Source organism: Lygodium microphyllum, chromosome 18, assembly GCF_053477565.2.
Source record: "Lygodium microphyllum isolate KBCC chromosome 18, Lygodium_microphyllum_v1.1.10, whole genome shotgun sequence".
Lineage (NCBI taxonomy): Eukaryota > Viridiplantae > Streptophyta > Polypodiopsida > Schizaeales > Lygodiaceae > Lygodium > Lygodium microphyllum.
The window spans coordinates 117,067,885-117,207,143 of NC_141152.1; the positions used below are offsets into that span (position 1 = coordinate 117,067,885).

Sequence of the window (139,259 nt, forward strand, 5' to 3'; positions counted from 1 at the left end):
TTGGGCTTCTTTGCAAAGAGAGCCACAGGTATATTGCCACTTTTTTCTGTTGCTCCATGGTTAAGTTTCAACTCATTTGGACAAAGCCTATGTAAGTTATATGTATGCTTTGACTCGATATTTCTTTTGTTTTTGTACTCTAGGAATTTGTCAGTGAAGGAACAATGGTCTTGTTATAAGTCAACTTCTTGTTTAACATCTCTGGGCTTCTTTGTGAAAAGAATTTGCAGGTACAATATTTTTAAAAAATTGCTCCATTTAAATTTCATTTCATTTGGAGAGAACATTTATAGATTATACACACGTTGATAGGTAACTTTTGTATTTGGTTACTATAGATGTCTTCACGGAGGAAAAACATCAGTAACATACTTGCAGTGGAGGTCTTCAAATAGGAAAGATAGTGTCGGTAATTGGATTTGTGATAAGTACTATAAGTTGGATTGGATTTTGATGCACCCAAGTACTTGAGGGAGTTTCAAGGTCAGGTGTAAGGATGTTGCAAACCCTAGCAAATATTGGAAAGGTAAAATTTTAGAGTTTAGAAAAGTGTTCAATGGAACAAGTACAGTAATAGAAGTGTTGATCCAACATGTTTATACGCACAAACAAATATTTGTACACTATAAGAACTACTGGCAAATTATAAACAAAACAGTAAGTTTTTAAATTTTATCATTGTTTATTCTTTTACATCAGAGTTGTTTTTAAAAATATTTGCAGTGTTCTAATTCAATCTTGTTTTACTGACAGCTCTATATCCATCAACTTTGCATGAATGGCAGAATGTGGAATGTTTGAGCGGCAAGATACATGTTTGGCATGAAGACATAGGTTCTTTGATCTATGATAATAACTCTGCAAGTCAACTTGCAACTCAAAATATCTTTTTTTATAATTCATTGTATATAGTAGAAAGCCAGAGATTGCAGCATGTCCCATTGCCGCCACTATCTAGTGGTGAATGGTTGATTGGTAGCTTGGAGTTGTTAGGAGCATGTAAGTCCAAGATAAAATCTAACATCAATAGTGCTATGAAACCCACCACAGGCTCTAAAGATGTGCATCTTAGTTGGTTTATTCCATTCTCATTGTTTGCACATTTGTTTGGTTCATGTGATGTTTTGAAGAAATCAAAGATTACTTATCAATGCCAATGTCCATCCAAGGAATGGATGGGTCAGCTATTGGGTGAGTCTTGGCAAGTCAAAAGAACACATTTTGATGAGACAATGGAATGCAGGGTCAACCAATCTGATCTCAGATTCACATAAATATTTTTTACTACTTTGCATGCCTTGATTTGATTGACATAGGTCTTGCTTAGATGAATTGTTGTGTTATTCGCATTTACTTACCATTGTTTTTGTTTTTATTACAGGTATTTCATGGCTAGACAAACTCTGTGCATTCTCTTTTGATATAGAAGATGGCAACTTTTGCGAGGGGAGTGGATCAGCTTGGATCAAGATACCCGAGATGAGACACATACAGCTCTCATAGATGTGGTTATCTTGTAACCCTCCTGCCCTACCTACCCAAGCCCGCCCCCTAGTTGTACCCTCACCCTTCCAATCCTCCTACCCCAACCCCCCATCCCTAGCTACGTATCCCCTACCCTCCCCCACCCTCGCCTGCCAATCCCCTTGATCCCCCACCCTCGCTCGCCTATCCCCTACCCTATCCTCCCCCTGCCCTACCCTGCCCTCCAGTCCCCTTGACCCCTCATAATCCTTTTGTGGTCAGTGCAGAGAGCCATTGGCCCATTTCTTTTCTGAGACAAGAAATCCAATTAATGTCCAATGAGCCCCTCTGCAACTTCTATTTCAAGTTAGATAATAGAAAGGTCAGGATTCGTAGTGAGCAATCCATGACATGTAAACAATGAGCTTCTCCACATATTCTTAAGATAGTGGAATCCTTGTAATTGTTTTTATATAAAGAACGAATATAAACTTTTTTTAAAATTTTGAGTACTTTCAATTTAGATAATCTTAGTTTACTATGATCCAAGTGTGCGATAATACATACCGTAATTAGTCAATCGTGCTAGTTAAAATCATAATTAAATTGCTGGCTGGAGTTCTATAATCTATGCAATATTGTCTTTGCATAATGATATATTATAGCTTAGCTCTTCTACTTATTTCTTAAAATTAAATATTAAATTGGATCCAAGGGACTTTGAAGGCCTTTCATATTTCTTTTTTTAAAAATTTTCTATATTTTTTGTAGTTGGACTTGCATATACTCAGCGATCCAAGTATATTTGAGGATATAATAATGTAGAATGAAGCATTTGTGTGTATGAGTAATTTTAACAGTTACTTTAAAGTATTGAAATAAAGAAACTAAGGTAAGAGTTCTAATTTGAAACTTTAGTGTTAAAAAAGAACCTTTATTTAAAACCCTGGATACATAAAAGCTATAACTCCAAACTCATTTTCACTATCATTCTCTACTTCCCTACACTTGTGCTCTCCTCCCTTTTCTCTTTGTGTGCCATGGTTACCACTGCCGCCTTCGCCGCATGGATTAGCTCCACATGCTACACACACGTAGGAGACCAGATATACCTTAGGTTTTGCACGACCTTGAGTCTAGAGAACTCGCTTTCCGCCGTAGACCCTAGCTCCAGTATACTGGCATCATTTTGTGATGCGGCAAACCCTCTCACCTACTCTATTCTGAACTTTTCTCTCAGATGGGTCCCCATAGATTTCCTATATAGTTTACGTACCGGATCAAGCCATGCAAAGGTAATAAATCAAGCCCTTGTGCATGTGGGGCAGTATCTTCATGCCAGAGCAGTGCCCACCTCATCCTAGGACCACACCACGATGGATCTCATCGAGCGCGATGCAGCATTTTTCATATATGTTTTGTGCACTAAGGTGCAAGAGGACAGTGAGGAAGACATCGACACACCCTTTCAACCATAGCTAGAGTATTTTGAGAGGGAGCCTGAAGAGATCACACTTGATCCGAGAGTAGAGGCAGCACAAAGCTTAGCCATTGTGTGCCCACCTCCTTGCCTTGTTGAGATGCCGACAAGCGATGAGCCACCCCTCGCTTCTTTCCATGCTATCATCATCGAGGGGGTGGAATATTTACTTATGCAGGATGTACTAGAAATTTTGGAGCTAAGGGAAGAAGATCTATATTGTATCATGGTGTGTGATGCACTTGATGATTTTATAGATTTTGATATACAATATGTGCCAGCACATGTTGATGAGGTGGCTCGATATGATGGCACGAGTGTCAATGACATCTCTACCATTGTGAGCATCCAAGAGAGCAGATTGAGAATGCGGCGCCATAGTATGAGATCTCACATGAGGAGTTTGAGCGGTTGCAAGAAAGCATTTTTGGACCTCGACCCAACCAATTAGTACCTTCCCAAGAGAGAGACGAGGGTGGCCCAACTACAGGATCAGACCTGGATGCTCCATTACAATAACAGATAGATGATGCAGAGAAGGTAATGTTGTTAGGTTAATGTTATCGAATTTGTGTCAAAATTTACCAGTAGGGCCTCTAGGGCATCAGGAGTATGCACATCAAATTTTACCGAGATCGGGCCCCCAGAGCTGCCCTGGCCGGAGGCTCGCGTCTAGGGGCCTGAATCTGTGCTCGCGTATGGGGGCCTGAATTTGCAGATTCAGGCCCCCCAGACGCGAGCCACGACCAAGGCAGCTCTACGGGCCCGATCCTGGCAAAATTTGATGCAAATTCAGGCCCCCAGGCGCAAGCCTCCGGCCAGGGCAGCTCTGGGGGCTCAATCCTGGCAAAATTTGATGTGCATACCCCCTAGGGCATCGGGAGTGTGCACATCAAATTTTGCTAGGATCGGGTGCAGATTCAGGCCCCCAGACACGAGCCTTTGGCCTGGGTAGCTCTGGGGGCCTGATCCCAGCAAAATTTGATGTGCACACTCCCGATGCCCTAGGGACCCTACTGGTAAATTTTGATGCAAATCCAATGTATATATCTTTACCACACTCCATGCATAGTGAGTTTGACACAGTGAGTCTGACATTCAACTTGTGTGATGCAAGACATTGTCTATAGACGAATTTTCATCTAGACAAGGTGAAAGATCCCAATGTCATTAGGCAAGAACTACTAGGGCAAAATGTGTTGCTGCCGATGATCAAGAATAGCTCTGACCATGGGGAGTCTAGCTCAAAGAGGCCTAGGAGAGAGTAGATGTACTTAGTGCCAAATGATATCTCATCACTAATGTAATGTAATTTTTGTAATCTTCTCTTGAAGTAATGAAAATCGATATTTGTTAGATTTGCATGCAATGTAGTTTGTCATACGTGTCGTTTATTATTATTTTTTACTTGAATATTATGTTTATTTATCAAATTTATACACAATACGATTTGTACCCTAAATTTAATACGTAGTGCTTTATCGAGTTCGTGCGCAATATGTATTTGTTTGAATGTATGTAACGATAACTCAAAGACATAAATAAAACAAATAACAAGTGAATAAACAAAAATAAGATGCGCCAAAAAAATTGTATTCATATTCATAACAGTTTACATGGGATCCATTACAACCAGGGTTTTACAAAATCTCTTTGAAAGCTACATTCCGTATATGTTTTGATAGTACACCCCTATCATTGTTGATCTCCACGAGGACTATCCTTCCATTGCTGGAAGAGCCTCACTATCCGCAAATCCCTATTGGTGATAGTAACTCTCCTTGCATGTACTGCTGCATAGACCAAGTCTTCGAACAAGTCGATGACGTAAGCTTCGGCAGCTTCCTATAGTGTAAGGAGGGCTTGGGCAGTCCAGCGATCGGGTTGTTGCAAGCGTGTTCCATCTGGGAAGTGCCTCCTATTGTTCTTAATGAGTATGCCATCCATAATCTCACGCACTAGCTTCTAGAATGGAGCCTTTGGTATCAAGACGTGCGTAGACTTCTAGTAGTGGCGGATCTCATGAAGGGCCACTATGCGTGGCTTCCATCGACGCTTGCGATGCCAGCGTGGTGGTGGTGGTGGTGGTGGAGCTGGGGGAGGTGGCCTCTGCATAGGATTTCTAGGGGGGTGTCTCTGGGCCGCTTGCTTGGTGCCGTGCCATGTCTTCTGGGAGAGAAAACCCAAAACTCAAAAGTGAAATGTGTAAAATGAGGTGAAACTTCACCCACATACAAAGGCAGTAGCCAAGCAGTACATTGCTGCATTTTGTCATCCTCAGCCTCAACACTGCTGTGTTTTGACATCCAGCCTGGTATCCTACATCCATATCTCTTCGTTCACCACATTCCTATATTTATTCATTCATCAAATTCTTCTTTACCTTTGCATTCTTGTCTAAGTTCACTGAGTGTTAGTCATGTTTGTACACTCTTAGTGTTGTCCACAAACCCCAGCATATCTTCACATGCCAATGCCAATTATAAGGTCAAACTTGAGAAGACTTCATATGCCCCACCTCTTGCATTTTGTCACCTCCAACTATCAAATCATCCACATACAAGGTAATCACAACAATGCCTCCATCACTTTGATGCCCATAAAGTGGGTGACCTACATTCCCAACATGAAAACCAATAAAGAATATACTATGCTATCTTGTCATGCCATGCTTGTGGTTCATGTTTCAATCCATACAAAGTGTAGTCTATACACACACAATCAGGGTGAACTGTGCTCGCATAACCCTATAGCTACTCCATGTACAGTTCTTGTAACTCACCATGCAAGAATGCATTCTTTACATCCATTTAATGCAAGGCAATCTCTTGCTATAATCGCCATAATGATGACTCTTATAGTTGCCATCTTTTTCATGAGTAAATGTCTTCCTAATCAATCCCATAACTCTATGTATATCTTTGCAATTCATTTTGCTTTATACATGGTCACACTTCCATCTGCATTATGTTTTACTTTGCAAACACAATTGCAATCTATAGCTTTCTTTCTTTTAGGTAGTGGCACTAAATTCCAAGCTTGATTTGCGTCCAATGTAGCCATTTCTTCATCCATGGCTTTCTTCCAATCCCATGATCAATATCGTCCTCACAACAAGTGGACCATTAGGAGCAATATGGACTCTCTTTTTTGCCCCTTAAGGAGTGAATAAAGAAATATAGGCCTAACCAATGAGAGAGCTGGGATTCCAAATTCATGTAACATGAGTCTTCTAGCCATATATTGGCCCAAATCTTCCCTTAGCAATAAAATAAGGCGAAATGTGGGGAATACAATGCTGACACTTCCTGGAAGTTTGTGACTCGAATTTTCATTTTCTTATTTTTTTATGTTTGACTTGTCATTTCTCCCCTTTTCAGTTTTTCCCTCTTTCTTAGGCGGATCTCAAATTTATCATTTCTCTTTCCCCCCTTCTTCTTTCTTGACGAAATCTTACAGCCTCATTGTTGCTTGCCCTATCTGTAACCCTGTGAAATTTCATTTCCTCTACACAAACACAGAGTGAGTTTCACACGTTTTATGAGATTAGAGCTTGTTCTACCAAAGCCCTAAGATTTTCTTCACAAAACTTTATAGCTATATTGTTCTCTTCCATGGATGTTCTATGCTAAATTTTTATCTCGTTTGCTTAAAACCTGTGCAAGTTATGTGCATTGTCTAACATGTAATTTCTTTTGTTTTCGTACTCTAGGAGTCTCTTACAGTCAAGAACAATGATTTTTTGAACACTCAACTTCTTCTTCAACATCTTACAGTTTCTTTGTAAACAAAGTTACACGTATATTGTCTTGTTTTTTTGCTGCTCCATGGTTAAATTTTCTCATTTGGACAAAATGTATGCAAGCTATATGCATACTGAGTTTTCCTTTTTTTTTTTTTTTACTCCCAGAGTCTTTGAGGGTGAAGAACAATGATTTTTTAAAAATTCAACTTCTTCAACATCTTTGGGCTTCTTTGCAAAGAGAGCCACAGGTATATTGCCACTTTTTTCTGTTGCTCCATGGTTAAGTTTCAACTCATTTGGACAAAGCCTATGTAAGTTATATGTATGCTTTGACTTGATATTTCTTTTGTTTTTGTACTCTAGGAATTTGTCAATGAAGGAACAATGGTCTTGTTATAAGTCAACTTCTTGTTTAACATCTCTGGGCTTCTTTGTGAAAAAAATTTGCGGGTACAATATTTTTAAAAAATTGCTCCATTTAAATTTCATTTCATTTGGAGAGAACATTTACAGATTATACACACATTGATAGGTAACTTTTGTATTTGGTTACTATAGATGTCTTCACGGAGGAAAAACATCAGTAACATACTTGCAGTGGAGGTCTTCAAATACTCCTGCTGAGATAGATAGAGTAATGTTTTTGACCTAACTCTGAGTATTCGCATGCCCATAATGTGATTTGCATCACCAAGATCCTTCATGTCAAAGCTACCATAAAGACTTTGCTTTAGTGAGTTCAAGGCATGAGTATCTCTGTTAGCAATCAGCATGTCATCAACATACAGAACCAAGATAATCAGGCTGCCATCTGCTGCCTTCTTGGTGTACAAGCAGTGATCCACTTAACTTCTATGAAAACCTTGAGACTGCATAAATGTATCAAACTTATGATACCATTCTCTTGGTGCTTGTTTCAGCCCATACAAACTCCTTTTGAGTTTACATACTATCTTCTCTTTCCCTTTTGCCACAAACTCTTTAGGCTGCTGTATATATATGTCTTCATGCAGATCACCATATAAGAATGCAATCTTTACATCCATCTGTATGAGCTCCATATCTTCAGCTGCAACCAAGCCCAAAATGATTCTCAACACAACTTGCACAGGTTTTGTCCAAACGAGATAAAACTTTAGCATAGAACATCCATGGAAGAGAACAATATACCTGTAAAGTTTTGTAAAGAAAATCTTAGGGCTTTGGTAGAACAAGCTCTGTTCTCATGAAACATGTGAAACTCACTCTGTGTTTGTGTAGAGGAAATGAAATTTCACAGGGTTACAGATAGGGCAAGCAACAATGAGGCTGTAAGATTTCGTCAGGAAAGAAGAAGCGAGGAAAGAGATATAATAAATTTGAGATCCGCCTAAGAAAGAGGGGAAAACTGAAAAGGGGAGAAATGAAAAGTCAAACATAAAAAAATAAGAAAATAAAAATTCGAGTCATAAATTCTAGGAAGTGTTAGCATTGTATTCCCCACATTTTCCCTTATTTTATTATTGAGGGAAGATTTGGGCCAAGCTATGGCTAGAAGATTCAATGTTTCATGAATATGGAATCCCAGCTCTCTCATTGGTTAGGCCTATATTTCTTTATTCACTCCTTAATGGGCAAAAAAGAGAGTCCATATTTCTCCTAATGTATGTGTTCCAACCAAGCACGGTCACAATCCATGTGCATGACCCCTTGCTCTATCTTAAAGACACTCCTTTTCTGTGGCTTGGAGTTCGCTAATATCTATTCTATTTCTCGTTCCTCAGTGTCGTATTCCACTATGTCTATCTCACCCTCACTTTCGTCACTAAAAGAACAACAGTCTTCGTACTCATCATCGGAGTCATCTTTGTTTGACTGCTCTCATTGTCTCCTAGGTTTTGGTATATCTCTTGTCTCTGATTGGGGACTAGGGCCCAATTGTACATGAGGTTTAAGTCATGCACCCTGGTCCATTGCCACCTTGGTTCATCTAATAGATCTTGGAGTGGCTTGAAGTTTGCTACTGGATTGCCAGCTAGCTTGCCAATCAAATACTCCAGAATCTCTTGGAGTTCCCTCTTGTTATTTGGCACTTGGAATGTGATAGATTTGGGTCACCCACAAAGGGTTCTTGCCATCATGCAAACTGGTACGGAGGGTGTGTCTTTTGACTTGCCAAGTGTCTTGATGGGTTGCTCGTATGCCTCATGATCCGAGAATGGCAAGTCAATCGTAGCAAGGACATGCATCTAGTCTCGCTCATTCTCCGGGCATGGGATATACTTAGTCAAGGGCCCATATGACTTCTTGACTTGAGCGTTACCTTTAAGCATCGTGGAGATGGCATCCAAGTCGACTGGTGAGGTCTTCCAAGTGTCCATCTCTACCCTCACAGCTTCCATTCTATTGCCAATGAAAATTAAGCCGTTACCCCAATTTTTGATCAATCTGGCATTGCACATCCAGGGTCAGTCTAATAGGATATTGTAGTCCACTCCCTTCATGACTATAAAGTCAACCGAGAATTGGACGCCTGCGATTTTCACTGGCCAGTTTTAAGTACCCCGAATGGTTTCACTCTCATAGCATTTGCTAGTGTGACATTGAACTTGGCGGTCTCGACAGGCGGGTTTTACCAAGTCTGAAGCATAGCGTGGCTCAGTACACTAACTCCCGTTCCTGTGTCTACAATCTCTTTTCTTGTTGTGTCTCCTAGGGCTAAGATAGGTAAGATCACATGCATCTCGATGCCTTCCCAAAAAGCATTAATGTGCAAGGACTTAGGCATAGAGTGCAGCATCAGACTCGATATTTGTGTCTTTGCATCATGGTCATGCAGGTTTGCAGCATCTTGCTCTCGTGATCCTTTAACCCACTACTTCAGGTCTTGCCATAAGGTGAAATGCTGCCTAAAAAGGTCTTCAGGCTCAACGTCATAGGGGTGGTCACTATCATGGTAAGGAAGTCATTGGCTACTCGTCTTTCTCCTATTCCGGATTGTCCTGGCCAATGGCCGTGACTGATTTGTTAGCTTGTAGTGTCAAGGCTTTGCCTAAGCGGTACTTCTTGTGGCACAGTCGCACCTCTTGATTTTGGTCAAGGGGGTGAGACTGGTGTGCTTATGCTGGAGAGATCTTCGATCTCATCCTCTAGGATGGGCTCAGCATCTTTTAGGTGCTCTTGGGTCTCTTTTACCCATTTCTTTACTTTCTCGATAGCCTCTAGTTGGCGCTTTGGATGTGGGTATTCCCCTACCTTAGCACTTCCCTTTTCGGCCGTCTTAGGAGATGAGGTTTATGCCTTTGCATTAATGACCTTCTTTCCAGCAGGCAGAGTCGTGGCACTCTCAGTTTTTAGCGTGATCTTAGCTTCGGGTTTCTTCTTTCTCCGTCTACGGCTCTTCTTCCCAATTGAGGTTGCATCGAGGTTGCTAGGGCCTAGCAATGATATGTCGACTCGCTTCATCTGTGCTTGGGTCACGACACACAATGGAATACATGTGGCCTCGCCATCGAGGTTCTCGATGCCAAACAAACCCAATGGGACAGATGGCATGTTGGCTAAACTTGAGGATGATTTTTGCTTGGGACAATCAATGAAGAGATGAGTGATTCTGCACTTAGGGCACCTTAGGTCTGCCTTGTCTCTATTTGGTTGCTCCCTTTCAGGACAACGTGATGAGATGTGCCCTGGATGACCACAAGTCCAACATATGATTGGATCCTGCGTCTGCCCTCCTAGGCCTCTACCTTGGTCTCTTCCTAATGCCATCACTGATACTAGTTGATAGTCCATAAGGACTGCGTTGCCCTCATCGTCGTGCGAGACATATGGGTATATATAAGTCTCTTCCTCATTTGGCTCCTCCACGTAGTGGACTGGAGCGTCACTTGGTGGATGGGTCGCGTAGGGACCAGGCGGTCTAGGTATGCTTGTAGGGTTGTGAGTACGGAAGTCTTCTCGGTAATCTGCAATGCGCGATGTCGTGACCGAATCTACCGCAATTAGCGCAAGGTCATGACCTAGGGTCTTGACACTAGACCGGCAAGTGGTTTTCCTCATAGTACACACATTGAACTTGTGGGCGCGTTGGTCGTCTCAACATATCCTGCAGTTTGGCTATCTCCATTTTTACCTTAGCCAAGTCTTGGTTTGTCTCAACGGCTTTCCCTTTGTCCTGGGCCATTGGACTTGATTTTTCACTAAAGGCTGATGCTCTCTCTGAACTCCGCGAGTTGGTCTCTTCTGAATTTGAGCTCCTAGAGCTCCGCTCTTTTAGCTGGTCGTCTACTCGAATGGCCTCTTCAAACACCCTAGCTAGCAAGTCTCCTGCAAGCTCAAGTTGCCTACCAAGGCATTATACAGCTCCTCACTCCGTATTCCACTGATAAACACGATGGAAACCGCTCTTTTGGTAGGTCGTTCATGTTGAGATATCGAGCTCCACTCGTGATATGCCAGGGTGACCGTTGTGCATTTATGTCACCGACTTGTCAGTTGTAGACGCGGTTGGTACACCGCCCATGAATAATAGCTAGATGACAGCTATCCTTATCTACTCTAGTTCGTGGCTCAGTTAATATGCCACCTTAGTTATTTGAGTTTGGTTTGAGACCCATATATAGGGTTCTTCTATTTCTTTGTAAGTGAGTTCTTTTGGCTTACACAACTAAGAAGAGGAAAACTGTTTTCAGCCTCCACCCTTGTGTGTATTCCCCCATTGTGCAAGCAAGAAAGCTACAAGTGAGACTCCTTCCTTCTCTCCCACAATCTTGACATGGTATCAGAGCCTTGTTCGTGGTAAGGAGCTCAAGAAAGCAAGCCAAGCTCGCGGTGTTCTGGTAAGAGGAGCAGTGTTGCTTTCATTTTCTGTTTTGGGAGCAGATCTCTGCAGGTAGCACAGCTGGAAAGTGCAGGAGTGCATTGTCTCAGGTTGAGACGCCCTTCGCGGTGAAGCAAGAGGGCAGTATATGCTGCGGGAAAAGGCCTTTAGCCCTTGGGGACCTTGTTTTTTTTATTTGAGGCCATTTCGGGGCCTGTTTTGGAGGCGGAAGTTTTCTGCACGCACTCAGGAAAAGGCCCAGTTTTATGCTGTGCAGCCACTGTTCTACAGGTCGGTGAAAAGTTTCTGTAGAAATTGCATCGTATGCTTGTGCGCAGAGACATTGGGAGTTACAGAATCATCCCTGTTGCCTGTTGATGCAAAATCGTCACTAGGAAGTGACTGTGTGGTCAAATACCACTTTCGTCAGTTTTGCAGATTTGCCTTTGTGAGGCTGAAGCTGTGTTGTTTGCAGTGACAGAAATTTTTGCAGTGTTCTGTAATGGCGTCTGATTCTCTCTCACAGATTGTCACTGAAAAGCTTGACAAGAACAACTTCTAAGCATGGAAGTTTAGAATGACGAATTTCCTTATGGGAAAAGGATATTGGGAATTTGTTGCAGGAAATGAAGAAGAACCAGTTCTTCCTGATGTTCCCAATCAACAGCAAATGCAGGCATTTAAAGCATGGCATGAGAGACCCAGGAAAGTTATGTACTGGCTGTCTATCAGCATTTCAAACTCTATGATTGTGCATATTCAGGATGCAAGTACGCCAAAGGAGGCATGGGATACTCTGTCAAAGATGTATAGCACAAATACACAAGCCAGGAAAATGCAGCTCAAGCAAGAGTTGCACAATGTGCAAAGAGAAAATATGAGCATCAATGACTACCACATGAAGGTGAAGAAGATTGCAGATGCACTTGCTTCCATTGGGTCGCCAGTGGAAGATGATGATTTAGTTTCTGTGACCTTGATTGGTCTAGGAAAGGATTATGCACAGTTTCGGACATCCATTTCAGTTCGCGAAAGATTTCCTGATTTTGAGGAGTTGATTGCTCTTCTAATTTCTGAGGAGCAGAGAAATGGTGGTGCATCTTCTTCAGGAGGAACTTCAAAAGAAACTGTCTTCTACTCAAATGCTGGAAGAGGTAGAGGCAGAGGTAGAGGAGGCCGATTTGGAGGCCGTGGTAAGAATCAGAATATGTAGCAAACTCAAGAAAACCAGTCCTATGGAGGAGGACGTGGTAACTCTAGAGGCAGGGGGAGCCAAAGAGGTCGTGGTGGATGGCAAAGAGGCCAAAATGCAAACAATAATGTTGAATGCTACTACTGTGGTAAAATGGGTCATATGGCTAAAGACTGCTATAAAAAGCAGAATGACATCATGAATGGAAAACTGCAACAAGGAAATTATGCATCTTCTAGTAGACAGGGTGATGACAGAAATGAGCATTTGTTCATGGTGCAGCACATGAACAATTCTGTGACAAGTGCAGAAGAAAGCAACGATGTGTGGTATGTTGACTCAGGTGCATCAAACCACATGACAGGTCATGCAGAATGGATGGAGGATGCAAGGAAAATGGAAAAACCAGGATTTGTGGAGACTGGTGATGATACTGCACATCCTATTGTGCAGATTGGAAAAATTCATTTATCTATGCAGGATGGGAAAAAGAAATACCTGTCCGATGTATTTCATGTCCCGAATATCACCAAGAATCTAGTTTCTGTTGGTCAAATGGTTGAACAGGGCTTGCAGGTCAGATTTAATCCTCATGGATGCTTTGTTGAGGATATGAAAAATAAAGGTTGCTTGATAGCAAAAGGAAAGAAGAAGGGCAGAATGTTTACGTTGGATGCAGACATGTCTGAATTGAGTGCAGCAATGTTTGCACATGGGACTGGTGTAGTTGCAGATATTGATATCTGGCATAAACGCATTGGTCATGTTAATGTACAGCGACTTAAATCAATGCAGGCCCAAAAGATTGTTGCAGGATTGCCTAAGTTCAAGGTTGCAGAAATGCATAAGGTATGTGGAGCCTGTCAGTTTGGAAAACAGGCAAGGAAACCATTTCCTAGACATGTTCAAGAGAGTAAGAAGCCATTGGAATTAATCCACTCTGATGTGTGGACTACTAAAGCTGCGTCTCTTGGAGGCTGTCATTATTTTGTCACTTTTATTGATGACTATAGCAGAAAAGTTTGGGTGTATTTTATAAAGAAGAAAAGTGAAGTGTTTGGGCATTTCAAAACTCTTAAAGCTATGGTTGAAAAAGAAACAGGTCTGCAAATAAAATGCCTAAGGTCAGATGGAGGGGGAGAGTACCTCTCAAATGAGTTTGCAAGGTTCTTGCAAGAGCATGGCATAAAGCAGCAATATTCATGTAGTCATACCCCACAACAAAATGGAATTGCAGAAAGGAAAAACAGGCATATTGGAGAGGTATCTCGTGCCATGCTCAACGAAAAAAACTTGCCAGATTTTTACTGGGCTGAAGCAGTTGCTACAGCAGTCTACATAATGAACAGGACTCCCACTGCAGCAATACATGGGATGACTCCAGAGGAGAGGTATACTGGTAGGAAACCAGATATTTCTCATTTGAAAATTTTTGGTTGCATTGCCTATGTACATGTGCCAGATGAGTTGAGATCCAAGTTGGATCCAAAAGCTGAGAAGTGCATCTTTATTGGTTACTCTCTGCAGCAAAAAGGGTATAGATGCTATAACCCTTCTACTCGTAAGTTTACAGTGAGCAGAGATGTTGTTTTTGATGAGATGAGTAGCTCGTATAAACCAGTAAATGTGATTGATGATGTAGATGCACAAAATGGTAATGCTGCACAGAATTCACAGCAGCAGTCACAAATTATTAGTAGACCTGGAGCGTCCTCTAGCAGTGGTTCACATTCTTCGCCATGGACAGGCAGATTGAGATCAGGAGAATCTTCTCAAAGCAATGCAGATAGTGGTATGCAAGTATCACGAAAAGGAAAAGAGAAGGTTGATCAGCCCATGTTTGATGTGAATGCAGGTCACTCTTATGTGGATGGTGAATCCAGTGGCTCAGAACAGAGCATGGATGATGAGTTGGGTATTCCTTCTATTGTTACACCTGGAGTAAGGAAGACCAGGGATGTTTTGAGAGCACCTGGGAGTGAACCTACTTTGCGCAGGTCTACGAGAGCTAGGTATCCTGTGGATAGGCTGAAATATGATGGATTTACAGCCATTCACTATGCATATATGGTCAAAGTGATACAGGAACTAGAACCCACTTCTTTTGAGCAAGCCATGGGAAAAGAAAAATGGGAGAAAGCCATGGATGAAGAAATGGATGCCTTGGAAGCAAATGCTACATGGGAATTGGTACCTTTGCCTAAAGGTAAGAATGCAATTGGCTGTAAGTGGGTTTATAAGGTGAAGCACAATGCAGATGGTTTTGTGAACAGATACAATGCAAGATTAGTAGTCAAGGGGTATGCATAAACATATGGCATTGACTATGAAGAAACATTCAGTCCGGTTGCAAGGATGGCAACCGTAAGAGCAGTCATTGCTATGGCTGCATCAAAGGGATGGTCTTTACATCAGATGAATGTAAAGAATGCCTTCTTGCATGGTGATTTGCAAGAAGAGGTCTATATGGAGCAGCCACTAGGTTATGTGCATGTTGTTCATCCTGAGTTTGTTTGCAGGTTGAAGAAAGCTTTGTATGGCTTGAAGAAAGCACCTAGAGCATGGTCTGATAAGATAGGATAGTATCTTGTCACTATTGGCTTTCAGATTTCCAAGGCAGATTTCTCACTTTATGTGAGAAAAACAGAGAAAGGTATTATGCTACTTGTCATTTATGTTGATGATTTGATTATGACAGGTGACAGTGATGAAGATATCCTTCATGTGAAAATGCTATTGAAGCAGAAGTTTGAGATGAAGGATTTGGGAGAGCTGCGTTATTTCTTGGACATTCCTTGTATGGCTTGAAGCAAGCACCTAGAGCATGGTCTGACAAGATAGGACAGTATCTTGTCACTATTGGCTTTCAGATTTCCAAGGCAGATTTCTCACTTTATGTGAGAAAAAGAGAGAAAGGTATTATGCTACTTGTCATTTATGTTGATGATTTGATTATGACAGGTGACAGTGATGAAGATATCCTTCATGTGAAAATGCTATTGAAGCAGAAGTTTGAGATGAAGGATTTGGGAGAGCTGCGTTATTTCTTGGGCATTGAGGTGATTAGATCACTAAGTGGGATACGGCTCTTGCAGAGGCTGTATGGATTGGACATGCTGTCCAAATATGGGATGACAGGCTGTAAGCCTATTTCAGTTCCTTTGGAGCAAAATGTGAAGCTGAGCGCAGATGCAGGTGAGCTTCTGGAAGATCACCAAGTGGGATACAGCTCTTGCAGAGGCAGTATGGATTGGACATGCTGTCCAAATATGGGATGACAGGCTGTAAGCCTATTTCAGTTCCTTTGGAGCAGAATGTGAAGCTGAGCGCAGATGCAGGTGAGCTTTTGGAAGACCCTACTATGTACAGACGCATAGTAGGAAGCTTGATTTATATGATTATTACCAGGCCAGATTTGAGCTATGTTGTTGGATTGGTAAGTCAGTTTATGCAGGCTCCAAGGAAACCGCATTTGGATGCGGCTAGACGCATACTCAGGTATGTGAAGTCCACATTGCAGTATGGACTATTTTATGAGACTGGGGTTCAGATACAGTTGCATGGATACACTGATGCTGATTGGGCTGGTAGCATTTCTGATAGACGATCTACCAGTGGATATGTGTTCTCTTTTGGGAGTGCTGCAGTCACTTGGAGCAGCAAGAAACAGCCTACAGTTGCCTTGTCGAGCACAGAGGCCGAGTACAGGGGTGCAGCAATGGCTGCATGTGAGGTAGCTTGGTTGCATAAGCTACTTTATGATATGCATCAGTCTACAGATGGACCAGTTGTCATTTATTGTGACAACATGAGCAGTATACACTTGGCAAATAACCGAGTCTATCATGCTAGAACAAAGCATATTGAGGTGCATTATCACTATGTGCGGGAGAGGGTTTTACTAGGTCTTATTGATCTAGTTTATGTCAGCACAGAGGATCAGGTAGCTGACATATTCACGAAGGCATTGGGCGCAGAGAAGCTGCGCAAGTTCAGAGACCTGCTTGGTGTGCAGGAATTGGGATTGAGCTCGAGGGGGAGTGTTGAGATATCGAGCTCCACTCGTGATATGCCAGGGTGACCGTTGTGCATTTATGTCACCGACTTGTCAGTTGTAGATGCGGTTGGTACACCGCCCATGAATAAGAGCTAGATGACAGCTATCCTTATCTACTCTAGTTCGTGGCTCAGTTAGTATGCCACCTTAGTTATTTGAGTTTGGTTTGAGACCCATATATAGGGTTCTTCTATTTCTTTGTAAGTGAGTTCTTTTGGCTTACACAACTAAGAAGAGGAAAACTGTTTTCAGCCTCCACCCTTGTGTGTATTCCCCCATTGTGCAAGCAAGAAAGCTACAAGTGAGACTCCTTCCTTCTCTCCCACAATCTTGACAGTTCACCCATGGGGATTCTCTTGAAGAGGCTCCTCACATGGGTGACATAGTTGCGGATGTCCTCTTTCTCTCTCTGCTTGATATTCATCAGTCTTACTAGCAGATTGTCAGAGTATCCAGGCTCAGAGAATCTATTGATGAAGAGGTTTTTGAAGCCGTTAAAGTCCGCTCGTTCTCCAGCATCTAGGCTCATATACCAAGTCCTACCCTTGTCGCCTAAGCAAAGCCCGAATGCTTGAGAGCATTGAGTCAAGTTGGTGAGGCCGTTGGGCTCGCAGACTTGCTCGAATTGCTCTACAAAGATATATGGATTGTCGTGGGGTTGGTACTTGTTGAGTTACTTTGCAACAATTGTCGATCACGTTGAGCAAGTTGGTCAGATCCACTTCTCTAGCACTGTCCTACTCTGTGCTTTGGTTGTCTATCTATGTCTTGGGATCTTCTCCTATTGGTGGGTTCCTTGAGGTGTTTATTTGAGTGAGTTTCTTGACTTATTGCATCCAATCCTCAATTTATCTCTACTCACTGTATGTGTGTTCTTTTCCGTGCACGTGTGCTCAATCAAGATTTCAGCTATCCTTAAGTGTACTTCAAGTGCGAAAATTCAGGGTGAGTGTGGAAAATGAGTATCTAAGCGGCTTACACACTCTCGCTTCGTTTTAGGCCTGATAGGCTTGTTGACACGCTTCTGGCTGTCTTGTCAGGTTGTAGGGTTTCTTGCTGTGTTGTCTTACCCGTTTTAGGTTTGTTCAGGGTCTTTGGCTTAGCTAATTGTCGCTAGGACTCTGGGTCTTGCAATAGCCTACTTGAGCTGCTAAGTGAATGCGTTCTACAAATTTGCCTATTTCCTGCGCCAGAATTGAGTTCTGCATGTCGGGAGGACTCATGAAGGTTTATGCGGCTGAACTCTAGCCGGGTCTGGTCTAATTTCCTAAAACTTTGGAAAAATCATGACTCGGCCCAACTCGTCCGGATTGCAGAGGGGCCGAGTGATGGATTTGGACCGCTGAGGGCCGAATGGGAATTGTGGGCCGAGTGTGTTGCTCGAACAGGCCGAGTTGTCGTAGATGAGGGCCAAATGGAAAGCTTGGACAGGGTGACTCGGATGGGGTGATTCAGACAGGCTGAGGAGATTCAATCGGACGGGCCGAGGGGTTCTATTTGGACGGGCCAAGGCACGCGGGCCGAGGGCTGAGTTTCGATATGGTTGAGTGAACTTTTGGCCGAGTTGGTTCGTTCGGATAGGCCGAGGGCCAAATGGGGTAGATTGATCGAGGGCCGAGTTGCGAGTGGTCCGACTGATATAATTGGACGGGCCAAATTGACTAGTGGACCGAGTTGGCCGAGAGTAAGTGGACCGAGGGCTGATTCTAGGACTCGGCCCAGGAACCAGCCACTTGGACATGCCGAATGGCGCGCGACGATGGCAGCGAAGGCACTAATTTTCTCAAATCTTGTGACACATGCAATCATATCACAGAACAACTTCCATATCAGCACGAAGGCATAAGGGGAAGGGCTTTATATACCTGGAACGCGCGGTAAACTCACTGGCGGCAGGATCAAATCGAATCTCCAAGAGCTCTCTCTCTCTCTCTCTCTCTCTCTCTCTCTCTCTCTCTCTCTCTCTCTCTCTCTCTCTCTCTCTCTCTCTCTCTCTCTCTCTCTCTCTCTCTCTCTCTCTCTCTCTCAATGTCAGGGTATGAAATGAGCTCTTCCTTGACCTCTTGGCTCTTAAACCCCTTCCCGGGTAAGGTTTTGATGTTCCCAATCACTCACTTGCCGACATTAAACATCCCAAGCACTCTTTTTTTCCATATTTGCATGATTTGTGCCCAGTTTTTGTTGCGAGCAACGGATGCGTGGTTTGCGCGGTAGCAAATGGAAGAATCTCCCTCTTTCTCTCTTTTACTCATAAAATTGGATACGACTCATGAGAAATTGAAAATAGACTAAAAGAGAAGGTAAAGTAAGATGAAACGACTCAAGATTGGGTTCAATCTCCCCCCGACATGAAGTGGGCAGCTCCCTTCATGCCGTATTTATAATAATATTATGACATCTTCTTTGCCCAAGATTACGGCTCTTTACAATCACTCTTTGCATAAAGAGTTTGAGTGGACTGAAAAAAGAGATAGAGTAATCTGAATTAATGGATGCTAGCAGTTGTGCATCCCACAACTCTCTAGAACCATTAATATTTTTTTTGAACATATCTTCTAAAAATATATTTTGCTAATAAATATTTACATAGAGGCTATGCACACACTTTATAAGAAATAGTGGTGCATCTAATACAATAATCCAATAATTGCCAAATAAATTCTTGAGGAAATAATCTTTAGAATGATTGCGCGTGGTGCGCCTTTCCAATTCTCCTTGCTCTACACATCAGCTGCCAAAAATTCAAAAAATCATGTTAGAATAATAACCAATTGAATAATTGCAGCTAGCCTCATAAATCAATTAATTTGGAATTCCATACAATAATTAATTCATGATGATGTTAATACTCATGTGGATAAAATGGTACCACCCACGTTCACACTTGCATCGACACCCAAAAAGGATAGGCGTCCCCCCATCGACCTTCCGCCTAAGACAATTCTTAGGAACGTGCCCTGCATTGATGGAAAACCAGTTAAGGTGCTCATCCCGCCAACGTACACACGAAGGAGAACCATTTAAGGCACTCATCCCTTTGTGTAGGTGCCACTTGGCAACATACCCCCGGGGTGGGATAGCAATTGTCATCAATTGCTATTGGCTGGATATGGAGACAATAAATTGGAAAAAGGTTGCAAATCACAAGCATGCATCCATTGAGCTTCCTCAACAGGATGATTGTGGAATTTGACAAGATAATGAGGATAAACAATATCATTATCTTGTCAACAGGATGATTGTGGAATTTGACAAGATCATTTCTACTTCCACAACAGGATGATACCACTAATGACAGGAATTTGACAAGATAATGAAGAAGTATTTTTCATTGTGTCTAATGAAGAAGTAGAAATGACAGAAATATTGTTTAATGATGGCCTACAGCTAAGTGCACTGGCTACTACATTTTCCTTACCTGGTTGATATTGAATGAGTGGATGAAAGGATTGAATAAATGATGCCCACTGTATGCATCTATCAGATATTTGTGGTTGTGACAATAAATGTTTAATACTCTGCTGATCGATTTTAATAATAAACTTCGAACCCATTAAATAATGCTTCCATATGCGCAATGCATGAACTATAGCTAGTAATTCTTTGCCATATGTAGAGAAAGAATGGTCTATTGAAATTAGGTAACTGTAAAATTGGTGCGTGTGTGAGTGCATGCTTAAGTATTTCAAACTATTGTTGTTGGCTGTTGCCCCAACGATAAACAAGACCTTTCTTTAACAACATAGTTAACAGTAAAGCAAGCAATGAAAAGTTTCTAACAAATTTTTGATAGAAGCTAGCTAGTCCTGGAAATGAACAAACTTCATGGACATTTTTAGGTGTTGTCCAAGACTTAATTGCTTCAATTTTATGTGGATCTACTTGTATGCCTTTGGCAGACACGATAAGACCTAAATATTCTATTTCAGATTGAAAGAAATAACTTTTGTCAGGGTTAGCATATAGATGGTTTTGTTTTAATAAACTAAACACTAAAGATAAATGTTCTTCGTGTTCTTTTTTAGTTTTGCTGAAAATAAGAATGTCATCGAAAAAGACTATTACACAATGCTGAAAATGCAAAAATATTCTATTCATCATTCTACTAAATGTAGCTGGTGCATTGGTAAGTCCAAAGGGCATTACCAAGAATTGATAATGTCCAAATTGTGTATGAAAAGCTGTCTTAAAAATGTCAGAAGTAGACATACAAACTTGGTGATATCCTAATTTTAAATCAATTTTACTAAGCACTGTTGCTCCTTGTAATTTACTTAGAAGGTCGTCTATTCTAGGTATGGATACCTATTTTTAACCGTTATTTTATTAAGTGCTCTATAATCTATACACATGTGGTAAGTTTGATTTTTCTTTTAACTAATAATACAGGAGCTCCAAAAGGTGAACTACTTGGACGAATTAATTTTCTACTTAGAAGTTCTTCAATTTGCTTCTGAATCTCTTTGTGTTCTAATTGATTATGGCGATAGGGAGCTTTGCAAGGTGGTTGACTACTAGGAGGTAAATCAATTTGGTGGTCTTCAGGTCATGATGGAGGAAGTTGTAAACGTAAATCATTAGAAAAGCAATCAAAAAATTTAGCAATAAAATGATGTTGCTTTGGAGTTAGTTCAATTTTTGTAACATCAACTTCATTAATCCATACTAAGAAAGCTTTTGATTGTTTACGCAAAGCTCGCTTTGCCTGTGTATGACTAATAATTGGACATAATTCAGTTTTTGTTAACCCTTCGAGTAAAATTTGTTTACCTTTGTGCTCAATGTGCATTGAGTGTGTGTTGTAATCTATATTGGGGTTGAATTGGTGATGCCATGGCATTCCTAGAATTAGGTCAGCAGATTGCAAAGGTGCTACTAAAAAAATTCACTTTTCCTTATAAGATCCAATACAAATTTCTAAATTATGAACTTCTTTAGTACCATTATATCATTGTCCTAGAAATGCAACTTTAATTTTATAGGTAGATAGAATAGTTTTAAGTTGTAAGTTTCTAGCTACTTTTTCTGAAACAAAATCATGAGTACTACCATCGTCATGCAAAATAGTCATATCATTATTATTGATTTTACATCGCATTTTTAATAAGGCATGCATAGAAATTTTACCAGCAAGGTCTTCAAGTTCGTTAGAATTTTCGCGATTAAGTGTAGCCTCATCGAAGTCGGGCATTGCTTCAAGGTCTTCATTGGATTCTTCAGCTCCAAGAAAATTTAGATGCGTCGTGGGTTTCTTCCAATCACGTGTGTTGCCCATGGGACAACAACTCGCAATATGACCAGGACGTTTACAATTATAACAAATTACATTTTGGGAAATGGCATTGGAGACACTTGGGTTAATATTTTAGGTTCACCAGATTTAGGCAAATTTGAAGGTGGATTGGGAGGTTTAAAATTGAAAATTGATTGACCATGATTATTAAGAAAATTTCACATCCATGGCCGTCGGTTAAAACGATTCTTTCCAGATTGAGAATTGAAGTTACGGAAAGAATTAAAATAAAAGTTACCCATGTTGTTACCGTTGGATGCCGGAAATTACATTCGGTCTTTAGACTGCTTCTTTTTAGCATTGTGAGCTAGGGATATGGGTTTGTCCAGGTTATTGGGCTTGAACATGTTGACTTCGGCTTGGATGGATGGAATTAAGCCGGACTTATACTTTCTCTTAAAGGTAGATTCGGCCACTGGCTCCACCATTTGGAGCTACAAGAGAGTGCTCCAAAATCTTTCTGTGTATTGAGGGATAGACTCGCATTCCCATTGCATGAATAGGTCCCATTGTTGTTGCATGTGGAGCTCGAATTGTGTAGGGAGAAAATTTGCAAGAACCTTCTTGTGAAAGTCATTCCATGTGAGAGGACGATCAATGCTTTTACGCGTGGCATCCCACCATAATGCAGATTTCTCAATAAAATAATGAGATGCACATTTGATTTTATCACTTTCTGAGTATTTCTCATTGTCAAAATAAGCTTCGAATTGACTTAACCATGATAGAATTTTGCGACCATCTTTAAGACCATCAAAAGAATTAAATTTGAATGTACACTTGCTTATCTTGGACTCCTTTCGACTAGCGTGGACATCCAAAGTAGCGTTGATGGCACGAACTAGGTTATCATTGTTGGTAGAAATTTTAGTGGCAGGACGCTTGAGGGACTTCAGTTCTTGCTCTAGTTGTATGCGGTGTTGACGCTCTTCTTGAAGTTGCATGGATATTAAATCCATACACTACTCCAAGGTTGGCTCAGGAAGCGGCAATGCAGAGTTGAAATTGGCCATGATTGCTTGATGGAGAACTCTGGGGATTTAGAATGCCTTGCAAATGAAAAGATGCCTTGCTTGTCGTTGAAGAATTTTGGCGTATAAGACCAAAATTTTAAACGGTCTTTGGACAAGAAATTATGGATGGAAGTAGGCAAGAAAGGCGGGAATTTTCGATGAAATTTTTGTGAAATTTATGAAGCTGGAAAGAACTACGCGAGAACTGCCTCTATGGGAGAGATAGTCAGCTGTGACTTGTGAAGATTTGCAGAGTCTATGTATGACACAGAGTAAGAGAGGTTGAAGTTGATCAAGTAAGTTAGTAATGTAACTTGCTTGATAAGGCTTTTAAGCCAAAAAAAACTTAAGCTTAAGCTCTTGCTTACGCTTATACTACGCTTTTACTTAAGCTTAAATTAAGCTTACTAACCTCCTGAGAGCTCTAATTCCTCACGAAATATGGCGCCATGATGTAGGAGTGGGTATTCTTCAATGTCTGGAAAAATCACAGAATTTCTTGATTGTGATAGAGGGCTTTGGGGTTTTGAAGGCTTGGGAATCCAGCCGTGTAGTCAGTTCGCGACGAGACGGACCGTAGAGCCCGTTTGTAGCAGAGGGCTCGTCTTCACACCAGAGGGTAGGCGATTGGAAGCCCAAGAGGTAGGTTGGGCTCTGATACCACTGTTGCGAGCAACGGATGCATGGTTTGCGCGTAGAGAATGGAAGAAGCTCTCTCTTTCTCTCTTTTACTCATAAAATTGTATACGACTCATGAGAAATTGAAAATAGACTAAAAGAGAAGGTAAAGTAAGATGAAACGACTCAAGATTGGGTTTAATCTCCCCCCGACATGAAGTGGGCAGCTCCCTTCATGCCGTTATTATAATAATATTATGAAATCTTCTTTGCCCAAGATTTAGGCCCTTTACAATCACTCTTTGCATAAAGAGTTTGAGTGAACTGAAAAAAGAGATAGAGTAATCTGAATTAATGGATGCTAGCAGTTGTGCATCCCACAACTCTCTAGAACCATTAATATCTTATTTGAACATATCTTCTAAAAATATATTTTGCAAATAAATATTTACATAGAGGCTATGCACACACTTTATAAGAAATAGCGGTGCGTCTAATACAATAATCAAATAATTGCCTAATTAATTTTTGAGAAAATAATCTTTAGAATGCTTGCGCGTGGCGCGCCTTTCCAATTCTCCTTGCTCTACACATCTACTGCCAAAAATTAAAAAAATCATGTTAGAATAATAACCAACTGAATAATTTCAGCTAGCCTCATAAATAAGTTAATTTGGAATTCCATACAATAATTAATTCACGATGATGTTAATACTCGTGTGGATAAAATGGTACCACCCACGTTCACACTTGCATTGACGCCCGAAAAGGATAGGCATCCCCATTGACCTTCCGCCTAAGACAATTCTTAGGAACGTGCCCTGTATTGATGGAGAACCATTTAAGGCGCTCATCCCACCAACGTACACACAAAGGAGAACCATTTAAGGCGCTCATCCCTTTGCGTAGGTGCCACCTGGCAATAGTTTTACCTTGTTTAACAGCAGCAAACCCTACACTTTTTCGATCCAATTTCCTAATCCTAACCTACGCTAAATGCAACAAAAATCGAAGGAAAAAAACTAAAATGATTTCTCCATCTTTTCCAATTATCAAACCAACAAAATAACCCAAAATACTTACTTGTTTTAAAGATTAAAAAACCCAAACTTCCTACCTATCTCAAGCTCCATTTTGGGGATGAATCCCTTACTATGATGCTCGATATGAGGTGCGCAAGTGCTCAATGGAACCAAAATGTAGTGGGAGCTCACAGTCAATTGCCAAGACCCACTGACTGCTTATTGTTTCAAGCGTTTCAAGCGAGCTCTCATGGCTATCTCTCACCTAGCCGATGCACCGTCAATCCTCTCAGGGTGTAGTGAGCTTACCTTGATGCCGAAATGAGTTGCCTCCTCTCTTGCACATGGCGATAGCTCCAATATCCTAGATGCTAGCTCAAGCATCCTCAAGCCTTCTTTATCTCCAAGATCCATCCACCATATCTGCCCATGTGAGAAAAGAGAAGAGAAAAGAAGAGAGAAGAAGAGAAAAGAGGAGATGGTGAAGAGCTTTACCCTCTTGATCCCTCACTCCCACACACTCACTCACTCCCTCACACTCTCACACTCCCTCTCGCAAGAGCACACACACCAGTAAGGTGAAGAGAAGAAGAGAAGAAGACAGGACTCTTGTTAGCCACACAACGAAGAATGAGCTTCCATTTACTTTTTGAACTTTATATACAAGCCCTAAAATCCCATGGGCACCCATCCCTTTTTACATGACCGGCCATTGTGGCAAGGTCCCTTTTTCTAATTCCCTCTTCTTACTTCATGCCCTAATTCTATACTCGTCTATTCTTTTACAAATGGCACAGGAGGGAGCCTGACGCTCTTTTACAAGAGTGTTTAGAGTTTTTTGAGGCACCTTTCATTTAAAATTGCACTTTTTGCCTTAGCTTAGCTTTAAGGGCAGCCTCTACGGCTTTGCTCTTTTTTCATCCTTTTTTCGCTTTTTCCTTCATTTTTTCGCCATCTCGAATTGAGGTTAACATTACCCCCCTTTGAGAAGGTTGCCAGTCCCATGGCACTTCTAGCTGGCGAGTGTTGCCTCCCTAGGTATGTCCTACCCTTGATGTGCCCCAAGTGTGAAGCGGGGGGGTCAAAAAGGGGCTAGGGGGTTAGGAGTGGAGCCGGCCGATCGAAACCACCGGACACGCCTAACTTGAGGACCCCTAGGTGTAGTGATGGTTTGTCCCTCTTGTAACTATGTGGGTTTTGAAATGGTTTGTTGTTCACTTGTTATTGTCTTGCAATTGCAACTCCTATTTTTCCTTGCTAGTTTTCTTTGATGTGGTGTTTTCTTTTGTGTTATTTGTTACATTTTCTTTTTTGAGAGATGTGGGGATTGTAGTTCTTTTCCCCCCACTTCTTATGATAATTGTGTGTGTATAAAAGGGGTTTTGATTGTTCTTAATCATGTTCTTTTGGTTATAGCTCAAGCATGCTTATTGCAACTCATACTCCATCACACTTTCCACTTTTTTTATCAATATTTTTGTTATGTACCCAAAAACAATTTTGGCCCTATGTAATGTGTTGTTGTTCTCAATTCCAAGCACACTATTTTTCTCACTTGAGTGCAGTCCCCTTGGACATAGTCAAGTATTCTTCATTGTAGTGCAACCTCCCCATGCCTAATTATGGTTAGTGAAAACATTTAGGGCCCATTAAAGCCTACTAACAAGAATGATTGATCGTGCTAACCAGTTAGGGTTTTTTGAGTATTTTTTGGCATGCAAATAATTGCCAATTTCTAGTAGAGTTGTCCCAATAAGTCTAATTTCGAGTGTGGCTCTTCAATAAGTCATGGGATCTTCCTTATGTACACAAATTTCAATTGTAAAATAGTCATTGTGACTATGGAGATTCCATATTTGTCAATAAGGTGGATCTAATGAGTTCCCTTTTTCCAAGGTTCTTGTTAAGCACTACAATCCAGTTATCCCCTAGCTATTGATGCGTCTGGTGTCATATGCTTGTTCCTGCACGCATAGAGTTTGTGTCCTAGGTGAGTGAAATGTTATGTTGCCACAATTATCACTCCTACACCAAGGATTCGTTACTTGACATTAGATAGGGACAAATTTTCAAGCTAAGATTACACATCATTGGCTTAGGTAGTTGGGTAGCTCAAGGCTTTTATTTGAAAATGGGATTATGGAATCAACACAAGCTATCATTAGTGCCTTTCATCTAACTAGCCTCTTCAAGCTTGGAGAAGCTGAGATGCCCCTAGTAGGAGGTTTGAGGTAGCCCAATTATGTGAGCACAACACTTTCCTTAGCAAGAATTCTAGAAATCATAATGTCTTGAGCACATTGATACAAGGGTACATGGCCTTTCTTAGTGCAATGTTTGTATTTCCACAAGGTGATCTTATGCAAGTCCTTCTAAGGTGAGGCCGAGAGTCCAAGGGATGTAGTACAAAGTTTGATGAACCTCCCAGTATTCCATATGTAGTGTATTGAGTGAGTTTACCTCAAGTAGCTATAGCACTTATCCTAGGAAGATGAAAAATCAACGTGATTGGCTCTATCTAGGCTATTCATGTGACGTGTAGTGCATGGGACCCAAAAAAATTGTGACTTCAATGTGTAGATTGTCAATGTGATGATGTTCATGCATCCCTCCGATAGTCATGACTTATCTTTATGAATTTTTCTACATTGCTTCCACCTTCGTGTTGTTGTAATCTCTAGGCACTTTGATTTCTTCATGTTTGAATATGTTTTTCTTACGGCCCCCCTTCATGCTAGTATTCTTGAATGCAATGCAACCTCCTTATCACTTAAATGCAATTAACTATGGTGTTGAGATGTGATTAAGTGCAATGTTGCATATATGAGTGTGACCTAGGGCCTTATGGTGGTGTGTTGGCTTTCAATTACAACATGCAACTTTGTGCAAAGTGAGATGGCTTCTAGTGGTTGTCTCCAAAGTATCAGGATTGGAAGTGAGGCTCTTTAGCGAGGCTAAGAGATTTTCTCTAGGCATGTAAGTTCTTATTCGTAATATCACTTATTCGTAATATCACTAGCCATACCAAGTTCTTGTTTCTATGATACATGCATGGGTTTATGCTAAGTGCAAGTGTGCTACATGTGGTTGTGAAGCACTGGGACAAAGATCCTATTGGAAATTGTAAGTGTGTCTTGCTTTGATCTTAGAATTCAAGAGAAAATGGATACCTTCGTTCCTTTCCTTGACTTAAATCCTCTAATTGTGGCTTATATAAAATTCTAGGTCTTTCTTATCTAAGGCTGTTGAATGGAAAGAAAGTATCCCTAATTGGTTCCTAATAGTAAGGTGGTTTTGGTTTAAACCATTGGTTGTGGCTCTTACTTGTTGGATTTTCTCATAATGGTATAAGTAGCTTCACCATCAACACTCTAGTCAAGTATCCATTGATTACCACAATCACTATTGAGGAATTGTTTAGTCATCAAATTAGGTGCTCTTAGAACCAATGGTTGGAAATCCTTCTCATTATTTTTTCATTAAGATTGGAGTGATCTAGATTTGATGCCTAAAATTGACAATTTTAGTTCATGGAGGCTACTGAGAGCCCACTATTTGTGTAATGTGTTGGTCCCTAAGTGATTATGGTTTGATGTACTCGAGTATGTGTTAACTACTCATGTCAAGTGCAATGAATCCTACAATGAGTGATGATGGGGGTTCATGTGGTTCTAACCTAAAACCCAGAGGAAAGCAAACATCTCCTTATGGCTTCTCCCTGTAGATGCTTGAGCATGTGAGGTGAGTCTCTCTATTTGTGACTCTCAACAAGGTTTCTTCCAATGGATAACTCGATAGGTCCTTCTGATGCTTGGACTTCAATGATGATGCTTGAGCTCAAACTTTGCTTGCCTCTCCTCTATCCCAAGTTTAGCAAAATGCATGGGTAACTATTGATTCAATGTACAACATTGAGTGGCTTCTTACATATCTATGTAATGAGACCAAGGTCTCGACTTTTGAGAGGTGTGTGGATCACTAGATGTAATTCTTAGAGACTCAACATGAGGTTTACAAGATTCTTGTTGTAATTCCTATGGTAGAGGGCAAGGGGATGTGATTGTTTTGGTTCCTAAAGACAAAGTTCTTTGGTTCCTAGTCACAAGGAATTTCATGTTCTTGGGGTGACAAGTACTAGTTAGCACACAAATGGGATCTTGCATTCATCATCATGATTTTTAGTTTGGATGTGTTGTAGTTTCTATAGACTTCACGATGTGTCTTTTTTTCCCAACCTAACAAAAGAGGTGGGATCATCAATTGAGAAATCCAACCTCACATCCATTGATGTGTTATATTAGGTTCTCAAATCACATTGAGGAAGCAAGACCAATGGATTACCTAGATGATTAACAATTATCAGCCACACGTCCATTGAAAATGAGATTTAGTTCAAATGTCTCATGTCAAAAGACAAGGTGGTCTCACCAATATGTGGAGACAGATAGCATAATTATTTTTTCATATTGATCCTCTCTTATTACTAACAAGGTTAGTCTTAGTCTTCCTTATTAGGAATCCCCAAGTGCTCTTAGTGTAAGTCTTTAATTAAATTGCAAATTGGAAGCTGATTGCCAAGACCAATTACCAAGATGGTTGATTGCAAGCCCATTTTCAAGAGATGGTTGATTGCAAGCCCATTTTCAAGGGGACTGATTATGGCTCTTTGCATGGCTAATGTCAGTTAATGGCCTAGTGGAGGCAGCTCATCTTCTAGTTGCACTTCAAGGTAGCTAAATTAATAGCCTTAATTGACTGCACATGGGAAATGAGGGCATTGTCCTAGCCGGTGGTCGTCATGGACTAGTCAAAGGTGTGGCAAGCTGCTAGCCTTTGGTGGTTTGCGGGAGTGGCATTGTTGTGAGTCTATAGGTTCAGTGAAGGAAAAATAGGGAAAAGACATCCAAACAAGTATTTCGAATATGTGCTTATGGGGTACTTAAACATGATCTTTGTAGGATTTTTAAGGAGCAGAAATGGTCCACCAAGTCTAAATTTCCAATATTAAGTTCTAATGACTTAATGAGAACTTTGGATAGATCCAGATACATACAATGACCTATCTTGAATAGTACGTCATCCAAGACCAAAAATATAAAAAAGTAATATGTTTTACAAAAAAAACTATTTTTGGAGATTTAGGGAGCACTTTCACAATTCTTCTCACATTGACTTGTAGAATGGGGATGTTTCAATTGTTTTGAGTACTTGAACAACTGTATTTTGAGTTCTTATGGAAAATTTATGCTAAAACATGTTGTAGTCTCAAGGCTTGCAAATAAACAAAAACAGGGAAATAAAAAAGCAAATGTAAGGAAGGCAAAAGCAAGATTTTTTTGATTGAACTATTAAAGTGATCTTGCAAGATGCAATTGGATAAGCTCTAGTTGTGTGCCTTGGCCTAGAGAGGCTTGCTTGACAATGACTTAAATAGGATTATTTAGTTATTTTCTTTCTATACTCTTTGAAATGTTGCATAGAGATTTGGAATTCACAAAGTAGATGGACTTCATGCCATCAAGAGTTGAGCTTAAGCTAATAAGTTGAGATAGGGTTCGTGATTTCCAAGAAGTATTTCATAGTGCACGAAGATTGTATAGGGTTTATTTATTCAATAAATAAAAATGATTTCTATTTTTCATATATAGTCTTCCCTCTTGTTTATTCTTGAGAACCCTTGCAGTTAGTGGCTTGATATAACTTCTTTGACATTTGGTAAACCTAACATGAAAGCCACGTCATTATTCAATGAGATAGGAGAGAGTGATCATGATGCATAAGCTATAAAAAACAAGAGAGAGTGATCATGAAGCAGAAGCTATCAAAAATAGGGAAGAGGATAGAGGAAACATCTTCAATAGGAACTTCAATGATGTTGATATTCATATGACTCATGAGATCCATGACTTTATATGGACTTATGAACACATAAAGCATGATGAAGCCATGTTTAGGGCTCTAAAGGCTATTATTACAAAAAAAAAGTGGTTTGATGTGGGCATGAACATCTCTAGGTTTTTGTGAGTTTATCAAGATAAGCTTGAGTTTGCAAGTGTGGCAATCAATGAGATTCCATAGTGTTTTAGTAGAGTTGTAACTTATGAGCTATGAAATCACATCTAGACTTTGTAGAAAAATCATGTTTCAACATGAGTTGGCTTAAAAAAGGGTCTAAAAGACAAATCTTTCTTAGAAGATATAGATAATGTAACAAAATGATCTTTCTTGGAGTGGGTCATGAAGCATGGTAAAGGAATTTCAGTCGTAGAGTTGCAACATGAGTTTGAACAAACATATGATAATCTTATTGCCACTGAGCAGTTGCTTTTGCTTCTCGAAAAGGTTTTGCTTTTTCTACAAGCTATAGACCCTTCACTACAGTCAAAGCTAGAGAAGCCTTTAGAAGATAATTCCATGGAGAATGGAATAAAAGCCAGTTGGGATAATGTATAAGAATGAGTTTCAAAGTTGGTAAAAAGGTAATGAATACATGACCAACTGATGGCTTTGCAACTATGATTCCTCCATTGTGGCCTATACCTCTATCTAGATCTCAGCCTTTTGTACACCTGCTCTTGCACTAGGTAAGTATGATATTATTGATGAACTTATAAAATATATGACATATTTGAAGATTAAGATGTCTTTGAAAGATGATTCAAGGTGAGATAGTCCTTCTCATGCACCACCTAGAGAGACTATGTACGTAGATGCATGTGATGTGATAGTATGCATCATGAAAGAAAGGACTTTGAAGCATTTCAATATGCAATGGGAGGAACTTGATCTTTTGGAAAGAGGGAAGGATTTGTGCAAGGAAGAGAGGGAAGGATTTGTGCAAGGAAGACAGGAATGCCCATTGCTACAAACTTATGAAAATGAGATGTAAATAAACTTTTAGAGGATTTGTTTGTACGATAGTATCTTTTGCAAGAAGAAAGAGAGAGAGTTGAGAAGACATAGCATTTTGCAGGATAACGATGGGCTATCCGATATATAGATATTGTTACATATATTTCAATATGCTAAAATAAGAATTAGAAAGACATTCTAATTTTGCGCATGTTCATTCCCTAGATATTGAGCCACAAATTTACTAATTTTATGCATCAAAAAGAGTTGGATGCTGAGTTTTCTCGACAAAAAGAGCTATGGATTGATTGATTTCAGCAAAAAGAAAAGAGGGCTGAATTATCTCAACCAAAAGAGTTGAAAAGGGCTAATGAATTTCGACCAAAAGGGTCAAAAGCCAATTTAATTCAGTAAAAAGAATTCACGATTGCTTTTATAGAGCAAAAAGGGAAGCGGGCTGAATTATTTCACCCAAATGTACTGTAGGGGGACTAATTAATTTCAGTCAAAAGAGTAGAAGGCTGATTTAGATCAATGAAAAGACTGGTTTGTTGATTTATTATTAATTGTATGATTGTGGATTTTGATAAAAAGTTATTGTACGCCTTTTTCCCTTTGCTTGATTTGCACTTCTCTTTACTTTTTTTGCCTTTATCTGCCTTTTGTTTTGTCATTTTTCCACCTTTCTATTTTATTGCTAACATTACCCCTCTCTTGTTGAGAAATGTCATAGGTAGCATGCTTTAGCTTGCACCAAAGATGAGAAATGTCAAGGACAATTCTAGGATCATTGTGAGGAGCCTGGCTATTTTTAGAGCTCAATTTGGATGTTGAGATTGTTGGAAGCTCATTGTGGGAATTAGAGTTGTTTGATGCTCTAGACACTAAGCAAAAAGTGGCAATGTGGATTAGATATAACTCATGGAATTATGATCTCCTAGTGTGAAAGGTTATTTGGAATCATTTGGATTGGTTGAATCTAGTCACCATGGAGGTTGTTAGCTTGAGGTAGAAACTACAAGTTGCTAAATGCACTTGTACTTACAAGGAAAACACCCTCTTACTCTTTAAGCTAGTTTGTTTTGCATACACATGATGTTTTGTTAAATTTTGAGATGGGTATGACTTGAGGCAACATCCATAGTGTTGTCCCACACTTGAGAACCCAATTTGTGTATAGGTTATGGTGTACTTACAATGTGAGTGCACAGGCTTATGTAGGCTATTACATAGTTAGAAGACAACATGATGGCCTCCATTTGTTAATCATTGATGAAGTAGGAACCAATTGATCAATAGGTGATGGGAAGTATTGTTGTTAATGAGGAATGAATTAGTTGACAAGGCATCAAGAGAAGAACCTCAATTGACTTGCTAAAGTTGTGCTTCCTATATTGTTGTTGTAGCCGTGAGAGATTGTAAAAGATTGGAAAAACTTGTGCGAGTGACTCAAGGAGAGAGGCCTAGCCAAAGGCATCTAACCAAAGGCAAGGCATGTTGTTGTAACTGTGAGAGATTGTAAAAGATTGGAAAAACTTGTGCGAGTGACTCAGGGAAAGAGGCCTAACCAAAGGCCTCTAACCAAAGGCAAGGCATGTCTAACCATAGACCAAGCTAAGGTTTCATGTCCTGATCTAATTGTGTCTTGAGTTTACATGGGAAAATAGAAAGCAAGAATAGGCAGTTATAGCCGACTAAGGCCACATGCCATACCTAACTTAAGGACTCCTAAGTGCAGTGTCTTGTTTGTGTGTGCACATTTTTTTCTCATTTCTTTTTTTTTTCTTCTTTTGTAATACAATATAGTACATAAGGACTTTCCAATCTTGGTGAGAAGAATACAATAAGATTAAGAGACTCAAGGAGGCTCTTAAGGTGGGGGATAACTTGGTTGATGTCAAAGAAGTAATGATGGAGTGGGTTGTGGGACTTGATGTAGGGTATCCTAGAGATTGAGGCTTGGTTGATAGTAGAACGACCATCATTTATTGATACTTTTCTTCTCATTGTAGTGGCATTGTTCTTGGAAAGAGAGAATAGTTAAAAGAATGCCAATGGATGCAAACTTGTATATGGAGCATGATCTTGTAGATGTGGTCCTAAAGTCTCTTCTAGTGATATGTTCGAAGTAGGTTTTCACTTCTTAGTAGTGCTTTTGGTAATTCTTCCAAGTGGTGGCTTCAAACATTTGATCCACGCACATAGTCACTTGTACTATTCTTCTTTCACTTGATAGAAATATGAGAGTACATGCAATTGACATGATCTAAAATTCATATATTAAGATATGTTAGAAAAAGTATCACTCACGTGAGTCTAGTTGTATTGATCTTGATTTAAATAAGTTTAATATGTACACAATTATTGAAAGCAATTAATTTATCTACATGTTTGTAATCTATGAATTTGTGTCACTCTGAGAGATGTTAGAAGCCAATTATATAGAACTCAAGACTATACTCTAATGCAACACAAGCATCAGGGAGTCATGGGAACTTTAGTAGGAAAGATAAGTATTGTGCAACATTAAGTAGTGCCATTCCTTGTTCTAGTCTACTAGCAACATGTAGTTCCTCTTCTGTTAGAATTTTGTTAAGCATGGGAGAGTCTAGGATGGGTCTTGCTAAGGCCATAGCACAGACTATAGCCAATATGAGAAAGGAAGTAGGGGCTACATAGGTCAGGTCTCTTTGAGGCTGTCATATGACTCATCACTCCTCTGAGTTATTAGTTAGCCTCAGATTTTAGCCAATTGAAGCTCGATTATTGAACCAACATTTCTTGAATTGGCTTCATCCCTTAGCTTGTTTTTTGAATCCCTCAATATCAAATACATGATGTTGACAAAGAACTTCATTAAATGTAATTGTTAAACAGCTCACTTTGGCTTCCTCATCTAAGATGTGCCATAGAAGATTGTCTAGAAGCCCCTCATAGTGCTCACCAAGATGTTCCTCCAAACTTAATAGATATTCTAGCTATTTCTCATGTTCTTTAGGCAACATGCCCATGTCAGCGTGGATGTAGATGCATGCAAGCAACTTCAGCCTAGCATCCAATTCTGTGAGACACTCAGTGGTGTTTTTATTTTCTAAGCACACTTGATTTGCTACCATTTCTTTTAGGATTTTGACAGCTACTTAGGACTTTAGTATGGTGGAAGGTTAAGGGTGAGATAGACAAGATTGAAGGAGTGTAGAATTGCTGGTGCTTTTGAGATTATATTGTCTATCTTGAGGCTCTATTGTGGACATTATGTTTGATTTATTATCGGATATAATAGGTGTAGTCACAAATAATGGTTGTAATTATTCTATTTATACACTTGAAAACAAATGGTTGTAACTATTCCATTTCCACACTTGGTTGGACATCATGCTCTTCATTATTTGTAGATTGAGTTTTATTTGTAACAATTGGAAGGACTTGTTGGTTAGAGACCTTAGAAGCTTTGGAATCATTCACTAGCTTAACGCTTTTGGGAGAAGCAGCCAGGATATATTTATGGATTGGTTTTGTCTAAAGGCTATTGGCTTCTCCCCTCACTTTGTGGACTCCTTTTGGTGGTTGCTTGTTGTTATTATTGTTTCTTTAGCTTTCTTTTCTTTCTCTTGGATAATGACATTGTAGACTTAAGAGATTCTATGCCCTCAATTGGTTTGGCAACTATATCGTGAGGCTATTCATCAAGGATCTCCTTTTCTTTGGTCTCCTTGTGGGGCTTCCCTAGGTCATGCTGAGAAATATTGTTAGGCTATGATGATTCACTTGCCTTCTATTTTGGAGAGTTAATCCATTTTTAATTTGAAGAATGATCATGCTTACAAGTTTTCTTTCTTTATTGTGCATACAAAGCAACTTCTCAAGTGTTTCCCTACTTCTCTCACTAGCAAGTATCTCTTTTGAGTTAAGGATTTCATTAGGACAAAAAATGCTTCAAAAAAGGCACTTGTAAGAAAATGATTAAGTTGCTAATTAGTTGAGATTTTGGAAGAATGAAATCGCCAAATTTGGTTGCTTAGATGTGATTAATGAGAGAGAATATTTAATTCATTGAAGGGGTCAGCCATTAATTGTCCCTAATCTTTAATTTATGTCAGGGTCACCTTTTCAATCGTTTTTGTCTTGAAACTTGGGAGGATTTGTATTTTTGAGATATGACCACCAAAATTATGTTCGTCTACTCCCGCAACTTCTTTTCACATACCAACCACTCTTTTGCAATTTTCTTTCGCCATTCTCTTCTTTGTCCTCACTTTCTTATCACTGTGAGATTCATTTGTGGTTGATCTCCTAAAATGTTTAGCAATACCTCTACAAGTAATATAGATGCAAGCACATGCAAGTACAAACTTACCATCCAACTAGATCCAATTTATTCATCTTGGAGAAGTATACATCATTGAGTACTAATAGATGAGATGGATGCTAATAGATTGCGAACTCAAGGAAAGAAACATATAGATTTGTGGGTGGATGGAAATATTTATCCCAAGGATCCTTCCACAAGTAAACCTCCTAAATTTTTAAATATTCATGGCTACGTAAGATATGTTGGGGAAGGTTATAACAACATGCTTGGCTATTGTACAAGGTCATGCTCTGCATCTTGTATATACATGGCTCAAATGAATGAAATGAGAAAGGCATTATTAATTGCACAAGCAAGCAATTTTGAGCTTACAAATAAGCTTAACGTTATGGAAAATGCTAGTAAGTCATTACAAGACAAGTTAGCACACTTAAGGAAAACTCCAATAGGATTCAAAGAGAGGAAGAGACCATTAACAAATATAACTAGCTTGTGTGAGAGAGTAAAGAAAAGAAGTTTGAATCTTGCAAAGTAATATATCTCTAACATATCGGGCATGAATTAGTCTTTTAAAAGAGACCATGAATAGTAATGATATTTTGAGGATTCTTAACTCACCTCAAAATGTGGATTTGAGAGGCCCAACTCTCAAAGAATTGGTAAAGGACTTACATGACACAATATAATCAAACAAAATTATAGAGATATGTGATAATATGGATATTAGTCAAAAAGATTATCGTGCTATCTCTAGATTATGGTTTAAAAATCTTAAATGTGATAAAATAACTACATTTGGGTTGCCTCGAGCCCTTGCAATATCGGTTTGTAAGGAATGCTAATGAATCATAAGATTCCACATGTTTTTGGGAAATACATTCATATTGAAGCGTCTATGCCATACGAAAAGACAAAAAGAAAATGTAGTTTTGAATACACATGTATAGACTCACATTAGAGGAATGCCATGGTGTCTTGAAGTTAGATGAAGCACAGATTCAAAAAGGACAAAATATGGAAAGAGTTAGTATTTGCATCATGAACATGGTATTGGACTACATCAATGGTGGAGGTCAATAAGCACTAGTGCATAAGTTCTAGTCTGAGATAGAGATTTGGTGGGTTGGTGCAACTTAGGTGCCAAGTGAGAATCATCAAACATTGAAATGGTTGTTCACTCATACAGGTATTCCAAACATTATTAAGTCTCAAAGTGAAGGAGAAATGTTGGTAATTGATGGTATTGGTAATCTTAATATGGAATGGCACATGAGTGCTGACTTAAAAACTATCAAATGCATGCTTGGAATATGTAATCGGGCAAATTCAAAATATCATTGTATTTATTGCATGGAAAGTTTTGGGTCTAAAGATTGGAGCAACTTGCACCTTGCAAGAAGAGCCCCAACTAGAGACTCTATAGATTTGAGTGAATTTAAAAGGAACTTATGCATAGGTATAGTGAGAGGTAGGAACAAAATGCCACAATCTTATTTGATTTTAAAGTGTATGAGAATCTAAATTCAAGAGATTCCTTCTCTTAAGAACAATACACTTACTAATTAAAGCAGATTGGCCCATGGACCAAGAGGATATGGAAACCCTATGCAAAAGCTGCAAACTTATAGGTGCTCGAATTAGTATTTACTACATCCAACAACAATATAAAAAAGCATTCCAAAGGAAACCAAAATTCTACTAACCTTTTTTAGAAAATGAGAAGATTGCTTGCGATGTCTGCTGCTATGCACATGAAGGACAACATGCTGATCCTACGTATTGCCCATATCCTTGCTTGAGTATGCATCTCAGATATGCATACTCAATTAAGCCCTTGTTTTTTTATCAAATGAGTGTATTGACAAATGTGAGGCATTATTCTCCAAAATGGGTTTTCATGGAGGTCAAGCTCACTTAAGAAAAGATCCAACGCTTTCAGGGAAAACAAAAGATATCTTGGTTGATGTCTCAATGGGAGGCTCACAAGCTAGATGCTTTTTAGGAAACCATACTATAACAAAATGTGTGAGCATTACTTGGAAGCATAGGAGAGAGCTGTGTGGGATAGCAATAAATGTTGCAAGCACACCATGACTTGCATTTCTAAGGATGGAGGTTTAGAGACACCTTGATGTCTTTCTCCAAAGCTCCTTAAGAAACAAAAGATAACTTACACATATCCAAAAGAGTTCAAATGTTTGATTATAGATCTTGTTCAAGCAATAAAGGAGGCATGGGGAGAAAATGATATCACATTTTATTTGGTAAGAGAGAATATTTAATCCAAGTTTTCTTTGATAAATTTTCCAATGGCATAAAATGATTGTCACTCTCTTGTATTTGCAGCATATCCTTGATATCCATGGACCTTACTTTGTGGAGGAGCAAGGCCCCCCTAGCAACTTATAGTGGCCAACGCATGGAAAAATCTCACTATCAAGCATGTACAAGTTTTTTTCAAAGCACAAAACATGAGGAATTACAAAAAGCAATGCTCTTGAATTGGTTTTTTCGACTACAGCTTCAAAGAATGAATACTGAAGATGACAATGAAACTTGAGAATTCATAGTATTTTTCAAGATAGAAAAGTACAAAGCTAGCTCTCAAGAGCCTTTACATCTTCCTCCTTCTCAGGGATCTTTCCTCTATAACATAGAAATTTTCTTCTCTTGTAGTAGCCAACTATTGATTTTATCTCAGTTTGATTTGTTGCCAAAGCATAAGATGAGAGGGCCAAAAAGTATCATTCTCTAGAGTAGAGAAACTAGGGCCATAACAGAAAATCCTAATTGCTACTATCTTCTCCAAAAACATCACCTTGTGTGCATTATACTGTAACCCAGAGAAACCATGTAGCCTTGTAAGTACCTTGATACATAGTATGGGCCATGTTGCTTCCTTTGAGAAGATATTATGGAATACTAAGAAAACATGGGGATCAATCTTGCCAAGTAATGGCCAAGTGCAACATCTTTGAATGAACTAATATTAGCTCTTGACCCTTTCCCCCATCCCAAGAAGTTATCAAAATCTTCAATCTCTAACTGCAAAAAAGATGAATGTCAAATGAAAGTTGAAATCAAACATATCAATGTATCTTACAAAATTGGAGATAATAGTACCAATTGATATTCGTCGTGGATGAGAAGGATAAGAAAAAAAAAATTTGGGGTAGGGAGACAAGGCACAAAGAGCCTCTAGATCCTTTGTGTAGAGTTTTCTTACCTCTAACTTGTGATTATCCCTCCCTCTCTCACTCTCAAGAGTTGACTCGTCGTTGTTGTGTGTTGAAAATGAAAAGATGGGTCTTTCTATAAATGGTTTGAGGAGGAGGAAGGGGGAGGGGAGGTGGGGGGAGAGAAGGGAGAGAGAGGGGAGTTCTATCTTTTTATGAGGTTTAAGTAAGAGGGAACTATTTTCATTTTATTACTAAGCGAGTTCTTTTAAAGAAAAATAAATAAAATTTTAATTAATTGATTGTAATTTTTTTTACTTTTTATTTCATTTTTTATGAGTTTAGGGGAAGACTTGGGGAAGAGGGGATGATGGGGGTTTTTATCTTCTCCTATTTTAGGGGGAGGGGGGATTGGCATACTGGAAAATGGCTCCCCTTGGCCTATTACCCATCAGCTTAAGACTTAGCTCCTTATTTTTAATTTTTATAATTATATATATATATATATATATAATTATTTTTAGAATTATATTTTAAAAATACATTTATAAAAGTAATGAAAAATCTAATATAATATCAAGATTATTTTAAGAAAAATATTACTATAAAAAAATCAAAAGAAAATCTATAAATTAGATTAATTTTAATAATAATTATAAAAGCTGTCATGAATTGAGAATAATTCTTTAAAAATATTCACAATTAAAGAAATTAGTTAATAAAATGATAAATAAAACTCATTTTAAATATGTGAAAAGTGTTGGAGGTAAAGGCACCTCCGCCGCCGCCCGTGTATTACTACACTGACAGTCACCGCCACTGCACACTGCAGGTGGTGGGCACCCTCACCGTCACTTTATTCTTTATTCTTTTAGTGATAGGTTGAATAAAGGAAGGCCCGGTCACACATTGTGACTGTTGGAGTTCCCATTTCTTGTCTCTCTCTTTCTTGCTCTTGCTCTCTCGCCATAGCTCTCAAGTGCAAGCTTCGATCCTTCTCACCTTTCAACTGGTATCAGACCACGGCTTCCCGACTCTTGAGCTTGACTCGTGGCATTCTCAGCTTCCCATTGACTCCCCACTTGCATTGGGTCTCCTTCCCGGCAGCCATAGCTCATTCTCTTGAGCTCCTGTCACTCCCCGGCTTCCTGAGCTTCTTTCCAGCCTATTGAGGCACCATCAAGGCATTGACATTGAGGTATTGCTTCATTATTTCAGAGATTTATCTCAGTTCACAGGTCTAGGTAAATAGGGTTTTCACAGGTTGTGGGCAGCCATAGCTCACACCTCTTGGAGCTTCCTTCACTTGGGATCTTGCTTCCAGCCTATCAAGGCTTGCTGAGGCTTGGTGTAGGCCTTCTTTGGCCCCCATTTGTGCCCCCTTTAGGCCCCATTGTTGACACATGGGACATCAGATCCCCCCAGCCAGCTCACGTTTTTTTGCACCAGTTTCAAAATCTAGCCCAAAAATCACCCCTTTTGTCATATGTCGGGCATTTGGAACCCGATTCAGGCAAGGTAAGAGTCTAAGTTGGGGTTTTGGCACGCTCGGGACGCGATGGAGATGTCGGATTTGTCAAATTCTGATGACAAAATATTCTGCAATAGATTTCAGGTCTGAGACAGCATGTATTTATATGCCTATGGCTTATGCGATGCTTCTACTGATGTCTATTGATACCGGATTACTTGTGGATGTTATGCCTCTTATGTGAGACGCATTTGGAGCTGATTTAGCTCAGCCATTGACTGTTTTGAACAATCCTAGATCTGGCCAAAATAGGACAGCCACCTATTACTTCAATTTTATGCTTACAGGTCTTGGCATTTGATGCTCGATTATGCCCGGTTGGTGCCTATACATACGGGAATGTATGCCTATGGATTTGAGCTTGGATTGAACACTGATTTGCTCATTTTACAGAGGTTATATGCTATTGGAAACTTCAGGGCTGAAGCTATTTATGCTACAATTGGGTTATGCCTATTGGTCACGGGGTGCTCCCGGCTACTCGGTATGATATCATGATGTATTTGGACTATGCCACATGTCTTGTTTATGCTTTGGAATGCTTTTGAGCTAAGATTAGAGCTCGATTTGGGTTTGACTGACACTTCTTTACAGCTGGCATTTCATCTATGACATGGTTTATGCCTAGGCTATCCAGTATGGGTTATGATGTCTTGGTGAATGCTTTATGCTTTGGCTGTGGATGGTAGTTGTTTGAGCTCGTCTCGACATTCATTTGAGTATTCCCTTGAGCAGTTGGACATTGACTTGAATTTTTCCGTTACGACTTGGCTTTTTCCATTACGACCTTGGATGCTATTGAGGCATTGTCTTGGTTACGTGTCTTTGGTACTTTGACTTGGTTTGCTTGAGTTGTTGAGCTCGTTTATTCACCTTTTGAGCCAGTGGGAGCATCTTGTATGCTTGACCGACATTGAGCAGGAGGTTTATGTTATTTTGAGCATTTTACAGATACTTGAGACTTTGGGATCTCTTACACTTACATGTTGAATGGTTCATGCACTGATATCTTGGAATTGCTTTTGACCTGAGCTTGGGCTTTGCACTCTAGTAACATATACCTATTGGTGTCAGGTCTTGCCAGTGTTATGTATACTTTGCCCTAGTGTCTAGGGGGTATGCCTACTCACTAATGGATGCTTTGGTGACATGTTTGGGTGTTTGCTCAGGGTCTCGATGACTGTTTGGTACTGATTTATGCGTGTTTATGGCTGGTCATGTCTTGGCTGTCATTTCTTGACTTGGTGCAGTGATTTGGTCAGCAATTGCTTCTCACAATACCCTGCTGTCATTTATTACAGCAAGCATATAACTCCAGACTGACATGGATTTTTCATGCTGAAATATTCTGAAATGATGTACTTTCACTAGTACTTGGTAGGCAGTAGCTTTGGTTACACTTTTCTCGCCATTTTTCTCTCGATTTTGGTGATTTTTTTGGTCATTTTATGCAGTAAATAGCAAGTAATTTTAAACTGTCTACAGTGTTCTAGCCTGCACTATGGCGAGTTCGTCCACTGATCATGCTATTTTCAACATCACTAAGCTTGATGGTATGAATTACTCTTATTGGAAGAGCCAGATTTGGCAGGTGTTGGTGCATAAATCGTAGATCAAACCTTTGAGGTTGAGCGGCCATCCACCTACAACTATGCCAGATGAGGAATGGCTTAAGCTTGATGAGTTATGCAAGTCCACTATTGTATTATCTCTTACAAAACAAGTTCGTTACAATGTATTTTGGCTTAAGCTTGATGAGTTATGCAAGTCCACTATTGTATTATCTCTTACAAAACAAGTTCGTTACAATGTATTTGAGGAAGAACAGAGTGCATGGCAGTTGTGGGATAAAATCAAGAATCTCTATGACAAGAAAAGTCCAGCGAGTCAAATGTATTGGCTGAAGCAGCTTATGGATCTGCGCATGAAGGAGAATGTGACTATGTCTACTCACTTGAGCCAGTTCCATGCTATACTCAATAACTTGACTTTGCAAGACATCACTTTTGCAGAGGATGTCACTCCTCTTTTCTTGCTTGGTACTCTTAATGAGTCATGGGATGTATTCCGTACTGCATTATGTGCCTCTACTGCTACGTTGAAATTATCTAATGTTGAGAGTGCTCTTCTGCAGGAAGAGGTTAACTGTAAGCATTTGGATGCCTCTCGTGTGTCGCATGGCAGTGGCAGTGGTCGTGGACGGGATTCTCAGAAATCTTTGTCCAAGTCTCATGGGAAGTCACGTAGCAAATCCCGTGGCAGGAATGCAGATGTTACTTGTCACCATTGTGGAAAAAAGGGCCATATTAGGCCACAATGCCATGAACTGCGCAAAGATAAGGGGAAAGACAAAGTGCAGGATAAGTCTTCTGATCGCAGCATAGTGCCAACAAAGTCCAGTGTTAAAATTGAAGAGATCAATGTTATGCAGCCTAAGGATGCTGATGATGATGATTATATCCTTGCAGCTTCTTCTAGTACTTTGCAGATGACCGAAATACACTCTATGTATGCACAGTGTTGGCTCTTGGACTTAGGTGCGTCCTTTCATGTGACACCTTTTCGAGAGTGGTTTCATTCATACCGTATTGTTTCGGGTTCTGTGTGCTTGGGTGATGACAGCTCTCTTCACATTGTGGGGATTGGTGATGTTAGCCTGGAGTTTCCTTCTGGCAATAGTTTTATTATGCAGGATGTACGTCATGTACTTGCTTTGACACACAGTCTCTTGTCAGTTGGACAGCTTGGTGACGCAGGTTATCATGTATCTTTTAGAGACTCTGCATGGAAGATCACTGGTGGCAGACTTGTGATTGCGAGAGGCGCCAAGGCTGGCAGCCTCTATCCCTTGATCATCTTTTGTCTGTGGGTTCTATCCCACATGTATCTCTTTGGCATGCCCATTTGGGCCATATGTCTTTGAAGGGAATAAAAATGCTTTTTGGTTTGTTACCGCCCCTTAATTATGCATGTTTTGATTCATATGAGCATTGTCTTTATGGCAAGCAGACTAGGTCTACGTATAAGAAGTCTAGTAGGCCACGCATGAGTGAGCCCTTGGCATTGGTACATTCGGATGTCTGTGGGCCCATGCCTTGTCAGTCTATGGGTGGTGCAAAGTATTTTGTTACGTTCATAGATGATTTTTCACGGAAAATTTGGGCTTATCCCATTAAGCTGAAATCTGATGTCTTGGCTGTGTTTCAGAGATGGCTTGCATTGGTTGAGAACCAGTCTGGGTATAGGCTAAAATGCCTAAGGACAGATAATGGGGGTGAGTATATCTCACGTGCTTTTGAGCAGTTATGTGATGAGAGGGGTATTAAGCGTCAGTTGACCGCCCCCTACACCCCCTCTAGAATGGTTTGGCTGAGCGGATGAATAGAACCATCCAGGAGCGTGTACGTAGTATGCTTAGCCATGCCGGCCTACCATAGATCTTTTGGGCTGAGGCAGTTAGTACAACTGTGCATTTCATAAACAGATTACCTTCTAGTGGTTTGGATTTCTAGGTTGTAGAGGAGGTATGGTCTGGAAAACCTCCCTCTTATGCGCATCTCGGTGTCTTTGGATGTGAGGCATTTTGCCATGTGCCTAGGGACAAGAGAAGTAAGCTGGATCCTAAAAGTGTCAAATGCATTTTCCTTGGTTATGGGGATGCAAGCGAGATTGGTTACTGTCTCTGGGATCTGCGGGCGTGGAAAGTCATCCGCAATCATGATGTAGTCTTCCATGAAGACAAGATGCATCGGCAACCTGAGAGAGTTGTTGAGATCCGCAAGGTCATATTTCAAGAGGAGCCGAGAGCTCCCGCACAGCCAGTTGGACAGCCTATAGCTGCAACAGATGCTCATGGTCAGGGTGTTGGACAAGCAGCTGGGCAGCCAATAGAGCCTTCTGTGAGACAGTGTACTAGAGATAGACGTCCACTTGATAGATTTCAGCCCTCGATGCATTGTCTTGGTTACAGATGCAGGAGAGCCTTTCAATTATGATGAGGCTATGCGCAGGGGTGACAGTCACTCCTGGGAGAGGGCTATGCAGTCCGAGATAGACTCCTTGCATATGAATGACACTTGGGATTTGGTTTCCTTGCCTACGGGCAAGAAGGCTTTGCCATGCAAGTGGGTGTACAAGCTGAAAAGTACCCCTGGACACCCCAAGCTGGCAAACAAGGCTAGATTGGTAGCAAAGGGTTTTAAGTAAGAGCATGGTGTGGACTTTGATGAGGTCTTTTCTCCTGTGGTTAAGATGACAACCCTACGCCTAGTCTTGGCTTTGGTTGCTCAGCTTGACTTGGATTTATACCAGATGGATATCAAGACGGCTTTCTTACATGGGAACTTGCATGATGAGATTTATATGGAGCAGCCTAAGGGCTTTGTAGAACCGGGCAGCAGGGAGCACCTAGAGTGCAAATTGAAGAAAAGTCTTTATGGCTTGAAGCAGGCACCAAGGGAGTGGTATCATAAGTTTGATGCCTTTATGCAGTCACAGGGCTACAGTAGGAGTGCTATGGATCCGTGTCTTTACACGAAGAAAGCCCGTGATGGTTCTTTATTGATTTTGGTACTCTATGTGAATGATATGCTGATAGCAGGGAAAGCTCATGATGAGCTAGATGCTCTTAAGTCTCAGCTCAAGAAGAGCTTTGAGATGAAAGATCTGGGATATGCGTATTAGATGCGACAGGAATCAAGGACTCCTCTACTTGTCACAGAGGGAGCCTTGAGCGCTTCCGCATGCAGGATGTAAAGCCTATTGGCTGTCCATTGCCTTCTTATGTGAAGGTATCACAGGATGATTGTCCACAGACAGATGACCAGAGGGTCGAGATGGCCAAGATTCCCTATGCATCCGCAGTGGGCAGTCTTATGTATGCCATGATCTCCACTCATCCAGATATTGCCTTTGCAGTTGGTGTTGTGGCACGCTATATGGCTACACATGGCAAGAAGCATTGGGATGCTGTGAAGGGTATCATGAGATACCTGAAGGGCACTACATATATGTGCATATACTATGGCAGCCAAGATATAGGAGTCGTGGGGTACATTGACTCTGATTATGCAGGACATGCAAATAGTAGGAAGTCCACTTCAGACTATGTATTCACCTATGCTGGAGGTACTGATTCTTGGATGTCCAGGGTGCAGAAATGCACGGCCCTTTCTACTATAGAGGCCGAGTATGTTGTAGCCACTAAGGCTTGCAAGGAGGCCATTTGGTTGGGTCGTTTGGTTGCTGACCTTGGTATTGATGCTACCCCTACACTGCATTCGGATTCTATGAGTGCTATTCAATTACCGGTCTTCCATGCAAAGATGAAACACATTGAGGTGAGGTATCACTTCATACGTGTGGGGTCGTTGAGGACAAGTCTGTTAATCTTGTCAAGATCTTGACTAACCAGAATCCTGCAGATCTGCTAAAAAAAGCCTCTCTACAGATCACTTTGCCTTCTTCAAGAGGTTGATGGGCGTGGGATGAGATGACATCTTTCCTCATCCTGTTGTACATGTGTACATGTTGTACTGTCTTTTCTTTTTCTTTTTCTTTTCACTCCTCACTAGGGCAGATTGCCTTTAAGTGGGAGGTTGTTGGGGGTAAAGGCGCCTCTGTCTAGCCTCCCGTGTATTACTACACTGATAGTCACCACCATTGCACACTACAAGTGGTGAGCGCCCATCACCGTCACTTTATTCTTTATTCTTTTAGTGACAGTTTGAATAAAGGAAGGCCTGGTCACACATTGTGACTGTTGGAGTTCCCATTTCTTGTCTCTCTCTTTCTTGCTCTTGCTCTCCCGCCATAGCTCTCGAGTGCAAGCTTCGATCCTTCTCACCTTTCAAAAAGTTTAAAATAAATCCCAAAAAGTAAAAATAATTTATTTTAATAAAGAAAAAAATTTAAAATCCCAATTTATTCGTTAGACTTAATTTTTGTGTGAAAAAGCATTACTCGACTTAGTTTAAACTATTTCTAGCAAAAATGGATTGCAAGTAAGGCTGAATTAAGTATATTTTTGTTGCAGTATTTGTAGAATTTTGGATATGTTACAGAAGGTATTGGAGCATTTCAATAAGGAGAGGGGCAAGGTTATCAGTGTTCCATTATCTCTATATTTGAAGCTTCGCTAAAGAGGATAACCCCAAGTAAAATGAGAAAAAGGTTTAAATGGCCAAGGTTCCATATGCACGTGCAATTGATAGCTTGATGTATGCCATGCTTTTGCTACATATCTAGACATTGCCAGCTTAGCTATTGCTTGGGTCTAGTGGACACTCCTTCCTTTATCTTGTTTGCTGGGGGCTATTCATTTGCTAAGTATTGCGGTTCTCTCAGCATTTCTAAACTTGCTCCCTTGCTACATAGCCCTAGAGCTTCTCTCTCTGAGCAAGTCATCCACCCAAATGGCCTCCTCAAAGACTCTTGCAAGCATATCCCTTTGCTGCAAGTTCAAGTTGCTTGTCAAGGCCTTATAGAGTCCTTTGTTGCAGATCCCATTAATGAATACAATGGAGATTTCTCTCTCATTGGGTTGCTCAAATCTGCAAGTATCCTCTTGTAGAGGCTCCTCACATGTGTAACACTTGGGTATTATAGGAGAGGTGTCTACATTGCATTGTGATAGTCAAAGTATCATTTAGTTTGGTATAGAACCTTGCCTTTAATGCAAAGACAAAGCACATTGAGGTGAAGTATCACTTTATGAGGGAGGTGCTTGAGGTCAAGCACATTGAGCTTGTTAAGATTCATATATATGATAACCTTGTAGATCCTCTTATGAAGATTTACCTTCTAAGTGCTTTGCAGATTATAGACTATTGTTATAGGCATTGGATAGTATCTTCACTTCCTTTTCTTATACTCCCATAAAGGTGCATTGGTCTTTAAGTGGAAAGTTATTGGGATAAAGGCCAATGGCCTATAATCAAGCAAGCACCCCATATATATGTGCACAATGCACAATCACATATAAGTGGAGATAATAAATAATAAGGACACCATTCATTTTGTACCCACATCACTCTCTTGTATTCTCTCTCTCAATCCTCTTGCACTCCATAGCTTCTACCTTGCATTCCCACAATTGCTTCCCTCTCAACCTTGGGTAACATGAAAAATATCCATATTTACCTGGAATGTGCAAGGAATTTACTCTAAGGAAAGACAAGGTTTTCTTATGTCAATGGTTTGAAGAAGCAAGCCTAATATCATTAGAGTCCAATAAGTTACGTTTGATGAGTATGGTGCTTTGCTGATCATCCTTTTGGTACAACTACTTCTTGAAGACTTATTGATAGGGGATGTGGTGCACTTTTGGTCTATGCAAAGGAAACGTTTAAAGCACAACTAATTGTCAATGATCCATTGAATAATGTTATAAGAATTAGAATTTCTATTGTGGGAGAGATGCTTAACTGTTCCTTTGTGTATGCACCCAACATTGCCAAAGAAAGAGCCCACATGTGGTCATGGATTGTTACATGTGTTTGGTGACAATGCAGTACTATATGGGGATTGGAATATAACCCTACTTAGCCATGATCGCTCCATCAAATTGTGCAACATGATTGAAGAGGAAAATGAGTCTTGGAAGGACATGTAATCCTACCTTGGTTTGATTGATGTGGCTACCCTAATGTTTGATAATGATGGCCGATGCATCGCTTGGCATAACAAGCATATAGATTTATCATGGAGAGGATCTCAAGTTAGTAGATTTTACTTCAATAATGCCACGAAGTGGATGTCCCATGTTGTGAATTATCAAATACTTGATGATTGTCTTGATCTTGACTATCTCCATTTGATGATTTTCTTCAACATGATTCGCATTGATTGGATAAATAATGGCCCTCCTCCCTTTAAGCTCACTACTAGTTTTTTGGTTGGTTGACTGAAACACACAAAAGCAATGGAGACTTCTTCTTCTTCTTCCACACAAAAGAACTAAGTCTATTGTATGATAAAAGACTAATATGAAAGTACAACATGTACATATACAGTCACTAAGTGTAAACCCGCTAAGAAAGAAGAGGTGGCACAATAAGTATGCCATAACCAAGAGTGGACTACATGAGTATAGTCCAGCTGTAGAATCACTAGCATATCCTCATGTTGGTCATCTAGCATGCCACTGAGTAAAGTAATATCTTGCCATATCACCAAGGCACGTAATGGATGTCAACTCATATAGAGCTTGGCATTTCAACACTCCCGCTCAAGCTTAGCATGAGCTGGTGACCTCCAAGTATAGTCATGAAGCATTGAAGCTTCTTTGCTCCCAAGGCCTTGGTAAAAAATGTCAGCAACTTGATCCTCTTTTTGCTAACATAAACCAAGTCAATATCACCTACCAAAACCTACTCCTCCTTAACGAAATGATAATAGACCTCCATGTGTTTGTCCATGCATGATATATTGGGTTCCTAGCCAATTGAATGCTACTAAGGTTATTACAATAGATGACAATCTTTTTATCCACCTGCATCCCCAAATCATTAAGTAGCTTGCATAACTAAGCTACCTCACATGCTGCAATTGCACCACCTTTGTACTTTGCATGTGTACTAGATAAGGTAAATGTTGGAGGTTTCTTGTTACTTTAAATAATAGCGGACTCCCAAAGAGAAACATAAAACCACTGTTAGATCTCTTGTTTAAAATACTGCCAACCCAGTTTGCATTTGTGTAACCATGCAAGTCTAATGGTATACATGCACCATAGAATAAGGTATAGTCCAATGTGGACTTGATATAGCAAAATATGCACCACATTGCATCCAAATGTGGCTTCCATGGAAGCTGGATAAATTGACTCTCAAAGCCAATTGTGTAGTTTAGGTCTAGCCTAGTGATCATCAAATAGATAAGGCTATCCACAATCTTCTAATACATAGTGATATCCTCAATCAAGTCACCCTCATGTGCATTAAGCTTAGCATTAATATCCAAAGATATAGAAATAGGCTTTCAATCAGCCATACCATACTTCTTCAATACATCCAATGCATAATGTCTCTATGATAACCATATACCCTCTAGAGTACTGATTATCTCTATGCCAAGAAAGTAGCACAGCTCTCCCAAATTCTTAATCTCGAATTCAGTCTTGAGGAGACCCTTCACATGGTCAATCTCTATCTCACTTTCACCCACAATGATCAAATCATCCACATATACATTAATAACCATAATATCTACATCCTCTCATAGACATAGAATGCGCCATCAACTTGTCCTGCTCTGCAAAATCCAATGTTGACAAGATATTCTACAATCCTATCATGACATGCCTTGGGTTCTAGCTTTAGCCTATACAAGGCCTTGCAAAGCCTACATACATAAGCTAGATGAATCTCATCCACATAATCGGGTGGCTGCTCCACATAAACTTCCTCTTGCAACTACCCTACAAGAAGGCATTTTTAATATCCATTTGATGTATAATCTAACCTTTTGATGCAACCACTACTATGACGACCCTTATAGTGGCCATTTTAGCCCTTGGAAAAAAAGTCTCATCATAATCAATACCATGAGTCTGTCCATATCCTTTGGAAACCAATCGTGTCATAAAGTGCTCAATCAATCCATTTGACTTATGCTTAACCTTGTAAACCCATTTGCAATCAATAGCTTTTTTTCCTTTAGGTAAAGGCACCAACTCTCATGTATAATTTTCCTTAAAAGTAGTCATTTCTTCATCCATAACACGATCCACATAATCCATTGCATCCTCAAAAAAAGTGGGTTCCACATCCTGCACAACCTTAACCATGTATGCATAGTGAGATGAGCTATATGAAGGGAGGTGAGCCTTGAAGTGGAAGCATGAGTAGAAGTAAGCGCTATGGTGGAAGGAGCAAGAGCAAGAGCAAGAGCGAGAGAGAGAGAGAGAGAGAGAGAGAGAGAGAGAGAGAGAGAGAGAGAGAGAGAGAGAGAGAGAGAGTATTGTGCATAATATATAAAAACCCTTCTCTCACTTAAAAAAACCCATGGTCTCAACAGCATAGATAATGTCTACAAACACCTTATGGAATCGCATGGAAGGTTCCACTTAAGCTTTCCACAAGTTGCCATTCAGTACTTGTTGACAAAAATATATCTACAACCAAGATTTCGGTATTAGTACTTGCTTAAATGAGAAACATATCACATATGTTATCAACTCAAGACTTACAATGTGTCTGCTGGGAAACATGTTCATTTGGAGTTAAGTGCATATCCTTGGCTATGTAAACATGTTGCACTTTGACAAATCACCCTTTATACGCAATTTTGAAAGCAATGATGCATTTCTTCCAGTGATGTTTTTATATCCTCTCATTTTATTCTTTTCACCCTGTGAGTGCCCTTGCAAGAGGACATCATGGTAACCCAATCATTTATGAAAAATGTTTTGGGCTCCCGATTTTCGTCGGCTCCTTAGCTATAGGCAGTGCAGGAGTTTACTAAACGAGAAGGGCGCCTTCTAGATGCCATACTTAGATTGAATTCGCAGAGAAAAAAGCTCATCGAGAAAGACGAATGAGTAGAGAAAGAAGTTCACCGAGAAAGGAAAATGAACTAAAACATAATATTAATAAGACTAATGAAAATATATTGGATACCAAAAAGCTCTCGATTTTCAAAAAAAACATTATTAACTTCATAACATCTTTATCATGTCCTTTATCAGATTTTATAAGTAAATAAGGACTTCATGACTACCAAAACATGTTTGACTTTGGAGATTTTGGCTAAAAAGGAGGAGAGAATCATGAAGTGGACTCTACTATCTCAAAAAAGGTGCGACTTGGTTTCCTTGCCTGGTGGCAAGAAGGCTTTGCCTTGCAAGTTGAAAAGTGCCCCTAGCCACCCCAAGCCAATGCCAACATACAAAGTTTGGATTGGTTGCTAACAGTTTTTAAGCAGGAACATGATGTTGACTTTGATGTAGTCTTTTCTCTTGTGGTCAAGATGACTACCTTCTTGCGCTTAGTCCTGGATTTAGTTGCCCAACTTGACTTGAATCTTTATCAATTGGATGCCATGATAGCTTTTTTACATAGGGACTTGCATGATGAGATATACATGGATGAGCCTAAGGGTTTTGCAAAGATATACATGGATGAGCCTAAGGGTTTTGCAAAGCCTAGTAAGGAACACCTAGTGTGCAGATTGAGGAAGAGTCTTTATGGTCTAAAGTAGGTACATAGGGAATGATACCGCAAGTTCGATGCTTTTATGCAATCACATGGCTACAGTCATAGTGCTATGGATCCATGCTTGTACATGAAGAAAGCTAGTGATGGTTCATTATTGATTTTATTTAAGCAAGTCTTCAAAACTAAGCGAGTGATGCCTCTGCCAAAACCATTTCACATGAAGAAGGCTCGAAAACAACTAAATGAGAAAGTTTTAGAACTAATTGGTGAGCCAATGCATCTAAAAAATACACAGATATTGAAGTATGGTTCCAAAGAAGTTGCATTTGTATTGAATGCATCCAACAACTTTGTATTGGATATATGTAGGGTTCAGATTGCTATGGTCAAGTTCTACAATATGTCTATGGAAGAATGTAGAGGAAAGCTTAAGGTTGTCCTCAAACTTGATGAGAGTGAGATTATTAAGGGGCAAAAATTTGAACGTGTGAGTATAACACTTATGAATCGAGCATTGGATCCCAACATTGATGAAAACCATCCTTTATACTTCAGTGTACAGTCAGAGAATGAAATATGGTGTCTTGCAGCATTTGAAGTACCAAAGAAGGACCATGAAGTACTTAAAGTTTTTTTTAACCTCACTAATATACCCAGTGTTATTCAACAGCAAAATAATGGAGCAAGTTTACACATCAAGGGGTTTGGGGACTATCAACTTGAATGGCATCTTGCAGGTGATTTAAAAACATTGAAGTATATGTTTGGTTTATCAAATGCAGCAAATGCAAAATTTCCGTGCGTATACTACATGCAAACTAGGAAGAAAGGGAAAGATGGAAAGAAAGAATGGCTTTCCAAGGCAGGACAACAAGGTGCTCCAACACGTTATCAAAAAGTTATGAGAAATGGAATTCTAGTTCCAATGGTTCAAAAATGATGCCCTATTTTGAAAATACCACTAACAAGGGTTTACTTTTGCACATTGCATTGTTTGGTTAGAATAATTGAGAAGCTAGTATATGAATATATGTGCTTTGCATACAAGATGCAGCCTATGTCAGAAGCTGATGCTACATGCAAGAAGGGAAGATCGTGCAGTCCTCTTTGAAGTTGGATTGCACGGGGGCTAAGTAGAAATAAAAAAGGACGAGAAAAAATCGGGAAAGAGTGGAAATATCCCTTGTTAACCATGCTTTGGTGGACCCAAGGCTAGGAAGTTTATATCTCCACCTTGAGATGAGGAAGGCAATATACTTGTAAAACAACCAGAGAAGTATGAAGCATGGAAAAAGTTGCACCTTGTTGTTCCAGATTGGAGAAATGGGGGACGAACGAGGATTGCTAAGATAGAAGCGTGGATACACCTAGATAGATTAGCAGCTCTCTTACAAAAGTTGAGGTTTAGGGATGGTGATGCCAATACATTTAAAGAGACAATTGCTAAATTTCATAAGTCCATAGTGGAGGCATGGACTACAAATAGTATAACACACTACATGGTCAGTATTGTCACCATTACAAAAAAATATCATCATTTGGAATTATTTTGTGTTTCTAATATCTCTTCTTGTGCAACATATACTTGAAGCACATGGTCCATACTTTGTAGATCAAGGAAGTTTGGCAGTATGGTCAACTCAAGGCATGGAATGATCTCATTGGCAAGCTCGTTGTGCTTTTCAAAAGGCAACTAATCATGGAGGTGGCATCAATGATTCCAATTCTATGAGGCAATTATTACAATGGTGGTATAGGAGACTAGAGATACGATACGAGGAAAAAGAAAAGAAGTCCAAAACCTCTCAAGCAGAATTTATAAGTAGGAAAATATATGAAGTGAGAAAAGCAAGATATGAAAATAGCACAGCTAGACAACGCCATGCAGAATGGTTGGTAACCCAAGAGAGAGATGGCAAGAAATGGAGACCTAGATAAAGATAATACTTTTGATGCATTTAGAGTCCACGAGAGAGCAAAGGTACCCAGGATATGACACATCAATACTCCTGTCTTTAACATGAGATGTCTTGCAAATTTTGTTTAAAATTTCGAAGGTTTGTCACTATGTTTTTCAAAGTCGATTTCGAACTATGTTTTTTAATTTTAAAGTTCATTTACACTATAGTAAGTCTAAAAGTTTCGTACTTAAGTCAAGTCTCTCCTTTCATTTTTTTCCATTACTCTTCACTCTACCCTCCACCTTTCTATCCTTCATTATCACAACCATGGCACGTTCCAAGCTTCCTATCAAAAAGGCACCTGCAAGAGCAAGAGCTCAACACTCTTCTGAATCTACTGAGCGTACTGTGAGTAACAAAGGTCCCTTGGTGGTCGATAACGGTGGCCCTACTGCAGCTAATAATGGTGGTGCTATTATGTCCAACAATGGTGGCCCTAGTGTGGTCAATAATGATGGTTCGCCATTGTCCAGAAATGGTGGTCCACATACTCCAGTTGCTCCACCTCCTACTACTGCTCCAACTGGTAATACATGTTCTCTAACACATAAGAAGCGAAGATGGAGACCATGCATAGCTGCGCTACGTGAGATAAGGAAATTCCAAAAGAGTGCCAACTTGATTATTCCTAAGGCACCATTCTCTAGGTTGGTGTGAGAAATACTACAAGATTTGCAGTTAGGGCATCATCACAAGTTCTTTTCAAGGAACTACTACGAATCCTGACCTTTCTATTATCTAACTTGAAATAGAAGTTGCAGAGGGGCTCATTGGACATTTATTGGATTTCTAACATGTAATTTCTTTTGTTTGGGTACTCTAGGAGTCTCTTACAGTCAAGAACAATGATCTTTTGAACACTCAACTTCTTCTTCAACATCTTACAGTTTCTTTGTAAACAAAGTTACAGGTATGTTGTCTTGTTTTCTTGCTACTCCATGGTTAAAAATCTCTGTACATGACAAGAACTACATGGCAAATTATTTAAAAAAATAGTAAGTTTTTAAATTTTATCATTATTTATTCTTTTGCATCAAAGTTATTTTTAAAAATCTTTGCAGTGTTCTAATTCAATCTTGTTTTCAACTTTGCATGAATGGCAGAATGTGGAATGTTTAAGCGGGAAGATACATGTTTGGCATGAAGACATAGGTTATTTGATCTATGATAATAACTGTGCAAGTCAACTTGCAACTCAAAATATCTTTTTTTATAATTCATTATATGTAGTAGAAAGCCAGAGATTGCAGCATGTCCCATTGCCGCCACTATCTAGTGGTGAATGGTTGATTGGTAGCTTGGAGTTGTCAGGAGCATGTAAGTCCAAGATAAAATCTGACATCATTAGTGCTATGAAACCCATCGCATGCTCCAAAGATGTGTATCTTAGTTGGTTTATTCCATTCTCATTGTTTGCACATTTGTTTGTTTCATGTGATGTTCTGAAGAAAACAAAGATTACTTATCAATGCAAGTGTCCATCCGAGGAATGGATGAGTCAGCTATTGCGTGAGTATTGGCAAGTCAAAAGAACACATTTTGATGAGATGATTGAATGTAGGGTCAACACATCTGATCTCACATTCAAGTAAATCTTTTTTACTACTTTGAATGCCTTGATTTGATTGACATAGGTCTTGCTTAAATTATTGTTGTGTTATTCGCATTTACTTACCATTATTTTTGTTTTTATTACATGTATTTCATCGTTAGACAAACTCTATGCATTCTCTTTCGATATAGAAGATGGTGACTTTTGCGAGGGGAGTGGATCAGCTTGGATCAAGATACCTGAGATGAGACACATACAACTCTCATAGATGTGGTTATCTTGTGGAATGGTCATAATCCTTTTGTGGTCAGTGTAGAGAGCCATTGGCCCATTTCTTTTCTGAGATAAGAAATCGAATTAATGCCCAATGAGCCCCTCTACAACTTCTATTCCAACTTAGATAATAGAAAGGTCAAGATTCGTAGTGAGCAATCCATGACATGTAAACAATGTGCTTCTCCACATATCCTTGAGATAGTGGAATCCTTTTTTTAAACTTTTGAGTACTTTCAATTTAGATCATCTTAGTTTACTATGATCCAAGCATGCAATAATACATACTGTAATTAGTCAATCATGCTGGTTAAAATCATAATTAAATTGCAGGCTGGAGTTTTATAATCTATGAAATATTGTCTTTGCATAATGATCTAGCTCATCTCTTCTACTTATTTCTTAAAATGAAATATTAAATTGGATCCAAGGGATTTTGAAGGTCTTTCATATTTCTTTTCTTAAAAATTTTCTATATTTTCGGTAGAATGGCAAAATTTGATGTGCATACTCTCGATGCCCTAGGGGCCCTACTGGTAAATTTTGACACAAATCCGATGTATATATCTTTACCACACTCCATGCATAGTGAGTTTGACATAGTGAGTCTAACAATGAACTTGTGTGATGCAGGACAGTGTCTATATAGATGAATTTTCATCTAGACAAGGTGGCCGATCTGGTAGCCAAGGAAGGGTGCAGTACTCGACATTGAAGGAGTATATCGGCCAGCTTGTGAGCGACATTTTTGTATTCCATAAGACATGCTCTCCGGCTTTTTCTGAGAACTTCTTGAAGTTGAGGGCATTAACAAAGGCTGGGCCCTTTAAGACCATCCCAACGAACTCTAGCTTGGAGAGAGTAGTGTTGCTTCAACGTTCGAAGCTCCTCTACTTATTCTCTAGTACTAGGTTTGTGCCACTTTTTTCCGTGGTGGCCCATGGAATGGTTGCTAGTGTTGAAGACCCCAATGTCATTAGGTAGAAACTACTAGGGCAAAATGTGTTACTGCCTATGATCAAGAATAACTCTAACCATGGGGAGTCTAGCTCAAAGAAGCCTAGGAGAGATGTACTTAGTGCCAAATCATATCCCATCACCAATGTAATGTAATTTGTAATCTTCTCTTGAAGTAATGAAAACCGATATTTGTTGGATTTGCATGCAATGTAGTTTGTCATATGTGTTATTTATTTATTTTTTTTCTAAGCTCCTTACAATCTACAACCAAACCTGAATTACAAGGTAGTTTCTCAAAGCGTATTGTTGACATTAAGATTAAATGCATCCTTGTTGTTGCGGATCCTACGAACAAGAACCATATCTATGGGCTTAATAATGATACGTCAGGCATGAATGGCTAAAACTTGAGAATCACCCATTAGATCAATCAAGTAACTTTTAGCTGCTTCTTGGAGATCCAGCAAGGCTTGGCTTGACCATCGCCCCACATTCCTTGCATGGTTCCTTGAAAAGAACTTGTGATGATGCCCTAACTGCAGATCTCGCAATATTTCTTGCACCAACCTAGAGAATGGTGCCTTAGGAATAATCAAGTTGGCACTCTTGTGGAATTTCATTATCTCACGTAGCACAGTTGTGCCTGGTCTACATCTTCGCTTCTTATGTGTTAGAGGACGTACATTACCAGCTAGAGCAGTAGTGGGAGGTGGAGCAACTGGAGCACGTGGACCACCATTTATGGACGATGGCGAACCATCATTATTGACCACACTAGGGCCACCATTGTTGGACATAGTAGCACCACCATTATTAGCTACAGTAGAGCCACCGTTGTCGGCTACCAAGGGACCTTTGTCGCTCACAGTACGCTCACTAGATTCAAAAGAGTGTTAAGCTCTTGCTTTTGCAGGTGCCTTCTTGATAGGAAGCTTGGAACGTGCCATGGTTGTGATAATGAAGGATAGAAAGGTGGAGGGTAGAGTGAAGAGTAATGGGAAAAAATGAAAGGACAGACTTAACTTAAGTAAGAAACTTTTAAACTTACTATAGTGTAAATGAACTTTAAAATTAAAAAACATAGTTTGAAATCGACTTTGAAAAACATAGTGACAAACCTTTGAAATTTTATAAAAAAAATTGCAAGACATCTCACTCATGTTAACGATAGGAGTATTGATGTGTTATATCCTAGGTAGCTATGCTCTCTCGTGGACTCTAAATGCATCAAAAGTATTATATTTATCTAGGTCTCCATTTATTGCCATCTCTCTCTTGGATTGCCAACCATTCTGCGTGGCATTGTCTAGCTATGTTGTTTTCATATCTTGGTTTTCTCACTTCATATATTTCCTTACTTATAAATTCTGCTTGAGAGGTTTTGGACTTCTTTTCTTTTCCCTCGTATCATATCTCTAGTCTCCTATACCACCATTGTAATAATTGCCTCATAGAATTGGAATCATTGATGCCACCTCCATGATCAGTTGCCTTTTGAAAAGCACAGCGAGCTTGCCAATGAGATCGTTCCATGCCTTGAGTTGACTATACTACCAAACTTCCTTGATCTGCAAAGTATGGACCATGTGCTTCAAGTATATGCTGCACAAGAAGAGATATTAGAAACACAAAATAATTCCAAATGATGATTTTTTTTGTAATGGTGACAATACTGATCATGTAGTGTGTTATACTATTTGTAGTCCATGCCTCCACTATGGACTTATGAAATTCAACAACTATCTCTTTAAATGTATGGGCATCACCATCCCTAAACCTCAACTTTTGTAAGAGAGCTGCTAATCTATCTAGGTGTATCCACACTTCTACCTTAGCAATCCTTGTTTGTCCCCCATTGCTCCAATCTGGAACAACAAGGTGCAACTTTTTCCATGCTCCATACTTCTCTGGTTGTTTTACAAATATATATTGCCTTCCTCATCTAGAGGTGGAGATATAAACTTCCTAGCCTTGGGTCCACCAAAGCATGGTTTACAAGGGATATTTCCACTCTTTCCTGATTTTTTCTCGTCCTTTTTTATTTCTACTTGGCCCCCGTGCAATCCAACTTCAGAGAGGACTTGTTCTACCTTCTTGCATGTAGTATCAGCTTCTGACACAGGCTGCATCTTGTATGCAAAGCATATATATTCATATACTAGCTTCTCAATTATTCTAACCAAACAATGCAATCTGCAAAAGTGAACCCTTGTTAGTGGTATTTCCAAAATAGGGCGCCAGTTTGGATCCACTGGAACTAGCATTTCATTTCTCATGACTTTTTGCTCATGTGTTGGAGCACCTTGTTGTCCTACCTTGGCAAGCCATTCTTTCTTTCCATCTTTCCCTTTCTTCCTCGTTTGCATGCAATATATGCACGGAAATTTTTCATTCGCTAGATTTGATAATCCAAACATACACTTCAATGTTTTTAAATCACCTACAAGATGCCATTCAACTTGATAGTCCCCAAACCCCTCGATGTGTGAAATTGCTCCATTATTTTACTGTTGAATAACACTGGGTATATTAGTGAGGTTATAAGAAACTTTAAGTGCTTCACGGTCCTCCTTTGGTACTTCAAATGCTGCAAGCCACCATATTTCATTCTCTGAATGTACACTGAAGTACTAAGGATCGTTTTCATCGATGTTGGGATCCAATGCTCGATTCATAAGCATTATACTCACACGTTCAAGTTTTGCCCCTTAATAATCTCACTCTCATCAAGTTTAAGGACAAACTTAAGCTTGCCTCTACATTCTTCCATAGACATATTGTAGAACTTGACCATAGCAATCTGAACCCTACATATATCCAATGTTGGATGCATTCAATACAAATGCAACTTCTTTGGAACCATACTTCAATATGTGTGTATTTTCCAGATGTGTTGGCTCACCAATTAGTTCTAAAACTTTCTCATTTAGTTTTTTTCGAACCTTCTTCACGTGAAATGGTTTGGCAAAGGCATTACTCGCTTAGTTTTGAAGACTTGCTTAAATCCTGTATCCAATTGTTGATAGAGCATACTATATGACTCAAAACTCATTCCCACCTTATCACACAACCCCTGAGCATCTATAGTAGTAAACTAGTTGCTCACATCCCTAAGATGTTCACTTGCAACACCATCTACAATGTCCCTGAATTTATGATTTTCCAATGCATTTCTTACCATATCCTTGCTTAGGACTTTGGCAATCGTATCATTCTCTGCATAAGAAAACATATTTTTCATTGTAGCAGATTGAGCATATATCCGTCTATGATATTGTCCACTTCCTTTGGTCAATTAGTGAATTGGTTTAACTAATCGGATGCAGCGACGTGCTTCTTTGGTTTTTAAAGTGGGCCCAATCTCCAAAGTTCTTGTGAGCTTCCTCTCTGTGTTTCGATTCTCCTTCTCCAAGTCCATAACTTTAGACTGTAACTCCATATTTTGCACATGTGTAGCATGCATAGCATCTTCAATGGCAGACATTGCTTGTTGTAGGCTCTAGTTCTCCCTATCCTTCTCAGCCAATAATCTATCATTTTCCATCAAAGACTGCATATTCCCTTGTAATCTTGTCTACATATTTTTCAAGGCTTGATAAACCCCTGCCAATCCTTGTGTGACAAGTTTGCATGTGTTTCCATACAATCCTTCATTGCCTTCACAAATGAACTTTACAAATGATGTAAGCCCTTCAAATTGTGGTGGCCTTTGAGTGATTGGATCGGGTGGATAAATGCACCCATCAACCCAAAGGTCCACGTTCTTTTTCCCTGCATTTCTTTCTTGTTGCATCTTGTATCTGATTGCATCATCCCATTCTGCAGTTCTTTTGAACATTGGTGCATATTCATCCTCCAATTGAAAGTGAATATCTCTCTTTCTCTTGGTACGTCCTGCACCTACATCCTGTAAAGAAAAATATATGCAAATTTTAACATTACACAATTACACCCCTTTGATTTATAGTAAGCTAAGGAGTCGATGCCAATTTTTTGATCAATAGCAAGAACGTCTAAATATCTGGGAGCAGCAGGTCAGCATCAATCCAGTAGTATGCAACTAATTCTAGACTGTCTCAAATCACACAATTACACCTCTTTGATTCACTATATCGGTGTTCTATTTTACCCAATTGGATCTTGTCTCTTTCTCTTGATTTCAGTCATGATAGACCCTAATCAACCCCTAATCTGCCTGTAATCTTAGCTTTTAATCTACCTCTAATCAGCATCCAATCTTATCTTCTGTTCTATCCAAAATATTCTCTCTCTCTCTCTCTCTCTCTCTCTCTCTCTCTCTCTCTCTCTCTCTCTCTCTCTCTCTCTCTCTCTCTCTCTCTCTCTCTCTCTCTCTCTCTCTCTCTCTCTCTCTCTCTCTCTCTCTCTCAAGAAGAATTGATCAAAGATATTTAAACACATTTATATAGAAGCTTGGCTAGTGGAGAACAATAGCATCATCTTATCTTCTACCCTAATTTACTCTCTATCACTTATTTTCTTAATTCCTCTCACACGGCCCCTCTCTCTCTCTCTCTCTCTCTCTCTCTCTCTCTCTCTCTCTCTCTCTCTCTCTCTCTCTCTCTCTCTCTCTCTCTCTCTCTCTCTCTCAAGAAGAATTGATCAAAGATATTTAAACACATTTATATAGAAGCTTGGCTAGTGGAGAACAATAACATCATCTTATCTTCTACCCTAATTTACTCTCTATCACTTATTTTCCTAATTCATCTCACACGGCCCTCTCTCTCTCTCTCTCTCTCTCTCTCTCTCTCTCTCTCTCTCTCTCTCTCTCTCTCTCTCTTTGAATTGACACTTAAGGATTAAACAACAACTATGAAGAATAATAATATCACATAGATTTAAAAAATAAAGATACCTCCATTACCACTTGATTGCTTGCAGTATAGAGTGTTGAAGAGGAAGATATCTTATAGCACAATACTGAGGAGGGAGATTGCTTGTAGCAGGGTAGAGAGTGTTATAGATAGAGATTATTTTATTTCAAAAAATTCTATCAAAACCACTCCCGAGATGGCTTGTAGCAGGGTAGAGAGTGTTGTAGTTAGTATTGAGTATTGCTTCAGAAGATTTCGTATGCAAGAAAGCATATTCTGGAGGGAAGGAGAAGAGTACACAAAATTTCGGACAAAACTAGAGCTTTGAGAGGGAATGAATAAATGCCCAGAAATGGGCATATACTTGTCCAAAAATAATACAAATTTACAAGGAAATTCTTGAGTCAAAAATGTGTCTCTCGGTAAAAAATAATCTTAAAGTATGATGTGTACGTCATTTTATATCATTTTTTAACTTCTGCCCTTTTAAGAAGCAAGAATGAGAATGATTCTAATATATTTTCATGTTGAAAAGTCATGAGGGTATTAAAGAGTCGTATATTAATGATTGGCTCCGTTTTTACAAAAAATAGAATTATATTTTTTTAATTATGAGGATTTTGAGAAAAAGTGACCTTATCCTACAGTTTGAGAATAAAATAATAGGTAAAATCTATTGAAAATACAAATACGAGATTTGCTTGATTGTAGAAGATATCTTATTCTAATATTATTTTGGAATCTCTTTTTAGAGAGAGAGAGGTGAGAGAAACCCCCTTAAGGGGCAAAAGAGAAGAGTCCTAAATAAGGGAGAAAGGCGCACAAGGAAAAGCACAATTCAAAACTTTTGTAAAAGAGCGCAAGCGCATCATGGTTTAATTCAAGGAGCACCGGGCTCTCACCCGTGCAATTTGTAAATGTAGACGGGCAGTGGAAAGGAAGCTAGGAAGATAGAAGGACAATGGGAAAAAGGCCCTAGGCTAAGGCCGGCCATGTAAAAGAGGGGAAAAGAGGATGACCACCCAAAAGGGATTTAGGGTTTTGTATATAAAGTTGAAAAGTGAATGAGAAGCTCATTCTTGTGTGTGGCCAAAAGTAGCTCTCCTCTTCTTCTTCTTCTTCTTCTTCTTCTTCTTCTTCTTCTTCTTCTTCTTGCTTGCTTGAGCTTGTGCTTGAGAGAGGAAGTGTGAGAGTGTGAGGGAGTGAGTGTGTGAGGGTGAGGGACCGTGGGGTGGAGAAGCTCTCCGTCTTCTCCTCTCTTCTTCTCTTCTCTTCTCTTCTCTTATCTTGCTCGCGGAGATGGAGCTTGGAGCTTGGAGCGGGAGGATCGAGCTTGCTTGAAGCTTGCACTTGGATCGTGGAGCTATCGGAGTGTGCGGGAGAGGAGGTAACTCGAATGGCATGGAGGTAAGCTCACTACACCCGTAGATATGGATGGCGCGTCGGCTATGTGAGAGGTAGCCATTAGTGCTCGGCTTGGAACGCTTGAAAAAATAAGCGGTCCGTGGGTATTGGCGGTTGAGTGAAAGCTCCCACAACCAATGACGGCATCAGCATCTAGGATATCCCTGATGCTGAAGCCCTCATGCAGGCAAAACTGGTGCACTCACTGTTCTCCGATCAGCGCTACAATTCCCTCATGCACCGGATCAGCGTGCCTGTGCTAGAGAACGTGACAGCTTGCACCCTGGATGAGGTTGACTGGAATGGCTATGTGCATAAGACCATAGACCAGGCAGCAAAAGCACTAGCCTTGGGAAGCAAGCTAGCATGCGGGGAGTCTCCAGCCTCCAAAAGCACTAAGAGGAAAAAAGCCTCATCCAAATCCTCTTTCATCGGCTATGAAAGTGTTTTGACAGCCCTCATCCAGGAGGCAGTAAAAGAGGCACAAGATGCAGAGGAAGGAAAAGGAGAAACAGCCGACAGATTGCCCCCTCACCAGGACCAAGAGTTCTCTAGCGACAGGATCGAAAGTGACGAAGAAGGGGGAGAACAAAAGGAATAGTCAAGCAAAAAGCAAGTAAAGAAACCTAAAAAGAGGACGACACAAAAGAAGAAGCAAGACGAAGGCCGCAAAAAGGAGGACTTAGAGAGAGCAAAAAGGGATTCCCTCAAAGAGGCGAAAGACAGGGAGAAGAAGAAGAAACAGGAAGCAGAAAAGTCGAAGGAAGAAGCCAAGAAAGCCAAGAAGGTGTCAAAACAGAAGGCCAAAAGAGAGAAAGAAGAAAGAAAAAGAATTAGATAAATTGGAGGAAGAATCTAGGAAAGTAGAAGAAGAGAGGGAGAGAAGGGCTGCTGAGGAAGAGGAGGAGCTAAGAAGGAAGGAGGAGGAAGACATGGTCGAAGCCACACGTCGGTCTATACAGAAACAAAGCAAGGAAGATGACCTAGGAGCTCTGAGCCTACCTAGGGAGGAGGGGTCTGGCTCAAGCACTCAGGTGCCGGAGATCATACTGCTAGTCGTCACTAAAGGCAAGGGTAAAGCCCCCATCCATCCTATCCCGACCCTCCTGGTGCCTACCACCGAAGTAGTCACCCTCACTCCAAGCATCCCCACTAGTGCCGATGTCTCAGACTTTGTGGCATGGCTGCAATATTTCATTAATAAAGAATTAGCCCAAGGGAAGAGCATGGAAACCATGGCCACAGGGTAAAAGAGGCCAACCACAGACGCTGAATCTAGACAAGATCCAAAATCCCAGAAAGTGGAGGCCTTAACCACTCTGATCCACACAACGATGACGCCACCAACTAACTATGATGAATACGTTGCTAAATTGCTCTCTCAACTAGAGAAATCTAAAGAGGAGAGGAAGATAGATGTGGCCAAGTTAGCTGCGAAAAAAGAGTCGGTAGCTGCTTTTCAGCTTGAAAAGACTCGACAGATAGCCATGCAACAAAAGGAGATCTTTGATCTCAAACAGGAGCTGAAGGCTAAGGGGGGGAGGAAAGCTGGAGGCAGCGGCTGGAAGATGAGAATCAGGAGTTGGTAAAAATGCAGAGGGAGTATAAACTCTTGATCATGAAACATGAAGAGCTAACCGCAAAGACTAATCAGATCGAACGAGGCATGGAGGAGTTTGCCGCCAAAGAAGAGGAAAGGAAGCAAGAGGAAGAACAACATCACAAGGAGATGGAGACCATGACTAAGAAGCTGAACTTAAAGAAAAGAGCAGGAGAGAATGAGCAAAGAGTTGAAAGACCGGGAGCAAAGACTCATAGCTCTGGTGCAAAGGTAGGGGAAGGCATGGAGAAAATGAAGAAGAGAGCCGAAGAATGGGCGGGACAGAATGAACGGAGGATGAAGACCTTGGCGCGTTGCCTGGCTCTCATGGAAAAAGAGAAAATCCTCAGAGAGAGCAAAGCAGAGGCCGCCCAAGTAGCCTTCAACACTCAACAAAAGCCTTCTTGAATACACTAATGGATACCACCCACTCAAAGGAAGGGGAGTCCCTCGAGGTGGCAAAGAAGAAACTAAGCATAGCCCGTAGGGCCCTGTAAGCAGGACTGCACATGCCACCCCAATCCGATGTCGTGGGGCTGAGCCTTGATGATCAACGGAAGTACTTATTGATGGCCGGCCTAACCCTCCAGGAGGTCGATGCACTAGGCTTTGAAGAGAAAACACAGCAAGCAGACCGACAAAGGGATGAAGCTGAACTTCAATTTGATATGGGCAGATTTAAAGAAGAGGTGATCCCAAACCCCCCTCGCCACATTCCCAAGAGCAGCCATCAATTGACACATCTGTGGAAAGACAAGCCGCCCTCAAGGAAAGGAGAAAGAAACTGGTGGAAGAAACCAGGAAACAAATGAGAGCCAAGCGGGTCGTGCAACCATCCGCACCCCTACCACCATGCCCAGATGACCTCCCAGCAGGTTTCCACGCTGAATTAATAGTTTGGGAGCGATAGGAAAGGGACAAAAAACCCTTCTTCTTTAGCTTCCTTCTGCCCAACAGCCTGAGGAGAGTCAAGCCACTTAAAGTAGTGGAGGAATGATTGTGATTGGAAGCCGACTAGGCCAGCAATGGCTAGAAGAGAGAGAAAAGAATCCCACTCTCTGGGGGACCAAAGAGGCAGACTTTTGGCAGAATAAGGTCTTTGAAGTGCCACATTCTGTACAAGGCTATAACTGCCAGCCCATGTGGAGGAAACGGGTGTGCCACATTAGCATGCTCGCCTGGATGGCCTTTTGCAACACCTTACCCTACAAGAGGAACAATCCTATATTTATGGCATACCCTTGTAGGGTAGGAGTGGATTTTGACGCTACCCTCCATGGACGCTATGACTTCCCCATTATCTATAATCCTAACTGTGCCTCTTTTGAACAAGCTCTCCCCTTCACCTTTGAAAGCCTAGACGTTTCCATGACCCACTTCCTCGCCGACTTTTCCTCTTGCCCCGATCCAGCCTTCATAACCACATGTAACTACCTTAGGCTTCTTAAACTCTTACTTAAGCAGGACCCTACCCCACAAGAATGTGGCCTTCCACCCCTCTTTTTGATCCTAACGCCATTGATAGCTACGCCATGATGCGCTTGATGATGAGAGCTAGCCTTCTACCTTCTTTTTGCCTAGCTCTTCTTGAAGATATGAATGATAGCCAGTTCACCCGATGTAACCACCCCTTTCTCTCCACCACTTCACTCCATGTTCGCATGAATCTCAAGGGATACATGGAGAGCTAGCAATTTTTGAGCAAATCTATCCGTCCCCCTTCTCCACCTTACACTGACGATGAAAGTTAGAAACTGGCTGTCATCCTTGCTTTTTTTAAAAAGAAAAAATAAAAATAAAATAAAATAAAAATAAAAGAAAGAAAAGAAAGAAAAAAAACACATCACAAATAGAAAAAGATATCGAAAGAAAGACCCGCATGAAGACACAACCAGGACCACACAAGACACGATCATTGCACCTAGGGGTCCTCAGCTTAGGTATGTCCAGTGGCTTTGGTCGTTTGGCTCCACTCCTAACCCCCTAGCCCCTTTTTGACCCCCCATTTCATGCTTAGGGCACATCAAGGAGGGTAGGACATACCTAGGGAGGTAACACTCACCTATGGTTAGACCTGTCACCCTACGCTACACACATCGCACCTCCCTACCGCACGAACGGGTCCTCAAGTGTGGAACATCACCTAGGCATGCCTCTGGTTAGACCCAGCTCCCCGTTCCACTAGCACGAGCACAATGCACCACACAGTAATGTAGACACTCCCCTTAGGTAGAGCACCACACCTCCTTTCAGGTACTACAAAATGCGGCAAACCACCAACTTCGGAGGCCCCATCATCCACTTGACATCTGATTGGCTTCTCCGTCAACCATCATTGCCAAAGCCTCCAAAGCATCTGAGTCCACATATGGCCCTACCATCACCTGACCAAAAACTTGCCAACCGCCTACCCTTTCTCAACAAACAACTAGAAGTGCCATGGGACTGGCACCCGTCTCGGAGGGAGGTAATGTTAACCTCAATTTGAGATGGCAGAAAAATCAAGGAAAAAGCAAAAAAATGATGGAAAAAGAGCAAAGGACTAGAGGCGGCCCCTAAAGCTGAGCTAAGGCAAAAAGCGTAATTTTAAATGAAAGGCGCCTCAAAAAACTCTAAACACTCTTGTAAAAGAGCGCCAAGCTCCCTCCTGTGCCATTTGTAAGAGAATAGACAGGTATAGGCTTAGGGCATGAAGCAAGAATAGGGAATTAGAAAAAGGGACCTTGCCACAATGGCCAGTCATGTAAAAAGAAATGGGTGCCCATGGGATTTTAGAGCTTTTATATAAAGTTCAAAAAGTAAATGGAAGCTCATTCTTTGGTATGTGGCTAACAAGAGTCCTCTCTTCTTCTCTTCTTCTCTTCACCTTGCTGGTGTGTGTGCTCTTGAGAGAGGGAGTGTGAGAGTGTGAGGGAGTGAGTGAGTGTGTGGGAGTGAGGGATCAAGAGGGTGAAGCTCTTCACCATCTTCTCTTCTCTCTTCTTCTCTCTTCTCTTCCCTTCTCTTTTCTCGTGCGCGCAGCTATGGTAGATGGAGCTTGGAGATGGAGGAGACTGAGGATGCTTGAGCTAGCATCTAGGATCGTGGAGCTACCGATGTGTGCAAGAAAGGAGACAACTCATTTCAGCATCAACGTAAGCTCACTACACCCCAAGAGGATCGATGCCGCATTGGCTACGTGAGAGATAGCCATGAGAGCTCGCTTGAAACAATAAGCGATCCGTGGGTCTTGGCAGTTGAGCGTGAGCTCCCACTACACTTATGTTGAACTTACATGCAAAGTCATTATTCTTGTTGATCTTGTCACCCATGATCAATTTTACATTCATGTTTTTTGAAAAATTATTCCTAACTAAATTCTAGTAGATTCATCACAATAAAGTAAGAAAATTTACTATTTGCACACTACCATGTGAAATGTACATCCACTATATAAGTATCCACTACTCAGGGGTAATATAACCGCCCCCATTATTGAGCAATAAAGTCATCCACAATATGCATCACGAAACAAGAACATTTCCTATTGATGTGTCTAGCATGGATAATAAACATTAAGTATGTTCAACACGATCAAATGCAGGCTCCAATGAGTAAACAATGCTCAAACTCCAACTAACATGAGCACAACGCAAATGTAAACAATGTCCATAAATATAGTTATTTTAAAAATCCCACAAATTAGCTAATTTTAAGCCTCAAATCTCCAAATCCTTCTAATGTAGCTAACAACAAGCATGTGACAAAGAGATTGTAGATCTAGTCTTGCCAAAAACTAGGAACATATAGTACCTATTTCAGCTTACTACTGCTCCACAATAGTCTCTACAATCACATTTTTCTCTATTCTACAATGACGCACAGCTATATGTGGTGAGGCTTTTTTATCTTTTTTTGTGTTTCTCATATTGATTTTTCTATAAAATGTTGTGAGTAAAATACTACAACCTTGTCTACCGATCCATCATGAGCTCGATTCCACATGTATGTTTCAATCTTGATGACAACTCCCATGTAATGCTTTTGGATCCATATACTTGATCCAATACCCTAAAAAATAAATTCACTTCTTGGTTTACCTCCCTTGGAGCTCCAACTGTGAGAATATGGGTGTATGATTTGCTTTGTATTTAAGTTTTCTATTTCACTCGAAAGTAACTTGTGTCTTGTAAAGCCCTTCTCTATGAAGGTAAGAGTTTCTTCATGCTCTCCAAGGCTTCTTCTTGGCTATGTCTTGCTCCTTAGTCTCTAGTGTTCTGATCCTTCACTTGTATAGCTATGCAATCGCTCTGAGCATCAGATATGATTGTGCCAACCTCATGCTTAACTCACTTACACCTGCACTTGGCCTCTTGATAGGATTTGATAGCATGTCAAGAGATTGGTAGGTACCATGTGCACACACACATTGGCAAGATGAGGGGAGCTTCTTGGGCTCTGCTCTCTTCTATTATTTGAGTGTGCTTCTCTTGAAATGAACTAGCTAGCTTATATATGTGGGTCACGTGTGTGTGTGTGTGTGTGTGTGTGTGTGTGTGTGTGTGTGTGTGTGTGTGTGTGTGTGTGTGTGTGTGTGTGTGTGTGTGTGTGTGTGTGTGTGTGTGTGTGTGTGTGTGTGTGTGTGTGTGTGTGTGTGTGTGTGTGTGTGTGTGTGTGTGTGTGTGTGTGTGTGTGTGTGTGTGTGTGTGTGTGTGTGTGTGTGTGCACGAGACACACACAGATCATACACACAAAAGACGATGATGCAACTTGTCCCAATTATTCAATCTACCTATCTCGGATGAGCTAGTGGGATACAGCCTGACATTCTCTTTCCCATAGCTCAACAAAGTGCACTGCCACGGGACCCAAAAGCACAATCCCTTTATATATGGTGCAATATGTTCTACTCCAAGTCTACTCACATGTAGATAAGGTGTTTTTACCATAGCCTTGTCCATTTTTTTAATAGACCCCTCCACTATATAAGAAAATTTAGTTTGGTTATAATGTCTTGCATTAGAAATTGTCCATTTATGCAAACATTTTGTCTTTAAATGCTCAAAATGATAGGTACATTGTCTGATAGTAAGCATATGAAATCAACTTCCATAGTGGCCCCTAGACGAAGCCAATCCCCCTCTCTAAAGTAGTACCACTTATTGAACCTTGCCCAATAGCTCCAAGTCTATTCACTTGTAGATCAAGAAAGAGAATTAACATTTATAAGCAAGTCTGCATGACATCAAGTTTGAATGTAGCCATCTACACCCTTAGTTTACCATAAAAGCCAAAGTCTAGTCCCAACAAACCTTACCATAATATAACCACCATTTTACTAATGTGCTCTTTCAAACTACCATCTAACAATTGACTAGCAAAACTCTAATGGATATTGAGACTTCTTCTAAGCATTGTGTGATAATATGCTAATAATGGTCTAATAGATTGGTGTAAAACTCTAATGGATATTGAGACTTCTTCTAAGCATTGTGTGATAATATGCTAATAATGGTCTAATAGATTGGTGTAAAGTGATGGTCCAATAGATTAGTTTCTAAGATACACCGCACTCACATCAAAGTTTGACCCATTGCACTGCACATTCAATGAAGATTAAAGTGGACCAAAGGATGGGTGCCAATTTTTTTATATGCCAAAACCACTACCTTAATAGTCAACATCATGATGTTGCATACATATGCACATGTGCATAAGTGCACTTGACAAGCAAACCCATGACAATCGTTATACTTACAAATTTCACAAGCCTCCATATCATTATCAATGGACCAAAGGATAAAGGATATGGGCTAGTTTGTTTTATAGGCCAAAACACTACCTCAATCTGGTATAAATTATGCATTGGCTATATCAACATCATGATTTTGAATCCACATGCACATGTGCATAAATGCACTTGACAACAAGCAAACCCATGACAATTAGTATACTTACAAATTTTACAAGCCTCCATGTCATTATTAGAATACACTTGAAAGAAGATACTAAAATGAATGGATCTATTTATGTTATAACCAACATATAGTATGTTGAGTAAAGATAATAAGAATAAAAACAACCTAACGTAGACAACCTAAAAAAGTGATGCTTGCTTAATTTGCACATACTCCAAAGGACATGAATACCCTTGGCCATTTTTACTAAATCTATTATGGTACAATAAGGACATTGGAATTGTGCTAAATCTTACATCAATCTCAAGGTACTGGTGGTTACAACTCCTCTAGCTATGCACCTCAAGACATAAAAATTGTGATAAACCTTTGAAGAATCTTGAGTTACTACTTGCAACAACTCTATTCATGTCCCTCCTATTAGATTGGAGTTTATGTTTTCCCATTCGCAATGTGTTAATGCTCCACTTGGTTTGTGTTGATTTATACTGTTGATTACTACTTTTTGACTTAGAGAGGACTTCTTATGCAAGTATTCGAAGGTCTATACATTGTCTTAGTCGATCCATCAATCCACATTCATGTGGTCAACAAGCATAGCTTTGATAAATCACAAACATACTTTTTTTTGTGGCATGTCTACTTTTACAAGCATTCTCAATCTACAAGGATTGGTCAATATGCCAAGCAATATATTCTCGCAGTGATAGGGTATTCTACTAAACAAATAGAAACAAAGCTTTCTAATACGTCCTTGCTTCTTTCATTCAAACTACATTTCATAGATTTATGTGTTGGCATAGAGGGCCATATGATATAAGTGAGAAATAAAAGCCCCGTGATTTGATGTACACACCATCACTCAAAGGTTAGCCTTTTTATAAATATTAATTATTTCAAAGTTTATATCAATCTCACAAAATACAAATACACATATGATTAAGAAGATTCTACAAATAAGTTACAAATGTTGAGCAATGTGTAATAAAGTGATTGATCAATGAGGCTCCTATAATATTTTTACTACTCCCTTCCTAGCCATTAGCAAATACAATAAAGCATAGAAGAGAGCACAATGAGTAATTACATATAAACATAGCACCTTTAACTATAGGGAATATTTCAAAATGTTAAGATTTCAACATAAGTGCAAAACTACAAGATCTGTAAGGCCATGGTAGGTACAGGATCCTTCCGAATAGAATTTCTTGCATGGTCACATGTGAGCACTTGGAAGCCTACTTATTGCCTTGCTAAAACCTTTCCTTAAATGACCAAAAAGACATCTATTTGCCTTGCTAAAACATTTCCTTAAATGACCCAAAAGATATGTATTTGTTAAGCTAACAACTTGGAGTAGATAATTTAAGTATACTTTCCAATGGTGGTGATTATGACAACACAACCATCAAGTCATTAACTTGACATGCAGCTGCTAACCTATCGTCAATAGGAAAAATCATATAGGGAAGGTTTACTTTTGCTCATGAAATTTCACCATATATTTGTAAATCTCCCTACTAATATCTTAAGCAAGCTACTTTAAAACCTAATGCCCATATACTTGATCTTTTCCACATTTGATGGCAAGCAGTTTGCATCATTTTCCAACAAATTATGGCTTTTTCCCTTAAGATTGCCTCCTAAGAAAGGCATAACAATAACATTTTGTGTCTTGTAACTCATGATCTTTATAAAAATAAAAATCTAAATGATCCAAATTTCCTTAAACGTGACAAACACCAAACCATGACTTGTTGAAATGATCACGATGCTACTAAGGTCTCAAACATTTGTAGGTGGAACAAGGATAATGTGCATACTTTGGCCTATAGCATGACTTGCACTATGCTACTCCCCAAGATAATCTAGATATAGTTATGCAATTGTTGGTGCCTTATAACCCAGAAGAAAGGTGCAATAATAATCTTAAAAAAAATGACTTATTATACTAAATAAGTTCACTGTACCCCATGCATCGTTAAAATACCAAGTAAAACTTGTAAAAGTGTGTAATTGCCATGTCAAAATTTTTGCTTATTAACATTTTCCTTGCAACTTGCATGGACACACATGCAACACCAATCTCATGCTCCATTGTACAAACTACAAAGAACAAGCCAATTCAAAAGCCCAAAATACTAATAATGAGTGGTAACAAAAGATAGAGGACATTCACTAACACCATACAAACTAAGCATTCTACAAGCATCAATTGAAGCACCATTCCAAAATGATGAGGTATGACTCATGTAGCTCCAATAGCATACACTAGCTCTATTGCATCATTAAACAAATTGCCACAGTAAGAATCTTTAAAACCTAGCATGTTAAAGCATTTAATAGATAATTTGTCAATACTAGAAGAGAGGTCATTGAGCTACTCCACATATAGGCATATTTGAAACATAATATGTTGAGTATTTACTAGATAATGTCCACAGTGGAAGAGAGGCTTGGGAGCAACGAAAATGGGGAGGGATTTAAGGTATAGCAAGGTGTAAACAAGGTAACTTCTAGGCTTGAAGAAAGTATCAAGTAACATCATCTCACATTAACAAAGGCCACTACGTCTCTAACAAGCAAAGAGTGTCGTAATGGCTCGTCATGATCAAGTGCAAAAGGCCAAGAGATCGGTTGAAGTTTAATATGGAATTGAGGAAGAACATTCTAATTGACCAAAAAGAAAACCCAAGCAAAGCACTCAAGGCAACTATAAACAAAGAAGAAGGAAGAAAAGGAAGAAAAATACAAGGCTACAACATATCACAAAACTATCGTGCAATCAAGTCATAAACTTGTTATGCACTACTCCCAAAAATTATCTCCAAGTCCAAAGAACTGTAAAAATGCAAGTGCACCAAAAATGTCTCAAAATCCAATGTTTAAAGTTTTATAGGTTGAGTTCAAAACACATCACTATGGCCTACCATGCCAAGCCAAAACATCGTAAGAACCATACAAAAAACCATAAATACAGCCTCCTTAATTGTTGTATCTTTGTGCCTAAGGTGGAAAGTGTGAAGCAAGCATGCACACTCCACCTCATTGCTTTTTGGCTCTCGTACACAAATTGTGGTTGTGAGGGTGGTACCAACACCCCAAGAGCTAGACTTTCAAGAGTCTAGCAAGTTAATGAACACGTGACATGTTTTGGGGTCTCGTCAATAAAAAATGAATGGAATGGTATGGCATGCTTTCTTTCCTTGCTTGTGTGGCATGTCCTGCGTCCTTAATACACTCTGCACAAGAGGGGTTGCAAAGCATCTCATAAAGAATCCTGTGGGTATCTGATGGTGTGGCACCACCTTTTTGGTTCACTCATCAAGATAGGTTTAGAAACTCTCTCTCTCTCTCTCTCTCTCTCTCTCTCTCTCTCTCGGGATGTTTTACTTCAACGCGTAGTCCCAAACATCAGGCAATTTGATTGGTCTGCAAACAAAACAGCAAGTCTGTAAAAGGAGTTGCCTACCCACAAAACGATGTCATTTCAGGTGCACAGAAAACAGGTGTTCGTGAGAAATCACTGCTTGATTGTTTCTTTGCAAGGACCTCATGTGCCTAGGCTATTACTAAAGATGTGATTACCTTTACTTTCAAAGTTCCTAAAGTCCTGTCGAAGCTGCGTGTGGCACAACCCTTGTGATGAATTGGAGGCCTTATTTCAACTTCACACCATTGATACAGCACCATTACACAGCCTAGGAGACAATGTATCCCTAACAACTATGAATGTACCAATTGAGATTGACTTCTTTTTTATTGTACCAACAAAGAACCCTTCAAATTTGCTTCCCAGAATTACAGAAATAAAGATACCCTCACTCTCAACATAATGTGACCACCTCCACATTTCACAACCATTCAAAATCTATATCTCAGTGTCCATGCAGTTGGTAAGGCATCTCTTGGCTGCTGCTCTGGCAAAAGGAATGTAACTTAAAGCATACCTGCACGTGAAAATCCCCAGTTATATTTACAAACCAGAACTGTCTTTGTGGAGAATATAATGGTGAATATATTTCTTGCCCCTGATGTTTTAGGAATATGCTTGTCCACATGATCCAAAGAAATAAAGATACGGTTTCACATGCTTACCAAATGAGGGCACATAGCTCCACAATAACAGCTACGAATGTTATGATCAAGCTCCTCAACTGCAAAAGTGAAACAGAATAATAGTCACAGCCCCTTCTAGTACTCCACATTCATCATAAACTTATTAATTGTATGAAGCAGTAACATTATTCATAGGCAGTATGAGTATATAAAATAAAACCTCTAGTGTACTAGTTAACCAATCTTTAGAACACCCAAACTTCAAATTTTGGAAGAAGGAACGAATGCTGCGAGCTGATTTCTCATGATCTAGTTTGTCATTGCAAGGGCTCTACAATCTCAAGGAGGAACGGTCAAAGATGGCCCCAGAACCCACAATAGCTGAAAGAGTGGAAGTGGCTTTTTGCTTGGTTTTAACAGTGGTCTGACTGCACCAACCATACCACTGACCGACCAGGTGGTCAACTGGGCACCAGCTATGACTACTGTCACATCGTCCTCGTCTTCTGTTGCTGGCTCAACTGTATAATGCCTGCCATCACATCGTCCTGGTCTTCTGTTGCTGGCTCAACTGTATAATGCCTGCCATCAAGGCTGAATTTAGTACCTGGCTGAATGCTGCTAGTATTTCTGACTGAACAGCCTTCTTAACCTTATCAAAGGAAAGAACAGCCAACTCAAGCTTTGCCTCATCTTAGTACAATCAGATTAGTCCACCATACCATATAAAGTCCACACGAAAATTTGTATGCATCTGCCAAAGGCTTGTTAACTCCAAAGTAAAGCTGACAAGAATCAGCTTGTGGATGATCTTGAAAGAGCCTAATTTCTTGGGAGCGAATATGGAACCCGCTTTCAAAGGTGGATGCTGCCTATACCATCTGTTAAATTAATTTGCCTAATGATTTGTTTCATAATCTGGTCACAAATCTCTTCCAATATAAGGAATCTACTATCATGAACAAGGCTATCGGAACAATAATGAAGCTAGTATCATGCGCCAGGCTAAGGAAGCTGCTAAATAGCCCCCCCTTTTTTTAGATTATTGGGGGTTTGTTGGGATTTTTTGCCTTTTAACTGATGAGTACAAGCGGAAATAGAGAGAGCACGCACATCAATCGAGGTGCTGAACAGTGCTGAACAATGAGTGTGAGAGTAAGTCGACCGATAGGTGTGTACCAATGTGGTACATACAAAATAAACGAATGTATTTATACTTAGGGTGCAGTACACTTACACCCGCTAGGATGAGTTCACATGTGTGAAGTAATATATAGACGGGAGAGCATAAAGGGTCTTTACACCCAACAGCCTCCCACTTAAAGGTCCTAAGCGAACCTTTAACCAACTCCCACAAGCCTAATGCAATGCTCATGTTGAGCCTTTGCAAGACTTTTAGTGAGAACATCTGCAAGGTTATCCCGTGATGTGATCTTAGTCATTGTGACTAGACCATCATCCAAAACCTGTCTAATAAAATGATACCGAACATCAATATGTTTGGTACGTGCATGAAACATGGCATTTTTAGCTAGGCATACAACGCTCTCGCTATCATATCCAAGTACAGGTGTTTTGGTGGGCAGCCCAAAATCCTTGACCAAACAACCAAGCCAAACTGCTTCTTTTGAAGCTTCAGTGGCTGAAATGTATTCAGCCTCAGTGGTAGAGAGTGCTACTATCTTTTGCAATCTAGAGCACCAAGAAACTGCCCCACCAGTCAAGGTAAAGATGTACCTGCTAGTAGACTTGCGAGTATCCAAGTCCCCTACGATGTCTGCATCACAATACCCCTGCAAATCCAACATACCCTTGCTATAGCAAATACATTTTCTTTGAGTGCCCTTAAGGTACCATAAGATACATTTCACTGCTTCCCAATGTGCTTTGCCAAGATTTGACATAAACCTGCTTGCAACTCCCACTGCATAGGCAATGTCAGGTCTAGTGGCAACCATAGCATACATGAGTGAGCCACAAGCTGAAGCATAAGGAACACCCTTCATAGAGCTAGCTGCCTTATCATCTTTTGGGCAATGTGCCTTGCTAAGCTTAAGATAAGGTGGAAAAGTTGCACCAAGAGGCTTAGCATCAACCATAAAAAAACGATCAAGTACTTTGCTGATGTACTTTTCTTGTGGGAGAAATAAGAGTTGCTCTCTATCTTGTGTCACATGCATACCCAAAATATGTTCAATTGCACCCAAATCCTTCATAGAAAAGGCTCAATTCAGCTGTCTTTTCAATCAATATCTGGCTTTTATGCTTACCAACAATAAGCATATCATCCACATAAAGCACAAGTATAATAAGGCTTCCATCATCAGCCTTCTTAATATACAAGCAGTGATCTGCACTACTTTTAAATCCATGTGAGAGTATGAAGGCATCAAACTTTTTATACCATTGTCCAGGAGCTTGTTCCAAACCATACAAGCTTCTCTTAAGCTTATATACCAAATGCTCTGCTCCTTGTATAACAAAACCTTCACGTTGTTTCATGTACAACTCTTCTTCCAAATCACCATGCAAGAATGCAGTTCTAACATCCATCTCATCAAGTTCAAGATCCGTAGATGCTACAATGGCAAATAACACTCCAAGAGTGGTCATTTTGACAACAAGAGAAAATACTTCCTCGAAATCAATGCCCTCCTTTTGTGCATAGCCCTTAGCCACAAATCTCGCTTTGTATTTGGGTTTGCCATCCACACATTTGATTTTGTAAACCCATTTGTTAGGAATGGATTTCCTATCCTTGAGCAATGTAACCAAATCCCAAGTATCATTCTAATACAATGACTTCATTTCTTCCTGCATAGCTAGCTCCCACTTTTTCTTCAATTCACATGATAAAGCCTCTTTATACATAAGAGGCTCACCTTCATCTATGAGCAAAATGCAATCAAAGAAGGATCAAATATTTGTATAGGTCTTCTACCACGTGTAGACCTTACCCAATGATCTGTGTAATCAGGTAATGGATCCACATCCAAGGGAATGTCAAAGACCTCATTGTTTGACTGTTAAACTACATGTTCAAGTTACTGTAATACAATTTCAGGCTGCTGTTATTCATTCTCAGCATGCTGATTTTAGTGCTCTAGCTGATGTTCAGCATCCCCTTGCTGCCCATTTTCATCAGGCTCAATAGTGATACGCTGATTGTCATAATCGGCATCAAAAGGAGCTGAATTTTCAATGGCTGATGGCTGCTCAAGTGACTCACCATGCTGAGCTTTAGCTTTCTTTTTGTTTGAGTCATTAGATGTGACATTTTTCAGTAGCTTTGACTCATTAAATACCACATCCCGGCTGCATAACACCCTTTTCATGCTTGGAACCCAAACTCTATAGCCCATTTCACCTCATCTCCAAAACCCATGAAGATGCCTCTATGAGATTTCATGTCAAGTTTGGTTCTGCTATCAACACATACATGTACATAGCATTCTCAGCAAAAGACCCTTAAGTAGTCATATGAAGCAAGCTTGCCAGACCAAACCTCTTCAAGGATGCCACTTTCAAGTGCACGGTGTGGAGATCGGTTGCAAATATGCACTGCGGTTTTAAGTGCCTCCCCCCAAAACGATTGCGAGAGATTAGCTGTGGACAACATGCACCGAATCTTCTCACATAACATGCAATTCATTCGCTCAGCTGCACCATTAGATGATGGATTATAAGGAGCTGGAAGCTCCCATTTGATCCCATTGACATCACAAAACTTATTGAATTATTTAGATATATACTCTCCCCCATTATTTGTTCTTATGCATTTTAATTTTAAACCCTTTTGAGTACTAACTAATGCATAAAACTTTTTAAAAGCATTCAATGCCTCACTTTTCTGCTTAAGCAAGTAAACCCATAGCTTTCTAAAATGGTCATCAATAAAAGACACAAAATAACGGTAACCACTATGAGTTTTTATTGGCATGGTGCATACATCAGAATAGACTAAATCCAAGATACATACCTTCCTAGAGGCTCCATGAGAGTATGGACTCTTTACATGTTTACCAAAAACAGTCATCACAAAAGTCAAGCTTTTGAGTTTCTCACATCAACTCTTCCAAGTGAAAATAGTGTCCGCAAACCCTTTTGGCTCATGTGTCCAAGATGCTTGTGCCATAACTCCATGTGTGACTACACTTCAACAACTGCAACAAACTTTCTAGGAAGTGCCTTGCAGTAGAGATAATATAGAGTCCTCTTTTTACCACCTCTAGTGAAAAGCATAGACCCTTTCTATATTTTTCACATTCCACCACCAAAAGTAGTGAAGTAATCTTTGTTGTCTAGCTACCCAACAAAAAGCAAGCTCTTTTTTATGCCAAGTACATACCTAACATCATAAAGGATCAATTCCTGACCATTTTCAAGGGCCAAGTGTATAGTGCCTATTCCTTCAATATCACGTGCATGATTATTGCCAAGATAGACTTTTCCAAGATTACCTTAAGAAAAAAACACTTCAAAGATGGAGTTACATGAAATGAAGCACTGCTGTCAACAATCCTCCATGATTGTGACAAACCATCATGAGCTCACAACAAAGCATCTATCGCATCTGTTTTATAGATATACATGTCCTCCACTGTCATAGCATGTGGATCTTTTTCTTTAGTGGTAGAGCTGCTATCCTTATCATTCTTTTTGCCTTTTGCATTAGCATGCTTCTTGCATTCTTGTTCCTTTTTAAACTATTTGTAACCGAGCTTTTTATGTCCTTTGCGGCCACATTGATAACAAGTTACACATTGCTGATTTTCCTTGATTTTGCTGCGATTTTTATTCTTATTTGCAGCATTAGATCTTTTTTGAGTTCTTCCTCTTATATTGTAGACTAATCCACTGTTTTCCCCACTTGCCTTTTGTCTAATCTCTTCATTGAGAATAAAACCACACACACCATCAAATGTCAAGTTGGGGTTATTGCTCAATGACACAACCAATGCTTCCCATGAGTTGGGCAAGGTCATGAGCAAGAAATAGCCCTCAATTTAGGATTAAAAGCTGGCAAGCCTACATCCTATAACTGACTCAAATACCAGTGAAAGCATTCAAATGCTCTAAGGCAGGCTTAGACTCATCAAGCTTCAAGTTGACCAACTTTCGTTTGAGATATACTTGATTGACAAGAGTTGTATTCTCATAAGTAGCCTTGAGTTTCTCCCAAACTACATAGGCAACATCAAACCCCTTTATATCAACCAAGATATCATCTATGATAGCCATTTTAATGTAAGTAATGGCCTTTTTATTCATTTTAGCCCAATCCTCATCTAACAGAGCAACACACTTATGTTCTACTAAAAAAATTCAACTGTGGTAGTGAAAGCTACCTTATATTCAGCTTCACATGACGATGTGGCAACAGTGGACTGTTTCTTGCTAAGCCAAGATATGCAAGACGAGCCAAGAAAGAAACAATTACCACTAGTGGAGTGACGTGAATCGTAATCACCAAACCAATCAGAATCACTTTAAGCATGTAACTGTAGTGATCCCCCCTTGGCATAAAGCAATCCAAGAGATCTAGTACCCTGCAAGTAACGGAAAACACACTTAACAGCTTGCAAATGTGACATACGTAGCTGATGCATATATCTGCTAAGGGCTGAAACTGCAAATTGTATGTCTGGCCTAGTGTTGCATAAGTAAATAAGACATCCAACTGTTGGAGCATATGTGTGTATATCAAACAAATCATTGTCACAGTTTAAGTCCAAGTTCCATTGGTGTACAAACTGGCTTGCAATCTTGTAAGCCAAACTTCTCGAGAAGTTTACCAATGTATCTTGACTGTGATAACCCAATACCTCTAGCATCATGTATGAACTGAATGCCCAAGTAATAGTACAAAGACCCCAAGTCTGACATGTCAAAAGTTTGCTGCAAATTTTGTTTAAATGTTGAAATCTAATTAGCATGTGTCCCTGTAAGCAAGAGATCATTAACATAAAGACAAATGATCAGCATGGATCCCCCCTCTTTACATACGTAAAGGGTAGACTCAAATGAGCTGTTTATGAACCCTTGGCTAAGCAAGAAAGCATCTATCTTTGCATATCAAGCTCTAGGAGCTTGTTTCAAACCATACAAAGCTTTTTTCAGCTTGCAAACCAAGTATTCCAAGCCCTCAACTGCAAAACCAATGGGCTGTTGTACATATACTTCCTCATGAAGTTCCCCATGTAAAAATGCAGTTCTAATATCCAACTGAAGCATAGTCAATCCATAATGAGCAGCCAAAGCAACCATAGACCTGATGGTCGTCATACGAGAAGTAGGAGCAAATGTCTCCTCATAGTCAATGCCTTTTTTCTGTGCATAGCCTTTAGCTACAAGCCTTGCCTTGTATTTGTCAATGGATCCATCTGCATTCCGTTTCAGCTTGGAGACCCATTTTGTTCCAATGGCTTTCTTCCCAAATGGCAAAGACACCAAATCCCATGTTTGATCCTTAGTGATAGAATCCAATTCAGCTTTCATTGCTGCCATCCAATGCACACTTTGTTGTGCATCCTGAAAGCATTCAGGCTCTTCTTCATCAAGGGTGCTTGCTGCCATAACAAACTCCATGGTATGTGCAGTATCATGCATACGAACTTGCCTTCTAGTACGACCAGCCATGGGTGCATCCAGATGACTATCTTTCATAGTCTGTAAATACCATCTAGGCATTTGTCTTGCCTCCTGACTCTGCATAAGCTCTTGCTGAATTTCAGTTTCAGCACTTTGCTGAATATTCACATCAGCCAATGGCTGATTTTCTGCATTTTCCAAAGGAGTAGCTGGCTGAACATTGAGTTCACTTGCTGAAACTCCAGCTGAATTACCAAATGTAATAGGCAGCAGCCCTTCAAATACATCACACGCAGCCTGATGTGTCTAAACTAGCCAAGGACAATTTTGATTTTTCATCAAATAGTACATCCCTACTGACAAATACCTTTTTCGAAACAGGATCATAGAGTTCGTAGCCTTTACTCTCACTACTATATCCCATAAAAATGCATTTAACAGCCTTGTTATCCAACTTTTTCCTAAGTACCTTTGAAATATGTGCATATACAAGGCCCCAAAGGTACGAAAGTGTCCAACAGAAGATTTCCGACTGTTCCAAGACTCAAAAGGTGTAATTTTCTTCAAAGCTTTGGTGGGGCATCTGTTCAAAACATGGCAAGCACACATGACGGCTTCCATCCAGAAACTGTGAGGCAAGCTCTTTGCCTTTAGCATACATCTCGCCATCTCCATAAGTGACCAATTCTCTCTCTGCAACCCCATTCTGCAGTGGAGTATAAGCAATAGTGTACTGATGGATAATGCCCTTCTGCTTCAAAAAGAAATTCAGCATAGAGGAGCTGACAGGGTGTTTGAAGACAAAACAAGGACTTTGTAGCAGGCAAGGGCCCAGGCAGGCTGGTGATTGTTTGAAGTGGGAACAAGTAGATCAAGCTACTAAGGCGGGCAGCACTATCAAGGCTGAGGGTGACTGAGCAAGAAGCTCCCGGAGGTTGAGCGAAGCTGGGCAAAAACCTGAGCAGAGCTGAGCAGGGTCAATGCTACTCTGATATCAAATGTGAGGGAGGACAGGATCGAAGCTCAGCACAGAAAACCAGTAGACAGTAGAGAGTGAAGCACGACACTCAGTGCGATAGACTGAAAGAGTGTAAAACTGAAAGTACAAGGTACAACCCTTAAACCTTAGGGTTGTAGAGGGGTGTTCACACCCGAACACGATAAGTGCTCGTAAGTGTGTGTCATAAGCACATACGAAATAATACCATAAGTCTAGGGAAAAAAACCTCTCCTACCAAGAGTAAAAAGTGCCCCAATGTCCTACTAATCACAGACACTCCTATGTGAGCGTAGGCGTAAGTGAGGCATGAGTGAAATACCCAACAATGTGGTGGATCTAACCTTCCTTTTCATTCTTCCCTCCAGACACAATTACTTAATACGCCACACACCAATTTTTTTTTTCTGAGTTCAATGTGGTTCTATCCACCTTTGCAAGTCTTGGTAGGCCACTAGATAGCCGATGAGCACCCTTTGTTCAATGCCTTGGCCTCTCTGAGGTGATCGCTTAGGCATCCAATTCCAGTGTATGCTGTAGCTTGCATTTACTGCAATGTATGCCCAATTAATATCATCTTCACCTGTTTCTATTGTCACCCAACTTCATATGGCCTCCAGTGATCAACTACCATAATCTTCAAGTAGTTACATTGTTTCATAAATCAGTTCAAACCCCAAAGACTATTGTGTTCCACCTTGTGCTCTTTAAAAGTACTTTCAATCTCATCTCACCACCAATCAGTGGTTACAGTAATTGAAATCTGGGTGGACATCATGCATTGATGCCTCCCTCTGTCTACTTCCACAAGAGCAATCATCTATTGGATAACTCTATCCTTGAGCATCTTATACACTCTTTCCTGCATTTACAACATGTCAAACTTATCATTCTTCTTTGTTAGTGTTTGTGTTTGCATTTGGCATTTATATTTGAGCTCTAGGTATTTCAATTGTGGTCGTACACTCGATGTTTTATTTTGTAAACCCTAGTATATCTCTAGAAGAGGGTTGCTGGAACCGATCTATGACTCACATAAAGCGGTAGTTCCTTCAATTAACACCTGGACTTTACATACACACACATAAACAGAGACCTCTCTCCCTCGCTCAACACCAGATTGGCCCCGAAGACCAGCGCCCCTCTCGGTATTTCTTTATCAATTAAAAGATAGAAATTTACAAAAATGGTAATGTTCCAAAATACATAACCTGTGAACAGTTGGTTTTCATCTCTTCTAAGTAAATCCCAACTGCATAGGAACAGTACAGAATGTCCAGATCAACATCCCTTACTGTCCAGCATGTGCAGAATTCATTGTTCTTACTGCCTAGCATGTGCAGAATTCACTGTTCTTACTATCTAGCACACTGTTCTTACTGTTCACAATTAAAAGATAGAAAATTACAAAAATGGTAATGTTCCAAAATACATAACCTGTGAACAGTTGGTTTTCATCTCTTCTAAGTAAATCCCAGCTGCATAGAAACAGTACAGCATGTCCAAATCAACACCCCTTACTGTCCAGCATGTGCAGATTTGACTGTTCTTACTGCCTAGCATGTGCAAAATTCACTGTTCTTACTATCCAGCACACTGTTCTTACTGTTCAACATGTGCAGAGTTCACTGTTCTTACTCAGCATGTGCCATGTTTACTGTTCTAATTCAGCATGAACAGAGTTCACTGTTCTTATTCAGCATGTGCAGAGAAAAAACACAGAATTGTACCTTCGATGGAATCAATCCATCATGCAAAGCGTTTCTTCTGAGAATAGAGAGAGAGAGGTGATCAAAGGGAGCAAGCTCTACCTTTGTGCTTGAGTCAGAGACGTAGAAGTACTCTCCATGGCTGGTTTTCTTGCAACAATTTGCCCTCAGCTCCTCCAAACTCCATTCTCCCATCCGCCCCTTATGCCTATTACGTTTTTTTTTAATGCTCTCTCTCTCTCTTTTGGGAATTTATGCCACATGGCATACATGTAACAATTTTCCCGTTTAAACCTTCTAGTCTAAAATTCTCCATGATCGGTGCAAAATTTAACCTCGGCACAGACCAAAGATTTAATCCTCGTGTAAAAATGAAGACAATGACGCGAACAGATTCTAGAGTCTAAAAATAGTAACTCCCTAAATTTTAGGGATGGTGACCCCTGCATTCCTCAAGTTGTTCTGTGCAACTTTTATCATTGCGACCACATCAAAAGTGTAATATGGCTTAGTTACAGTGACTTTTATTCCGTGAGCATTCTCACATGTGCATCTTCTATCTTGGCCAGGCTCATTGTCCTGCACCATCTCCAGTGGCTAAGCACACAGTCCCAAACCACTAGCATTCTATTCTTCAGTGCCCATTCAAAATGAAACTGGTCCTAAGGCTCAAACAAACCATTAGTCCAATTTGTCCCAATGGCTATCTCTTCTGGCCATGCAAAGATCTCGCTTATTCCAAGAGAACTCTGGGAGTAAAAAGCAACAGCAACAAAAGAAAAGAAAAATAAAATATTTATATAAGTAAATAAGAAAAGCAACTGTAAAAAGTATCACCACTTGGTGACAGTTGTATACCACTGTTGTATAAATGTCAAAGCTTTCAGCTTATCTTGCATACCACTGAAGGTTTCAAACTTTATTGCCTGACCACCCTCTTTATAGTCTTTAGGCTTCGCACTTTTTGGTGTCAGGTTGTCATAGACAGGTGGCTGTAAAAAGGGAAGTCCCTTAGGTACATTGTCAACATTCATTTCACCTGTCTTAGCTGCCATATGCCCACTAGGCTGAGAAAAATCAGCGGCTGCATTTTGTACTCCAAGCATCAAATAAGGACTCTGCAGAGTCTGATAACCGGGCTGTAAACCAATATTAGCATAAAGTGGGTTCACTGCCTCAATAGGCATTATTCCCGGTGGCCCTCTAGGCAAGTATCCCTGATAACCCGTGGGTAATCTAGCCATTGGTTGAAAAACTGACCCACCACCAAAGTAACCAAGATAAGTAGCAAACTGAGGAGGAATAGTCTGATGTGCCACTTGTGCATAACTGCCTTGACCATTTACTCCCTGATCCTATGCTTATGCTTCTTGTTGCACTGGACCTGTCTCCATGTTTGGTGTCTTTTCCACATGCTCACGCACATTAGAGGTTTGCCTTTCTTAGCGCTCCATGGTATGATGTGATGACTCAACCTGAGAATCCTCATTATGTGACTTCAAAAATTTTTGCATCCGAGGATTCTTTACCAGTTGTTGAAAAGAGTCAACCATACTGAGGAGTTGTGCCATAAACAAGTCATATTCTTGCTCATCATCACCTGGTTCAATCTCGATTCTAGAAGGTGCTGACACCTGTGCACCAAAACTCTCTCTTCGGTGTCTATGAGCAGAAGAACTCTGTTCTTCATGGGGGAGTTTTCCTTTGCCTTTATCCATGTCTGCAATCTCTCTCGTTCTGTAATCTCTGTAAAACCTGTGTGTATGGCCATTTCACCCAAAACTGTCCGAGCTTAAATTCTTACAGAAAAGAATTCAAATCCCGGGGATGCAACCATGCAACCGGTCTATGACTCACATAAAGCGGTAGTTCCTTCAATTAACACCTGGACTTTACATACACACACATAAACAAAGACCTCTCTCCCTCGCTCAACACCAGATTGGCCCCGAAGACCGGCGCCCCTCTCGGTATTTCTTTATCAATTAAAAGATAGAAAATAACAAAAATGGTAATGTGCCAAAATACATAACCTATGAACAGTTGGTTTTCATCTCTTCTAAGTAAATCCCAGCTGCATAGGAACAGTACTGCATGTCCAGATCAACATCCCTTACTATGCAGCATGTGCAGAATTCATTGTTCTTACTGTCCAGCATGTGCAGAATTCACTGTTCTTACTATCCAACACACTGTTCTTACTGTTCAGTATGTGCAGAGTTCATTGTTCTTACTCAGCATGTGCAGAGTTTACTGTTCTTACGATTCAGCATGTGCAGAGTTCATTGTTCTGATTCAACATGTGTCGAATTCACTGTTCTGATTCAGCATGAACAGAGTTCACTGTTCTTATTCAGCATGAGCAGAGTTCACTATTCAGATTCAGCATGAACATGTGAGAGTGCGCAACGGAAGAACACGAACACAGAGGAGAGGAGAGAGAAAGCAGGGAATGAAGGAAGAAAGTCTGCACTGACTGAGATGAATGCTGAATACACTGAAATGGACAGAGCAGTCCCTGCACTCAGCCCGGAGCGTCAGTGAGGGCACCAGAACAGACTGGAAGCAATGGCAGCACCAATGCCGGAGCGGGAGACGACGGAGACAGTGCTGTACCTGCAGAATACAATGCTGGAATGACTGGGGGGGCTGCTATATATAGCCCCCAGGCCAGTAAACTGGCCTACCTGCCAAATCTGGTTGACCTGGCCAGATTTGGCCGACCAGCCAGATCTGGCTGACTTTGGCCAGATCTGGCCGAACTGCCCAGAAAACTGGGCCGACTGCACAAAAACAGCCCAGTATGGGCTGTGTGTCTCCTGCAGGCTGTGGACTGATGAAAACAGCCACTAAAGGACTGACAGAGCTCCTCTGTCTCCTGTCAGACTCTGACAGGAGCTCACAACCAGGAGATGACAGACTGAGAATGATAAAGAGCAGGCTAACACCCCCTCTCAGATCCTGGGAGGGTCTGAAGACCCAAGAACCGCATGTGATGAAGCAAAGAAGCCTGAGGCAAAGGCTTCGTAAAGAGATCAGCTGCATTGGCCGCCGTAGGACAATAGACCACCACCAGCTCCGAATCCACGATCCACTCTCGAACATAGTGATACTAAACCTCAATGTGCTTCGTGCGAGCATGAAACACCGGGTTCTTGGCCAGAGCTAGAGCACTTTGGTTATCCACACGCAGCTCCGTAGGTCCGGTCTGGGAAAAGCCAATCTCCGCTAGTAAGCGATGGAGCCAAACTGCCTCCATAGCAGTCGAACATAGGGCCCGATACTCGGCCTCTGTAGAAGAAAGGGCCACAGTAGGCTGCTTCTTGCTGCTCCAAGAGATAGCACCGGATCCAAGGGTGAAAGCATAACCTGTAGTGGATCGTCTCGAATCCACATCACCTGCCCAATCAGAATCACTCCATCCAGAAAGGGTAATCCCATCTCCATACATGATCCCGAAGGATCGAGTCCCCTGTAAATAGCGAAGAGCCCGCAAGGCTGCCTGCCAGTGATCCTGGGTAGGAGTCTTCATAAAAGAAGACAATAAAGCCACCACAAAAGAGATATCCGGCCTAGTGTGAAGCAGCCAGATGAGAGAGCCGACAAGGCACCTGTAACGAGTGGCATCTGTAAGGGGAACTCCATCTGTCAAAAGCTTGGACTCTGGGTCCATGGGGCATGAGATAGGCCGACACGCAGCCATATCAAACTCCGAAAGAAGCTCGGAGATGTACCTGTGCTGCGAGATAAAAATGCCCTGTGCCATCTCATAGATCTCCAGGCCTAGAAAGAAGTGAAGGATCCCTAGATCCGTCATGTCAAACTCCTGCTGAAGAATGGACCCTACAAGATAAGGAACACAGAAAGAGAATCCACAACCCGTAAGTAGAGATTGGGATCATAAGCGGAGCGCGCAAAGCCACTCTGTAGAAAGAAGCGGTCAATCCGCTGGTACCAAGCACGAGGAGCCTGCTTCAAGCCATAAAGAGCCTTCCGCAGCCTGTAGACATGATCCTCCTTCCCCTACACAAGAAAACCAGGAGGCTGTGAAACATAAATCTCCTCCTCAAGAACGCCATTCAGAAAAGCAGACTTGACGTCCATCTGATAAACAGGCCAACGGTGGTGAGCAGCAAGAGCCAAAAGAACTCGAATGATGGACATCCTGGCTGTAGGAGCAAAAGTCTCGAAGTAGTCCAAGCCTGCGCGCTGTGCAAAACCCTTGGCAACAAGCCTAGCCTTATGCTTGTCCAAGGAGCCATCTGCAAGATACTTGATCTTAAAGACCCATTTCACACCTATCACCTTCCGTTTCGTGGGACGCGGGACAAGTTCCCAAGTATGGTTTCGCTCGATAGAATCAAGCTCGGCCTGCATAGCCTGTCTCCAAATATCCTGTGCAAGAGCCTCCTCCACAATGGAAGGCTCGGAATCCTGAAGAATCTGTGACATAAGAGCATAGTTCACACATAGTGAACTTTCCCGCTGGGCCTGTAAACGTGCTGAGCGACGTGGACCTGTAGAAGAAGCAGGAAAGTGAGTAACACCTGAATCCTGCATGAGCCGGCGATACCATAAAGGAATCCTGAGAGACTCCTGCTGCTGTGAGGGAGACCGGGGGGTCTCCGGAACCTGCAAAGCACCCAAATCGGAGAGGGACTCCCCCTCACCGAGTGAAGGTAGATCCTCCGCATCATAAGAAGGCTATGTATCCCGTGAAGATCCCGAAGTGGAGGTGGAAGAGCTCGTAGAAGACGGAGGCAGATCCACCAAAGGGGAAAGGGAAGCCGAAGGAGGAGGAATAGGGGGGGTGCTAAGGGTTATCCTGGAAGGAAGAGAAGGTAGAGAAGGTGGGGAAGGGTCCGTCGATGACGAAGAAAACATCTGTAATGGAACCATCAATCGGATCCTCAGAGGCCGAAGCCTCATCAAAGATCACATCCCTACTCACCTCAACCTGCCGCGTCGTCGGGTCTTAGAGCCGATATCCCTTCGTGGTCATACTATAACCCACGAAGATAAGCTTTCTCGACTAAGAGTCGAACTTCGTCTTCCTCTTCTTCTTGTCCACATGGACAAAAGCATCGCACCCAAAGATGCGAAAATGGGACACGGAAGGCTTCTTGCCAAAGAAAGCCTCATAAGGAGTCATGTCATGTAAAGCCGAAGTCGAAGAGCGGTTGCGAATATGCACCGCTGTAGCCACCGCCTCACCCCAAAGGAAATGAGGAAGACTCCTATGCTCCAGCATAGATCGGGCCATCTCCACCATGGTCCGATTCGCACGCTCCACCACACCATTCTCTGATGGTGTGTTCGGATGGGAATACTCCACCCGAATACCATGATCCCTGCAAAACTGAGAGAAAAGGTGAGAAGTAAACTCGCCACCGTGATCAGCTCGAACGCCACGAACCTTGGAAGTTGTTTGGGTCTCCACAAACACCTGCCACTCACAGAAACAGGAGTATGCCTCGCTCTTGTACTCCAAGAAATAAGGCCACACATAACGACTAAAGTCGTCCGCAATCAGCATCAAATACCTGGCCTTCCCAAGGGAGGCCATGCCCATAGGTCCGCAAAGGTCGGTGTGAACCAACTCAAGCGGAGTAGTAGCCCTCCTAGAAGCAACCTGAGGATGAGGCTGCCTGTGCTGCTTGCCCCTCAAGCAGCTAGGGCACAAAGTGTGAAGAGGAGGGAAATCAGGAAGTCCCTCCACCATCTTCCTCCTAGAAGCCCGCCGAAGAGAATCGAGGTTCAAATGACCATACCGAGCATGCCAAAGCAGCCCAAGCTCATGGGAAGTCCTCGCAGCCAAGGCTGTGAGCGTATAAAGCCCACCCTCCTGTGTACCTGTCCAAAGAGCATCACCTGTAGAAGCATCCTCCACTGTGACTGCATCCTGTGTAAAAATGACTCGGGTACCTAGCTGAGTAAGGCCATGCACAGATAATAGGTTAAAACCCAAATCAGGAACATAGAGAACTTTGGCGGAGGAAGACCGCCTGTCAGAAAACATAGGTAAAGTCCCCACGCCTCGAACAGGAACTGTAGAGTTGTCACCAATGGTGACTGTACCCCCTCTGGAACGAAGATCCTGAAGCCAATCCTGACGGAAGGTCATATGTGAAGATGCGCCACTGTCGACGAGCCAAGGCTTCTCCTGTGTGGTAGAAGCTAGGGCTGTATCCTCCTCAACAAAGACATGCACAAAAGCAGATTTTGTTGTGGTTGGGGCCGCCTTCGAGTCCTTCTCCTTAGGCTTCAAATGGGGATACTTCTGCCAATACTTCTCCTCGGGATGAGTGCCCTTCCCACAATGGGGACATTTGGGCTTCTTCTCCTTCGCATCCTTCTTGTCCTCCTCCTTCTTGTCCTTGGCCTTCTCCTTCTTTTGTTTCTTCTTCTTGCCGCTACCTGTGCCGGCCGTAAATGCCTTGGTGGAGCCACTGGCTCCCACCTCTTTGAGTCGCTCGTCATGCTCCAAGACAAGCGGGGAAAGCTCCTCCCATAGGAGTGTCTCACGGGTCCTCGAGGTGATGAGACTGGTATAGAAGACATCATAACGGGGTGATGGCAGCTGAGTCAACAGAATCATCGCCATATCCTCAGACGATATCATACGACCAAGAGAGGCTAGCTCGCCTCGCATATCCTCCATCTTCGTGATGTGCTCCTTTATGGAAGGAGAATCATCAAGACTGAGCATCCGCAACTTCTTCTCCAAGGAAATCTTGTGGGCAAACGTCTTGTGCTGATACAAAGACGCAAGCTTCTTCCACACTTCCGCCGCGGTCTGTAACCTGTGAACATGTACAAGAACGGAATCATGTAGACTCATAAAAAGAAAGAAACGGGCTCGAGAGTTGAGCCTATCCCATAAGGCTGCACGGTCCATAGAGGTGCCATCGGACGAATCCGCGGGGGGACGATCGATGGGTGAAGAAACAAGCTCCCAAAGGTCAAATGTATCTAGGATGCAGGCCACCTTGCATGACCAGAGGGAGTAGTTGGAACCATCCAACTTATCTTCCTTCGGAAAGGAAGGGAGAATCGGCACCTGAATAGAGGGAATCAAGGAAGGCATCCGCACATCTGAAGCAGTCTTCACGGAAGATACCTTCGCGGTAGATGGAACCCTCTGAGATGCATGGACTGAAGAAGGACGAGTGCGAGGAGGTTCTTCCCGACGTCGGACCTCATGATAATCCCGCCTCCGCTCAGAGGAATGATGAGAAAGTAGTTCATCCTCTGAGTCATCAAAGCCTGAAAACTGGTAAGACATCTTCCAATCTGCAAAATACCAAAGAAAGTTGTGCCGATGTCAAAATATGACCAGCAGTGTGGTCACGAGCACCAAAAAAGAGACCACCAGCACCAGGAAACAGCCAGGAAAGAAGTCGCCGGCAGGAAATATGCCGCCTGGAGTGAAAGCGACCAGCAGAACAGCAAAACGCAGGCTGTAGATGAGTCGCCCAGCAGAAGGAGGGACAGCCTGGTGGAAAACGCAGGGTTGTTGGGTCGCTGGATGACGTGGCAGCCTCTGTAGACAGCGTGGACAGAAAACGCAGGCTGAAAAAGCCTCCAGACGAAGTCGCCTGGGCAGTTGTTGATCAAACGGCAGTAGCAGTAAGGTATATCTCTCCAGAAGGTATGTCCTCCGTGCTCTCAAGCAGGCGATGATACCATGTGAGAGTGCGCAACGGAAGAAGAACACGAACACAAAGGAGAGGAGAGAGAAAGCAGGGAATGAAGGAAGAAGGTCTGCACTGACTGAGATGAATGCTCAATACACTGAAATGGACAGAGCAGTCCCTGCACGCAGCCCGGAGCGTCAGTGAGGGCACCAGAACAGACTGGAAGCAATGGCAGCACCAATGCCGGAGCGGGAGACGACGGAGACAATGCTGTACCTGCAGAATACAATGCTGGAATGACTAGGGGGGCTGCTATATATAGCCCCCAGGCCAGTAAACTGGCCGACCGGCAAAATCTGGCCGACCTGGCCAGATTTGGCCGACCAGCCAGATCTGGCCGACTTTGGCCAGATCTGGCCGACCTGCCCAGAAAACTGGGCCGACTGCACAAAAACAGCCCAGTATGGGCTGTGTGTCTCCCGCAGGCTGTGGACTGATGAAAACAGCCACTAAAGGACTGACAGAGCTCCTCTATCTCCTGTCAGACTCTGACAAGAGCTCACAACCAGGAGATGACAGACTGAGAATGATAAAGAGCAGGCTAACAGAACAGAGTTCACTGTTCTTATTCAGCATGTGCAAAGAAAAACACAGAATTGTACCTTCGATGGAATCAATCCATCATGCAAAGCGTTTCTTCTGAGAATAGAGAGAGAGGTGATCAGAGGGAGCAAGCTCTACCTTCGTGCTTGAGTCAGAGACATAGAAGTACTCTCCATGGCTGGTTTTCTTACAGCAATCTACCCTCAGCTCCTCCAAACTCCATTCTCCCATTCGCCCCTTATGCCTATTACGTTTTTTGTTTATGCTCTCTCTCTCTCTCTTTTGGGAATTTGTGCCACATGGCATACATGTAACAATTTTCCCATTTAAACCTTCCAGTCTAAAACTCTCCATGATTGGTGCAAAATTTGACCTCGGCACAGACTAAAGATTTAATCCTCGTGTAAAAACAAAGACAATGACACGAACGGATTCTGGAGTCCAAAAATAGTAACTCCCTAAATTTTAGGGATGGTGACCCCTCCATTCCTCAAGTTGTTCTGTGCAACGTTTATCATTGCGACCACATCAAAAGTGTAATGTGGCTTAGTTACAGTGACTTTTTTTCCGTGAGCATTCTCACATGTGCATCTTCTATCTTGGCCAGGCTCATTATCCTGCACCATCTCCAGTGGCTAAGCACACAGTCCCAAACCACTAGCATTCTATTCTTCAGTGCCCTTTCAAAATGGAACTGGTCCTACGGCTCAGACAAACCATTAGTCCAATTTGTCCCAATGGCTGCCTCTTCTGGCCATGCAAAGTGTTAGCCTGCTCTTCTTCAGTCTCAGTTTGTCATCTCCTGGTTGTGAGCTCCTGTCAGAGTCTGACAGGAGACAGAGGAGCTCTGTCAGGACATTTTTGTGGCTGCCCTAGTCAGCATGCAGCCCTGGGTTTGTTCCAGCCCAAACTGGGCTGTTTTTGTCCAGACTGCCCATTTTCTGGGCAGTCGGCCAGATCTGGCCATAGTCGGCCAGATCTGGCTGGTCGGCCAAATCTGGCCAGGTCGGCCAGTTTGGCTAGTCGGCCAGTTTGCTGGCCTGGGGGCTATTTATATCAGCCCCCCCAGTCAGTCCAGCATTGTTCTCTGCAGGTACAGCACTGCTCCCTCCGTCTCCGTCTCCGGCATTGGTGCTGCCACTGCTTCCAGTCTGTCCTGGTTCCCTCACTGACGCTCCGGGCTGCGTGCAGGGACTGTTCTGTCCATTCCAGTGTATTCAGCATTCATCTCAGTCAGTGCAGACTTTCTTCCTTCATTCTCTGCTTTCTCTCTCCTCTCCTCTGTGTTCGTGTTCTTCTTCCGTTGCGCACTCTCACATGGTATCATCGCCTGATTGAGAGCACGGAGGACATACCTTCAGGAGAGAAATACCTTCCTGCTGCTGCCAACAGATCCACAACAGCCAGGCGACTGCTTCAGGAGGCTGTACAGCCTGCGTTTGCTGCCCACGCTGACTGCAGAGGCTGCCACGTCATCCAGCGACGCAGCAACCCTGCGTTTTCCACCAGGCTGCCTCTCCTGCTGCTGGGCGACCTCCCTACAGGCTGCGTTTTGCTGTCCTGCAGGTCGCTTCCACCCCAGGCGGCACTTTTCCTGCTGGCGACCTCTGTCCGGGCTGTTTTCCTGGTGCTGGTGGTCTCTTCTCTCGTGTTCGACATCAGTATTCTTTGCGTTTTGCAGATCCAGGTGTTTGTAGGCACTCCCTGCCTGCGTCTTGGTGGTTGGTGACCACATTGCTGGTCCTATTTCGACAGCGGCACAACTTTCTTTGGTATTTTGCAGATTGGAAGATGTCTTACCAGTTTTCAGGATTTGAAGACTCAGAGGATGAGCTTCTCTCTCATCATTCCTCTGAGCGGAGGCGGGATTATCGTGAAGTTCGACATCGGGAAGAACCTCCTCGCACTCGTCCTTCTTCAATCCATGCATCTCAGAGGGTTCCATCTACTGCGAAGGTTTCTTCAGTGAAGACTGCTTCAGATGTGCGGATGCCTTCCTTGATTCCCTCTATACAGGTGCCGATTCTCCCTTCCTTTCCGAAGGAAGATAAGTTGGATGGTTCCAACTACTCCCTATGGTCATGCAAGGTGGCTTGCATCCTCGATACATTTGACCTTTGGGAGCTTGTTTCTTCGCCCATCGACCGACCCCCCGTGGATTCGTCCGATGGCACCTCTATGGACCGTGCAGCCTTATGGGATAGGCTCAACTCTCGAGCCCGTTCCTTTCTTTTTATGAGTCTCCATGATTCTGTTCTTGTACATGTTCACAGGTTAAAGACCGCGGCGGAAGTATGGACAAAGCTTGCGTCTTTGTATCAGCACAAGACATTTGCCCACAAGATCTCCCTGGAGAAGAAGTTGCGGATGCTCAGTCTTGATGGTTCTTCTTCCATGAAGGAGCACATCACGAAGATGGAGGATATGCGAGGCGAGCTAGCCTCTCTTGGTCGTCTGATATCGTCTGAGGATATGGCGATGATTCTGTTGACTCAGCTGCCATCACCCCGCTATGATGTCTTCTACACCAGCCTCATCACTACGAGGACCCGTGAGACACTCCTATGGGAGGAGCTTTCCCCGCTTGTCTTGGAGCATGACGAGCGACTCAAAGAGGTGGGAGCCAGTGGCTCCACCAAGGCATTTACGGCCGGCACAGGTGGCGGCAAGAAGAAGAAACAAAAGAAGGAGAAGGCTAAGGACAAGAAGGAGGAGGACAAGAAGGATGCGAAGGAGAAGAAGCCCAAGTGTCCCCATTGTGGGAAGGGCACTCATCCCGAGGAGAAGTGTTGGCAGAAGTATCCCCATTTGAAGCCTAAGGAGAAGGACTCGAAGGCGGCCCCAGCCACAACAGAATCTGCGTTTGTGCATCTCTTTGTTGAGGAAGACACTGCCCTAGCTTCTACCACACCGGAGAAGCCTTGGCTTGTCGACAGTGGAGCATCTTCACATATGACCTTCCGTCAGGATTGGCTTCAGGATCTTCGTTCCAGAGGGGGTATAGTCACCATTGGTGACAATTCTACAGTTCCTGTTCGAGGCGTGGGGATTTTACCTCTGTTTTCTGACAGGCGGTCTTCCTCCGCCAAAGTTCTCTATGTCCCTGATTTGGGCTTTAACCTATTATCTGTGCATGGTCTTACTCAGTTAGGTACCCGAGTCATTTTTACACAGGATGCAGTCACAGTGGAGGATGCTTCTACAGGTGATGCTCTTTGGACAGGTACACAGGAGGGTGGGCTTTATACGCTCACAGCCTTGGCTGCGCGGACTTCCCATGAGCTTGGGCTGCTTTGGCATGCTCGGTATGGTCATTTGAACCTCGATTCTCTTCGCCGGGCTTCTAGGAGGCAGATGGTGGAGGGACTTCCTGATTTCCCTCCTCTTCACACTTTATGCCCTAGCTGCTTGAGGGGCAAGCAGCACCGGCAGCCTCATCCGCAGGTTGCTTCTAGACGGGCTACTTCTCCGCTTGAGTTGGTTCATACCGACCTTTGCGGACCTATGGGCACGGCCTCCCTTGGGAAGGCCAAATATTTGATGCTGATTGTGGACGACTTTAGTCGTTATGTGTGGCCTTATTTCTTGGAGTACAAGAGCGAGGCGTACTCCCGTTTCTGTGAGTGGCAGGTGTTTGTGGAGACACAAACCACTTCCAAGGTTCGTGGTGTTCGAGCTGATCACGGTGGCGAGTTCACTTCTCACCTTTTCTCTCAGTTTTGCAGGGATCATGGTATTCGGGTGGAGTATTCCCATCCGAACACACCATCAGAGAATGGTGTGGTGGAGCGTGCGAATCGGACCATGATTGAGATGGCCCGATCTATGCTGGAGCATAGGAGTCTTCCTCATTTCCTTTGGGGTGAGGCGGTGGCTACAGCGGTGCATATACGCAACCACTCTCCGACTTCGGCATTACAGGACATGACTCCGTATGAGGCTTTCTTTGGGAAGAAGCCTTCCGTGTCCCATTTTCGCATCTTTGGGTGCGATGCTTTTGTCCATGTGGACAAGAAGAAGAGGAAGACGAAGTTCGACTCTAAGTCGCGAAAGCTTATCTTCGTTGGTTATAGTACGACCACGAAGGGATATCGGCTCTATGACCCGACGACGCGGACGGTTGAGGTGAGCAGGGATGTGATCTTTGATGAGGCTTCGGCCTCTGAGGATCCGATTGATGGTTCTATTACAGATGTTTCTTCATCCTCGATGGACCCTCCCCCACCTTCTCTCCCTTCCCTTCCTTCCAGGATGCCCCTTAGCACCCCCCCTATTCCTCCTCCTTCGGCTTCCCTTTCCCCTTTGGTGGATGTGCCTTCGTCTTCTACGAGCTCTTCTACTGCCACTTCGGGATCTTCACGGGATACACAGCCTTCTTCAGATGCGGAGGATCTACCTTCTCTCGGTGAGCGGGAGTCCCTCTCCGATTTGGGTGCTTTACAGGTTCCGGAGGCCCCCCGGTCTCCCTCACAGCCGCAGGAGTCTCTCAGGATTCCTTTATGGTATCGCCGGCTCATGCAAGATTCAGGTGTTACTCACTTTCCTGCTTCTTCTACAGGTCCCCGTCGCTCAGGATGTTTACAGGCCCAGCGGGACAGTTCACTATGTGTGAACTATGCTCTTATGTCACAAATTCTTCAGGATTCCGAGCCTTCCACTGTGGAGGAGGCTCTTGCATAGGATATTTGGCGACAGGCTATGCAGGCCGAGCTCGATTCCATCGAGCGAAACCACACGTGGGAGCTTGTTCCGCGTCCCGCGAAACGGAAGGTGATTGGTGTGAAATGGGTCTTTAAGACCAAATATCTTGCGGATGGCTCCTTGGACACGCATAAGGCTAGGCTTGTTGCCAAGGGTTTTCCTCAGCGTGCAGGGTTGGATTACTTTGAGACTTTTGCTCCTACAGCTAGGATGTCCACCATCCGAGTTCTTTTGGCTCTTGCTGCTCACCACCGTTGGCCTGTCTATCAGATGGACGTCAAGTCTGCTTTTCTGAATGGCGTTCTTGAGGAGGAGATTTATGTTTCATAGCCTCCTGGTTTTCTTGTGCAGGGGAAGGAGGATCATGTCTACAGGCTGCGGAAGGCTCTTTATGGCCTCAAGCAGGCTCCTCGTGCTTGGTACCAGCGGATTGACCGCTTCTTTCTACAGAGTGGCTTTGCGCGCTCCGCTTATGATCCCAACCTCTACTTACGGGTTGTGGATTCTCTTTCGGTGTTCCTCATCTTGTATGTGGATGATCTTATCATTACAGGGAGCGACACTCAGCAGGTGGAGCATACACGGTCCATTCTTCAGCAGGAGTTTGACATGACGGATCTAGGGATCCTTCACTTCTTTCTAGGTCTGGAGATCTATCAAATGGCACAGGGCATTTTTATCTCGCAGCACAGGTACATCTCCGAGCTTCTTTCGGAGTTTGATATGGCTGAGTGTCGGCCTATCTCATGCCCCATGGACCCTGAGTCCAAGCTTTTGACAACTGGAGTTCCTCTTACCGACCCCACCCGTTACAGGTGCCTTGTCGGCTCTCTTATCTGGCTGCTTCACACTCGGCCGGATATCTCTTTTGTGGTGGCTTTATTGTCTTCTTTTATGCAGACTCCTACCCAGGATCACTGGCAGGCGGCCTTGCGGGTTCTTCGCTATTTGCAGGGGACTCAATCCTTCGGGATCATGTATGGAGATGGGATTACCCTTTCTGGATGGAGTGATTCTGATTGGGCAGGTGATGTGGATTCGAGACGATCCACTACAGGTTATGCTTTCACCCTTGGATCTAGTGCTGTCTCTTGGAGCAGCAAGAAGCAGCCTACTGTGGCACTTTCTTCTACAGAGGCTGAGTATCGGGCCCTATGTTCGACCGCTATGGAGGCCGTTTGGCTCCGTCGCTTACTCGCGGAGATTGGCTTTTCCCAGACCGGACCTACGGAGCTGCGCGTGGATAACCAGAGTGCTCTTGCTCTGGCCAAGAACCCGGTGTTCCATGCTCGCACGAAGCACATTGAGGTTCAGTATCACTATGTTCGAGAGCGGATCGTGGATTCGGAGCTGGTGGTGGTCTATTGTCCTACGGCGGCCAATGCAGCTGATCTCTTTACGGAGCCTTTGCCTCAGGCTTCTTTGCTTCATCACATGCGGTTCTTGGGTCTTCAGACTCTCCCAGGAGTTGAGAGGGGGTGTTAGCCTGCTCTTCTTCAGTCTCAGTCTGTCATCTCCTGGTTGTGAGCTCCTGTCAGAGTCTGACAGGAGACAGAGGAGCTCTGTCAGGACATTTTTGTGGCTGCCCTAGTCAGCATGCAGCCCTGGGTTTGTTCCAGCCCAAACTGGGCTGTTTTTGTCCAGACTGCCCATTTTCTGGGCAGTCGGCCAGATCTGGCTGGTCGGCCAAATCTGGCCAGGTCGGCCAGTTTGGCTGGTCGGCCAGTTTGCTGGCCTGGGGGCTATTTATATCAGCCCCCCCAGTCAGTCCAGCATTGTTCTCTGCAGGTACAGCACTGCTCCCTCCGTCTCCGTCTCTGGCATTGGTGCTGCCACTGCTTCCAGTCTGTCCTGGTTCCCTCACTGACGCTCCGGGCTGCGTGCAGGGACTGTTCTGTCCATTCCAGTGTATTCAGCATTCATCTCAGTCAGTGCAGACTTTCTTCCTTCATTCTCTGCTTTCTCTCTCCTCTCCTCTGTGTTCGTGTTCTTCTTCCGTTGCGCACTCTCACACAAAGATCCCGCTTATTCCAAGAGAACTCTAGGGGTAAAAAGCAAAAGCAACAAAAGAAAAGAAAAATAAAATATTTATATAGGTAGATAAGAAAAGCAATTGTAAAAAGTATCACCACCTGGTGACTGTTGTAAACGAGATAACAAATATAAGTAGGAGTAGACATGAGTAGATGAAGATGGGAGAAGAGCTATAAGCGAAAGTAGGAAGCCTTTAACAGGAAGCGTACAAACACACGTGAGAGTCACACAAATGTTTGGCAGAAGTTGAGCACATCAAACAAGGTCAAATGTAGCGTTCCCACTTAGTATTCTGTGACATTAAAAGTGACATTTAATGTCACGTTAAGGTCATAAATATGGAATGTGACAGACATTTAATGTGACATTAAGGTAAATCTAGGGGAACAAGCACGAGAATGACCGTCCGGGCTCTTGGGCGCCCGAACGGGGTTAAGGGGAGCCTAGAGGGTAAGAGAGTCCAAGAATAGTAGGACTCAAGAAAAGTTGACGGCTGGCAGAGGAAACGAGGAGAGAGGTGCCAGCACTTATCTAGGCGTGGTTGGGAGGAAAAGACTCACTCGTGCTCAGGATTTTTGTTCATCGATTTCTTTCTGTGTTTCCCGAATCATCTTTCATTGGTATCAGAGCCGACATGTAGTGTCGTGTGGATGTGTGGATTTCTTCATCGATGGTCTGGTGATTCGTTTTTGTCGACGAGTTGCCTGTCCACTATTCGCTAATTAAGCTGAAGCTCGCCTGCCAGCATTTCTGTCGACGAGTTGCCCGCCATCAGTCGACGGGTTGCCTGCCAGCATACCAGTCGCCACGTCACGTCGTTAATCGACGAAAGACATTTCGAAGAAGAAGTATGTGATACGCCACGTCACGTAAGTGACTTTTTTTTTGGGTGAAACGACTGGCGTAAGGCGAAAAGGGGATTCGTCTCTGGTCAACGCCTGCAGAACGAACCAGCGCGAGACAACACGATTCCGTTTCTGGTCAACAAAAGATGAGGCGTCAGCTGCATCAGTCGTGAGGCATCAGCCGTGAGGCAAAACGTGATCTGATGGTGCTCGACGGAGGCAAAATGTGTCACGATTGCTGTGCGTGAGACAACTGCTGTGAGACAGACGGAAAAATGTCATACACGACTGAAGTCAGGAAATTGAATTTCCAGCATGATTGCTTCACTGTTCTAATCCGGGAAGATAAAATTTGTTCATTACTCTTTGGGCTTCTTTCCAAACTAGCAACCACAGCCTGCCATTAAAAATCAGGGAAGTACTTTATCTTGTATGCAAATTTCTTATTTTTGCTTTCCAATTCCAATGTATTAATGGCAGAAAAAGAGAAAGAAAGGATAATGGAAAGCTCTAGTTCCGGGGACCAACCTATGGTAGATCCCCATGAACCAGAAATACAAGAAGAACAATGGGAAGAATTTTTTGCTACGCGAGAGCAATTCGATGATCTTACTGCTCGTGTGCAAACTCAGGGGGTTCAAATGGAATTTTTAACTCAAACACTTACTGAAATAAAATCTCAATTAACTTTATTGTTGGAAAGAGATAAAAATAAGATAGAAATCTCAGATGTCCCATCTTCATCGAAAGATTTAGATGTGACTATGCGAGATCCTAAGGAACCCCAAACTTACCATAAATTAAGGGATAATCCAGTTCTAAAGGATATGAAACCACCTCAATTTTACGGGGAGGAAAAAGATAGGAATAAAGACACAATCTTTAATTTCCTCCAAAAATGGGAAGATTTACATAACTTAAAAAATACCCCACCACATCTCCAAGCACTGGAGGCTAGTTTAACTTTGGGGCCCAAAGCATATAAGTGGTGGCGAACTTTAAAGGAGGCGAATAAAATACCTGAAACTTGGGCTCAATTTGAATCCGTCTTTTTGAAAGAATTTCTTCCTAAGAATGAAATGGAAAGGAATTGGGAAGATTGGGATTATGTCAGACAAAAGGGAAGACCCCTGCTGACATATCTGGAGGAATATCGCGAGATAATCCTCAAACTGGAAGGAATAGATGAATTCCAAAAAACAAGAGGATTCATTAGGGGACTAGATAAAGCCTGTAAAAAGGAAGTAAAACGGAGTTTACCTAAGACGCTGGAAGAGGCAATTAAATTTGCATTAATTTATGAAGATAGTATGCGTCCAGGTACACTCACTAGTCTCACTGATACAGAGCCCAAGTCTAAGGAATTGGAAACCTCAAAATTTGTGGGCAAATTTAAAAGGAAAATGCCATTTTTCAAGGGTAAAAAACAACCTTTTGAAAAGAAACCATATATGAGGCCAAAGTTAAGTCCTGATGACTTTGATAAGGCCAAAAAAGAAAAGTTGTGTTTTAATTGCCTATCCCCTAACCATGCTGCTTGGAATTGCTCTCCAAAGAAAAAGGGGGAAGACAAAGGAAAGGATAAGGACAAGGGCAAGGGAAAAGAAAAACAAATCCATGTAGTGCAGACCTTAGAATTAAAAGGCCATGAAAAGTATAAATATTTAGAGGTCTTGCACATGGATGTACAACATAAGTGTTGTATGTCAACTTCTATGTGGCAGCCTACTTTTGGGCCACATGATTTACTTAGAGTACATGGATTGATAGCTGGAAAAAGGATTAGAGTCATGATTGATGACTCTGCCACACATAATTTTATAAATTATGCACTTGTCAAAAAATTGAAACTTCCCTAACAAAACAGTCAGCATCAATATGTTATTCGTATGATGCAAGGCCAAGACAATAAAATATGGGATACAATGGTATCCAATTTGGAAATTGAGATTCAAGGATATAAAGATAAGCTTGATTTCCAAATAATGAACATGGAAAGCGCTAATATTGCTCTAGGGAGGGAGTGGCTATGGGGATTGGAACCATCCTTAAAACGTAGCTATCACCATAATACACTGGAATTTGAAAGGGATGGTAAGACTTTTGTCATTCAAGGTGAACATGAAGTATCTGATAATCCTTTGCTGTGTTCTACTGAAGTTCAGAGGCTGATAAAGAAGGAAGTTTGTGAGGTATATATGCTATGGTCTCTTCCTGTACAGAATACTTTTACTTTCTGTAATATAAAGCAACATTTTTCTTATGTTTGTGAGTTGAATGTTAATAATGAATTGAATAGTTTGTTAGATGATTTTAAAGATGTGTTTCCTTCTGATTTACCAAGTGGCCTTCCACCAGATAGGGGTGATATAAATCACCCAATTGATATAAATAAGGATACACACCCAATTTCCAAACCACCGTATAGATTAAGTGAAACACAGCATCAAGAAGTTGAAAGACAAATTAAGGATTACCTGGATAAAGGGTTTATTCAACCCAGTAATTCACCTTGGGCTTCACCAATTTTATTGGTCAAGAAAAAAGATGGTTCTATGCGACTTTGTGCTGACTATAGAGCACTTAATAAAATAACGGTGAAGAATAAATTTCCTATGCCCAGAATGGAAGATCTTTTTGATCAATTGCAAGGGGCAAAATTCTTCACAAAGATAGATTTAAGATCAAGCTATCACCAAATAAGAATTAAGGCACAAGATGTTTCCAAGACGGCATTTCGTACTAGATACGGCCATTATGATTTTTTGGTGATGCCTTTTGGCCTCACTAATGCACCAGCTACCTTTATGAAGCTGATGAATAGTGTTTTACGGCCCTATCTAGGACATTTTGTAGTAGTCTTTTTGGATGATATCTTGATCTTTAGTAAATCAAGAGAAGAACATTTGAAACACTTACAATTAGTATTCCAACTGTTAAGTACACATTCCCTTTATGCGAAGAAAACTAAATGTGAATTCTTTGCACAAGAGGTCAAATATCTGGGGCATATTATCTCGAAAGAGGGAATCAATATGGATCCAGAAAAAGTAAGGGCAATTATTGAATGGCCACCTCCAAGGAACCTGAAAGAGCTGCAGATCTTCCTAGGTTTATCTAGATTTTATCGTAGATTCATTCGAGATTATGCCAAAATAGCTGTTCCAATTACAGACCAACTTAAAGGGAAAGGGAAAAGTTTTAATTGGGGAACAGACCAAAATGAAAGTTTTCAAAAACTTAAGGTAGCTATTGCTACAACTCCAGTATTATTAATAGTGGATCCCAATAAACCATTTGTGGTTGAAGCTGATGCCAGTGATAAGGCAATAGGCGCGGTCTTATTACAAGAAGGTCGACCAGTTGCTTTTGAAAGCAAGAAATTAGATCGTGCAAAATAGAATTATTCTGTTTATGAGAGGGAGCTGTATGCAATAGTACATGCAATGAAGAAATGGAGGCACTATTTGTATGGTGCCAAACTTTTGATTTTATCATATCATGAAAGCATTAAGTGGCTTAATGATCAACCGGATTTACACGGGCGTAAAGCCAGATGGGCCGAACTCCTCCAAGAGTTCGACTATGAGATAAGATATAGAAAAGGAACATATAATATTGTAGCTGATGCACTCAGCAGAATGCCCATCATTAATGAATTGAGCTTTACTCAGTTCACTTCCAATTTGCTTGAATCTTTCAAAGGGAAATGCCAGGTTGATCCGGCATATTCCAATATATGGGAAGCAATAAAAAATGGGGATCCAAATGAAAGTGCTTTTACTGAGGAAGGAATATCTGAGGATGTTCAACAAGGAAATGGAGCATCAGGGGTTGCTCAAACTGGATTCAAGTGGAAGAATTTTTCCATTGATAATGGTTATTTACTCTACAAGGGTAGGGTATGTGTCCCGAAAGATACAGAAATAAGGCGCCAGATACTCTTTGAGTGTCATGATACCCCTAGTGCGGGACATCCAGGAGTTAATAAGACTTATAGTCTTATTAAAAGGCAGTTCTATTAGCCTGGAATGAATAAGGATGTCCTTGACTATGTGGTCAAATGTAATAAATGCCAAGTTTACATATGAGGCAAACTAATTGGGAAGAGTATTTACCGATAGCAGAGTTTGCATATAACAGTGCCAAGCACTCTTCCACTGGATATAGTCCATTTATGTTAATGTATGGGTTTCAGCCCAGAGCTCCTTTTGCAGTAGGACTGCATAAGGAAAAGGTTCAGGCAGCTAAAGACTTTTTGGAGAATATGAATAGTATGTTAAAATTTGCTCAAGAAAATATTAAAAAAGCTCAAAATCGAGCTAGAGCATATGCAGATCCTCACCGAAGAGACATCTCCTTTGAAGAAGGAGAATTGGTCTATCTTAAGGTGCCTGAGCAAACTAAAACTATGAAAAAGGGACAATGTCCAAAGCTTTCACCAAGGTATTGTGGTCCTTTCATAATACTTAAAAGGGTGGGAGAATTGGCTTACAAGCTCCAACTACCTGCTGGTAGTAAAATACATCCAGTTTTTCATGTAAGTAAATTAAGGAAGAAGCTGGGTGATTTGGATAATTTAATCTTAAATGATGATATTGAGGAGTTATTCTATGGCCAATCTAATCCACATGAACCAGAAAAAATATTAAATGTTCGTAATAGACGAACAAGGAATACTATTTATCAAGAATGTTTGGTTAAGTGGAAAGATTGTTCAGAAGAAAGCTCAACATGGGAGCGAGTAAGTACTTTAAAGAAAAGGTTTCCCGATTTACAGTTAGACCTTTCAAGTATCGTTTTCGAGGACGAAACCGATTCTTAAGGGGAAGGAAATGTGACATTAATGTGACATTAAAAGTGACATTTAATGTCACGTTAAGGTCATAAATATGGAATGTGACATTAAAGTGACATTTAATGTGACATTAAGGTAAATCTAGGGGAACAAGCACGAGAATGACCCTCCGGGCTCTTGGGCGCCCGAACGGGGTTAAGGGGAGCCTAGAGGGTAAGAGAGTCCAAAAATAGTAGGACTCAAGAAAAGTTGACGGTTGGCAGAGGAAACGAGGAGAGAGGTGCCAGCACTTATCTAGGCGTGGTTGGGAGGAAAAGACTCACTCGTGCTCAGGATTTTTGTTCATCGATTTCTTTCTATGTTTCCCGAATCATCTTTCATATTCCAACTACCATTCCATGTTGGGGATGGAATAGAAAGCATCTTGCCTAGCAGAAACCCATTTCCAGTCACTTTTTCGATAGGAACGATTTAAAAATCTCCCAATATGAATGTCATGTGAAAGCTCTTTCTAAGTACATTACAAAAACAATACTAGAAACGTCATAGGACTTTTCTATGCAAAGATAAATTTATTTTTAGCTTTCATCCTACGCGTGCACATTGTATAAATATTTCATGATCATGCCATGTTATTAATTGTAATTATCTATTCTAGTGGATCTAGCCCATACTTCGAGACATTAATCCTTTTTAGGTGTGAGTCATGAATCATATAAGTGAAAGTGCACACAATCTTTTCTTTAACTCGCAGCATGGGCCCACCATCACTTGTGACTGCTCATCAATGGCCAACTCTAATGTACTTTTCTTTGTATCTAGTAAGTTCAAAGTAAACAAATTTAATGAATAATTTAACATGCAAAATAATAAAAAGGATGCAAACTCTTTTTTATGTTTTTATCTTATGACAAAAGACACTGGAAGCTCTACCCAATCATACTCATTCAAGATAATTTGGTCCACTTTTGCCCATTTTATGATTAAGTGACCTTATTTTAGCCACTCATATTGTTTGGGTCTGAATTCTTTTTCCTTTTTTCTTTGTACTATATCCTTAGACTGTCAGAGTGCAGCGATGTGGAAGCGTAGGAGACTGAGAGAGAGTGAACACAGAGAGGGGAGAGAGAGAGAGAAAAGGAGATAGTGTAAACACAGAAAATCTGCGGTGTAGTATGCTATATATGAGTGCAGAAATACACAAGGGAGCAGAGGAAATATCTACGTATGTATCCGACTTGATGACCTCGATCTCCGTCAGCCCGAGCACAGTCTATCTCAACCAACAAATCTCAAGATCAGAATCTGAAATAATGAATACTGGAGTATGCCACGAACTGACTACAAATAGCCAAAAAATAGGAAATTCCCAGCAAACTGTGTCACATGCCACCCTCTACGACTGCACTCTGGCCGTACTACTCTACCCACGGCTATACAGGGAATGACTCTCTAACAACCCCTCTCAGATCCTGGACAGGGCAGAAAACTAAGGGATCTGGAACATTGCCGAAGAAGAGCCTGGAGAAGCGCCTTCGTGAACAAATCTACAAGATTATCCTCCATCTTGCAGTACTCCACGTCAATGGTCCCATCTAGAAGCTTCTCCCGAATGAAGTGATACTCGATCTCAATGTGCTTCGTCCGGGCATGGAATACAAGATTCTGCACCAAGGCAATGCACCTCTCGTTGTCACATCGCAGAATAGTAGAACGAGTCTGGGGGTAGCCAAGCTCCTCCAACAATCTCCAAGGCCACACAACCTCACATGTGGTGGAAGACGCAGCCCGATACTCCGCCTCAGTAGAAGAAAGGGCTATCGGCAGCCCAATCCGAGTCACTCCAATCTACAAGAACCAGATTAGAAGCATCTGTACCTACGGGATAAGAAATCCCTAAGTCAAAAGTCCCCCTCAAATACCGAAGAATCCTCGGGGCAGCCTGCCAATGCACCTATTTGGGTTCCGTCATGAACCCTGCCAAAAGACCTATAGCAAAACAAAGATCAACACGAGTGTTGAGAAGCCAAATCAAGCATCCAATCAGCTGATGGTAGCATGAAGCATCCATCACTGGAGAATCTGAGTGTTTAGTGGCCTTCCAATTCGGATCCATAGTAGTAATGGGCCGACAAGTCTCCATCTCAAAAGTCACCAACAAGAGCTCCTGAATGTACCTCTACAGAGAGATGAAAATCCCCCTCTGAGACTGATAAACCTCGTGACCCAACAAGAAATGAAGAAGCCCCAAATCTGTCATCTCGACTGCCTGATGTAAAGCTCTCTTGGTCTCTCGGACCTTCTGTGCATGATCTCCTGTCAGAATCAAATCATCAGCATATAACACAAACAACACACAACCAACCTCGGAAGTGTGCACCTAAAGCTACAGATCGGCCTTAGAGCGCCGATATCCCAACTTCGACTAAAGAAACAAGTCAATCTTCGTTCCATGCACGCGGAGCCTGCTTGAGGCCATACAAGGCCTTCTTCAACCTGTTAACTTTCCCATCCGAGGACCCAAAGCTAGGAGGCTGTTCAACATAGATCTCCTCCTGCAAATCACCATTCAGAAAGGCCGACTTCACATCCAACTGAAAGACAGGCCATCTCCTAAGACCAGCCAAGGCAAGAATAGCTCGAATAGTCGCCATACGAGCAGTGGGGGCAAAAGCATCATGGAAATCAATGCCTAGGCACCAAGTAAAACCTTTAACAACAAGGCAAGCCTTGTGCTTGTCCAAAGAACCATCACTAAGGTACTTGGTCTTAAAGACCCACTTGACACCAATCACCTTCTTGTGAGAGGGACGAGGCATAAGAGACCAAGTGTCATTCCTCTCAATAGAGCCTCCAACTTGGCTTCCATGGCCTTCCGCCAATGATCAAACTGCAAAGCCTCCTTCACTGAAGCGAGCTCTCGATCCAGTTCCTCTGTGACCTCCGCGGTCCATCCTACGGTTCCCACTCCTCAGGGACCCCCTCGATCCCTGAATCTCGGAGTGTGTCACGGGCCCATCGAGGAGGAGGACGAACCTCTCCCCGTCGCTCTCCATCTGCTGAAGACTCCGAAACATCCACTGGAGAAAGCTCCTCGAGGGTGGCCGGTGGAAAAGAAGACTCTGAATCAAAAGAAGAATCTCCATCAAGAGGCTCTGGCTCCAAAGGAACTGTCTCGGGAGCCCAACTCTCCCCTGGATCTCCAAGGACGGAGTGCTCCTCACCCCCCTCTGTGGCCGAAACTTCCACGAACCGCACATCTCGGCTCGTGTAGACATCCCACTTGACGCGTTCAAACAAACGATAACCTTGGGACTGGGAGCTATAGCCAACAAAAACATGTCGTCGAGAAGACGCCTCTTATCACGTTGTGTCTTCGAAATGTACACATAAGCGTCACACCCAAAGATCCTGAAATAAGAGACATCAGGCTTAGTCCCGAAGTAAGCCTCGAAAGGTGTCATCGTGTCCACAGCCAAAGTGGGAGATCAATTGAGGTGTGAACTACGGTAGCCACTGCCTCGGCCCATAGAAACTGAGGTGTCTATCGGTGCTCCATCATGGTGCGTGCCATCTCGATCACACTTCGGTTCTTCCGCTCCAAAATGCCACTTTCTTGGGAAGTGTTGGTGTTAGCAAACTCCTGGTGAATCCCCCTATCTGCACAAAATTGAGCAAACTCATTAGACATAAATTCATCTCCCTTGTCTGAATGCAAGATCTTTAGTCACCAGCCAGAACAATTCTCTTCAAAGAAAAGCTAATCCTTGAAGTGAGAGAAAGCCTCCGACTTCAAAGTCAAGAAATAGACCCAAGTCATCCTGCTGTAGTCATCTACGATCAACATGAAGTACAAGCTCCCCTTCACGGACTCGGTCCTCATCGGGCTACAAAGATCCGTAGATACAAGCTCCATTGGTCAAGTAGGCCGCCTAGAAGCTTTGTTGGAAATCACATCTCGATGCAGTTTCCCACGAATGCAGGAGACACATGGCTGATGGCTCACCACTATGTCCGGCAATCCTTGGACAAACGACCCTCGCGACGTATTCCGAAGGTACTCGTAGTTCAAAGTGGCCAAACCGAGCATACCATAGCTCGGACTGTATCTAAGAAGTAAGAGCTAAAGAAGACTTCAATTTGTAGATGCCTTTCTCCTCATACCCTGCAAAGAGAATCTTCCTCGACCCACGATGAAGAACTCGAACAGGATTACTGTCAAACTCCACCAAGAGGCCAAGAGCACAAATCTTATGGACCGAAAGTAAATGATACCCCAAACCAAGCACATGCAGCACCTCAAAAGTGTGGATACCACTACGCCCATCTGAAATAAGCTCCATCTCACCCCGCGCAGCAATAGACACAGAAGAGCTGTCTCCAATGAGAATCTGCCCGCGCGAAGGTCGCAAATGGGCAACACCAATGAAAGGAGTCGTCATGTGCCATGAGGCACCATTGTCCACAATCCACTCTCGAGCTTGGGGAGCTGTCATCGCAGTATCAAAAGTCTTCGATATAGAGTCCTCAATGACCGCAAAGTGTAGAAAAGCAGCTGATGAGGGTACAGTCACCGCTCCAGAATCCTTCGTATCTTCTTCTTGGTATTCTTCTTGTCTTTGTCGGGGCAATCCTTCTTCTAGTGACCCGTCTTTCCACAAATATGGCAAGTCAATTCCTTCTCCTTGTCCTTCTTTTGGTACTTCCCCTTCTTCTGAGAGGCTTGACCAACCAATGCCTCCGATTTGGAAGCATTCTGTCCCTTCAATTGTTCCTCCTAGTCCAAGACCATAGGACCAACTCTTCCCACCGAAGAGTCGACTCCCGCCCTGATGAACAGAATAAAAAGTACCAAATCGTAGCAACAACTGGGATAGTAAAGTGATTGCCATGTCTTCGAAGGAGATAGGCTTCCCCGCATTTTATATCTGCATCTGAAGCTGCCAAAGCTTATTGATGTGTTCCCGAAGCGAAGAAGACTTATTCATCAACAAAGTCCACATCTGCACCTCCAAAGAAACCCTCTTCATCAGGGTCATCTAGTTGTACATCTAATCGAGCTCTAGCCATATCTCTCGAGCCACCGTCAAGTGCTCGATGTGAGCTATCACGGCTGTAGTGCAAGACAGAAACAGAAAAGATCGAATTCTAGCATTCAATTTGTCCCAATGAGACTGGGCCTTGGTCAACTCCGTACGAGCATTGGAAGAGAGTTTGGACTCATCCCTCACCGAGGGCCTGTTAATCTCCTCCATCACCAATTTCGCCAAATCATAAGACTCCAAAATGGCCAACATCATTACCCGCCACATGCGGTAATTGTCACCATCAAGCTTTTGATCCGATGGAAGAGCCGGTCGGACAGGCACCTTCCTATCCATGATCACCTGGAACTCCAAATCAATCTCTGTAGACATATTAACCTGCAATACTTGCACAAATGCAAAATCAGCCCCCTCTGACTGTGAAAACGCAGCCTTCTAGGGCTGGTTCCTCCGCTGCCCAAACCTTCTTCACCCACCGGAGGCGATAAAAGGGTAAAATCTGCAATGGAAGGCCTCAAACGCAGCCTTCCTCCCCTTCGAACGGCAATAACCTACAACAAATTCACTGATTAGACTCCTTTCCCGCACGCCCACGCTCGCTTCAGCCTTGATCCGATGCGCAGCCCTCCCGCTCGCCCTCAAATCCGAGAAACACAGCCTTGAGTCACGCTGAAATCTCCTCTTCAGATAGGTTCAGCCCTCAGTCAGTCCATCTTCACTGCTCTGATACCATGTCAAAGTGTAGAGATGCGGAAGCGGACAAAAACTGAGAGAGAGTGAACATAGAGAGAAGAGAGAGAGAGAAAAGGAGACAGTGTAAACGCAGAAATCTGCAGTGTAGTATGCTGTATAAGAGTGCAGAAATACACAAGGGGGCAGAGGAAATATCTGCGTATGTATCCAACTTGATGACCTCGATCTCCGTCAGCCCGAGCACAGTCTGTCTCAGCCAACAGATCTCAAGATCAGAATCTGAAATAATGAATACTGGAGTGTGCCACGAACTGGCTATAAATAGCCAAAAAATAGGAAATTCCCAGCACGAGTCGGCTGCATTTAATGCAGCCGATGCAGCCGACTGCAGAAAACTGGCCGACTGCAGTCAGAAAATCTGTCTGACTGCACTGCAAACTGTGCCACGTGGCACCCTGTGCGACTGCACTCTAGCCGTACCGCTCTGCCCACAGCTGTACAGGGAATGACTCTCTAACATAGACATCTTTGATAAAAACCCACAGCATTAGCCATTGACCCATGCTGCTAACACCCATACTAAATATCCAATGGTACTTAACAAAGTAGAATGCCAAAACTAAAAGAGCATCAGTCTTGTCTGATAATTTGATACCAAGACAACTGCCACTATAAAACATGAAGCCAGAATTACACTTCCTAATTCTGGCAATGGCAGCACTAGAGGTGGAAAACCCTAGACAGCTTAACGATGGCCTAGGGAGGGTTAAGCAGGTGGTTCCCAGCAAAATGATGATGTTTTTACCTGTACGATGGAACATGGTTCACTCCAAAAGCTTTTTCATAGAACTCTAATCTCTCCATCCAGGCTTTTAGTTTGTGTTTCAACCTTTGCATTTCAGTTTCAAATATTCAGCCATGTTTTAGCTTACATTTTAGGCCTTCTGCTTTCCCAATATTTTTTTCAGCACAACAGGTTTTCTAGACAAGCAGGGCTCAAATGTCACATTAGAAAAGCAACCACAAATCTAGGGTCTTGGGACTAATGCATAAGAAATGGGCAGCTAGAGGTAGCTGTGAATGCTTAAGGATAGTAATCTCTAGGCATATCACTAAAAATATGCCTAGACCACTACAAACAAAATTGATAAAAGACATCTTATATAGGGAGCATTATCCTCAATAAATCACTTGAAGGTTTAATCGGCATACAAACATTTTGTAACACATTGGCAAGGTCTCTCAATAAGAGTATCTTGGCAAAGACCATTACTAGCTCAGAATAAACAAGAACTCATTTTTCCACTCAGAATAAGCAAGAAGTCACTTTTCCATTAAAACTTAAAGTCTAATTGCAGAGCTACACTGCATAGATGGTATTATACTGAATTGATCACAAGGGCAGCTTTACCCTTGCAAGACAGAGAGAGAGGGGGGTGTGCTCAGCAGGAAATGGGAGGAACTGAGTTTAGGCAGTGGAACAGAAAGATAGTAGAAAGAGAAGCAGATCAGGATGTCTCTATCTTTACATATCCAGAACTGCAGATGTGTAATTCATGGGACAAATCACAGGCTGGTGTGTTAGCCATTCGAAACAAAAACCATTTCTAATATTTTGAGATAACTGAACTGAGAAAAGACCAGCTATATTGACATTAATTATTCCCTGTTTATAACATTACATCTAGTATAAGCTGCATGTCAAGATATTATTTCTTGCTTATCTGGGGCAAAATATAAATAGCACAAAGAAAAGGGACCAGGATTGTGCTGCAAAGATACCACACAGTAGTGGAAATGCTTACATAAAGAGCAGCAACAAGGGCCAGGACAATGCTGCAAAGATACACAACAGTTGCAACAACACGTACAGGGTCTAGCATCATCTTCAACTGCTGCATCGGTCCAATCAAAAAGCATGTGCTGAATCCAGTAAAACAAAATGGATGAGTACAAACAAAAATGATCCAGATTCATTGAAATCAGGAAATCTATACCAACGCTCCATTTCTAGTATGTTTGTGTTCTTCCAAGTGTGAAACTAAGTATATCAAGCTAGTCAATTTATTACCTCTTAAGAAAAATTGCGCGATGATCAATTTTTGCATGAGGTGCTGACACACCTTCCTAAATATAGCAGATTGCTAAATGTGAATGCGACCGCAAACTTTATCGGATGAAGAAACACAAGCATAGACTGGAAAAAGTTAATGAGAATGTCAGGGAAATTTCATCACTTAAAATAACAAAAGTAGACAGCCCAAATTTTACTATGAGAACGTTATACAAAAAGAAAAGAAAACTCGGAAGTTGATGCAAAGCTTTACCAAAAGTGAGCAAAAGAAGCCAACGCCTAAACATATCCCAAACCCATATAGTCTCTGAAACACAACCAGATGAGTGTGAGAATGGAAATTAGGAAAAGATGTAGTGATTAGAAAGTAGCAAAGTAGCTTTTTTAGTTTGTACTATAATTTCAAAGTTTGTTCAGCAAAGAGACTAACATCAAGTTTTCTATGGAAACTAACTATAAAAGAAACTAAGAGGATTAGGTTCAAAAATCTTGAAGTATTACTGCATTGCATTGTAGTTGATGAGATACTGAGAATTTATCAGCAAGTTAGGCACAGGCCACGGCAGCCAAGATGGCCATGATTCCATACATTACAGGTCCAGAAACACTAGTGCGGCAGCAGTGCAACAATGCAGCTAAAGGCATCCACCAATGTAACTAAAATCAATGCTGATGGCAATCGATAAAACATTTGCACAGCTGCCAAAAAGGGCACAATTCCAAAATTACAGGTCCAGAAACACTAGCGCAGCAGCAGCACAACAATGTAACTGAAGGCGTCCAACAATGTAACTAGAATTAAACCTATAGGTAATCAATGTTTTACTAAAATCAATCCTGTAGGCAATCAATAAAACATAGCACAAGTCTTTCGACTGTTGTCAAAGAATGAGCATTAATGTGGTCTTTGGTCCACATCCTTCCATTTTCAGTGCAAAGATGCAAACATCATCGCGGATGTGTAAAATCCTCTCTCTCTCTCTCTCTCTCTCTCTCTCTCTCTCTCTCTCTCTCTCTCTCTCTCTCTCTCTCTCTCTCTCTCTCTCTCTCTCTCTCTCTCTCTCTCTCTCTCTCTCTCTCTCTCTCTCTCTCTCTCTCTCCAAGCCACAGAAAACCGAGCCTCCTTTCAAGGCGCAGGAGAGGAGAGAGGGAAAAACCTGCTGCCGGGAGAGGGTGCAAGACTGATTGAACTCGTCCATAAAACTGAGGTTTTGCTCTTCTTCCAGCGCGAGCATGTCGTCAGATCCCATGCCGACCAGCGCCCGGAACTGACCTACGGCCCCGCTTATCCGATCCATGACGATGGCCTTCTCTTCCAAGGCGTGCTGTCTCACCCGTGTCGATGGATCTGTGGCAGCAACACACTACGTGCTTAGTCAATCTGGCAGCAACAAAAAAAAGTTAGAAGAGCTGCCCCTTTTTAAGGTTTAACTAGTATTCCCTCGTCATTGATCTCTATAAAAAATAAATGTTAAACTAGTCTATTCTATATATTCTACATCTATACTATTTATATATATACTTCTATCTATTATTTATTATCTATTAAACTTATAATTCAGGGATTTCACAAACCTGACACCGAACCTAGCTGTCATGTGTACAACACTCCCAACCCTTCTTGTTTTTTTAAGATAAAAATATATGACCTCTTTTGACGGTGCATCGAAGGCTAATATCATGCTTCTCACAACTAGGAAGAGTTTGGAAAGGAAAGAAACCCGAAGGGTTTGGAAAGGAAGGAAACTTGGACATCACTTGTGCCATCATGCCTTTTTACTCCTCATGCATTGGCCATTCCCCATCCCCCTTCTACCCACCTAGCCAACATCTACCACGTTGGTTGTGCTTTACCAACCTCGCCTCTCCCAAGCTGCTATTTCATGCCTGCTCCTCACGCCTTGACATGAGCTACAACTTTCAATGTAGCCCACCTCTACTATAAAACCTACAACCCCACCAAAGGGTCTCTTTTTGGAGTAGGTAGAATAGGATGCTTCTTTCGAGGCAAAAAGATGTATGTAGACTAAAACCTCTTCTTTCAAAGGGACAATAGCATACACACACGCACACATGCAAGCACAAATGGACACAATAGCTCTACCGAGCTTGTAGTGGCCATGGTGAGGCCTGATGTGCATGGTGTAGCATTCTGGGCCATGCACAACACTAAGGCAACCCCTAGTTTGAGGATGACACCACCACCACCTCCTGTGTTAACATCTCCTACCATGCCGAGTGAAGTCATGCCCACTTATCCCCACACCCCCACCATTAATCGGCCCTCCATCACCCCAAATAGCCCCCCTCTTCCCTTGACCTTCCCCCAAAACGCTCCTATACTAACCTCAACAGCACTCACCCCTACACACTTGGTGACTCGTATTTTAGGGAAATACCGATTATTATGGGTCAATCTGCATGCATTGTTCACAATTGGAGGAATTATTTCATGGAGTAGACATCATGAAGAGAGGATGTGATTTGTTGGGGGCTGTTGTGTGTGTTTTTCAGGAGGTGTTAATTTTGTGAAGGGGGTCATCGTGACTAGGAGCAAAGGTCATGTTATTTGGTTTGGTTTTTGATGGCCATGCAAGTGATAGGCAGGGAGCTTGAAGGCTCCCTTTTTGCCTAAAACACAACAATCCCTCCACTGACTCCCTAAGCCAAAAGGATGTCCTATGAAGGCTCAACTCTCACACCATGAGAGTCGCCCACTCCAACCTCTAATCTATATGTCTACAAGAACTTTACATAGTGAGAGTGACTCATGGAGAGAGAGAGAGAGAGAGAGAGAGAGAGAGAGAGAGAGAGAGAGAGAGAGAGAGTTTGACATATTTGTGTCCTCCACACATGCAAAGAACAACCTAGCAAAGGCTTCAAAAGCAGCTACAATGTTTGTATATCTATGTATGATTCTTCTTCAAACAATGCCCATCAATACATGATCAAGAACAAACACAAATCTATCCCCACATGTACAAACACACGTCAATCTATGTAAATTTAAAGTTTTTCGACAATATCTGCCTTGGTACTACATGTTGGAAAAACTAATGTGCATGCAGAACTTAAGATTTGAGCCCATGCTATCCAGATATGCATGACGAAGCACTTCCATGGTAGTGCCCAAATGGTAATTCTCAAACAAATTGCTAATGTCTTCCAATTAGTTTCATGGTTGCCATATCAAGAATTCATGATTGCAAAGACTACTCCCAAGTTCAAAATGTAATGAAAGTACTTTCCCCATATTGAAAGTGCAAACTTCTATGGAAATCGACATAGCTGGATTGCTCAAAATCTCAAAGGGAACAAATCACAAGAACCCATGCCACTTGCACAAAAAAAAAAGCGAAGAGGATAGAAGACGACACTAATGATCGGGCCTACTCTCCATATCAACCTGTAATATTGCAAACTTTGATGCAACCATTGCATCTAAGCTTGTGGCTAACTGCCTCTCATAAATTTTATGACCAATGGGCCTCTTTGAAACACTCAAGTTTTATATCTTTAACTACTTTTATAATATGAGTAACGATGAACTTCATAACCATCAAAGCCAAAATCACTAAAGTGGCTATCTAAAGCTCACCATCTACGATGCCTTTCATCCCCAGCTCACACATTAGCTCTCTTTGTGCTTGGGAAGTAGCTCTCCTTGTGGGACACTATGTTTTTTGACTTTGCATATCTAATGTACACTTTGATGGAGCTTTTACGCTAGAATGAATTCATCAAGTGGTGTAAAGTGTGGCCCTAATGTTGGGAGTTTTCTTTTTAGCCATTACAAGAGTGGCAATGACACATTCCTATAGGCCTTGATAGCTTCTCTCTCACGTCGGAGGAGGCTACTATGAAACTTCTTTCAGATGGTCCCCTTGTTCAAGTCCATAGAGCTCCAATTGCCCCTTCATTGGAATCTGTTCTAAAATCCAATTTGGAAAAGTAATTTTGGTTAATATAGAATGTATCCATTTGTATTGTCAACCTTTCAAATACAAGATTCTCTTCTCAAAATGTACATATCATGCACATGGTGCCCAAGTTTCCTTTTCTACATTTATTTTTGTGTTTTGGGTGGGGGGGGGGGGGGGGTTAAGTGTGGTTAATAATTGTTATCAACTACTACAGGCATGTGCTCCATATTGTTAGCATATTAGGAATGACCCTTTTAAACAACCATTGAAGTGTGAGATAGTATAAAAAATGTTAGAAGTAAATAGGCATATTAAAAATGGTGTGGCTATCTAATGACCATTGAAGTGTGAGCTATAGTGCTTAAGAAGGAATGACTCTCTCCAACAAGCATTGAAAGTGAGAGATGATAGAAATGTTGGGGGTAAAGGCGCATGTGTCTAGCTGCTCGTGTATTACTACACTAACAGTACCCACAAGCCTATACACTACAAGTGGCAAACACCTATCACTATCACTTCATTATTTATTATTTTAGTGATATTTGAACAAAGGGAAGGTTGACTGCTATTGGAGTTCCCACATCTTATGTGTGCCTCTCTTGCTCTTGCTCCTTAGCTCTTACTTCCGCTTGTGTGCTTCCACTCCAGGCTCACTCTCTTCAACGTGTATCAAAGCCAGCCATTCGAGGAGCTTCTTCATCATTTATTTCGACCTAGATTCAAAGCTTCAACTCAAGCTTTCATGGTAGCCATTGTTTCTTTCTCTCGAGGTATGCATTGAGTATTTCCTTCTTCAACTTGCTCCGCGCTTGTTGAGGAACTTTCCAAGGCTTAGCTGTAATGTTCCCTCGTGACCCCCGTGCTCCCCCCCGTGTCTTTCCCATAAGAACCCCCCTAAGAAATTTTTAAAAAAAGTAAAAAAAATTTACCCTCCCTCTCTCTCCCCCTGCCGTGTGCATGGCGAGGAGAGAGAGAGTGAGTCAGTAGTGAGAGAAGGGGGGGCATGCAGCCCCCCCAGATGGTAGCGGACAGCCGTCTCTTCCCCCCCCATACCTCCTCCCCCCCCTATAAAGGGAAGCCTTCACCCCCTCCCTCAACTACAGAGTGGCCCCTCCTCCCTGGCGTTCCAGACGATGGCTCCTCCCTCCGTTGGCAGCGCGCCCCCTCTTAGGGCTTCCGTCAAAGTACTCCCCCCCCCTCGTTGGCCAACAAACAACCGAAACCCCCCCTCTGTCTCGGGTACAATGCGCACCCCTTCCCCCCCCCCCGTGTGATCATCGTGGAGGAAGAAGAAGGAGAAGAAGAGGGAAGAGAGAGAAGAGGGAGAGAAGAGAGAGAAGGAGAACAAAAGAAGAAGAAGAAGAAGAAGGAGAAGAAGAGGGAAGAGAGGGAAGAGGGAAGAGAGAGAAGAGGGAGAGAAGAGGGAGAGAAGAGAGAGAAGGAGAACAAAAGAAGAAGAAGAAGAAGAAAGAGAAGAAGAGGGAAGAGAGGGAAGAGAGAGAAGAGGGAGAGAAGAGAGAGAAGGAGGAGGAGAAGAAGAAGAGAGAAGAGAGAGAAGAAGGGAGAGAGGGAAGGAGAAGAAGAGAGAGAGAGAAGAAGAGAAAGAAGGAGAAGAAGAGGGAGAGAGAGGAGGAGAAGAAGAGGAAGAGAGAAGAGAAGAAGAAGAAGAAGAAGAAGAAGAGGAAGGGAGAGAAAGAAGGAGAAGAAGAGGGAGAGAGAGAAGGAGAAGAAGAAGAGTAAGGGAGAGAAAGAAGGAGAAGAAGAGGGAGAGAGAGAAGGAGAAAGGAGGAGAAGAAGAGGAAGAGAGAGGAAAAGAAGAAGAAGAAGAAGGGGGATAGAGAGAAGTGGAAGATAATTAGGGGAGGATATAGGGAGACCGAGAGAGAAAGAGAGAGGGAGAGAAGACTATGAGATGGATAGGGTGAGATAGATGGAAAACAAATTGGGGAGAGGGTAAAAGGAAGAAGAAGAGTTATGCATGTTGAAGTCACATTGTTTGGCCTTGGATTCCTTGTGAACCCGCGTACCACTTCCTTCCGCCAGGGCAAGAGCAGTCAATTTACCTCAAGGGTTGCAAGACCGGGAACGCACAAGGATGGCATCCAAGAGATGAGTTACAAGGAGCACAAGTGCTGAAGTTGCAAACGGAGCTAGGAACATATCCAATGCAAGCAGAGACATGAATACCACCAACCCTCCAGCAACTATAGCTCATATCTAGGTTGTACTAAGATTTAGATTCTTCTCACATATCTTGAATTCTCAAATAGAGGTAGAATTGCATGTATTCGCCATTAAAGGGCTTAGGATGGGTTGATCTTCTACCCTAAAAAGGTAGCCATGATTAATAAAGGTCAGGGTGAAATCACTTAGATCATTTAAAGGATCTAGAAGGAATTTGCTAAATTGACCTTGTGAAGCCCTAACTCAAGGGGGAGAGCGAACTTTAGGGTAGTTGATTTATGCTAAGCATGTTGCTTGGAACTGTTGAAATGGTTTTAACGAAGGTTGATCTTGTTAAAGATGGATTGTTGACCCACGTTATGCTTGGTTGTTTGGAAAGGGTATCTCCAAGTGAATGTCGACTGGTTATGTTGGTAAGAGGAGAGAATCTTACTAAGGATAGGTGGATCATAAGCAAGGTGATTGCTTGATGTGGTTTTGGATGCTAATCCAAGCTGTTGTGATTGATGATTGCATGGCCGGGTCTGAGATGACTGATTGCCATGGAAACAAAATGGATGTTTTCCCTAGTAAATGTTATTAAGCTAGTTGCTTTAGCTGTGGTTGATTTCCTAAAGGGATAATTAAGGAAGGATGGCACTAGCTCCCCCCCGCGAGCCGCCAAACCCTAACTAAGGGGGTTATGAATCCGCGCTAGGAATATGGACTGAACCCACCGCGAGAGGTCTCTCCGTGGAAATTACTTGGCGTAGGAGGATGCTTGGGTGCGAGGGGGGCTCTGGCCATAAATCCCAATGCCTCCGGACCCTCCACAAATGTTCTACGTGACTCGAGATGGGATCTCGAGGCCTTGATACTAGTTACAAGGCAGAATCTTGGTAGGATAAACCTTTGGGTTTTATTTCCGGGATACGTAAGGATTTTTCTATAGAGCCAGAAAGGGACACTTAATTCTCCTGTATGGGTGCGAGACAAACATTAATCTGAAGATAAGTTAAGGAAGTGTTTGATCTTGTTATCTTGTCTTTGTGTCTGTGCCCTAAATTACGTGAAGGAACCTGTGATTAATGAGTTAATTAAGGAAGCTGCTTTTATGTGTCAAACATAATGTGGTAAGTAATTAAATAACTAAAACAACCCCCGAGGGAAGCATGGTGGATGTGACCAATGGGTCTACCCTACGGAAGGGTGGTCTCCGTTAGCCAAGAGCTTTCCTCAAAGGAAATGTTAACGATGAATATTTAGGAAAAGTCGAACGATAACCTTAGACAATGTTGGTTAGAACCCTGATTCATACCGTTTTAGGGGACCGGAATGGGACCATGCCCTATGGGCAGAGAGGTCGAGCGATGCATCCCTCTCATTTCCCATTCTCTTTGAACCAAGTGCGGTATGAGTCTACTTGGGTCCAGTTGTATCTATGCAAAGTGGAGCGGCTATCGACCGATGCTGGAAGGCTGTTAGGAAGACTCGACTGCTAGGAACCCGGACTTCAGGTCGATCCTAGTGGGAACGGTCGGATAAGTTCCGTTGCGAGGCAGACTCAAGAAACCCTAGTTGGCAAACCCCGTGTCATTCCTTGGGAGTGCCAGGCGGCATCTTCTAGATTGATCTCTTGATGGGCTGCTAAGATGCGTCCCGCAATTTGAGGGGCGTGCGCGTTACATTAGCTGAGTCGTGGTGAGTACTTATTAAGCTGAGAAGCTACCATTCTATCCATTTTGAGTGGATATAAAACATGATATAGAAGTCGTGGATAGCTATAGCAACTTGATAGCACTATTGTATTTTGGCCATAACTTTTGCATATAGTATCAAATTTAGGCATTCTATAGCTAAAAACGAAGAGCATAATAAGACCTACAAATATGGACACTCATAAAGTTGATTCTATGCAATTTTTTGTTATTTGTTTCACACAGAACATGACTATTCTAGTTTGGACAGTAAACAATAAATTCCATAATGCATATTTGGTACTTTCCGGATACTATTTTGATGCCTGGATGGTATGGTTATGCTTTTTGACTGATTTGAGCACACATTTGGCTCAAATTTCTCATATGTTTCATTATTGTAATAACAAGATTGAATGTCGTTTATTTGGCAAAAGCATATGCCTCTTGCCATTTAATTCTTTTAAGGCTTGGTATTGACGCCGAATGTTAGTTTGACACTTGGCATACTCAACACATGTCTGGAAATGCTTTTGGGCTTCGATTGAACTTGCATTAGCTTGGTTTTAGTAGAGATTTCATTGCTCTTCATAGCAGATAGTAAAATGTTGTCTGATAAAGATTATGCTCTATCCTTTGAAGCTACTTGGGTACCACATATTGGATGTATCGACTCTTCGATTGTCATATATGCCTATGGATATATTTATGACATGCTCCTAAGCTAAGATTGGAGCTTGGATGCTTCGACATTGGTTGTCATTCTTGTACTTGGATACTACTTGGACAATACAATCAGAGTCTTGCAGACTACTCGGGTTTAATGCTTCCGAATGTATACTTTATGGATCTTAGATGTCTGGATGTCATTCACATGAAGCTTTGCTTACTCTTTTCGCATTCAAATTTTTCTTTAGTGGAAGCTACTCGACTTTGCGTATTGAGCCACATTGGTACTTAGATGTACTGCAAAACATTTGATTTATGCAGCTGAGCTTGAGCTTATTATAGTGAGACAATGGGACTCTTTATGACATGTACATGCTCTCTCAATATTTATAAGATGCAATTATCCTATCGTGAGCTTATTTGGTCTCTTAGCTTGGACTTTGTACTTATGTCTATCAAGGTATTGTCTGTGGTATTTACATCTTTTTGGTTTATGTATCAAGCTTTGCTAAATGGATTATGCATCTGGCAGTTTTCTTCATTTACCCTTGAGACCTACCCTATGCATGATGTTTATGCCTATTGCACATATGGTTTATGACTCACTACAATTGTGATTATCTTTAGTGCTGGTCTTTCATGGATTCTTCCTTCTTGGTTACCCACAATTGGTTGTTGGAATATGACTATAGTTTATTACAACAGCCTGCCATTTTTAATTTATGCATTTTATTTGAGAGTTGTCACTTGGACTTGACAGTCTTTTCCTTATAGTTTGCGAAAAACTCATTACTTTGGTAGTATCTCTTATCTTTTGCTTGAGTTAGCAATGGTTTTAGGACTGATTTGCAGGGTATTATAACAACCCCGTCTTGCCCTTCTGTGTGCTTGCTTGGTCTCATTATGGCCAGTGGTTCTCACAATAGTGCTATCTTCAATATTGAGAAACTGGATGGGATGAATTACAATTATTGGAAGACCCAGATGTAGTATGTTTTAAGTGCCAAATCCAAAAATATTGCATCCGAGGATTGGGATGAAATGAATGAGCTATGCAAGTCAATCATTTTGTCACTCTCTAAGCAAGTTCACTACATTGTTGTAACTAGAAATCAGATTGCATATGGCTTTGGATACATATTAAGAATCTTTATGACAAGCAAAATCATGCATCTTAAATATATCGGTTGTAACAATTGATGGACCTTCACATGAAGGAAGGGACTTCTATGTCTACACACTTGAATAAGTTTCACTCCATCGTCAACCATTCAGCTTTGTAGGAGATTGAGTTCGAGGATACTTTATATCATTTATTTCTGCTTGGTACTCTACCCAAGTTGTGGGATGCTTTTCGTACGGCTCTTTGTGCTAAGGATGGGTTGAAATTGCAAGATGTTGAGAGTACCCTCTTAACATAATAGGTGAATAAAAAGAATGTGGATGCTTTCCATACGTCACATGCATTGACTATGAGAGGCCGGCAATATGAAAATGGCCGTGGTGGCAGAGACTCTAATATATCTTAGTTTAAGACACATGGATAGTCTTGTAGTAAGTCCCATGGCCGTTAAGTCCAATCTTACTTGTCATTATTGTGGAAAAGTAGGTCATATTTGACCATAGTGTCATAAAGTGCATGAAGACAAGCGTAAGGAAAAGGAAAAGAGCAAAGTGTAGGACAAGAATGATGATCGCAACATTGTGCCTAGCAGTCTAGTAAAGTGCAAAACAAGAATGATGATTGTAGCATTCTGCTTAGCAAGTCCAGTTTCAAGACTAAGGAGATTAAAGTACTGTAGCCCAATATATTTGATGATCTTATATTGGCAACTTCTTCTTGGATGCTTCATAGCTGACTAATGCTTTGTTAGGATATACTTAGTGTTGGTTGGTAGATTTAAGGGCTTCCTTTCATGTGACCCCACATAGAGAGTGGTTTCACTCCTATCACAATATGATTGGATATGTCCATTTGGGTAATAATATGTTGGCATTAAAGATAGTTGGTATTGGTGATATCCAATTGCATTTTGGTTTAGATAGCATGTTTGTAGGACAACTTCGCTTACATGTTGGATCTAGACAAAATGATGCATATCAATCATGTGTTCCCTCAAGTCAAGTTCACTCAGGTCTCTCACCCCACAAGGTTTCCTACCATCTTGTCTCACTCTCTCGACTTGCTATGAATATAGTTTCACAGCTCATCAAGCAAGAAGACAACTTGAGAATATTGGCCAGTGCAAGAGAACTCACCTTGTGTAGTCTAGAAATCTGCATGAGCTCCCAAGCTCTGATGACTCCATCAATGCACATTGTGATAAGCTCTGCACTTCTCACCCTTTGTCCTTCACACACAAGGATACGACCTCCATCACTTATTCCTCCATGCTCCCACGAGTTCTACTTCTCTCTCTATTTCTCAGTCTCAGTCTCAGTCTCTCTCTCTCTCTCTCTCTCTCTCTCTCTCTCTCTCTCTCTCTCTCTCTCTCTCTCTCTCTCTCTCTCTCTCTCTCTCTCTCTCTCTCTCTCTCTCTCTCTCTCTCTCTCTCTCTCTCTCAAACCCCCTCTAGCTCTTTGTCTCTACAACACAGTCTCTACCTTTTCACCCTACAAACTGGAAAGATCCCAAGAAGGTGAAGGGAAGCAATGGAGTAATGTAACAAAGACCGAGAGTAAGCTCACGAGCTATCTTGTCTCTTAGAACTTTTGTAAACACGAGATGGCTACACAGAGATGGAAGTAAAGATAGTAGAGAAGAAAGAGATAAGCTTGCTTTGCATTGGTCATAGGAATGACTTACAAAAAGGTTTTGGCCTTTGAAGTTAAACTTGGATCTCTTATCTCAAGGTGCCCACTGCCCATAATCTCTTGATGCTTGCTCTTCCAGCCTAGTGTCGCATCTAATTGTCCAAACTCACTCACTCGTGCACCACTAATTGTGCATTAATGACAATTTGCACGAAAGTGAGCCTGGCACTTGAAAATGATTTTACAAAATTTATTTGGTCCTCTTTCTATTTTTTCTAGAGTGCCTAATGCTTTTATGTGATTTTTATCCCTTTTTTCAACTTGATGAGTGCTCTTCTTCCAGGCTATGACATTTTGGTAATTGGATGCAATCATTATTCCTTCATGCCATCACTCTTGAATGCTCCTCGACTTTTGCACCTCTTCTATTTTTAATCTTTGGCTTCCCTTGGTGTACTTTAGTAGCTTTCTATTTCTCGCTTCTTATGCCTTCTTTGCAAAAAGGTTAACATTACCCCTCTCCTAGATAAGTGCCACTCCCTTGGAAATGGTGAAGGTGCTTGGAACTTGCATCAAGAGGTAAGAGGTTACTTGCTACTGAAGGAAAGGGTGGTTGTTGATTGTGCTTCTAGGTCTTCAAGTTACCTAGTGGGAAAAGTTGTGCAGTGGCGGGGTGTTAGTGGGTGGATGTCGATTGAGAGATGGGTATGCGCTAGAAAAACCAAGATTCCCTAGGTCAGTCCCACACTTGAGGACCCAATTGGTGAGAATTCTTGGTACAATGAGGTGATATTAAGCGAGACAAGTCTACCAATTTATTGGGATGTCCTACCCTTGAGGACCTTGAATCAATATGAGGGACGGTGGGGAGAAGTGGGGGAAGTGAAGGTTCTCTTTTATTTTCTTTTTCTTTTTTTGGGATAATAATACATAACTATTCCCTACTCCTCCTTTGATCTTGGGCTGGCGGGAGTAGGGATCTCATGGAATTTTCCAGGAAAGCTTTACTCATCATGCATCCCTTAACAGATCATTGGTGCGGGTATTCACTGTTATTGAAGCAAAGAAGGGTTGGTTACAACTAGTGAATTGGCTCTCATTCATATCCTCTAGAAGATTCAAGTAGAAGGTGGGTCGCATAGTAGTTCTGAGTATGAGCCTAGCCATGACATACCCATCTATGTCCACATTTATATTAAAAAACAAGGGATATAGATCCTCTTCCTCTGCTGCTCTCTTTTGACTTAACAACATCATCAAGAGCTTCAAATAATTACAAGTTGCCACAAAGGCTAGGCCTGGGCAATTTTGGAACTTGTCTACAAACTTTTTGAATGAGGGAGCTAGATCTCGCTCTTGGAACTTGAGGCTGTCCTCAAGGTTTATGGCTTTTACATTGAGTATCAAGGAAAAGTGATATTTCACATGTAGTTCAAGGTTGTAGTTAGCTCCATGCCTTCATGGGTAGGGTAGGTACACAAGATCTCATCACTCTTTAGGCAATGTTCCATAGAAGGCCATCCAAGCCTCATCACTTTCCTCCAATATAGCCTCAACTTGGGTGTGAATCAAAACCAAGCACTAGTCTAGGTTTTTTAAATACCTTCTTCTGCCAATATTTAGCTTCTTCTCCTCTAAGATAGTTTGGGTCGTCTTGCAACCTTTGGTCCAGCCATCTTTGGCCTAGAATAACCCCAATCTCAATCACATGCCTCATGACATTCATTGGGATTATCTGCTTGAGCTTGGATGTCCTATTGAAAGATGTAGGTTATCGGTGCATCCCAAGGCTCCAAACTTTCTAGGGATGAAAGCTCTTCCTCCTAGTGTATGCTGACCTCTTGGGGCTCCCTTAGAAAGCTCACCTCAAGCACTTGTTGTGGTTCAACCCTCAGCTTTAGTTCTACCTTAGTCAACTATTGTTTCCTTTGTTGCTTTGGGTCTCTGTGAGCACCTGAAGAGGATGATTCCTCAAGTGAGTGCTTGGGCTATTGTTGTGTTTGGGATAGTTCAAGAATATACTTCACATCCCAATCCACTAGCAACAATGGAGGAGTAGGCCCCTCGTGAATCACAAAGCCCAGTCTTACTAGTTGCTCCATTGTGAGGTCTTTCTACTCAAGTTGCTGAACCACTGTGTTCCGAGTGGGCTCGTATTTTGGTAGTTGTGGAAGTGGTGCTAAGGTGTTCTGCAGGCCTTCCCAGGTCAATTGGAGCTTTCTCTTTAGTTCCTCCATCGAGTCCTCCTTTCTCGAGGGTTGGTGACCTCAATGAGGGTCTTCACAAAGCTCTTATGCTGGATTTTCATCATTTTCTCAGCTAGCTAGGCTCTAACCTTTGGCATATTTCTATCATGCTTTGCCTTTGCCAATTTGTGAGCAAGTTCCTACATGGGTCCTAAGCTTTCTGTCTCCTAACAATCAATATTTTTCCTAGCTTGCTCTAGCCCTTGCTCTTGTCACTTCGTTAGAGCTTTTATAATGGAAACATGCTCTTCTTGAATTGAACTACTTGATGGCATGTGGAGCTTCAATGGATACAATGATGCAGGGAAAGAGGGAGAGAGACAATACATAGTTTGTGGGTATGAAAAAGATAGTACTACTCAAGTTTTTCCAGATAGGTATATCAATAAAGGTACAACCTCGAAGGGTGTTTAGACATCGGGCAGGGGAACAATGTCCCTTTATTCCCAACAACCTCCCCCCTAAAGGCAATGTGCCCAAAGGTAGAAGAAAAGAATCAGCTAAGTCTAAGTATGTACAAAGCTGAAAACCTATACCTATCCAATCCCACTCATTTGCAGACAACAATGAGCAAACTGCTTTATTGGAAGACCCTTCATGAGAAGGTCTGTGAGGTTATCATTAGTATGTACCTTAACTAGCTCAATGCTCTTGTTGTCAAGTACTTCCCTGATGAAATGATACTTCACTTGTCTGTGCTTTGTCTTTGCATGAAATACAGGATTCCATGCTAACATGATAACACTCGGACTATCACACTGGAGGATAAGAACCTCTGTAATACCAAGCTCTCCAACTAGATGTGAAATCCATAAGGCCTCTTTGCATGCCTTAAATGGCAGCCACATACTTTGCCTGTGTAGTAGACAAGGCAACACACTTCTACAGCATGGATATCCAAGAGACTGATCCGCTCATGAAGGTAAATACATACCCTGAAGTAGACTTCATGCAATCCAAATGTCTAGCATAGTTTGCATCAATAAAAACAATGACAAATGCCTCCTACTTTCCAAAGCAGCTGCACAAATCCATTGTGCCCTTGAGGTATCTCATGAGTCCTCTGCACTAAGTTTCACATATGGAGGTAATGGAACCCCAATCACTTCCCCCCCCCTCCATATTGAAATGCTACAAAACCTTGGATACATACTCCTACTGGGATAGATAGAGAAACCCTTTTGGTCTATCCGTGAGTATCTGCATCCCAGAAATATGATTTGCATCACTAAGATCCTTCATGTCAAAGTTGCCATGTAGATTTTGCTTTAGAGAATCCAAAGCATGAACATCCCTACTTGCAATCAACATGCCATCTACATACAAGACCAAGATAATCTGGCTGCCATCTGCTGCCTTCTTGGTGTATAAGCATTGATCCACTTGACTCTTGTGAAAGCTCTGAGATTGCATGAATGTATTAAACTTATGATACCATTCTTGAGGTGCTTATTTCAGCCCATACAAACTCCTCTTGAGTTTACATACCATCTTCTCTTTGCCCTTTGCTATAAAACCCTTAGGTTGTTGCATATGTATGTCCTCATGCAAATCACCATGTAAGAAAGCAATCTTTACATCCATCTATATGAGTTCCATATCTTCAGCTCCAACGAAGCCCAAGATGGTTCTTTGTTGGGATAAAGGGTAGTGCCCGTGTCCGTCCGTAAGGGCCAGGTTGTAAGTACATATGCCTATCTAAAATCATTATTGAGGTACACTCTTCAGTACCATAAATCGTGTCTCTATCTCTTCTCTCTCTCAACCTACATCTCTACACAAAAGCTCCATTGTAGCTAACTCAACAAAGTGGTATCAAAGCTTAGTTCAGGCAATTCAAGAGCTTGGCATCTCTTCAGGTGCAAGAGCTTGAAGTTGAAGAAGAGTTCACTATGAGGAGTCTGCAGGTAGGGCATCAAGGTTTGAAGCTTCTTCTTGAAGCTTGAAGCTTCCCTCTTCATTTGGGCTTGTTGACAGCCATCATTGGCCACTTGGGGACCCTCCCCATCATCTCCAACACTTGGACCATCATTCCAATCCCTTCAGGGCTGAAGGTGCCATCAGGGTGGGTATGGAGATTTGGTTTTCAACACTATCAGGACCTACAATAGCTGCTCCTCTTCATTTGGCATCATGGTTGTGCTCCAGACTTTGCATCTAATGCTTAGCATTGAGCAATGAAGTATAGTATTACACTTGGGGCCAATGTACATTCAGCTTCATGTCTAAAAAACATCGTATTCAAATCTATAATAAACAAGGCAGCATCTACTCTCTTGAGATTGATGCTCATATGATAACTATTTGGATGTATCTTGATGTTGCATGCTTTGGAAACCATGTGGCATTGTCTTGAGGCCATTTTGAGCTAATCTTGGAGAGGATTTGGCTCATTTTGCAAACATATTTGTGGTTAGTAATAGGGCATCTTGAGTGAATAATGCTTATGATTCACTTATGTGAGGACTATCTGATGTTGATTTGGTGCTACATGACTTGGAGATGTTATGTCCATAATTAGAGATCATTTTGGGGTGATTAGAGTCATCATTTTGCTTGGTTTTAATAGAGATCTGGCTATTGGAATAACACGACTGAATGACATTTTGATTGCGTATGCATTATGTCTTGCTCTTAGACTTAGTCTCGGGTATTCTAAACCAAGTATTCATGCTTATGGTTGATGTTACGTGCTTGAACTTGATTCCAAAATGCATTTGAGCAGTGATTAAAGCTGTGGATCAACTTTATCTACAAGTCTACTACTGTACATTCAGGAAAGTTTCCTACGTATTCAGGACATCATACCTCACTATCAAGAAATTTGATATGTTTCTATGCAAGAACATTAGAGTGATGTTTTGAGTAGCTTTCCATGATCTTTAGAGTTCAATCTTAGTCAATTTGAGAGGTTATTTCAGTTCTAAATTTTCAAGACAAATTTTTCTTGAATGTCAAGACTGCACTCCTGAATTGCAAGACAGTCACTTGTGTTGTCAAGAATTTCAGGATTACACTCTGAATTGCAAGACAGCCACCTATATTGTCAAGAATTTTAGGATTGCACTTTGTTTTTGCCAGAGAAGTTGGTATGTTTACTGTCATTGAATGCTTTTGAGGCATTTTGGGCAATGAATTGATGTATGTTCTTGCTGCTACATACTTAGGGATATTCCTAACATACTACAGAGTGGATTTTGGAGCTTCCATTCCTTGGCATTAGCTGTCATTTACTATCATACAATTATTTGGCTATGAATCATGACTAGCAGCAGTGACAATCATCTTATGCATATCAAGAAGCTTAAAGGAGCACATAACTTTGCAGTTTGGTAGAAGCAGTGCTATAATATCTTGTTGTAGAAGAAACAAGCAAAGCCTATTAAAGTAAAGGGAACAAAACCAATTGATGTAGAGTAGGACGATTGGAAAGAGCTGAATCAGCTTGCACTCTCGACCATTGAGCTATCGATTTCTGATGCCTTGTTGTTGCAGCAAGCAAAGTCTACTAGCTGAAGAAACTCATGGATTTGCATATGAAAGAGGGTACGGCAATGTCTACTCACCTTATTGAGTTTAACTCCATTTTCAACTAGCTTACCGCTTTGAAGTTCCATATTGATGATGAGTTCAAAGCTACGTTCTTGCTTTGCACTCTGCTAGAGAGCTGGGATACCTTTAGGACTGGTATGAGCATGTTTACCGCAGCACAGAGGAGCGGAAAATGGAAAAAAGGAAATAGCAAAAGGCGCAGGACAAAAGGAAGAAAAAGGCGCCTTAATCGGTAACCAGACCCTGAAAAAATTAAAAGCACAGGCACGACCCTCAGGAAGTCTTAGAGTCGCCCAAGGAAAGTAAAAGAGTAAAAAGCGCACCATTAAGTGTGAAAGCGCTCCCAAATCCTTGTAAGAGAGCGCCAGGCTCACTCTTGTGCAAATTGTATGCATTAGTTGGAAATAGGATAGACTAGAATGGTGGGAAATGAGAAATGGGCCTAGGCTAATGGCCGGCCATGTAAAAAAGAGGAAAAGGGGATGACCGCCCAAAAGGGATTTAGGGTTTTGCATATAAAGTTGAAAAGTGAATGAGAAGCTCATTCTTTTGTGTGGCCAAAGCTTCTTCTTCTTCTTCTCTTGTTTCTTGCCTTCTTGCTTGTGCTTGAGAGAGGGATTGAGAGAGTGTGAGGGAGTGAGGGAGCGATTGTGTGAGAGTGAGGGATCTTGGAGAAGAAGCTCTCCATCTTCTCTCTTCATCTTCCCCTCTTCTCTTCTCTTCTCTTGTCTCGCGCGTGGCTATGGAGGATGAAGCTCATGGGAGAGGGATTGAGGTTGCTTGAGCTTGCCTCAAGGATCGTGGAGCTACCGATGTGCAAGAAAGAGGAGGGTACTTGATTGAGCATCAATGTAAGCTCACTACACCCGTAAGGTAGGCATTGCGCATCGGCTATGTGAGAGGTAGCCATGGCCGCTCGGTTCGAAACACTTGAGCAATAAGTGGTCCGTAGGTCTCAGGGTAGAGCTTGTAGCTCCACCTCATTTTGGTTCTGTTGCCGGGACCGACGAAATCGAGCCTTGAGCGCCGCGCACATCAAATCGAGCATAGAAGTAGGGTTTGTAGCCCAAACCGGTGCTCGAGATAGCTAGGAGATTTAGGAGGTTTTAGTCCGTGAAACAAGTAAGTATTTTGGTTTGTTGGAAGCATTAGTTAGGACTACCATTCTGCATCTCTGTTGTGCATTTTAGCTGCACTAGATTAAGGTTAGATTAGGTTAAGAAAAGAGAAAACAGAGGTTTTGGCTGCTGTTGGAAACAGGAAAACAGGGGACCAAATTCAAATTTTCGGGTAAAATAGGGAAAAGGGGACTAGCTTTAAGGTCTTGCAGTGCTAGGAAAGAACCTTAAGAGGCTTGGGAGGCTAGGATAAACCTCATTTCATTGGTTAGCCTTGTGAGAGAGAGGGAGAGAGAGCTTCTGGTTACCAGGAAGAGGGAGTGCTATCACGATTCTGGGTGCCATCGATTTGTGCTGCTCTAGGTGAGTCTGGTGCTTCTTGGTAGTGCCCTAATCAAACCTGGAAAGTCTGTGGTGATTGTGTGTAGCAGGCGTCAAGTGGGATCGAAACGCGTCGGAATTGCGCCTGCCGCCAGACGTAGTCGGACCAGGTCTCAATGGTCCGATTCCCAGAATCGGACCACCCGAGTCCTAGAGTCAGGCCGTCCGATTCCAACAATCAGACCGCCCGACTACTAGAGTCGCGAACTAGCCCTGTCCGACTGCAAGAATCGGACCACCTGTCCGATTCTGGGAATCGAACCATCCTGCCAGAAGGAAAAACAAGGATCTTTAGTTGACCCTGCCCACAGACCTGACCCCCAGGACACAGGCCTGAACACCTCTAAGACTCAGTTTGACCATTAGAACCTCAGAGACCAATCGAACTTAGAGCAAAATAGAAAAACGCAGCACAGACCTTCAGAAAGACCATAGAATAGGCGGGAACTGAGCTTAGAACTCAAATTAGGCTAAGAATGTGGAGAGAAATAGAGTGGAGTTCTCATTAAACGCTTTCTGCATCGGCACTTCACTCTTGTGTTCCACTAAGTTTGCACTGCAAGAAAAGAGAAAAACCTGTTTTCGCACCAAGCACCACGAAAGCACTAAGCATAACGTGTGAATAAGGATTGCAACTGCTTTCAAATAACAAGGAACACATTAGGATATCTAATAACATTAAGGAACCCACTAGTAGGAGAAGACCCCAAGACTTAGACAGGTGCCTGAGTGCCCTACTAGTAGGACTTGGAGAAGACACGGAGACATGGAGAGCAACAATATAGAGGATTGGACGCTGCCGGAGCTGCTTGGATTTATTGACAACCTCATGGAGCTGGAAGCAGAAACAATGTCGGGATCAAGAGGCGAACGAGGAGAGGACTAATTAGACTTAGGAGAATTTCCAACCTCAGTCCAGGAACTGGTCCACAACTACGATCTACGCACTAGGACCGTGATCTAAGGCAGACCTGTAGAGGAAGTGGTAGCAAACCTGGAAGAAGAGAGAAGAGAAATCAAGAGAGCGCTAGAAGGCATAATTGCCTACAACCATGAGCAAAGGGCTAGAAGGCTATAGCAAGACGTAGATATGTACGAGGCTAGACGAGTGCTAGACCTAGCTGGAGCGGCCAAATGTGGACCGAATGTAGAGAGGGAACGGGCAGCAGAGGCTGACATGACATTGAGCGAACTGGTAGCAAAGCGACTCTTGGACAATATGTTCGTTGAACAGAGCGCTACTGCCTTAGCCACCGTGCTACTATCGGGATTGGGAGTCATGCAAGGGGCTAAAGGGCAGGCTAGAATCCCTATCGTAGCAAAACAACTAGCTAGATACGAACCTAGCAGTGACCCGTACAGCTTCATGGAGCAGTTCGAGCAGGTATGTGAAGCAAACGGTCTTATTGACCCTGTCCAGTGAGCTCAAGCTTTCGGCCTGTGCTTAGGCGATAAGGGGAGGACCTGGTATTCTAGTCTAGATGATGCAGAATATACAAACTTTGTTCGCCTTAAGGGCTTCTTCATCAAGAGGTTTTCGGAGGTAGGGTATTCGGATAACCTCATCGTTAGGTTGATGAATATGGTGATGGGAGTGTTGGTAATGCTCTTGGTTGGATTAGGTCTTTCCCCTTGCCTTCAACCCCATGGTGTCCTCCACTTGCTAAACTTCCTACTTTCTCTGCTCCAGGTTGGGGTGGGTTTGGTGGAGCATCCATGTCTACTCTTCTTTCCCCTCCTATTTGCTCCAAAGAGTTTTGTAATGATAGTCCTCGTTCTCATGTCTTTCCTTGGTTTGGCATTCCTCTGAATCTGCCTTTTGGGATTCCTCCATGGCCGTTTCTAGTGCATCCTTTTCTTCCAAGGGTATTTTTTCCTCTTTCCCTTGGTTCTTGGTGGTGTCTATCTTTTTCCCCCCTTTTGCAAAACTCTTATCCTTGCTTTTTTATTGGTCATCTTTCAGTGCCTTTTCTCCATTTCTAGCTTTCTCCTCTTTCTCCTTTCTAATGCTTTCAAGCTCTGCTTGCTCTACATGTTCTATCCTTTTCATTCTCTCTTATTTTATCTTTTTGTTCCTCAGTATCTGCATTTTTTTTTCCTTGGGAGGTTTGCGTACTCTCCCCTTCTTGGGTTTCATTTTGCTTCTTGTGTGTATTGGATCCTCCTTTGCTTGTGGTCTTTTCTTTTGAGGTTACTTCCTGTATTGAGTTGGTTGACATCTGTTCACTTTGTGGAGGAGCCTAATGAGGAAGAAACATATGTCAACCCGTACATATCCTATGACAAGGAGGGCAACCCAGTCCTGATGGACTATCGACCGGTGCCGGTGATACAGGTAGGCATCTCTTTGCCAGGGCCAAGTAACCTTGACGCAACCTCAATAGGAAAGAAAAGCCAAAGGAGATGGAAAAAGAGAACTGATGCAAAGATAACTCTTAAAATTGAGGAAGCGACGGTATTAATAATGGGAAAGAGGGTCACAGACACAGAGGCGGAGACCTCAGCTCCTAAGACAGCCGAGCTAGGGAGTGCCAAGGTAGGGGAATATCCCCATCCCAAACGGTAGCTCGAGGCTATAGCTAAGGTCAAGGAGTGGGTCAAGGACGCCCAAAAGCACCTCAAGGATGCTGAACCCATATTAGAAGATCCTATTGACGATTTCTCCAGCGTGAGCACACTAGTCTCACCTTCAAAACCACAAGCTGTGAGCATACCTGCACCACTGGGGGCAACTCAGCAGCAAGGCCAAGGGGAAACTTGCCAGGGCAGACAGAACGCATGGCCTAGAAATGCTAGCCTCAGGGGAAGACAAGAGCCCAGTAGCCTCCTCACAACCTTGCTGTCTACTCCAGTAACTCTAAGCTTGGAAGACCTGCTTAGGCAGAATCATTCCTTATGAAAGGAGTTAAAAGACTTGATGGAGGGACACACAGGACTTGCGGGTGCTGATCCACAAGATCATGAGGCGGTTACACAGATTCCAAGTCTAACTCTACACTCAATTCCTAAGTCTTTGCACATCAATGCTTTTTGGGAAGGCATTGAAATGCATGCAGTTTTACCCATCCTAGCCTTAGGAGATATGACGCGAAAAGGAATTGTAGACACAGGCACAGGTATTAGTGTACTAAGCCATGCAGTCTTAGAGGCATGGGGAAACCCTCCTATAGAGACTGCCAAGTTTAACGTCACGTTAGCAAATGGAATGAAGGTAAGACCATTCGGGGTCTTAAAGAATTGGCCAGTAAAGATTGCCGATGTGCAGTTTTCCGTAAACTTCATTGTCATGAAGGGAGTGGATTACGACATACTATTAGGCCGACCTTGGATGAGGAATGCGCGTGTCATTGAGGACTGGGGCAATGGTTTGATTTTCCTAGGGAACAGAACTGGTGCAGTAAGGGTGGAGATGGACACTTGGAAGACGACCCCTGTTGACCTAGATGCCATCTCAGCTATGCTCAAAGGTGATACTCAAATGACCAAGCCCTATGGATCACTCACTAAATATATTCCTTGCCCTGAGGATGAGAGGGATTGGATGCACGTTTTGGCAACCATTGACCTACCATTCTCGGATGAGGAAGAACTATATCGGCAGGCTGCTAAAGCCGCAACCATGCCAATTGAGGAGCCAATTGTGCCACTCTGCATGATGGCAGGAAGCTCACTCAACCCAGGCAAACTAGCCCCGTTCCATATCCCCAACAACAAACTAGAGCTTCAGGAATTCATAGAGTATCTGACTAATAAACTGGAAGGCAACTTGGCTGCTAACTTAAAACCTCTACGTGATCTATTAGCTAAGCCAGAATGGAAATGGACCAAGGTCCACGACCTGAATTTGTTATATAATTGGGCTTTAGTTACTGATGACAAGGAGACATGAGAGGAAAGCTTAGGTGATGATGAGCAGTCAGAAGGACAGGACTCTGATGACAAGGAGTATGAGGATTGTCGCTCTATGGGAGAGGAGAGTGAAGAAGAGATAGATACAATAGAGTATGATACGAAAGGAAAAGCGATAGAACAAATCAAGGCAGACTCGAGGCCTAGGAGAGGAAGGACCAGTCAGAATGAAAAAGGAGTCATGCGAATGGAGTGTGACAGATCCTGACTAGAACACATGGGAGCCGTGGATTACGAGCAAGCCGGAGTGGCACGACCATGGGTAATCCCAGTGCTCAAGACGGATGCACCTACTGAACTACGACCCCCTAGGGAAACACCTTCCTCAAGTGAGGGATGTGAGTTAACTCAGAGTCGGAAGTCAGCACCGAGAGTGATCCCGAGATACCACAACCTTCTACAGTCAAACGCACCAAGGGAGACTTGCCAGTCCACCTAAGGCGCAGGAGGCTAAAGGAGGAGGTCAGGAAGCAAGCAAAGGACTCAGAAGCAGAAAGGCAAAAGAAACCGCAGGATCTACCCAAACGGTTTACAAAATTTAAAAAGGGTGACAGAGTGGTGATTCTGCTAGGTGCGAAAAGACAAGGCCAAACTAGTGAACTGATCGAGGGACCCGCCAAAGTCAAGGAAGTTAACTTGGCTGGGGAAGGTGAAAAGCCAAGGCCTGTATTCATTGCAGATGACTTGACGGAGGATGAGGAGACCAAACTTGTTGCACTCTTGCAAGAGTACATTGACGTATTTGCCTGGACATTGGATGAACTTAAGGGAGTCGATCCTAGGGTTGTTACTCATAATATCCCAATGGTCCCTGATGCAGTGCCAACGAAACAACGACCTTACCCCATGAATCCCAAACACGCCCATGCAGTAAAAGAGGAGATTAATAAACTCATGAGGGCAAGATTCATATATGAGATCGAGCACACAGACTAGGTATCACCTATTGTGATTGTTATAAAGAAAAATGGAAAAATCCGAGTGTGCGTGAACTACAAGAAAGTGCAAAGAGGGATAACTATTCTTTACCTTACACAGAGCACATGCTTGAGAGGGTAGCAGGTAAAGAAGCCTACAGTTTTCTGGATGGTTTCTCAGGCTATAATCAAGTGCAAGTGTACCCCAACGACAGGCATAAGACTGCCTTTGCCACAGAATGGGTTGTATTCGCCTACATTGTCATGCCTTTTGGGCTGATGAACGCACCTGTGACTTTTCAACGCCTAATGTGCACTATCTTTAAGGACATGCTTAGGCGCGAACTGGAAGTGTTTGTAGACGACTTATGCATACACTCTAGTTGGGCCGAACACTTAGAGAAATTGAGAGCTATCTTTGAAAGGTGTAGGTTGTACCACCTCTCGTTGAACCCCTTAAAGAGCCAGTTCTAGGTGAAACACTGATGCATCTTAGGGCACGTAGTGTCAAGGAATGGCATTGCCACTGACTTTTCTAAAGTCAGAGTCATTGTTGACTTACCGCCACCCGATAACTACAAGGGAGTTCAGTGCTTCTTAGGACACATTGGATATTATCGACGCTTTGTACTAAATTATGCACTAATTGCTAGACCATTGTACAAGCTGTTGATAGTGTTCGAGTGGACTGAGGAATGCCAACGCGCATATGAGGAGTTGAAAAAGGCTCTTACTACTGCACCAATCTTATGAGCCCTAGACTGGAACATAACGTTTCATGTACACATAGACGCCTCTAAGTTCGCTATTGGAGCCGTGCTATGCCAGCCTGGTGAACGTAACTTAGATTACCCGGTGAGTTTTGCCAGCAGGCAGCTCACAAAGACCGAGATGAACTATTCCACGACAGAAAGGGAGGGGTTGGCCATGGTATTTGCGGTAAAGAAATTTAGGCATTACCTGTTGGCCACTCCCTTTGTCTTCTTTGTTGACCATCAAGCCTTGCTATATCTTGTGAACAAGCCTTGCGCTACGGGACGCATAGCTAGATGGTTACTCCTTCTACTGGAGTTTGACTTCTCTGTGGTTGTACGCAAAGGAAAGCAGCATTACATGGCTGACCACATGTCCCGCATACCCACAGGAGAAGCCGCTGGACAAGGCATACCTGACGATTTACCGGATGCTCATCTCTTTAACCTGTCTAGCGAGATAGAATTGTTTAAAGCTGATCTGACACCGTATTGGGCCGATGACATAGTGCAAGTGCTAGAGAGCGCCTGAGAGATCCATTGAGAAGGCAAGGCTGAGAAGACTTATCCTGAAAATTCAGCCATACCAACTGATAGTAGCCAGCCAACTCTACAGGTTGGGACAAGACGGTTTATTGTGCAGATGCGTATGTGAGCACGAGATGCATGATGCATTGAAAGAAGCACATGGCAGAATCACTGGAGGACACTTTAGCGGGGACACAACAGCCTGAAAGGTGCTACAATCCCAACTATGGTGGCCCACCCTTTTCCACGATGTAGCTAAATTTGTAAAGCACTACGATGAGTGCCAAAGGACCAAAGTGCCTGTGCAGAAAGACAAGATGGAGTTGACCCCTGTCATAGCCCGACAACCCTTTGAAAAATGGGGCATCGATTTTATTGGACCTATCAATCCAACGGCACAATATTCCCAAGCTCACTACATCATAGTGGCAACCGATTATCTAACGAAGTGGGCAGAGGCACGAGCCACGAGGAAGAATGATGCTAGAACCACTACAAAGTTCTTGTGGGAGCAGGTCATTTCACGGTTTGGCTGTCCAATCGAACTTGTAAGCGACCAAGGCACGCACTTCATTAATGAGGTGATTTCCCACATGCTCTCTACCTTCCTAATAATTCATCGGAAGTCCTCTCCCTATTACCCTCAGGCTAATGGCTAAGCCGAATCCACGAATAAAATCTTAGTCAATGTGCTTACAAAGGTAGTGTCTACTTCAAGAACTGACTGGGACAACAAGCTAATGGCGGCCTTGTGGGCCTATCGCACAGCTTATAAAAACGGTTGTAGGATAGATGCCCTTTAGGCTGACGTACAGAACTAAAGCCATTTTACCCTTAGAATTCTTCATCCTTAGCTTAAGGATAGCAGTCTAGGAGCGTTGGGAGGGAAGAAAGGCTTGGACCAATCGTTTAGCGGAGTCAGAGCGCCTAACGGAGACCCGACTCCTTGCCACTCACTCTCTGATTTGTGAGAAGGCTCGACGCAAGATGTGGTTTGACAAGCATGTCAAACAACGAGACTTTGAACAAGGGGACCTTGTTCTACTATACTCTGTAAAAGGACATAAACAGAAGATGAAGTTTCGGGGGCTAGGGCCTTTCAGAGTACGCATGATTGGTAGAACATGGAATGTTGAGTTAGAGACACTTGAAGGCGAAGGAATAGGCTTTTTTAATGGCAGCCGCATAAAGAAGTACTATTCTCCTTCCCATCCATCACATGAGCCACCCATGCTAGAACCCCCAGTGAATGTCTGCATGGCTACTATAACCGACCTTACAGATCGGGACGAAGAAGCAGCGGCATCGATGTATCTACGAATCACAGTCACAGCAAGAGCGATGTATTCTTTCGATACCTTGATTGATGAAGGTGCCGACTACAACTTCTTGACGCATGACCATTGGACACGCATTGGTCAACCGAAACTACAGCCCACTAATGCCAAACTCACCCCGTTTGGGGGTAATGCTTATTCACTCCTAGGGAAGTGCAAAATAGTTGTTTCTATCGAGTCTGAAAGTTTACCAGCTTTCTTCCATGTGTTGCCTGACACTAAAGGAGCCGTTAATATGTCACTATTAGGTCGTACTTTCAAGAAGCAAACGAACTATAACGTGGATTACAACCTAAACCGCATTCATCTTGCTATAGGCAATGTGCGCACAGTGACGACTTTTAGCAAGGGCTGTCCAAGCTTATATGGGTGCCAAAACAGCAATGACCACATCTGGGTAGACCACCCAAACGTGATTCTAAACGCCAAAATAATCAGCCATCACAGCCTAAGAGGCAGTCTAGACGCTATCGACGTAGACACACAACCACGTCGCGATGGATCCCCAAAGATCTCTTGTGAGCACAAGGATACTACGAGGGCAACCCCTGGATTTGGGTGCCTAAAAATGGCAAGTTTAAAAGCTCATCTACAAGCAATCTCACCCCAGTAAGGGAGGCTTGCACACATGGTACCCAGGGCATAGTCAGCAAACCATTGCCCGCTGTGGCTAGTAAGCTCCAGCTCATCTATCGACCAAAGCAAACGCCACAAGCCTTAGACTTACCTAATCCAGAGAACTTAAATACCCCCATGACTGCTAACTCAGAACCCAGCACAACTCCCATGCCCCCAGAGCTTCCTACAGCACCTCAAAGTGCTTCGGAGTGCAAAGCCACACCTATGACACCAATGATGGAGTCACCACTATCCAGTCCATTTGCACCATTCCCACCAGGTATGTCTTAAACCTTCCTACGCGGTACGACCTTTCCTTTCCTTGGCTAAAGACCTCGCCGCGACTTCTGGGGATGACTTAGTAACCTGCATCAAGATGTTGGACAAAACTTTCACTACATTCACTAGAAGTTATGAGAGGCTAGACCTAGGTTCTTGACAAAACACTTGCTTCGGATGTTCGTGCATTACCATGCACTTGGGAAGAATACGAACTTATGACCACTAAATTCCCCAAAATTGCTGCTGAGCTGATAGCAAACGATGAAATCTCAAAGGAGCAAGCTGCCCTCAGAAGACTAATCACTTCATATCGTAAGCCTCCTCGTTCTGTTCCTGAGCACGAGTTGCAAGAGCTCACGCAAATGGCAAGCTCGCTTTCCACGTTCTTGTAGCAGTTGTTTGCTCTGAGAATCCAATGGGAGAAAAAAGGTTG

The 139,259-nt window shown here is 42.0% G+C and overlaps 1 protein-coding gene across 2 annotated transcripts; it reads right to left on the bottom strand.

Annotated features, from left to right (window-relative positions):
* Nucleotides 1–73,079: 73,079 nt before the first annotated feature.
* LOC148021290 (Got1/Sft2-like vescicle transport protein family) lies at nucleotides 73,080–113,391 on the bottom strand. 2 transcript variants are annotated; one of them, XR_015694700.1, is made up of 7 exons: nucleotides 113,138–113,391; nucleotides 112,234–112,287; nucleotides 112,030–112,103; nucleotides 111,712–111,829; nucleotides 74,293–74,351; nucleotides 73,783–74,144; nucleotides 73,082–73,626 (listed from the first exon to the last, which is right to left on the bottom strand). XR_015694700.1 is itself a non-coding variant. In XM_087699147.1 (6 exons), the coding sequence occupies exons 1-6, from the start codon at nucleotides 113,276–113,278 to the stop codon at nucleotides 74,066–74,068; spliced, it is 525 nt and encodes a 174-aa protein (XP_087555273.1). In that variant the 5' UTR covers nucleotides 113,279–113,391; the 3' UTR covers nucleotides 73,080–74,065. The 2 variants fall into 2 exon arrangements, 1 of the variants encoding a protein (XP_087555273.1); XM_087699147.1 differs by having other exon boundaries at nucleotides 73,080–74,144.
* Nucleotides 113,392–139,259: the final 25,868 nt, after the last annotated feature.

Coding starts and splice junctions, on each gene's coding strand:
- LOC148021290 (XM_087699147.1), bottom strand. CDS start 113,278: ATGGATCGGATAAGCGGGGCCGTAGGTCAGTTCCGGGCGCTGGTCGGC. Junction 112,288..113,137: donor GCACCCTCTCCCGGCAGCAG/GTTTTTCCCTCT, acceptor GTTGTGTTTCAG/AGACTATATGGGTTTGGGAT. Junction 111,830..112,029: donor AATCTGCTATATTTAGGAAG/GTGTGTCAGCAC, acceptor TACTGGATTCAG/CACATGCTTTTTGATTGGAC.